The sequence below is a fragment of the Siniperca chuatsi genome, linkage group LG1 (assembly GCF_020085105.1).
Source record: "Siniperca chuatsi isolate FFG_IHB_CAS linkage group LG1, ASM2008510v1, whole genome shotgun sequence".
Lineage (NCBI taxonomy): Eukaryota > Metazoa > Chordata > Actinopteri > Centrarchiformes > Sinipercidae > Siniperca > Siniperca chuatsi.
Window position 1 is genome coordinate 15,856,428 of NC_058042.1, and position 129,909 is coordinate 15,986,336.

General features: G+C 38.5%; 4 protein-coding genes across 8 annotated transcripts in view; 3 read left to right on the forward strand and 1 right to left on the reverse strand.

Moving 5' to 3' along the window:
- The window catches only part of copb1 (COPI coat complex subunit beta 1), a 10,870-nt gene extending 3,091 nt beyond the window's left edge, over positions 1-7,779 (forward strand). Inside the window, exons 2-22 of the mRNA XM_044199804.1 lie at positions 1-89; positions 639-868; positions 1,273-1,442; positions 1,543-1,657; positions 1,763-1,855; positions 1,968-2,105; positions 2,243-2,362; positions 2,764-2,871; positions 2,991-3,137; positions 3,288-3,433; positions 4,075-4,171; positions 4,294-4,454; positions 4,578-4,698; positions 4,803-5,030; positions 5,483-5,662; positions 5,875-6,019; positions 6,159-6,278; positions 6,375-6,520; positions 6,764-6,853; positions 7,133-7,288; positions 7,571-7,779. The exon at positions 1-89 is cut by the window's left edge and continues 64 nt beyond it. Coding sequence (XP_044055739.1) covers positions 1-89; positions 639-868; positions 1,273-1,442; positions 1,543-1,657; positions 1,763-1,855; positions 1,968-2,105; positions 2,243-2,362; positions 2,764-2,871; positions 2,991-3,137; positions 3,288-3,433; positions 4,075-4,171; positions 4,294-4,454; positions 4,578-4,698; positions 4,803-5,030; positions 5,483-5,662; positions 5,875-6,019; positions 6,159-6,278; positions 6,375-6,520; positions 6,764-6,853; positions 7,133-7,288; positions 7,571-7,630 — 2,860 coding nt within the window. The 3' untranslated portion in view covers positions 7,631-7,779. The remainder of the gene's footprint in view (positions 90-638; positions 869-1,272; positions 1,443-1,542; positions 1,658-1,762; positions 1,856-1,967; positions 2,106-2,242; positions 2,363-2,763; positions 2,872-2,990; positions 3,138-3,287; positions 3,434-4,074; positions 4,172-4,293; positions 4,455-4,577; positions 4,699-4,802; positions 5,031-5,482; positions 5,663-5,874; positions 6,020-6,158; positions 6,279-6,374; positions 6,521-6,763; positions 6,854-7,132; positions 7,289-7,570) is intronic.
- A 2,879-nt stretch (positions 7,780-10,658) lies between these two features.
- rras2 (RAS related 2) lies at positions 10,659-40,268 on the forward strand. Its single transcript, XM_044198098.1, has 6 exons — positions 10,659-11,098; positions 33,729-33,816; positions 34,002-34,104; positions 35,642-35,750; positions 37,256-37,374; positions 38,183-40,268. The coding sequence occupies exons 1-6, from the start codon at positions 10,997-10,999 to the stop codon at positions 38,268-38,270; spliced, it is 609 nt and encodes a 202-aa protein (XP_044054033.1). The 5' UTR covers positions 10,659-10,996; the 3' UTR covers positions 38,271-40,268.
- A 5,246-nt stretch (positions 40,269-45,514) lies between these two features.
- Positions 45,515-93,607, forward strand: tub (TUB bipartite transcription factor). Of its 3 annotated transcripts, none has more exons than XM_044197553.1 (12): positions 45,515-45,724; positions 74,814-74,865; positions 77,497-77,659; positions 78,638-78,775; positions 80,913-81,068; positions 82,545-82,666; positions 86,092-86,283; positions 86,644-86,756; positions 89,189-89,303; positions 90,111-90,209; positions 90,339-90,510; positions 91,667-93,607. In XM_044197553.1, exons 1-12 carry the CDS (start codon positions 45,669-45,671, stop codon positions 91,798-91,800), a joined length of 1,512 nt encoding a protein of 503 aa, XP_044053488.1. In that variant the 5' UTR covers positions 45,515-45,668; the 3' UTR covers positions 91,801-93,607. The 3 variants fall into 3 exon arrangements, with proteins under 3 accessions (XP_044053488.1, XP_044053494.1, XP_044053504.1); XM_044197559.1 differs by having other exon boundaries at positions 45,516-45,724; positions 80,916-81,068; XM_044197569.1 differs by lacking the exon at positions 45,515-45,724 and adding an exon at positions 68,336-68,781.
- Positions 93,608-93,977: 370 nt separating this feature from the next.
- On the reverse strand, positions 93,978-106,857 carry ric3a (RIC3 acetylcholine receptor chaperone a). Of its 3 annotated transcripts, none has more exons than XM_044197580.1 (6): positions 102,267-106,857; positions 99,456-99,673; positions 99,092-99,167; positions 98,560-98,659; positions 97,668-97,825; positions 93,978-97,475 (listed from the first exon to the last, which is right to left on the reverse strand). In XM_044197580.1, exons 1-6 carry the CDS (start codon positions 102,382-102,384, stop codon positions 96,727-96,729), a joined length of 1,419 nt encoding a protein of 472 aa, XP_044053515.1. In that variant the 5' UTR covers positions 102,385-106,857; the 3' UTR covers positions 93,978-96,726. The 3 variants fall into 3 exon arrangements, with proteins under 3 accessions (XP_044053515.1, XP_044053535.1, XP_044053525.1); XM_044197600.1 differs by lacking the exon at positions 102,267-106,857 and adding an exon at positions 100,172-100,199; XM_044197590.1 differs by lacking the exon at positions 102,267-106,857 and adding an exon at positions 99,884-99,928.
- Between the last annotated feature and the right edge of the window lie 23,052 nt (positions 106,858-129,909).

Here is a 129,909-nt window from a genome sequence, read left to right on the forward strand (position 1 = left end):
GACAGCTGCAGAGAACGTTTGTTACACTCTGATCAATGTTACATCTGATTCAGAGCCCCCTTCTGAAGTCAGCCTAAAAGCTGATCTAGGTAACTATTCTTAATGTTTACTTGCAAAGCTATGCTACTAAATAGATCTCTCACTTACCTTAATAAACCATGCAGAGGGGAAATATTCATTTCTAAAACTTCTCTCTCCACCTTATTACAATGGAGGTGATTGAAATTTAATTGGTGCTGCATTGAAAAAGAATCAAAAGCAAAAACATCTCTTTTTCTGAAACAATGTCCTGGTTACTCTGGTTAATCCACACATCTTACTGTCAGCAGTTTTCACAGGGATTATTTCTTAAGTAGAGAGTAGTTCCGGTGAAAAATGTTGACGGTGAGGTCTGTGGGTTATCCAGAAAAGCTGTGACCAATGTTGGTTTTAGTTGACAAATGACTAAAATGATAATTGCTCATCAAAATACAAATCACTTAATATTTTTCTCAGTGAAAAAAACAAATAATTCAACTTACTCTTTCAGAAAAGTTTTAGGTGAAGATCTGTAAAAATCATAATGAATCCTTAAGGCCACGCTGATCCCATTCATACTAGTAATAATATTAATCTTTTTTTTTTTTTTTTTTTAACAGAAAAGGGGGAGATCAAGGCAAAGACTGAAGCCCTGAAGAAGGTCATCATCATGATCCTGAATGGTGAGAAGTTGCCAGGACTGCTGATGACCATAATCCGCTTCGTGCTGCCACTTCAAGATCATACCATCAAAAAGCTGCTGCTGGTTTTCTGGGAGATTGTTCCCAAAACAACCCCAGATGGCAAGCTGCTTCAGGAGATGATCCTGGTCTGTGACGCCTACAGAAAGGTAACGCTAATTGACACACTAATGGTTGTGATCAATCGATAAGCTTCATCAACTCAAGTAATGCACTCTGTGTGTGTGTGTATATATATATATATATATATATATATATATATATATATATATATATATATATATATATATATATATATATATATATAATATTAAATTGTTCATATGTGATGGTAAGAATCACACATCTGAAGGGATGACTGAACACCTGTTTGGCAGGGTCGTGTGACACATTATTTCCAGTAAGCATCCACTCATTTTTGGTCCAAGAGCTTAATAATGTGCTTACTTTTTCTATAATGTAATAATAGTATAAATAAATAGCTTGAATAACTAGAATAAATTGGTTTCATTTTTATTTTAAATGATTCAGCAAATCTTCTTTTTAATTTCAGGACCTGCAGCATCCCAATGAGTTCATCCGTGGCTCCACTCTGCGTTTCCTGTGCAAGCTGAAGGAGTCTGAGTTGCTTGAGCCTCTCATGCCAGCGATCCGGGCCTGCCTGGAGCACCGTCACAGTTATGTTCGCCGCAATGCTGTCCTGGCCATTTACACCATCTATAGGTACCAACTGTTAAATATTCAGACACCTTTCCACATATACACATTTTGTACTCCATTCATTAGTGAACAAAAAGCAACTGATGACATTTATTTGTTTTAGGAACTTTGAACATCTCATCCCAGACGCTCCAGAGTTGATCCATGACTTTCTTGTCAATGAGAAAGATGCCAGCTGTAAGAGAAATGCTTTCATGATGCTGATTCATGCAGATCAGGTCTGTAGCATATTGTCCTTTTCTTACTGTTTCTACTGTTATGTGCCACTAGACCTACATTATCTATCTAAAAAAGGCCTAACACATGTCATTCACATCTTATAGGATCGAGCTCTGGATTACCTCAGCACATGTATTGACCAAGTTCACACTTTTGGTGACATTCTCCAGCTGGTCATTGTAGAGCTGATTTACAAAGTGAGTCAAGGCCTTTTATTAGTCTCATTTAAGCTTTGTAGCACAACAGCATACTACCAGAACTGCTGCTTTAATGTCTGAGCTCTTGCTGTTTTTGTTCTCTGTCTGGCAGGTTTGCCATGCTAACCCTTCTGAGCGCGCCCGGTTTATCCGTTGCATCTATAACCTGCTGCAGTCCTCCAGTCCGGCTGTTAAGTATGAGGCTGCTGGCACCCTTGTGACCCTCTCTAGTGCTCCCACAGCCATTAAGGTACATCACCAAGGTTTTGTCAGTGATCTTGTGTGTCCTATACTGTTTTTACAGTAAGGATATTGTACTACCCAATAGCAGTGATGTCTTTGGTTTAGTACAGTCTCTTATGCATGCTGTGCTCTGTTGGACTCCAGGCTGCTGCCCAGTGCTACATTGATTTGATTATCAAGGAGAGCGACAACAACGTGAAACTGATTGTTCTTGATCGTCTGATTGAACTGAAGGAGCATCCCACTCACGAGCGTGTACTCCAGGTATGTTAAATTATGGTTGTGGTTAGTTTTTGCTGCAGTTAACAAATACAATTTAGTGCCATTGCCCTCTATCTCAATTTTTTTTTTATTAAAAAGAACATTAACCAAAAAATTTAAGCCCTACTAAAAATACAAAAACTCTTATCAATTATACTTGTTAGTAGTGGTATTTATGATGGTAGCCTTTTTATTTATAATTATTATTTAATATGAGACCATAACAACATATATAAGAAAATATACAGAATTAAGTTTTATGTAGTCTAGTTTATAGAGTCAAAAGCAGCAGAAAAAATCATGATGATATCAGAATCTGGCAAATATAGACACAGTACCAGTTTGCTGCACCTACAGTGTATCAACTCTGTTTACACTTAATTTGGTTGCTTTTTTCCCCCCAGGACCTTGTGATGGACATCTTGCGTGTTCTCAGCACTCCTGACCTGGAAGTCAGAAAGAAGACCTTGCAGCTGGCATTGGACCTTGTTTCATCTCGCAATGTAGAAGAGGTCAGTGGCATGCACAGTATATCCATGTTTTTGTTGTTTTCATGTCCAAGCATGGACACAGAGAAAAAAAGAGATTATTCTGGAAATATAGAGGCATCTTTTGTTCTTTTTTTTTTCAGTTGGTGATTGTTTTGAAGAAAGAGGTGATTAAGACAAACAATGTAACAGAACATGAAGACACTGATAAGTACAGGCAGCTGTTGGTGCGCACCCTCCACTCTTGCAGTGTGCGCTTCCCTGATATGGCGGCCAATGTCATACCTGTGGTGAGTTTCCTATTATTTAAGCACATCACAAAAGATGGTATTGAAATTTGTTATATTTCCTAGCTTTTTGTGAAGACCCACATGGTGTTTTATATACAGTATATAATAAGAATATATTAAGACTTTTCTGTGTGTTGATATGATTTACAGCTGATGGAATTCCTAAGTGACACTAATGAGGCAGCTGCTGCTGATGTGCTGGAGTTTGTACGGGAAGCCATTCAGAGATTTGACAACTTAAGACCCCTCGTCATCGAGAAGATGCTGGAAGTCTTTCACACCATCAAAACTGTCAAGTAAGGCTTTATAAGCACATTGAGGGGAACATGATGCAGTGTCTTGATTTTTGTCTCTCCCTTAATGCTTATAAAAAGCAGGTCAAATTTGGGTTAGCCTATTTGATTTAGATAAATATGTAAGTCGATCAACGATTAAGTAAATCATTATTTATTCAGTGTTTGCTAATGAGACATAATACTTTGTAAGTCAAATGTGAGCTGAACTGTCAGTTTGAAGTTATTGCATTGTCTGTTGGGCACTTGCTTTTATCAAAATGAAGAGGCTGTGAGGCACAGTGACACATTTCAGTAGTTAACAATTCCCCAACTGTGTCTCCTCTCTAATGTGATAAATATGGAACCAAGAAGATAGAAAATATAGAAAAATGTGAAAAACAGGGTGATTCTTTAGCAGCTTGTTACCTTACATGAGGAATGAAAATGGTCTAATTTTGGTCAATTGCTCTGCTCTATAAAATTTTGGGAAAACTGTACTCTGAACTGTATTCTGAAAGTCATGTCGAGTTTTTCTCTATAGTCACATTTGTCGGTTTCATAGACTTGGCTGAGTTTTGTCACTATGGCTGGGTAGTATATCAATACAGGAGTATGCAGCACTGTGAATGTTCATGACTTTTGTCACCATTGTCACATTTCAGGATCTACAGGGGAGCATTGTGGATCTTGGGAGAATACTGCAGCACCAAGGAAGATATCCAGAGTGTGATGACAGAAGTACGCAGGTCCTTGGGAGAGGTATTTTTGTCCATTATTGTCAGAATTTAATGTAACACAACCTTACCCAACAGTCCAAACTTGTCATTTCATAGTCATTGAAATTGTCACAAATATCTGACATGTGTCTCTTGCTTGGACAGATCCCGATTGTAGACAATGAGATAAAGAAAGAGACGGGAGAGGTGAAACCAGAGGATGAAGTGAGTGCAGCTCCAGCTCAGAAGCTGGTGACAGAGATGGGCACCTACGTGACACAGAGTGCCCTCAGCTCCTCCAGGCCTTCGAAGAAAGAAGAGGATAGGTAAAGGTTGCACATTGTGGGGGGGGGGTTATCGTTATTTGCCTGTAATATTCCATTGATTATGTGGAGTTTGGTCATCTTACCACCCAGCTCACTCAACAAACACTGATTTTGTTGTTCCAGACCTCCACTTAGAGGCTTTCTGATGGATGGTGACTTCTATGTGGCAGCTTCCCTGGCCACCACACTGACCAAAGTGGCGTTGCGCTATGTTGCTATTGTTGAAGACAAAAAGAAACAAAATGTGAGTTGTCCTCTCTTCACTTCATGCAAAGGCAACACCTTAGTAAAAATCATTAAACCAACTGCCTGCTCTTCTAATCCCTGCTGCCTTGCTGTCCCTCTCAGTCCTTTGTTGCAGAGGCCATGCTGATCATGGTCACTGTGCTGCACCTGGGCAAGTCCTCTCTGCCCAAGAAGCCAATTACAGACGATGATGTGGACCGCATCTCGCTGTGCCTCAAGGTCCTGTCAGAGTGCTCACCACTGATGAATGACATTTTCAACAAGGAGTGCCGCAAATCCCTGTCACATATGCTGACTGTCAGACTGGAGGAAGAGAAGCTGTCACAGAAGGTAATGACAGTTGACTCAGAGGGCTGAACTCAACACTTAACCTCCTGACAGTTGGGCACACCCTTTTGGTGTTAATTGCATATTTTTAGACCCAGCCCTCATTTATGAATATTTTAAAATGCACATTTGTGTTTGTAGATCATATGATCACTGTTCATAAGCCAGACAAGTTTTACTTACTAAGAATTTATTACCTTACTGTGCAACATTGATATACGAGGGTCCTGGTTTCTCTTGACAGAAACATTGTCACTGTCACTCCAATTTTTGTGTTGATTAAGCACAACTGCCACTCTTGGCTCTGAGTGTTACTTGATTTGATTTCATTTCTGTTACCCATTTGTTTTTACATCTTGGCTTACTACTGTAGGTATTCTTGGTGTGTTGTTTCTAACTATAGGCTGGATTATGCCCCCAAAAATAACCATATGTGTTTCTTATTCTGACCACAGAAAGAGTCTGAGAAACGTAATGTAACAGTGCAGGCAGACGACCCAATATCCTTCATGCAGCTGACAGCCAAAAGTGAAATGGCTTCTAAGGAGGACCAGTTCCAGCTCAGTCTGCTGGCTGCTATGGGCAACACTCAGAGGAAGGAGGCTGCTGATCCCCTGGCTTCAAAACTCAACAAGGTACACCATACAAGAGAACTGGAAATTAGATTGAGAACAGCACTACTGTGGGAGTCTGTAAATATTAGCTCTGCTTGGAGATGAGATAGCTAGGAGATGAGATTGTTTTGATTGGACAATGGGAAAGAGAATAGTTGTTCCTGTTTGTATGTGAAATATTTGTATTTAGTTATAATTTATAATTAAATGTTATTAATTTTTGTCCAATCTAGGTGACCCAGCTAACAGGCTTCTCAGACCCAGTGTATGCTGAAGCCTATGTTCATGTCAACCAGTATGACATTGTGTTGGACGTGCTGGTGGTCAACCAAACCAGTGATACTCTCCAGAATTGCACCCTTGAGCTGGCCACTTTAGGTTAGTCTAGTAGTTTATTTTCCACATCACTGGACAAATGTACAGGTTTTCTTCTCTAGTAATGCTGTTTGAAGCCAATCACATTTGTGTTGCTACATTGCACTATGTACACTTTTCACTAAATGTATGCATCCTACAGGTGATCTCAAGTTGGTTGAGAAGCCTTCACCTCTAACTCTGGCTCCTCACGATTTTGCTAACATCAAGGCCAATGTCAAGGTGGCTTCTACTGAGAATGGCATTATATTTGGCAACATTGGTAAGAGAGTCATTTTACCATCGTAATTCAACTTATGTTGTGTTTGTTCAGAACATGTTTTTTTATTTATGAGGGTGTTTGATTCTTTCTTCCCAGTCTATGATGTGTCGGGAGCTGCTAGCGACAGAAACTGCGTTGTCCTCAGTGACATCCACATTGACATCATGGACTACATCCAGCCAGCTTCCTGCACCGATGCAGAATTCAGACAGATGTGGGCAGAATTTGAGTGGGAAAACAAGGTAAACTTTTTTTACTTTGTGGCCAGTTCCCCGAAACTGACAAAAATGACTTTGTTTGGCATCATCAGTCAGTCAGTCAGTCAGTCAGTCAGACATGTTTCTAAAGTTTGTTCTGTAGTTTCCTCAACTTCCTTTTTTAAGGGAACACATTGATTTACATTCAACAAATAAATCACAATATTTAGGAAAAATAAAAAACATGAACATTAAAGATGGTCCCTAAGCAATCTTTCTTTGTTAAAGGTGACGGTGAACACCAACATCACTGATCTGAACGATTACCTCCAGCATATCCTCAAGTCCACCAACATGAAGTGTCTGACTCCTGAGAAGGTTGGTAGGCAACGTTACATACAGCAAAGCAAAGAAAGTGAATGAGGTTTTAAAGCTGGCAGAACTAAATGAAATAGGCAGTTAAAACTTTTGGTGCTGGTGCATGTTGCATGGTGCATCATAAGTGGTCTTTGTGGTGGTCCAATTATAACTGTCGGTAATATATATCTTCTTGTCATGACTATCATAAGTCGTCACCAAGCCCATCATATTAGATAAAGTGTGTCAGTACTGTGTTGTTGTTGTGCAATATTCTCATCTTTTTATCTTACAAACCAGGCACTGTCTGGCTTCTGCGGCTTCATGGCTGCCAACCTTTATGCTCGTTCTATCTTTGGAGAAGACGCCCTGGCTAATGTCAGCATTGAGAAGCCCATCCACCTGGGGCCTGACGCACCTGTCAACGGACACATACGCATTAGAGCCAAAAGTCAGGTGGGTCACAGCTGCTGCACCATGAACACTTATGCACCTGAGAACTAAAAGCTTGGTTGAATTTATTTGCTATAAGCTCAAGCAATGCAACAAATTCATCTTTTGGAAGGATAACATTTAATCTAATAACTCACTCAAAGAATTGGCCTGAATGGAAAACTGAATATATGAAATAACCCATTACATGTGATGTTGCACTAAAGCTTAACGCTCTTACCATTATGTATCAAATCTGTTAATATATAGTCTATTACAATAAATCCTCCCTCCTTCATTTCACAGGGGATGGCCTTGAGCCTTGGTGACAAGATCAACCTCTCCCAAAAAAAGACGAATGTCTGAGACAACTCTGATCCAACCGATTCCCTCTGACTTTGTAAAAGTCGCCTGCTGTTCTCTTGTATCGCCCATCTTACAGCCTTTTCATCACAGCAAATTAAGAACTCTGTATGGTCAGTTGCTTCTCTGCTTTTTTTTTTTTTTTTTTTTTTTTTTTTTTCACCTCTGTCTGAAAACTACATCTCAGTAATGTTCTTTCCCTGTCCAGTTTAATTTTCAATAAACATATGTATTGAAAGAATAAGAAGACTTGCTCCATGCTGTATTCATTGAGTCATATTCTTTAATTTTGGACTCTTTCCACTTTATACTTATGTCATTCATTATAGTTCACATAATTAAAGTTTGAAAAAAAGACATTAATGTGGACTATTGCCATTTTGTCAACTTTACAAGTTTTTTTTATACTGAGTTTAGAAAAAAATCTACAGTAGCTTTGGACAAGGGCTTGTTAATATTTAATATTCATTTCTAGTACTTTGTACCAAAGTCCCTTTTAAGTGTTTTAATTGATTCATGTGTAGCTTGACATGAAATTTTGATGAAATAACTTGTCAATAGAGATTTTAAGACATCTAAAAAGGCAATTTGGCACTTTTAATGAGGGAGATGGAGAAGAAGTAAATGAGAGGGTGTTTCTGCCAACCTTTTATATATTTATATATAATAGTATGACCATTATTTGGGTGCTTTCTCCTGGAAAGTTGTTCTGTACATGTGGCATGATAGTAGATTAGATGTTTAATAAGTTCAAAGAGGTGGTTGTGTACCAAAGTGAAGGGACTTCTGCCTGCTGTGTCCAGCTTCATAGCTCCAGGCTCTAATTAGAATTCCTCAGATGCCGCGTGTGATATCTTGCACAGTGTGAAAATTATTGGATTTTGTTCCGTCACTACTCCCAAACTGACATCAACATCATGAAGACTCTGAAATATATACATATCATAGGCAGGGACCTGATTTCTTTTAACCTAGGATAATCTATTGCAGTAATTTCAAAGGTACTCTCAAAGCCATGTGTACATTTTACTGTCACTCTGATAATGAGATGGATTAGTGTTGGCACAGACCTACTTATTCCATTTGCCCTCCTGTTAATAATTTATGAGTAAAGGGACATTTCTGGGAATATGCCAGATTAAAGGGTCACAACCCCAGTCATACATTTATAATATCTGTGAAATCGGTCTCTCCAGGGGGTTAGATAAAGGCAGAAAAGGTGGCTTTGAGGTCAGAGCTTCAGCTGTGAAAATAAACAGTTGGCTATCTGGCAGCACTGTCACAGCCAAGCTACTGTGTGCATTGTGCGGCCTCTTTGGATTTAGGGTAGATATTACCCATAATTATTACAATCACAGCTCCATAACCTAAGATCTGATTTTAAGCACCCGGTGTAATACTGTATTTCTTTGGACACTTGGAGTTTTACTGTGGTGTTTTTACAGATGCCTATCCTGCATTTTATTACAAGAATTGCAGCAATTATTTTTCATAGATTTCTAAGCTGCCCATAAGCTTGCCCTCAGCACCATGTAGGTGAGACTGAAGCTGTAGCAACACTATCAGTACTGTTGATATGAATTAACTATTAATATGAATGTCTGAAACTTTAAACTTTTATTTACTTTAACTCTCCTAATCAAGACTTTGAAGGTCACTAAAGTGCAGTTTCACGTCCAGCCTCTTTCTTTTGACACTAGGTGGCGCCACATATGTCAGAACAGTGTGGTGGTATTCTGCATAGTACAATCCTGTAGTAAGATTTGTCATAACATGGCATAAAATTGACATGTTGACATAACACACTGAAGTAAAATCTGTCATTTCAGATAAAATGACTTATGTCTGCCATTCTAAGTGACAGAAAATCAGAGTTCATCACTTTTCACTTTAGTGATGTTATCATGACACCACTTCAAAGTACAAGACAAACATCACCATGTCGAACTCTTGATGATACAGATGACTAGAATAACAAAGCCTTATGCCTTTGTAAAGGGGACTTGTAAATTCACTGTAAAACCATTCACACAATATGTCAATGAAGATGTAGCTGAGACTAACAAAAGTGAGTTTTTTCAAAGATATGTTGTGCAGTGATATTTTGATTAACCTTTTTAGTATCCCATTTTTATTTATTTATTTGCCTACTCCTACAACCTATTTTTATTACTTAATAATGTGTTTTTGTGTGTGTGTGTGTGATTTACCGTTTTTGCTATTTACAGTAATTAATGGGCTTTATTGGGAAGCACCTGATTACCTGAAAGATTTTGGAAAGTGTGCAAACATTTTAAAAGATCCTGCAAAATAAATATGAGATGTTTTCAAAATATGTTAAATCAATTTGTGCTCATCCCACTGAGCAATACTTGGAAGCAATGTGGTATAATAACTTAGGGCATATACCAATGAATCAGTTAAAATTCTACTTTACTACTACTCCTATGTCTAATTCTATAAACTAGACATGGTATACTGCAAAGAAAGAAAAATATCCATATCATTATCTGACAAATGGTCATGGATATGATGATTTGTGAAAAATGTCAATATTGTACATTTGATATGCTCCTGTCTTTGTGTGTTTGGTTCGTATGTGTGTGCGTGAGAGAGACAGTCAGAGTAAAGTCATCATCTTTAACTGACTAGTTTACCAAAGTGCATATCTGTATTTTGTGAATTCATGGTTTACAACATAGTGAGAAAACTGACCTATAAGATATGTGAAGAAAGACTAATACTTAAACAAAATACAGTTTATATTGCTGGAGGTTTGCATTATGATAATAGCTGCAGGACACCTTCATTATAACTGTATAATTGGTTGTAATTACAGCAAACAGGCATTGCTTTTGTGTGTGCGCAGGCTGTGTTTGAGGACAGGAATGTGACTGTAGGGGTGTGTGATATTAGTCTCAGGACAGGGCTGCAGGGTGGGTTAGGGCTGTGTGTGTGTGTGTGTGTGTGTGTGAGAGTGAGTGCGTGAGTGCGTGAGTGAGTGAGTGAGTGCGGGGGGGGTGAGACTGTCGCACACCGCCTGTAGAAGAGCCCCTAGCGCCAGACATTAGTACTGGCCTGGCTGATTACTCCTTCTGTCGGATCCACAGCTTGAACATCGCAGTATTGTCGAGGCTGAAACACGGTCAGGCGTATGGACAGGCGCGCGTAGCTCCGGGATCCCTCTCTATCTTGCACTAAACGGACTGCACCGACGAGTCATTTTGACACCTATCTGGGCTCCTCTCTGCGCTCCGGTCTCTCCACTGCAGGGCCTCTTCAGTTTACAGGGGGAAAAAGTGGGTGTTTGCTGCTCACTGGTGTTCCGGCAGCGGCGGCGGCGGCGGCGAGCGCAGCGAAGTGTCCTCGATGGCAGGCTGGAAGGACGGCTCGGTGCAGGAGAAGTATCGGCTGGTTGTCGTCGGGGGTGGCGGTGTCGGGAAATCAGCCCTGACTATCCAGTTTATTCAGGTCAGTATGCGTTCGCCCTCCCCTTGAATTTAGCCTTTGCTTTGATTTCCCTGCTTATCCGAAAACACAGCGAAAGAGGGACGGGGGAGGCCAGACACGGGAATACCGGGGTCTGTTTTCTTCTCCACTAGCTAACTTACTTTGCCGAGGCCTACAACTATTTACCGATGGGTTGTTAGAAGATGTTAGGATGAGGTGGGGAGCCTTATATTGAGAATGAAACGAAGAGGGACGGCTGTCTCTTTAACACGACGATTTCCGAGAGATCCACTTCCACTTTGCAGTTTATAGCCGCCAGTCAAAAGAGAAAGGAAAGTGGGTCTGCGGAGCTCCTGAGTTGTCCTATTTTCTTAACTTGCTGCAAAGTAAAGCAGCGGATTTAGAGTCCATGCTAAGTTGTTACAGCTCTAAGATTTGGTCTGTGATGGCCTACCAAGCCAGAAACTTCAAGTAGAAGAGTGTTAAAGCAATAAAAGAAAGAGAGAGAGAGAGAGAGAGAGAAATTGCACAAAAATCACATTAGCCCCTGTAAGGATATCAGAGTACTGATAGGCTACCATCTGAAAGAAAAAAGCACTTTTGAATTAATTTTTGAGAGCCAGCAAACTTCCAAATCTCATTATAAATATGTGAGCTAGACAGAGAAAATCCGTTAGGGTTGAGTGACTGAAAAATAAGCAGTAGCAGCACAAAAATGTCCATTGACAGATGATTAACTTTTGTGTTTAGATGTAGACTCTCACCAAGGCAGGCTGCTGGGTTTACCTCATTGGAAAGCACTTCCAGTAACCGAAAGCAAGCAACTACACTAATATAAATATTCTTAGAAGTTTTTCTTAAAGTTTACTTCCACCTCCCAAGAGACAATGTCTTCATCCGTTTTATAGCAGCCTACTTGAAAACGAATCTGTGTCACATATAACAGTTTACCTCCCATCAATCCCTGGTTGCATTCCAGCGCACTGCAGACATAGCCTGCCTTGCTTTGACCTTCCAGGCTTTCATAATGGTCATTTAGGCAAGGAGTCCCTTTCCGAAAAACACACACACACACACACACACACACACACACACACTCTGTATGAAAGAGATGACAAACTTTGCCCTTTGCCTTGTGTGTTTCCCCCTCATGTCAGTGTGTTACTGACCAGACTGCAGGCAGCTGCATGTCTCCATGCTGTCAGACAATAGTTGGCTGGCACACGTTTCAGAATGGGGGTTAAAAGCTTGTGAGTGTGTGTGTGTGTGTTTGGGGGTTGTGTCTAATGAAGGTTCAAAAGCTCATTAACTGCATACCAAGTAAAAAGGGATCAGATAGCTGTGGCACAGATATTTGCCCTAGACTACTAACCCCACAGACCTGATGCAGGAGAACATTTAAAGCTGAATATAAAACTCACAGGGAAGACATTTGACTTAATGTGCTCATGGTAACAACACAATGTTGGAGATGTGAGGTTTCCCATTTGTAGTGTGAAATCACCACATACTGTTGCTGATAATAGCAGAATTATGTGAAAAATGTGTGTATATATATAAGATCATACTTAAATACTGCTCTTAATGTAACACTTTATAGATCTTACAAAGATTGTTTTGCCATTGCATTAAGATGAATTTACATGCTAACAGAGATGTAGCAATAAGGCTGCAGCCTCCAGTAAAGAGTCTCTACAAGTCCCCTGCCACAATAACAGACAGCCATACCAGTGGTAGACTAATTCGAAAGCCCATTCCTGAATTACCTAAAGCATATTATTTCTGTTGGGTGAGTGAGTTCAAACTCTTACAGTTTCTTAGAAGATATTATCAAGCTGTCTGCATCGTGCCATAAATTTAATCTAGGAAGTAAACACTAAAATGGAGTATCAGTGTATACGCACATTTTTTCTGTATTGATTTGGGATTTTGCTCAAACATCCACTTACTGTGTATTTTGTATTCAGTGTGGCCCACAGTTAATTTCCTTGCTGTGAAAGTGAGAGAGATTGAGATGTTGATAGCAGGAGGAGGCTCTACATCCTCTTCAGAAGTTTCTAGAAGTCTCCTGCCAAGGGAAAAGACCTAACAGCTGGTTGTGAAGTCGAGGCTTTCCCCAGAACTATGTTGAGTGTTGGGAGATTGGAGGGGTGGGGGGTCTGAGTCAGCCTGGGTGGGTTAATGGTCATGGACCATGTGGAATTTGGCCCTTCGGTAAAGGAAGTCCCTCTACTGCTGCTCTTAGGGTCTTCTAGTTCTGTATGGAAAAACATGACCTGCTTCCTGAATCACTGGAGCTACATACGTGTGTGTGTGCGCGTGCGTGTGTGTGTGTGTTAGTGGAAATCCTGACAGAGTATTAGATTCAGGGTGGTGTTGTGTGTTATGTGTTTTGCCAAAAATATTAAGTACTCACCAGCAATTATTGCAGTATTACTTTTATTACAGGTGTTATAAAATGTAACACATTTTACAATTTAGACCAGGCCTGCTTTGAGTGCTCATCTAAATATAACATCAACCCAAAAACCTTTCTTTGAAACTCGTGGTTGGTTTGCTGGTTAGCAACAGCTGCTGACAAACACTTTTTCCACAAATAGTATTTGCTTCAATTTCTTATGGATATGGTTTCCATCAACTTCACAACTAGAAAAATTATTTAATGTTGAGTACTAGGCTACTGGTGAGACAATTTATTATCATTTGATATCCTGTCATCAAGTAGGTAAGTAGTTACTATTGTAAATAGGCCAGTAAAAATAGGCTACTTGAGGTAGATTTGTGGTCTACTTCTACTGCCCAAGTAGGATTTAATAGAGGAGAGGTGCTCCCACAGTTTGAATATCCAGTAGGGTCTTTTCGTGGCATTACGTTCGTACTTTAACCATTTCAAGAAGCAAGTTTCAATCTTGTGTCATTTGAAAATTTTCAATACCAGAGCCAGTACGACACCTGCGTTTTGGTATTGACACCAAAACTAATTTTTAAATACCTTACGTTCACAAATATAAACATGTTGTCCACAAAACCCTTTTTAAAATGTAGCAAAATATACCAAACTCACAATGCACTAGTGTTAAAGTTGTCTTAACTGCTTGCAAAAAAATTTCCCACCACAAAAAATTTAATTAAATTAAAAACGTTATGACTTAGATCAGGAAATATGTGACCAAACACTTAAACAAGACTATGAATCATTTGATGCCAACTCTTGGCGCATGGCAGTTTTCGATACTCAATTCTATGGGCATGTTTCTCAAAAGTACTGAGGTTCGATACCCAGTGCAAATCTTGAGAGTGCTGAGCAGAGCCTAAGACCAAAAAATGGACTACTGTGCTGAAGCTGGGATTTCTGGGAGTCAGGGGATAAAAGATGATGTCGCTAGCAATAACAGAGTGGCAGGTCCCATGGAGCTGCTGGCCAACCTAATGCCAAGCAGTTGACTCAAGTTGAAATAGCATTGGAATGACATAACATTGAGTCATCTGACAAAAGTTGTGGAACACAGTGTGTTGTTTAATGTGACGTCTGCGAGGGAGGAAGCGTCCCAAGTAAGGGAAAACATGACTCACATTGGCCATGTGAAGACTGCATGTGGGGTAGTGTGTGTCTGTAGGTGTGTTTTTATCCCCAGAAATAAAGGCACATCAAAACCAAACTTCATTTACGCAGCGTAACCAAAGAAGCTACTGGAATGAGATGTTGTGTGATCTGATTGCTGGCTGAAAAGCATGGTGTTGCTTACTCATGTGCTTGCTAATATTAGTGTGGTGGCGGCCCTCAGCAGTGGAGACTCATGCACGAGAGCAAAACATCCTGACTGATCAAGTCCAGACAGATTAGTTGAGGATTTTTGTAGACCTCAGATGGATTTATAGTGACCTCTTGCTCTTTCTCTCTTATACTCCTACTCCCTTTCCACATATCACACATATTGTCTAGCATGGCTTTGATTACTTAGTTATGAAGTCATTTAGGAGGAATGTTGCCATAAGTAGTAATTCAATAGAATAAACATGGATTATAAGGGCAGCCCTCATTGGGCATGTGGAGGCAAGGTGTGGTTATGATAGTAGTGTTGGAGTTGAATCCGGTGGGCGCCATTTCGTGTGCATTTCTCAGAAACAGCCACAGGTGGTTAGACAAAAGTGTTTGCTGCAACGCTTTTGTGCATATGTGTTTGTGATTTAGTTTAGAAGTTTTTGTTGCATGTATCACTACGCACGGCATACTCTCAGCCCATTTTTGGAAACAGACAGTTTTGTAACTTTCTGTCTGGCTCACTGATATGTCTCATGCCATACCGCTGAGTGCAAACAATTCCATTTATATTCTGACCGCCATTTCTTCATCTCCTTTAAGGGAGTTAATATCTTTTCTTTGTAATGGAAGACTGAACCAAATGACACTAAGCTCTTTTTTTAGTGTAGGGTTTGCAGCTGTGACAGGTGCGCGCGCGTGCGTGTGTGTATGTGTGTGCGTGTGTGCGCATGTGAAGGCACATGATGAGAGTACATTGTTTGTTTAACTCTGTAGGAGGGTCACCTGTTGATTTCTCACAGAGCAGAACCACAATGAGAGTAAATAAGCCCTTCACTGGTTTTTACAACAGGAATTCCAAGTAAAACAAATTGCGTGCAGTTACTGTCACACAAAATTAAAATTGCAAACAATTCCTGTTGACCTACTGTTTTTGTGAATGGTTTCACAGTCACTTTGCTTGTGAATCATCCATGCGGTTGACACTATCAGCATGCATATATGCATGTATATCATAGCTGAAAAACAAAATACTCTTAGTCATTTGATAATAGGTAGTAGTCATTCTGATTTATTTTTAAGATTACCTTTAGTATAAGAGGCCAGTGCTACACTCACATTAATATCTGTTTCATGTTAGTGTGCTCTAGTAAACTTAACAGTGATATTTAAAACAATAGCTTGCATGCATTGACCATAGTACCACAAAGGTGCCTTATTTCTCCTTTCCTTATGAAAAGTTAATGTAACAACTTGAGCTGTGTATAGATTGAGAAGAGCAGAATTTATGTTTAGGAGGGCTGGAACTCATTGCCATCGTATTCAGAAGGGTTATAGACATTGTTTTAAGTAACTTAATACTTACCCTATTGCTATTATAGAAACATTTGTCGTCCTTCTTCTAGCAAAACACTTTCAGACATGCCTGGGTCATGAGCAGGGTCAGCGTAACATGCATTCACCCATTAAAATAGACTCCAAATGCAAGTTTATCCTGTGTTGTTTTGAAAGGGCTATAGCTCGGCTGTGATAAGAAAACATTTAAAGAAAACCTTTTGGAAATTAAATCACCAGCCAGCCTTAACCGGCCATTTTGTATTCTTCTTCTTCTATGTGCATCTTTGTCTTTTTTCAGATGTCACCATGCAAATGTCCATACTTATATGTCTTTACTTGTCTGACTTTAGTAAACCTCAAACTCTAACCAGATACAGCCTATCATAAGTATATTTCTAAATGTGTTTTTTGTGTGACCAGTTAGGTATGAATTCAGCAGGCCTTGTGGTGGGTGCCTGTGAAGCACTGAAGCAACAGTAGTTGTAGTATACTGAGCATACATATCTCTGCACAAGATAATTTTTTCCTTTGTTAGTCAACTGTATGCTTAGGTTTCTGAAGTGTGTGGAAGTTGGCATATCATAGCAACAGTAGTAGGAAGTAGATATTTGAATTCTATTTTTTTCCATTCAATTGCACAGTTGATGCCATTTATATCAGACAGAGGGACATCAGAGTGGCTATGACACAGTGCTTTTTTACTGACGGTGGCAGGGCGTAAGTATTGGCTGTCCAACACCTATGACAGAGCAAAGTATCTCAAAATGAAAGACCAGATTTCCATATAATTTGCCATGATTATTTATTGTTCCCAGAGGGTGGGTCCTAATGTTTTTGGTGACTCAGACTCAGACCTTTCCTGTAGCACCACCATCAGCCCAAAATGTATACTTGTGCATAAGCAATATATAAATCTAATGTGCAGATTGTCATGATATATACTGATCACATTCTTAGACACTCTGTAAGCTTTTCCTCTTGTGCCACCCCAAAAATGCTAACTTCTTACACAAGATATCTTATAAAGGTAGCCGTGTGCAATTTGCTGAGTACATTCATGCTTCCAAGGAGATAAACCCCTTAGCTAATTAGATACAGTTAAATGTCTAATCAGTATATTGTTTGAGCCATCAACACTTTTGTATTGTGGGATGTGATGGACATTGCAGCACCAAGGGCCACTAGTGAGGCTTTATCTTTTTAGTCTTGGTTGAATATGTGGATAAATACAATCCTGTTGCTGAGGTAATTTACTTGAATCTGGCAAAATGCCACTCAGCGCACCATAGGAATTTTCATGCAAAAGGGAGTTTGGGATTTGTAAAGACACTCCCACCCATCTGGGAAAGCTCAAGAGACTAGCAGGTCATCCCTTTTGCTCCAAGCTAGCGAGAAACTAATGACTATGCAGGGAGGACAACCACTTTATTTACTTTAATAATCAGCAATACCTAAACGTACAATAAAGATATTACAACATGACGCACAACTGGATTATTGTATATTTTTGTGGTTGATTCCATTCTGATTATATATGTTGTACCAGTCAGCCTAATAGTAGAGAGGATCCAGTCAATTACAAGAACTAGGAGTAGGAGTAGATTTACTGTTACACAAATGGTTTTACACACATATTTCACTACCATTTCCATCTGTTTCTGGTGTGACTTTCACTGGCCTTTATCTGTTTACACATATTGACTAAAGTTGGCTTGGGTCCATGTCCATGTTTGTCCATACACACATATACCAGTACTTAACACCTGAAAAAACAATGGGTATTGCTCACCTGCTTTTGTAAGTGTGCTTCCTCATTCTGTGTACTTCTTCTGTGTATTGTTATCATATGTGTTTGTTAGAAATTACTTCTTTCTTTTGCTTTTCTAAAATAACTCTTGTCATCTCTTGTAATGTAATTTTTTTTGAAGAATTACATTACATTACCGTTTACACAATCATTTCCTTGTTCAGTGAAAGAAGAACTTTATGCCCGACTTGGGGCTGTACCATGTTTATTATCGGGCAGGGGCGAACATATGACACCCTCCTCAAGTCAAGAGAAATGCCAGTGATTATTAGAATTTATCCATGCAGCCGTGAATGCAACAGAGGAGCTCTGTGTGACAACCGTTACAGAGAAGCTCAAGTGAGCTATTATCCTTTGTAAAGCTTATATCAAAATAATATATCTTTTAAGGTGATGAGATAGAAAAATAATTGTAAGCTGTATGGCGTCAGTGATCAGATGCTCTCTAAACCAGTTCCCATTCATTTTTCTTGAAGCATCTCATCTGTAGTGTAAAGTAGCGCTGTTAGCTGGAGGCGAGGGTGTGATCTGTAATGTTGCCTACCAGACAGTACAGATCTGAGATCAGATGATAATTTCAGCCGCTCCTATCTCTCTCCCTCCGTGTCTCTGCAACAGCCACGAGAAAGAGTAATACTAATGAATTCTGTAGCGTGAATGTCAGTAAGTAAGAAACTAACAGAAGAACAAAGAGTTTTATCTTGTATTATTATAGACTGGGGAAAAAAATCTTGGTCTGTACTGATAGCACAGTTGGCTAATATGCATTCTTGAGTCTATGTGAGCCAACTTGTCAACTTGCCAGTGGATGCAGATGTATTGTGTTTTAGTGGGTTATAAAACCATAGCCTATATACTTCCACTCCTACAGTAATATTAAAAGTAAGTAATGAAATTGTTTGAAAGGTATTGCATGTCAATAAAGTGATTTATTAGTTCATGCAGATTTTATTTAATATATTTGCACAACATTCACATATGCAGCCTATTAAATTGGTGATTTTTGTTTTTACGTATCAGTTTCTTGTAGGATAATTCACCATTTTGAACAGGGGTGGGTACACTATATAGTGCGAAATAATCAGTAAATACCATATAATCTTCATAAATTCCATAGATAGGTAGGACTCAACTTCACTTATCTGTTCTTAGATTAATAACAAGACTATAACTATATCCAAATGATTACTAATATAACAGCCTGTAGAAGTTACTTAGATAGTATTATAGTAATATGCAGATTCTAAAGAAAACTAAAATCTGATTAAACATCTGCAGGATTAGGATGAAGATGTTAAGAGAGAACTATAGGTACTTCTTACATGCAGACTATTACTCATGGGCTGATTGAAAGAAGCACTTCCTGTGTACAAAAATGATTAATCTATATATAAACTGCTCTTGATGCTGCAGAGATTAACACAATAATAAACAGTATGTTTCTTTGCATTTTGAAGATAGCACAGAGTATCGAAAACTGTCAAGTACTGAAAGCGGTATTGAATGTTTGGTTGTATTTATAATCTTGTTTACTTATTTGTTGATCTGATGTTCCTAAATGTAAATAAAAAAAAAATCTGTTTTAGATTGTATTTTATTTAGGAAAAATTCTTGTAAGGCTGCTTGTGTTTGGACGACATTTCACATTATAGAACTTTGTGCGTCTTTTACTAATAAATGAAAAAAACATATATGGATTGGAAAGTCATTGTTCTGGTATTGTCATGTTTTCACATGTTTCACCTATAGGTTGGGCCAATGACCTGTGCTGTAAGAGCTTCTTTTGAACCTAGTTATCAAACCAGAACAAAATGGACAAAATTGATAAATCTGTATCAATAGGATGGAGACATTCACAAACATTCATTCATACTTTTATTTGCTGATAAAACTGTAGCTAACATCAGCAAGAATCACAGGAACCTACATGAATTCTCAAAGTTAACAGTGGGGGCTGAATGACGGTTATTTGAAATCAGATGATGTTGGCATGTTGGCAGCCAGGTCCACCCCCCATGAACATGAATTTAATTGATCTTTGCCAGAAAATACTGTCATCATGTGTCCTCCATAAATGCTTGTTGAGTATTTTTATGTAATCATTCTAATCCCCACGCTTTCCCACTGAACTGCTCAGTGGCCAGTTGTATAGGACTGTGATAATATAGAGGCCGTTCGTTGATGACAAAAAGCTTGTATGTGAAGATTCTTTCCTGTAGGATTGTGTTTCTGTTGTATTTTTATTTTATTTTCAGATTGTATTCAATTGGTTGCTATCATTTTTGCTGAGATATAAATTTCATCATCTGTTTAAAGATGTGTTTTTTCAGGCAACATGCTTTTGTGTAATGTGCTAGTGGTAGTACTTTGGATTAGTGTTAGGATTTTTTCTTTTCTTTTCTTCATTATTGAACATAATGAAGAAAATAAACACAAATGTGTTTTATATAATAATAATTTATTTTAACAAATTAAATCTATTTTTTAGAATCTACAACACTTGTGAATAGTATTGTGTGCCTCTTGTCTCTCGTGATAATAGGAAAAAAAAGAAACAACCATCTCTCATAGAACCTGATCCCAACAGATCGTCACATGCTGCTTTACAATGCTATATGTAATATTACATAATTATAAAAAGCTTATATGTGCTAAATATGACTTGCAACAAAAAAAATGTGTTTTGAGGTTCAATTTCATGCATTTTACCATACAAAACAACATTTTAATGATAGCACTATGAGGCATACAACAATTGTTTATGTGTGCTTTGAACTTGTAGCATTTCCCTCTGATAGGTATAAATATATATGTATTTATATATTCACCTGCGATATCACCCCCTTTTTTTCTGGTCACTGCCCCTCAGATGGTCACACAGACAGAGGGGGCAGCCGGTTCCTTTGTGTTGTTTTTTCACTTTTGTTCTGTCTGTTTCAGAATAACTGGCCACAGTATCAGGTCTCACATCTCAGAGTCATATAACAACAACTCTGGCTATGGGAAACTGACATGCTGCTTATTTAAGCAACCAACTCGCACCACCTTTTTACATTTAGCATTCCAAATTTATTTAAAACTTTTTATTAGACAAGCTATTTTTAATCAGCATACTACTGATGCTGGTGTTGATTGGTTGAACTCATTGGTGTGAGTTCCTTTTTGAACATTGTCTATGCTGTTATTTAAAATAGTACTGCCTTCTGTAGTGTGCCACATGGAGAGGAGACATTTTGCATGCAACTAAGATGATAGAGCAGTACCTGGAGGATCACAGGAGAGAGAGAACAGAACAAAACACAACAAGAGACACACTGCGCTACGGCCGTAACACTCTGAATGATTCTTTTTATATATCGGTGCTTATTGCTGATACCGGGTCCTGAGCTGCCTGCCAGGCAGCTGGTGGACATTTGGCACGTCTCATGCAGACACTGTCCAGAGGCCTGTGGGGCACCTGCTGTCCATCAGGGGGAGGTGAGGCATGGAATGAGACAACCCCTCAACAGGTGACAGTACAGCACAACACAGTGTTCACATGTGCTGACGACAATGGCTTGTGTCCTCAAAAAATAAGCTTCTGAGTCTCTCTCCCACTGATAAGATACCAGATCATAATCAGAAAGGCTGTTCACTATCAGGTACATGTGTAGATACATTTAGGAGTATTTGAGTCTGGTTGAGTCAGTGACACAGCTGTTGTCTGACTGTTATACTGATCTAACACGCGCAGCAAATGTGACTGTCTTCAGCACCAGTTGGTGTCGGCAAACCCAATGCAGAATTTAAAATTGGCACACGCCAGTGCACACCAAGTCAACAGCTGCCAAAAGTGTGTTTGGTATGTCTAACCAAAACATCGTCCTCTCACGGCCAGGCCTCTCTAGATGCTAGTTAAAGCATGTGGAGCTCAGGCCCCTGCACAGACAAAAGGCGTTCACCTTGTTGACTAGCTGGACAGTTTTTAAAAGTTACACACTGCTAGTAAGGTGTTAGGCCACCACAATCCTCCAGAACGGCTTCACAGCTCCTTGGCATAGATTTTGCAAGTCTCTGCTGGAGGTGTTAACATCATTCCCCCAAAAGATATTCATGTGGTGTTTTGATGATGGTGGTGTCTAAAAGCCCAGACACACCAGGAAGTGGCACAGCAAAATTCATTCTTGTGTTTTCGCAAAATATTTGGTTCCAGTAAGTTGGTGACGTAGTGATTACTCGCAGGGATAGTTGGTAAACTACTGTAGCTGGCAAGCTAACCACTAACAAGACAACCAGCTTGGAAGATGTGAGTGGGACCTTATTTCTATTTTCTCTGTACTGTGCTGTTTAAGAGTTAATGATGTGGAAAAAAAGCTCTCAGAGTTAGCAAGCTTGCTAACTGTCTGTTAGCACCTTACTACAGGTCAATAACGCAAATTTGCGGGTCAGATTTCACCATGCGATTCCATTAGAGTAAATTGATTCTGTTGTTTAAATGCTGGTGTGAGCAGGCAGCACTACGGCTTTTCTTTCAAGTTTTCACCCAACTGTATTTGTCATAATTGTGGCATACACAATTGTTTATTATGATCATTTACTGTACCCATGTAAAAGGACTTTTAATGATGGCGACTGGGCAGGCAGGGAGGAACCATCAGAGAGAGAAGAGAAGATGTGTCCATTAGGTCTTATTTATGAGGAGTTGCCTGATAAAGTAATAACATTTCTGCTGCCTGTGTTGTAGGACTGCTGGCCTAAAAGCCCAACAGTAATGATGCTGTGTATCTGACATGATGCCAGTGAGTGGCCCCATTTGCTTTGACATATCACCCCATGCTAAGAATTATAGTCTGCAGCAGAGTAACACTGGTGCAGAAATACACACTCAGCAGTTGTACCAGAGGAGAGAGAGGAGATGGGGGAGCATATGAATTCATCCCTGCAGGTGCTACAGTAGGGAAGGAGACAGTGACTATATACAAATGATTACTAATATAACAGCCTGTAGTTAAGTCTTTTTAGAGATGTTTGGGAGAGAATTGATCATTGATCAAAGTAGGTATCAGTAGAAAATTATGGGCATTTCTACACTTTTTTTTCAGTTGTAAATGATTAATTTTCTCTTAATTAGTAAACCAACTCTTTGGACTGTCTGACTGTTCTTTATTTTCAGTGCTGATCAACATCCCATTATTTGGTCGGTCATACGGTTTCCCCGAAAACCATAGACTATAGACTGTGAGCCACACTCCGTTGAGTGACTTTGTATGGGCTTTTGGAAGTCACACAGTAGTTTCTCTGTCCACACAGCCACTGCAGTAGCTGGTGTCCTCTCACTGAGCCATCACAGTAATGCTTTGTTGATGTGAGTATGTTCAGTACTACTTCTGCACAAAGACAAGAATTGAATAAAGCCTTGAATGAAACAAAAACATATGCAAACACTATACTGTCAGAGACGATGGGTCACAACAAGGCTTGAGATTCTTAATATATCACAATGCACTTTATGTTTTAAAAGCTTTCTGGGTCGACTTTAGAATCTGCAGGTGCTTTTTAACTTTTACTGTATCTGGTTTATATTATAATCCTCACTCCCTAATTACGGGAACTTCCCAGCTATATTACTCACTGTTCTGTCAGTCTTGCTTCATTTATCCTCTATATCTATTCCACTTAACATGTGTCGATTTTGTTATAGAGTCACATGGGCCAAGGTTTTCCCACTTCCACAAAAGCAGGCATTGATGAAGATTCACCAGAACAAAACTCAGTCAGGGGGACTCACCATCTTTTTAGGGAGTAACTCTTATCAAAATAAGTCTTTATTTTCTGTCCCTCCCAGCAAAACAAGGAAGGGCCGTAGAGAAAACTGCATTGATAACCCAACAATGGCTGGACTTAGGGGAGGCTTAATGCAGGGAAGGGGAACATTAGTGATGTCACATGATCAGCTAGAACAATAAGGGTGGTTCACACAGTTCTCCGTCTTTGTGTTGTTCTGTTTAATCGGTTTGTGGGCTTCAAAAGTATTTGCACAGGTCTCCACTTATAATTCAACAAAATGTTCTTATGAAATGGAGATAAAGAAATAGTTTGTAGTGTCACTGCTATAGAGCAAACAGGCGCCTTTGAGCCCAGTGATCTGGTGGAAAAAAGGCCTTTAAATGGCACCTCTTTGATTCTGCGTCTTTGAGCGGGTTCAAAAGTGTTTGAGGTCCAGCACACATTGATATTTAGCAGGGCGATTGAAGTCTTAATGCCAGAGAGGTTAGAGGCGAGCAGGGGGTTGACTGTGCCAGGAGTTGGCCTACTTGGTGGGACATTTATCCTCTGCTTTATTCTCTGCATGAGTGCTATGCCCGACTCTACAGCCTTGAGTGCTAGCTGTGCCATTCAGCGAATACTGTATGTAACTTGCTTTTATTGTAAAACACCACTATGTCCAGCATAGTACCATTTAATTGTGCTTGATAAATGGCAGCTTGAATGAAAAACATGAACATAAATATATAAAAACAGTTTGGCCATTACTACCATCTGTTACAATGACATTTTGCTCTGCAGCTTAGCCACAGGAATCGGGGAATATGGCAACATCTCTAAAGCGGAGTCCTATAGGGCAAGCAAGTGGGACAGCCTGGCTGTAAACGAACAGCCAGTTTAACCCAAATATGAACATTCACATATTTGATAGTGAAAATGAATGGTAAACACAGCAGAAATGTTCATTACAATCTTCCAAATGCAATTAGATTGAAAAACTGCATACATACAATGCCACTGGAAGTACAGTAGGTTAAACCAGGGAGTAACATGGCAAAATCTAATTTACAGACATTTACTAGATCTGAAACGATTAGTCGATCAATCGATTAGCCTATTAATCGGTTGATTATTTTGGTTATTGATTAATCATTTCAGTCATTTTCCAAGCAAAACTGTCGACACCCTCAAATGTGAGGATTTGATCTTTGCCGTATATGATAGTATTTGTCACTATTTACTGACATTTTATGACATTTTATTGACAAAATGATTAATAGATTTATTAAACCTTTGTTTTCACTTTTAAATAAGTGTCAAAACTGGGGATTTGCTCGCAGCCTGTTTGATCATCTGACCACTTGAGTCCTACAGGACTTATCGTGCGAATGATGTGGCTGCGCCCCCATATCTCAGCAATGAAGTGACTGAGTACAATATTGTCATAACCATATAAAGTGATGGCCAACAGTCCAAAGATTGTCACAAAAAAGGACATACATTTTAAAGGCAATAGAATGCATGTAAGCTCATTACATTTTTACAAAATTTACAATCAGGAGTAAGCATATGATGAGACTGATTGATTGGTAAGAATCAGTCTACCAGAGGTCATATAGTTTTCTATACAAAATGTAATAAAAAATAAATCAGCAGCAATTCCCTAATGCAGTGGTATGCAATCTAATATAATCAATAATTTGAGTCCACGTAGAATATAACCCAAAAAACTAGATAAATATTGAATATGTATAAATATTTGTTTATATGTGAATATTAAATATTCAACATTATTAGGAGTACTGGAACACCCCCCAAAAATATTATTGGGGTGTTGCAACACCAAGACTGTAAAAAAAAAAGAGACCTAAGGAAGACCATTTGTGGTCGAAACATTGTCAAGTCCATGCAGAATTAAAGAAGAACTGGTAACAAGATAGAAGTGTGTGGGTGTTTTCTTTGTGCAGCTTATTGTTACCTGCAAAAAATGTATGGATTATGCATGTGCGTCCTGATTTCCCCAAAGTCCAAAGATAAAAGAATTGTCCTTCACTGATTAGCAAGACATCCATGAAATCCATTGAAAGGATTGTTCCATTTCTTTTAACAACTTATTTTTCTAGTTTTGGCCATCTTTTCTGTTGCTTACAATACAAATTGAATTATCCATTAACTTTAGCGTGGCAGGATCTGCCTTTCCAGTGAGGTCATGGTACGGGATGGATGTGGATGTGAGCGTTACGCTAAGGCTTTATCTGGTGGGACAAAGTTTTACTGGTCTGCCAGCATTTAAGGAAAAGGCAATGATTAAAGGGACAGGCTATTGATCTGTTGCGCATTAGGAAGAAGAGAGCTTGTAGGAGTTATGTGCATGGGTTCATTTAATTCGGCATCAGGCCAAAGGTTAAGTGCTACCCCCAGACTGCACTATAAACATTCAAGTGTTATTACTGTGGATGTTGAGCATGCAATATGATCGTGTGGCTTTACAGCAGTGGTTTAAGAGTTTTGGAAATGAAATGTCAATCAAAACTTTTTGTTATTTCCAAGTCATTCTCTGCAGCAATGTGTACTGTCTTAAAGCTTTCCCAGCTTTAACAGAATGCTCCCCAGTGGCCCTTTAAGGCAGTGGACACATTGTGTGTGCTATTTCTCTCCCTGTGTATTAGGTATTGAATATGTGACCTTTCTGGTTTGTATGAGCTCATGGGAAAAGTGGGTGTTTCCACAGGAAGTTAATGCCTTTCCCTCCCCCCCCTTTTCTCTTGCTCTCCCCTTCTCCATGTAGCCTACAGTCTCCCTCCCCCTCAAACCGTTCATTCTGTCTTATTTTTTTCCAGATTTTCTCACTTCAAGTGCTCTTAAGTACTCAACAAAACAATGCTCCTCACACAAATTCCTGTGTCATTTGTGTGAAACCCTGTGAAGCATGAGAAGAAAGGCAATGATGGAGGACAGACAGTGTAAAAATGCAAAGGAATTGGTCTTCACTCTCATCTGTTTAACATTAAACCCTTATGGTGGCTCTTTGATTACAGACAGCTGCTCAGAGTCCAGCCCCAGAGGTTCAGCAAAGGTTAAACCTGCGCTTGTTTGGGGACAGGAAGTGGTACTGATGCACCTATTCAAATTTCTCTTTTCTTAGATCAGTGCCCCATGCTAGTCTGCTTTGGTGTGTAGTGCTTCGGTAACCAAAAAAGTTTGACCTAGACACAGATTACAGTATATTTCAGTGGACTGAGATTTATCCTGAAAGGTTCCAAGTATAAAGGTACAAAAAATATTTGATATTTTATAAAGTGTAGTTTACATTAATGTGTATGTATCTGGTGGCAAGCTCTATGATATTTGAGAGACAAAATTGAAATTATATGAATATCAGTTAACCGTCATAGGAAATCCTTGAAAAGAAAGAAAGGTATGAATATCTATGCATTATACATTGATGTAATTGATGTATTTATAAGCATGTACAATATATGAGTTGATCTTGTCATGTCATGGCATGTTATCAGAAAAGGATCATCACAATCTGTTACCTTCTGCTGCTGTCTAGCTGAGGGTGTGGCTTGGCAGGCTCCAGACTGTCTGGAATGAAGTTTGTGTCCTTTTTTGAAATTGCTGCACTTGGCTCTGGCCCACTGAACAAGTCTTACAAATGGCATGTTTCACCTGTCAGCTGAAGGGCACCCCCCCCCCACCTCGTGTGGTGACCACTACTATCCAATTTGTTGGTGCTGATGTCTCAGTCTATGTAGCCGTTCTTATTGCTCTGTCAGCAGAACTAAGCACGGGGACCAGTCTGGTGAAGCTTAAACTGAACACTCTTAATTGTAAGAGAACCTCCGCTTCTAGAGGTATTTCCTGGTAGTAACTGATAATCATATTAGATTTTTTTCTACTGTGAGGTTTTAGTCACCTATTATTTAGCTCTTTAGCTTCTATCATGTCTGATACAATTGGCATGCGTCTTGCACTGTGGGAGAGTTGCCCATTGAATCTCAGACAAACACCATCAATAGCCGATGAGAGCTGAGTCCTACTTCTATACTGCAGTGGTGCAATTTAAAAAGCAGTTTAACTGATTCAAAAGGTTTCTTGCGGTGATAAACACAATGACTCTTTCTTCAATTTTTCATGAGCAGCACTTACTGATTAAACAAACAATAGCACGAGTCCTGAGAATGTTGTTGCTCACCTTCAGTTCACATTGCAAAATGCATGAAACCATGCTCAGCTCATTTTCACACCTACTCCTCCATCCAGAGCTATTCTTACATCTTTTTACTTTTTGTTAGTCCACGATGTGCACAAAACAAGTGAGTTTGAGTGATGGTTCTGGGGTTATTGGGAACTCGAATTGAGTAAAGTTTGATGCCGGTTCTTCGTCAAAATAAGATAAGATCAGTGTTACTCCCACAATTCCAAATGGCAACATCTCTTGTAATATGTATTAGGTCTTGTGGCAGGCAGTGGTGTGTTGGTGCAGGGAATGAGGGAATATGGGGAATATTATAAATCTGTGGATGCAGACAGAATTTTTCCTAGAATAACACAATTTAATGACATTCAATCTACATTTTTTCTTTAATTAAAGAATAACTACAGCTGATGATTTTCAAGTCAAGGTCTGTGAATTCTCATTGGGCACTGGGCCAGATGCAGAAGGTAATTAACTGCTAACTGTGTTGATGACTGTTTGTTTTTGCTCAGCATTCCCTCTCATTATGACAATCTAGTAGGCAGGCACACCATTTCCCCTCATCTGTGTAGGTGTAGTGTGTTTCTGTTAATTAATCGCCCGAGGTTTTCTTTTTTTTTTTGTACTGAAAATCTCAGCTTTCTGTGCGTTGGTGCTGAATCAGTGGTTTGTGCTCTGTGTAGTTAATGATGCTATATTGGTTAACAGTAAAAGAGGATAACTGACAGAGATGGAAAAGGATCTATATTTAGTGTCAGTAAAGCTGTTTGTGTGGAGAGGAAGTGGGTGCATAGTGCAAGCATGATGTTGATTACACGCCTACACATATCACCCATTCTTGCTTTTCTTGAGGCTGGCAACCAGCAGTCGTAAGAGACGGGCTTCATTGCTTTATATCTCGACTAAGAGCAGTCGGCTACAAAGAAACCCAACCAGGTGCTTGAAATAAATGTGTATAATCAAATTATGTAACACTACATGTTGGACCGCATACGGCATTTGATACAAATACACCCACACACTGATTTGTTTGTGGTTTATTTGGCAAAGATTTGTCCAATTCCAGTCATCATTATATGCATCACTGATGGTAAAGTTATGGCTAAATTGCTTAAAGTATTCATCACTTGATCGTTGATCCACGTGAAGTTTATCAACAACAAATTTGATAAAGGTTCAATCATTTAAAGTAATTTTTCAAGCAAAAATTCCAAATATTTCTGGTTCCAGCTTCTTAAATGTGTTGATTTGCTGCTTTCCTCTATATTACATCATTGTCAAATTGAATTTGTCTGGGTACTGGACTAATGGTCCGTATGTGTTTCACAAAGCATCCAGATACAGACCAGCTTGGCACAAAATGCTGTGCTGCAGCTGAGACTCATCCACCATGTATTCATGGTGAAAACAGGCCTCTAATGTTTTCCTGGTGTGAGCGTGCATGTGCTGTATGTGGGTGGAGGGCTGGGATGTATGGCTGGAATGCTGGAGGGGAACTGAGTGACAGGTTTGGACTTTGGTAGGTAGGCGGGGTAGGGGAACATGTTGTCTGTGACATCACCACCACCTGAAGGCTCGGCCCGGGCCTGCTGCCTGCCACATAGGTGGAGTTTCCTTCCTGCTGAGCTGGGGCTTGACCCACCTTGCCACCAACTGTACTTCAGCTTGGTTCTGCAGGCTTTTGGATATGTCTTTCTCTGTTTTATTTTGTTCTTTTTCTATAATGATCTATCAATTTTGCTTATTTGTACAGTGTGCTGTACCTACTAATTTTCTTTTATATTGTTAAGTTGGGACACCTTGGTTTGATGGTCCACTTTAAATAAAGTTTAACTTGATGTTAGTTAAGGATGTTAATAATCCTGGTTTTACAGCTCACAAATAATGGCCTAATAATTGCCAGAGGGAAGCTTAAGTTTGTTATTAGGTTTTTTTTTACCATCATTCTGTGCTCCATGCAAAGTAAGTAAGTTTTTATACAGCAAGTTGGCTCTGTTTTAAATAGTAATTTGCCTCAGCTCTGCAAAGTTGCTGCAGACCACTTCTGCTGTAAATGCCTCAGTTGCTTGTGCTACAGTCAGATAATTTATCTGAGATGAGGGCATTTAGTAGTGAATGTTTTTAAGATCTTGTGCACACAGGCCACTGTGGACTATCTGTGTGTGTTGGAGTGTGTGTGTGTTTGTATGCACTGTCCAAACTACACTCACACTTTAAGAATTGACCTGTTGACCCCACTGTGAGTGTCAGCGGTCTCCTCATGACAACCCTCCATAGTTTTCATGGAAATCTGTCTAGGAATCTGTCTTCCCCCTCAGTACATACCCGTGCTATAGTCTGGCAGATAACAGTAAGCACACTGACGTCATAGCTTGTCTTGCAAATATGTTGGATATCATCTGAAATGTTTCCTTAGTTTTGTCAATACCATGAATTTCGGCATCAATACCAAAATAATAAATAGTCGATTGACAAACACTATTTTGATAATCAATTAATCTTTTTGGTTATTTTTTTCACCAAAAATATATACATACATATATATCTCTGGTTTCAGCTTCCCAAATGTGAGGATTTTCTCTTTTTTTCTCGTTTTATATCACTGTAAACTTGATATATTTATCGGTTTTGGACTTTTGGTTGAGCAAAACAAGACAGTTGAAGACGTCACTTTGGGCTCTGAGAAACAGTTCTTTTTTTACATTTTATAGACCAAATGATGAATCGATTAATTGTAAAACCAAATTGTAAAAAACCAACAAAAACCGGAATATTAATTGGTAATGAATATAATCATTATTTGCAGCCCTAGAAATGATGCCAGTATCTTAGTAAGAGTATAAACATGTTCTTTTCCCTAAACCCTGTTTTGGTACATGTAACAGCAGTGCTGAATGTTGTCTTAACAAAAGCATCCGTACAACTTTGTCTTAATAAAATAAAATGGGAAAAGTTATGACTTCAATCAGGAAATATCTGATCTAAAAATATGTAAAAACTGTTTTTGATACTTGACACATTTTGGTCAATGGTCAAAAAGTACTGAGGTTTGATACCCAGCCCAAGTTGCAGGTGGTGGACGTAGTAGTACCTTGTGGATGCTTATTGCTCCCCAAAACCCTGTGGCAGCTCTACTCGACTCATACAACCTGCTTCATTGTGTTTGAAGAGCCTGTTACATCTGATGAAGTCATGGACTAATATGAGGATTTATAGGTCATATTACTGGATGTGACTCATGCTGGCTTATGTCAAATAGTTATTGGTAGTCCTCCTGAGTCATGTTGCACTCCCTCACCTAGCCCGATGCTCTGTCGCTGCCCAGCTGAAGCCTGGCCAGGCCGAGCTACAGCCCTGTTAGTGCTGGCTTTGGTGCTGCTGGCACTGCAAAACAGCCTCATCTATCACGAGAAACGGCTCTGAGAGAATCAGCTCAGCCAGAACAGAGCTCAGCAGCTACACTACCCATGCATGCAGAGGGAGGGGGGGAATAGCCAGAGGAGTGCGGCGCTCAATGCGGCTGTCCGAGGTTGACAGAATAGGAATAAGAGGTTGACGGGAAGCCGAGGTCACGTGCTGAAGCTACGGCTGAGAGAGTGGTGGTGGGAGGGACAAGAAACACAAGCAGATTTTTTTTCTCTCTTTCTGTCTCTGGCTGGTCGTCTGAAGGCACACAGGCAGTGCAGTGCAGTGAAGCACGTACTAGGATACACAGTAATACTAATGAATTATTGAACAGTGGTGAGTGGATGTGACATAGGCCAGCATACTTGCATGCTGCAGAGCGACAGGAGAGTGAAAGGGAGAGATTACCTGCAACAACAGAGAGCTGCAGAAAGAATCTGTATGCAGAGGATACAAGAGACAAGTTGGAATTATAAAGATTCACATATCAGAATTAGAACTTGATTACCACTGGCTTTTTCATGCCGTTACTGATATTGATACTGGAGAGTTAAAAAAAATCTAATGCCAACATATCGGCTAATCACATAAACACTTAACACAAACATTTTTGATGCCATAAATTTGGTTATTTGGACCAAGATATAATATGTTCTGAGCAGGATTTATTTACAGTCAGTGCCTTCTGTGAAGACAATATTTAATGGTGATAGAGCTGAAACAATTAGTTGATTAGTCAGACAACAGAAAATTAATCAGCAACTATTTTGATAATGTTTAATCGTTTTAGTCATTTTTCAAGCAAAAATGCTAAACTTTTGCATGTTCCACCTTCTCTAATGTGAGGATTTGATGCTTTTCTTTGCCATATATGATAGTAAATAGTTTTGATTTTTTGAATGACAAATTGAGAAAATTAGCGTTACTTGCAGCCATAAATGGCCGCACACTTTCTAAATGACCTCAAACATATCTAAGGAATTACTGCAATAACTTGTTACTAATCAGCCAACATATAAGCCCATACTGATACCTCTGTAATAGCTAAAATCGGTCCATATTATATATTGGTCATGCAGATCTATCAGTCGGGCTCTAATCAGAATTAAGGAAGTGATTTACCTGCTTCTTTTTTCTGATCTGCATCAGCTGTCTCTATATTACTCAAAGAGTCAGAAGAGCTGTGACATTCAGTACACATAATGCTCTGTCTTGTGTCCCTGGCAAGCAAATAACATCAAATAATCAGTATACAGCCTGTATCATTGTGGAAAATAACACATGGTTTCACACACAAACAATATGACTGTAACTGTAAATGTTTGATTTGGCTTGTTGTTAGAACGACAGGGAATCTTGTCTGGATTTTATGTTCTCGTGATCACTCTGTGTTTTAGGGTGTTGGTTTGACATTCCCTGAGCACTCCCCTCAGCTGTCACCACTTAACTAGTCACCGAGGAGAGCGAGAACTACAAAACATGGGAAAAATGTAAAAAATGCATGACTCCTCCTCCTCCCGGCTCCCTGCCCCCTAGCCCCACCCTTCCAGTTTAGGTTACTAGGAGACCAGATATTGGCCCCCGAATGAAAGAATCGACGCCTTCAGGAGTGAGTGGTGTGACCGTTGCAACTGAGGAAAAGTCTTGTTAATGTGTTATTAGCATGAAAACCAGCCTGCTGTCTAAACCTAAGCAGTGGTTGTTGTGTGAGGGAATATTTGCTTCACACTTTTTGTGCAAGTGTCTTTAGACAGTGTGTTTACCTCCTGTCTGCAGTATGGCGGTAAAGGTAGAGGTCAGTAAGGCTGCCTGTGCTGTTTTTACCAAAAACACAAGGACAGAATGGCTGTTTGTTCTCATATCCATTCTATTTGAAGCCAGCTGATTTTAGTCACCGTAGCTGTGTCCCAAAACCATAGTACATACTCATTCTAAGCAGGATTTCAGTTTATACAGTAGGGTGACAAAATAAAGTATACAAAATAGAGTAAAACTTTTCTCCCATCATGCAATGCACAAATCAAATGGAAGAGCTGCTCACAGCTGCAAAAAAAAAAGAATTGTGGATGGTGGTGAAACAGCTCCAGGAACACCTCAGAAACAAAAAAAAAACTAATTCACTTTTGGAAAAACATTTTATTGTCTCTTTTTTTAATTGGCAGTGTTACTCTAAAGTCACAGTTTGATTGCCTTTGCACGTATTTCCTGTTAGTATAAAACAGTGAAGCATGTTGGTTTCTTGTATACTCATTGCAGATCAGTATATAGTGAATACTGTATACAGTTAGTATGTAATTGAGACACAGCTTGTGTCTCAACCTGACATAATGCATAGACCCCACACATATTCACAGTTTCTTCTCTCTCTTTTGTCCTCTTCTTTTCTCTCCTGCAGTCGTACTTTGTCACTGACTATGACCCCACGATTGAAGACTCCTATACCAAGCAGTGTGTGATTGACGAAAGGGCGGCCAGGCTTGACAGTAAGTGCACTTTGCTGAACAAACATAACCAGAGTAAATACACACACACAAAGACACACACGCTGGCTGTTTGTATGTTTCTACTGTATTATATTGTACTCGAGGATTTGATTGCACAGGTCTATTTTGCTACAAGTTATTCTGTGTATGTGATTTCTGTCGACGTGTGTGTGCACGCTCTCTAGTCCTCGACACGGCTGGACAGGAAGAGTTTGGAGCCATGAGAGAACAATACATGAGGACAGGGGAGGGCTTCCTGCTCGTCTTCTCAGTCACTGACAGAGGAAGGTGAGTGACAGTTCTCGTCATGTGCAAACTCACAGCTACACTCTCACTTCTCGTCACATCTTTCTCTCTTTCTTTCTCTTTGCACATCTCTGTTTACTGTTCACAATTACACACTCCCTTTCTCTCCTCCTCTGCCTCTCACTCTACTAAAACCATAAATCTTGCACCGATACTGCTTGTACTTCCGGCTGTTGTTCTTTTTGTCATTTTCTTTTGTTCTCAACACTTCCTCCCTCATCCTGTTCTCTTGAATGCACTTATTTGTGTACCTTAGCTACTATTTAAAGCTGATATCTAGAATATTTCCACTCGATGTATTAGCGCAATCATATAAAACAGCATTGTGTTTAAGTATTTCACTCAGTGTAAACATCAAATAGCTGCCATAAAGAGGTGGAACAAGCTAATACAGAATATGATACTGTCGGTATATGGTGTAGAATAAGATGACTTTTCCAAAATTAAAACTAAAATGTTTTATATCAGTGCTGGTTGATTTGGTGACACCTGTGGTAACAGCAAGAACAATTTAATGCTACAGCCAGCACTCTTCCAGCTGCTACTTTGTCAGAAATACAACAGAAAAGCCACTGGTGCATCTGTTTATGGCACGGCAAGTAAAGAGCGTGAACAGAAAATAGTGTCAGTTATAAAAGAGATAAAATTGCTCTAGATTACATGCATGCATCATTTTCCTATTAATCCCTTGTGCTTTGGAAAGGAATGACTACCAATAAAAACTACTGTATAGAGAGATAATTACTGAATGTAAATACATTAATTGGCTTTTCCAGAAAAACCATAAATAGTATCAAAATGGGGTTTGATTTCATGAAAATATAGAAAACTAGATGATAAATGGTTAAAAAGGTTTGATTTTCAGTTTTTTTACTACTATCAGGGCTTAAGTCACCTTTTCACATTATACTCTATAGTATTCTTCTTGTAGTCACTCTGTCATACCCTGTTCTCCCTGTCTTTGTGTCCCCAGCAGAGTAGTGAGCTGCACCCCCCACACACACACACACACACACACACAGCCCTCCCAATGTTTATGTTGTAAACAGTCTTTCCTTCCTCCATTTATATTAGTCAAGTCTTTCCAGATTTACGATGTGCTCACCAAGCTGTCTGTGGGCCCATGGCTGGAATGCCATCATGCGTTTGTGGTTGCATTCTGACCCCCCCCCCCAGATTGACATTTTTATTTGCTGTTTGGTTGAAAAGTGCACATGGCATTTATATTATAGTGAGACAACGGTCAGGTCAGTGCACAGAGCAGAGCCTCAGACAAATACATTTTATGTTTCTGTAATAGTGTGGCTGACTTTTTCCTCTTTGCTGACATGTTCAACCCTTCAGTCTGATCCATAGTGGTGATGACCCCAACTGTCTGGGTGATGGGTGTGTTTGTATGGGTGGGGGGTCATTTAGCTACATTGTTATGCCGGGCGCATGTGCATTTTTAGATTAATGTATGGTAAAAACATTATATAACCAGAAAACACCACACAACAACATTTAATATGTTTTACAGCTTTGAAGAAATCTACAAATTCCAAAGACAAATTCTCCGAGTGAAAGACAGAGATGAATTCCCTATGATCCTTGTAGGAAACAAAGCAGATCTGGAACTACAGAGACAAGTAAGTCCAACCGACTGCAGAGATCTGAACCCACTCACTGACAAACGTACACCCTGTTTCATCATCTGAAGAGATAATACCAACCACTCTGGAGGACTCACATTTGCATATTTAAAAGTGAAAGCAAGCGTTGCAGCTGCAGCTAGCTGCTAAGATACAACAGGATGTGAGAGAAAGAATAAAAGAGAGGCTGTAGAAATGGTGGTGTCAGGAGAGGAGGATGGATGGAGAGAAAAGGGAGTGTGATGAAATGATGAATTTTCTGGCTGTTGGTATGCAGTGGCTCGTCACTTCCTGCAGTGAATCCACACCACCCCCTAATGGTAAAAAGGAGCCTTACAGGCACATATAGCTAATTACTATCAATGTGGGTTTTATTCACTGAAATCACCGTTTGGTATTTCAATAATCATGTGACATGAGCTTGTGTTAGTTTATTACTTATTATTCATTCTGTTTATATGAGACATGTAGATGCTAGGGACATTATATTTGACAACATTGTAGATAATGAGGATTACTTACAACACATTACTTGCTAATGCATATTAGCTTGATGAGAGCTCTGTAATAGAAGCCTAAACCTAACACATTAAGTATAAATATTGGTATATTTACCCTGAACAGATTTTTTTCAACTTCAATCTATTTGACAAACACATTTGTACATCTTCCTCCATATCAGTAATATCCACCAAACATGGCGGAACAATTCGAAGACCAACCAAGAATTTCACATTTTTCTAGTCTGTTGCAATCAGGGAATATAGTCTATCTTCGGATCTAATTACTTATTGCATTATTCAGGTCCAGATTATATGCACAGCTGTTTCAAAAAGAGAGTGGAGGCAGATTCCAACTGTGTCCCAGATGCATACTAATTTAAGTATGTAGTAAGTTTACACTTGAGAAATAAAAAATGGGACATGCGTACAAAAATTGCTTATTTTTTGGTGTTGATGGACAATATCGTCCCACTGTAAACATGTAATGAAAAGGAAGGAAAAAAATGGTGGATGATATTGTGAAGGCTCAGGAGAAAACCTGGTCAGAGGACATTTTCTGAACAACTGGATGGAAATTAAAATTAAGGAAAGTGTTTTAGAAGGTATATGTACATTTTTTGTATGGTCATGTTTGAATCTATTTTTAGCTGAGAATAGGCTACTTAGTACTCTAGTACAGCGTAGTACTAAGTATTATAGTAAATACTACAGCTTGGATTTTGGTCTGTTCATGCAGGGATCATTAGTTAACACAGTAAACATTTAACAGCAATGTTAACTTAATTAGACTGATGATAACTAGAGGAGTACAAACTGGGTATAACAAAAGGGGTCATACTTTACTTAATTGCTTCATCTCCACCTGTCAGAAGATGATACCAGTGTTTCATAAACACTGGTTTGTTTTGAGTGATTGTGGAAAATACTTTTACATGTGCTAGACCTCAATTTATATTCAAGTTTCAGCCCATCATTATTCTCTTCTTCCTTTTGCCTCAGGTAACCCAGGAAGAGGGCCAGCAGCTGGCCAGACAATTGAAGGTCACATATATGGAGGCTTCAGCCAAAATCCGTATGAACGTAGACCAGGCTTTCCACGAGCTGGTTAGAGTAATCAGGTAGGTGATTTACTAAGGCATCTTTTACATATTGTCATCATGTGGATCTTTCAGTGAATCAAATTTGTAGTTTTTCAAAGGTATAATAGTGGCTAAAATTATGAACATTCAGCCACTCCTATGATAACTGCTAATAATGCAGAGTACAGTGATGGTTTTGTACATGTTGCACATGTTGCTGTAACATTAAATATTCATGACTCAGGGTGCCCTGGTGGCGCCTAGGTGGCCTTGGGATTATGTTGCTGACCATGAATTACAACGCTCCTGGTTCATGTCCGGCCAGGGACCTTTGTTGCATGTCATTCCCTATTTCTCTCTCCTCTTTTACTGTCATCTCTCTGGCCAATAAAGGCATGAAAGACCCCCCCCCCCCCCAAAAAAAAAACAAATTTCAAAAAAATCATGACTAAAGAAGCAACAATCAAACTTAAAAGTTTTGAATAAATAACATCTTTAGGTATTTATTAAGAGTTTAACACTCAAAAAAGTCATTGGTAATCTACTTTATCAAGTGTGGGTCTGTTTTGATCAGATTTGATTGATAGAGGCCTGGCAACATGAGCAAACAACCTAAATTCTGATTGGTACATGGAAGTATGCGACATCACCTTTTTCCACCTGCGTCCCGCCCACTTCAAACCGAGAAAAGCTCAGATAAAACAGCATAAGACAGAAATCCCAGAGAAATAACTGTTCTAAATTTGGTTGGAAACTCATAATTTCTGTTTTAAAAAAAGAAAAAGAGAGATCGCAAAGGTACACAGTCCAGTGTGTCATGATAGTTTTGCTCTCTCCCAACTCCCAGGAAATTCCAAGAACAGGAATGTCCACCGTCGCCAGAACCTACAAGAAAAGAGAAAGACAAGAGCGGCTGCCATTGTGTGATCGTCTGAGTCGGCCTTATCACTGTAACTCATGCAGCTGCTCTCTACCACCCCACCCACTCTGCCTGACATCACATCCTAAGTGGATGACTGACCGCTGCCTTCTCCACGTGCATGACTTCAGACAGCCTTTTCTGAGATACTTTGACCAGGAACTGCTGTCCCCAGGACATCACTATGGACAACTGACAATGCCAAATTTTAACACCACTCTACCTTCAGCCGTAATCTAATTCACACGAGAGAGTCCCAACACTAAACATTGCCTTCTAAATCAGCTTGACAAATTAATGTTTTGTACTCTGAAGGACTTCTCTTGCCTTGTAGTGACATTTGTACTTGCTACCGAGATTGAATGAAAACTATATATCCAGAATGTTAATGAGTTTCTTTAGTTTCCAGTGTCTGACCAGAGCAGAGAGATTATCTTATGAAGCTTTGTGTATGTTGTGCCATACCCACCTTTACTCCCATGTGCTAATCTGCTACTGTACATATGTGACATTTGTTGTGATTTTCAAAGTGTATTTCTAATGACCTATTAAATCACCACAGTACAGTGTGTGAGGCTGAATTTGGTTTTGCATATATGAAAGTGAATATATAAGTATGTATATAAATATAATGCCTAGACAGCCCTTAAAGCTACAATGATAGAACGTTTTGGCATTCTGCAGTGGATGCTTTACTTTGTCTGTGGTTTCTGCTTTCATCTCAATTGCCAAATATGGAGTGTCTACTGTATTTGATTTTTTAAAAGTCTTATAGACTGAAGGATTCTTATCCTATGCCATCTCCTCAATGTACTGAAAGTAGCAAATTTGTCTGAATTTCTTTCCTCGAAGGTGGCGGTTCAGTCAAAATTGGACATCATGCATTGTTTCAGATTTCTGAGAGGCAGTAGATGCATTTATTGGTAGCACATTGTGTATATTTGAAAACTAACATGATTTCAGATCAAAACACTGAACACTGTATGCTCTATATTCAGCTTTTGACAAGTAATGTTAACAAATCCATTTGTTGCAAATCAAGAAGTTTTCAGAGCTCGGTTCAGTTCAGATCATTCCAATGTGATGCATATTTTCTGTCAAACATTACAGTCTACAATATAGTTCAAATAACTGTTATATCATTCCAATAACACAGTGGCAATGTATTTGTTGTGTCCTTGAATTATTCTGTCACATAACGTTTCCCCCCCAATGGTCTGTCAATTGGAACACCAGGACAAGTGGAAGCATTGAGATGCACATCGTAAAACAACCGTCTCCAATGGGACATGAACTCACCGGACCTGCCACCTGTGGAGCTATCATCACCACAGACGCAAAATATTGTTCTGCCTTCCCTTTCCACTTCTGTACTTCTGTTCAGGCATACAAATGAAGTACTGCAGTTTGTTTTTCATATCATCATCTTGTAATATAAATAACAAGAAAATCAGATGATGGAAGTAATGGACTTGATTAAATGTTTCTACTCTACTTTTATACATTATTTTCTTATCAAACTAGTTGACAAGTATTTTTATATGTTTATAAGTGAATACACATTCACAGCACAGCTGTGTATATATGTAAAGAGGAATATTTAATTTGAAAAAACCTATTGATTATGTTAAACTGAAGATGACTGTTGACCCAAATTTGCATAATTGGATTCTTTACCCAGATGTGACCAAGAATGTTTTTTTCTTATTGTGGCTTAGTAATGGAGAATATATTTATCTTGAGGTGTTCACCACCAGCTCAGAGTGTAAAATGCCAGGTCAGGTGGTAGAGGGTTTTAGAAATGAGTCTGGTCTTTATATAGGAGCTTTAAACCACACAAATGAATTATTATAATCACTGAGATTTGAAATACCCACTTCCCATCTTTTTGCAAATCCTAGTGTACATCCAAATCATACTGTTTTTTTTCTTTTTCTTCCATATCAGTGTCTTTTGCCCTGTGTGTAGCTTTTGGTGCTAAATAATAATAAATAAAATCTGTCATTGAGCCAGATCGGGTAGAGAATCGTTCTTTTAGATTCAAAAAGCTACACATGCCTAAATCTTACATACTGAGCCTTGTGTCAGTAAGATTGAATGCTGCAGTCCATCTGTGATGCAGTCATCATTCTTCACAGTATGACTCCAACTGGTGTTATATCATCAATATGAACACTCATATCTCAGAAAACAATAAAGATCCAATAAGGACTTTCTGAAATACTTGATTTGATCAGATTTTTGTACCATCTTTTTGTTGGTTAGTCCAGATCTACATTGATCTACTTTGGTTTAAGTTGCACATAAACTGCATGTTTCTCTTTGGGTTCTATATGTTTCCTTTTTGTTTTAGAACTACCTTTATTGGAATTTCTAAATTCCCATAAGACCCAATTGTTGAATTTTATTGCCACAGCATAGGTCTAAAGCATAGGAGAAACATACTTTTTGGGAGGCAATGTAATAGTAAACACTCATCTTGGCCAGACCCTCAAACTACCTACCTAAAAATCTTTTCTCTGCCTCTTCCAAATTAGAGCCTTTGAGAGCAAAAGCAGACACTGAAAATATACTGCATATGAGCTCTGATTACTGACATCTGACAGATACTGACTCATTAATCACTAATTAAGCACCAGCACCTACAGAGTTTAATAAATGGTAAAATAATATCAGAATGCTTAATAAAACCCCAAAATGTGTACATTCATGACATCAGCCCAATATTGCTCTGAGTGCTTATAAAGCGAAAAATATACATTCTTTTATGGGTAGAGAGTGGCATGAAAAACTAATTCCAGGCTCTCAAGAGGATGGCTGCGAATAAAAAAAATCTTAGCATTTACTGTCTCGCTTGCCTTCCACAGGATGTCCTGACACACAATGAACCCAAACCATATAAGCAGTCTAATTCACACACCTGTGTAAAGGTGAACCCAATACATGCATAGGCATACACATATTTGACCACAAGGGGGTTGTTTTGACTAAGGAAATGTCATTAAATACTTGAACCACTAGGGGTTAAAATTTATACCGCATACCATGGAGACATACAGTATAGATTAAAAGAACATGCAACATAAAGAGTTGTTATGAGGTGTTTTGGACCATCATGAGCAGCTTCAGTGCTCCTTGAAATAGTTTCTACAAGTCTCTGCTGAAGGGATGAACACCATTCTTCCAAAAATATGGTGGTGTTGGTGGAAAGCACGTCAGTCCAAAATTTCCCATGGGTGTTTAATTGGGTTGAGATCTGGTGTCTATGAAGTCTGTAGCGTAAGATTCACATCATTTTCATCAAACGATTAATAGTAAATCCTGACTAATTTATCTTTGATTGTAGGTGAATGTCTAAAACTCACTCCGATGGTTCAGTAAACACATCACATAGCGCATCATCACTCTGAGTAATGTCCCAGTTATCCCTTACAATATTATTAATGTTAATAGCCATTGTGAAAATGGGGCTTCTCTGAATGTTGTCTTTTTTTCTGACAGAGCAGTTCATTCCTCAGCAGAGTTGTGCTATGCCTTGATTCCTTTGTGACTGATTTTGCACTTAGAAAGAAGACCAAGTGCATTTGCACCTTTTGTGCATGCAAACATTGCCTGTGATTATACTGCACTGTAAAGGGTTACAGAATTTTGAAGTGTAAACATCTGGTCATTAGTACAGACATAGTGCTGTACCGGTGTAACCATGGCTGGATCCATTCGTGTCCTGAGGCATCCTAACGACCCTTTGCATGTGCAAGGAGAGAATGAAAATTTAAGACTAAACACCAAAGGGCCATTAAGGTCTTAATCCAGCTGTTTGTGTAACAGACTCATGTTTTAGTGATATTGGTCTTCTGGGTATTATAGATATAATCTGGCCTTTAGCATGAAACATTGTACAATGCTAGTGACTATGAGTAAGTGTAAAGCAAGTACCAACAATCCCAATGCACTCATCATTATCAGCATTTCAATCAATAAGATTTATAACTTTTTATAATTAGTATATATGCCATTATTTGTGTATTTTGTGATCATAGAGATCTTGTGGTGATGTCTTAGAATTTGACTTATCCTAAAGATCTTCAAAATGCTATGTAATGTTCATCGAATCATGGTGATATCTGTGATATTTGCTCCTTCAAAAATCTGAATCAGAATCAAAATCAGAAATACTTTATTGATCCCCGAGAGGAAACTCTTTCGTTACAGCTGCTCACTATCACGTCAATGCACACTTGAGAATAGAAGGAATAGAAGTACTAAGCAAATCAAAATATAATACACTATAATACAGGTAAGATAAATTAAGTACAAGTGGATATAAAGTATAGGCTAAAATATAAGCTAAAATAAGTGAAAGTACCAAAGTGGATTTAGAGCTTGATAAGTATGTATGGTATAATACAATGTAATAATATAAGTAATAAGTAATAGTGCAATAATGAGTACTGCCAAGTTAAGTGTAGCTTATTAGATGATTATGAGACGGTGGATATTGCACAGCAGTAATAGAAGTATGAATAAATATTAATAAATTAAACTGAAAACAGAGTATATTGCACAGGAGTATTAAACAGAGAATATTGCACAAGTATCGCATTATTGTTAATGAGCCAATGTCCAGTTTAATGACTTAGGGTCATATAGACTGACACTTAGAGGGAGGAGTTAAAGAGTTTGATGGCCACAGGCAGGAATGACTTCCTGTGGCGCTCTGTGGTGCATTTTTGGGGGAATGAGTCTTTTGCTGAAAGTACTCCTTTGTTTGACTAGCACATCATAGAGCGGGTGGGAGACACTGTCCAAGATGGCATGTAGTTTGGCCAGCATCCTCCTCTCTGACACCACCGACAGAGAGTCCAGCTTCACCCCCACAATGTCACTGGCCTTACGGATCAGTTTGTTGAGTCTGTTAGCGTCCGCTACCCTCAACCTGCTGCCCCAGCATGCAACAGCATACAGGATAGCACTGGCCACCACAGACTCATAAAACATCCTCAACATTGTCCGGCAGATGTTGAAGGACCTCAGCCTCCTCAGAAAATAGAGGCGGCCTACTGGCCCTTCCTGTAAAGAGCTCGAGTGTTCTTAACCCAGTCCAGTTTATTGTCCATGTGTACTCCCAGGTACTTATAATCCTCTACAATGTCCACACTGACCCCCTGGATGGAAACCGGGGTCACTGGTGCCTTGGCCTTTTGTAGGTCTACAACCAGCTCCTTAGACTTTGTCGCATTGAGCTGCAGATGGTTCTGCTCACACCATGAGACAAAGTTCCCCACCACAGCCCTGTACTCAGTCTCATCACCATCGCTGATACTTCCCACCACAGCAGAGTCCATGGTATAGATGGTTAAGGGGAAGGGAGAGAGACCAGTCCCCTGAGGGGCCCCAGTGTTGCTGACCACGCTGTCCGACATACAGTGCTGCATACGCACGTGCTGTGGTCTGCCAGTCAGGTAGTCATCGATCCAGGACACGAGGTACCAGCACCAGTCTCTCCAGGGTCTTCATTATGTGGGAGGTCAGTGCCACAGGTCTGTAGTCCTTGGAGCCACTGGGACGCGGCGTCTTTGGCACAGGAATGAGGCAAGATGTCTTCCACAGAACAGGGACCCTTTGAAGACTCAGGCTCAGGTTGAAGACATGTTGAAGGACTCCACATAGCTGGGGGGCACAGGCTTTTAGCACCCCGGGGCAAAGCCATTGCGGCCTGCAGCCTTGTTTGAGTGGAGTTTCATCAGCTGTCCTCTCACCTGGTCAGTAGTCAGGCACACAGCAGAGGTTACAGGCGGGGAGGGGTGGAGTCATCAGTCTGAAGAGGGCCGTTAGCCTGAGAGCCAGTTGAGGGGGCTCAGGTTGAAGACATGTTGAAGGACTCCACATAGCTGGGCGGCACAGGCTTTTAGCACCCCGGGGCAAAGCCATTGCGGCCTGCAGCCTTGTTTGAGTGGAGTTTCATCAGCTGTCCTCTCACCTGGTCAGTAGTCAGGCACACAGCAGAGGTTACAGGCGGGGAGGGGTGGAGTCATCAGTCTGAAGAGGGCCGTTAGCCTGAGAGCCAGTTGAGGGGGGAGTAGGACTCTCCCAGGAAGATAGAGGAAGAGGGAGCAGTGGAATCAGAGGAGTCTGAGGGCCGACAGCAGTTGAGTTAGAGGGGGGATGAGCAGGAGCCAGTGTGTCGAATCTGTTAAAGAACAGATTAAGTTTGTTGGCCCTGTCCAAGCTGCCTTGAACTCCTCTGCTGCCAGTCGGTCTGAAGCCAGTGATGCTCTTCATGCTGCTCCAGACCTCTCTCATGTTGTTCTGCTGGAGTTTCCACTCCAGCTTCCTCCTGTGCTTCTCCTTGGCCTCCCTGATTTTCACCTTCAGGTCAGCCTGGATTGCCCTCACCTCCTGAAAAAGTGAATATGGAAAGAGAAAATGTATTCATTTGTTCATTTAGTTGTCTCCAGTCTTGGCTGTGGTAAAGACAGAATATGACTGACAAGAGAAAACGAGGTAAGCATGGGAAGGCTGAAGGACCTCCACAGCTCCAGTGTCCTTTATGTTCATTTGCTGGCTTAAATGAAATATATTAGATCGTACTGGGGTTCACAGAGTATTGAAATGGCAGCTCAAGAGAATTTCCTGCATGCCCTTTGCCCTCATTTCCACCGTTTCTCTCTGGATTGGGCCACCTAATGATAGGTTGTTTTCAAGCATTTTTCATGCATTTCCATTTTTGCACAAAATTACATTTGTGCAGACATCCGATTAAGGACCTTAGTTAAGCAGCAGTCTTAACCTGCATGCAATGAGCACGAGCTGTGTGTGAGCCTGTGAAAAATATCAAAATTGGGCCTATTTTAATTTGCATCACTAAATGACATCGATGGCAAATTAGCTACTTCTTGAGAGTGCACATATCCACATACAGTATTTCAAAAACAAAAGAACAGAACTGTGCATGTGGGCTTAGCATACCTACTATCTGCCTCCTATTTGTATTGATCAGCAAATGAGTGAAAAGGTTCAGTGTTTGCTGTTGGCTATTTAGCATGGCATGCCAATAATCAAAATAAACAAATCACACTTTCATCCATTCATATGGCTTTTTTTAAATAAACTGAAGTGTTGACACGCAGGACACAGTCAGTAGGGATTTTGGCAGTAAAATTTATCAGCGTTGTGGGTCCGCGTGAATGAAATAAATCAGCATCCGCGCGTGCAGCGTGAGCTCGCGCTCCCCTCTCTGTAGTGGTATAGCCCACAGGAGAGCGTCTGCCTCTGTACAGCCTCTCTGCTCATTCACTTAACGGCGATTCCTTTTAGTTCGTGTTTGCGTTAGTGAGGAAGGAGAGAGGAGCGTTTACGATTTTGATTTTGCCGTCTCCCCATCCAGTCCAGGTCCATCCAGTTCGCCGGAGACATGGAGGGAGTCAGCAGCAACAGGAGCATGTCTTACAGTAGATGGAGTTATGACAGGTAAGCGAGCTTTCTCGTAATGACAAGTATAGGCTACCTTTAAAACGCTAGTTTTCACCTATTACGTTCCCCTTGTATTGTCATGCTAGGTGGGACCCCCCTGCGTGATTAGTTGACAGGTGCAAAAGATTTGGAAATGAGAGATGCGATGTGAGTGTATTAAGTAGCCTAAGCATCATACTGTGTCTGCTGACATACCGGATGTTCGCTTCACTATCTATATGTCCATGGTGCAGGTTCACAAATCTCCAACCGTCCTAGACAACCCACATCACCAAAACATTCCCATAGGAATGGGTTGAGTGTTTATGGTACTTTAAGCTATTTTTAGTCTGTTACTGCATTTTCACAATAATCAATAGGTTCATCTATCTATCTATTGACGCTACTTGACATTTTATACTAAAAGTTGTATGTGCTGGAAAAGTGACAGTGTTAATTTAGCCTACTGTATAGACTTTAAATCATCAGCACAGTGGTCAGTGGTACAAATATCTGTGTATACTAGCTAAAGTGCTTCAATCGCAGAGGTGGAAGTTGGCAGGCTATGTCTCAGCAGGGGTGACAGTGATCAAGACCTCACATTTTGGTACAAATTCAAATAGGCATGTGGTGTGTGAACCCAGAGAGCATAGATGATAAAAAACACCCTGTAGAGCCATGGTGGTCCTCAGCTTTTTGAATACAAGTTTTTGGAAGGAATTAAAAATATGAGCAAGTGGAGGATTGTTTTCCCCAGGTGTTATTTATGACACTTTTGCATTTCTCTAAATAAGTATTCTAAATGAACAAAATGTCCATTTTGTGTGAGTGTGATGTCATCAACATAATGTCAGACAAAAGTGTGAATGAGTCAGTCAGTTTGAATGGCCATGACTAGTGAAAATGAGGAGGAAACACACTGTAAGTATGTTTAAGTACACATAATCATATTGATAGTATAAATGCAGTCAAATATATACATGTAATACACTTGACACACACGCTATAGTACACAGATATTTTGCTCAAAGTGTCTCCACCAGTTAACAGTATTACAAATATCTCCAGGAATACTTTCTAGCCAACACACATCAAACCATATAGTTCCTCATTAGCTAACCAATTCTTCCCTAGTCATACTCAGCCAGTAATTTGGAATACAATGGATGGTTGGGGATACTGTTGCTGTATCATTGAGCACCAGCGGCACAGTAGAGGAGGTTTTACCCTGACAGCACAGTATAAGTATAATTGGTATTCTGAATCTGTGCTTGGACATCCCGAGAGACTGCTGCCAGTGGTCTCTCAGCCTTCTAAGATTTCTCACAGCGCTGTGAAATAATGTTTACTGTGTGCAACCAGTTGTAGGCTGTAAGAGGTGCCTGGGTCTGCGCATTAAAGGAGGAGTATTGTTTGCTTTTACAGCAATGTCGTATAATACTTTTCCTTCAGAAAACCTTAAGCTTTAGTTTTAGGGATTCACTTCCCAGTACTTCTTTCCCACGTATAGGTGAACAGATTGTCATGGGTGTGAAAATAAGCAGCCTCTCTGCTAATGTACTGCTTCAACAGAGTGACAGTCATACTGGAGGAGATTAAGTTAGTACTGACCATTTCAATATATTGCTAACTCATTCTTGGGGCCAAAATCAATCCAACCCAGATTAAACTGTCATGTTAATGTGACACTTTTTTGCAGGACATTAGCATTAGGTTCCTGGTCTGACTGAATGAGTAGTCATGTTTCTTCAATTTTCAGTCAGGCTGGAAGCTTAATAAACCTGAAGGCCTCCTCTGTGAGATCGGTACGTATGTAGCTGGTTGTTGTTTTTTCTTGTCTCTAGCCATTGGCAGCCAGTTTGTAATATGTAGGAACATAAAAGAGACATGTGCATATGTTGATTCTTGTCAAAGAGTAGTTAGGGCTCCAGTGGCATGCACAGACTCTCGAAGGGACAGGGGTGAAAATAAAAAAAATTGCATCTCTTCTGCAGCATAATGAGCATAATGTTACGAACACTGCCTAGCAACATTAGTTTATTAGCCAAGTTTCATTTAGTAGTTTGGCCAACTCGCGGAATTAACAACAGCTGATGAAGTCTGCCAGTAAAATGTGTTATTTCAGCTGATAATCACCAGTTAAGAATTAGAAACTTTACCCTCTTTGGTTTTAAATGTGGCAAACAAGCACCACATTGACCTTTTTAAACAAATGACGACGACAGGGAAAATATGTAGGTCAAAATGAAATTTGTTTGAAAGTAAGGTTCAACTGTGGCTTTGACTATACATATTTTCCATTTAATTTACACTGTCAAGATCAGTGTACAGAATCTTGGCAATTTATTGATAATTGTCAATGAATCAATAATTGGTCCTGGCCCAGTTTTGAGTATAGCCATGTCTTACCTTTGTGTTTCTGCATGCATTGTAATTCATGGTGGACCCTGTTCATACTTGGACCTACAGTACTGTATCACACTGTGTCCTGGCACCCACTCAGTCAACACTGTATCCTAGAGATGGAGGGACAAGGTGGGCTGACAAGATACAATTCAGAGCCTCCAGAGCGCAGAACAGGATCTCATGTTTTTAATTTCCTTGTGTACATTGTGTTCCCACATTCAAACTGCACAGGAGAAATGGGTACAGAAAAAGAGGAAGCAGTGGAAATTATACATAGTACGCTTCTTCTTAATTTCTCATTCTTCATTATGGGACCTGATGATTAGTTGAAAAGACATCTGACCCCACTGAAAGCAATAACTGTGGGGGTTGTAAAAAGTGATAATTAACTAACCATTCATTAATTAAAAACATCTATACTCGACTACAGTTGATAGAAGAGATGGAAATGAAATTAAATCAAACTCCAAAGCCATCTTATATTTTGAAAATATTTTTTCATATTAGATTTCATGGCACAGTGTCAAATGGAGAAATAAAAAACTAGCAAATCTCCTCATTAAAAGCTCAAGGCTAGTATTGATGCCAGTCTGGCCATTGATTTATCTGACAGACAGCTGACAGCAGACACAGTGGCCTATTTTATCTGCATAAAAGTAAGAGAACATCTTTTCTCAGAGTATCTGTGTCATTCTGCTTTAGCCCTTCATACACCATGAGCTGGCATTTTTCACGCCCAAAAAACAAAGTGGATGAATCTGAAAACGCCAGTCTGGTGTAAAGTTTAGAGGGACAGCTTTAATTTTCTCTGTGATTACTCATTTTAAAATGCTGATCATACATACGGTATACATACGGTATGTTCTGTTGTTTCACAACACATGTGGAAATATATGTAAATGAGAACTGCTTTAACTGTGAGTTCAGCTGAATTAAAACAGTATAGGTCAATATGAAGCTCCTAAGGGCAGTGACTGACCCACTCCTTACCAGATGTTACCTGTGATGCCTTGTTTTGTTTTTTGGTGTGGAAGTGGTCTCAGTCTGTGTTTGTTGGGAGGCTTTGCATTGTTTGCTCAGTGGCCATATTGTCAAGCCTGTATTATTGACTTTAAATTTCAGCTGTGCTTGTTTGGAATCTGTGCAGCTTACTGAGACTAAAATTATTTCCTGACAATAATATATTTAACATTTGATTTAGACATTCAACAAGAAGTTTCAATAAAGCATGGTTTGATGTGCTTTCATAGAATATTGTGTTGTTTTATGCTTCCGAATGACTGTGTGAATGTGGTTTCAGATCAGATCAGATGGGTCATGTCTGTTCAGCTCCTGATGCAGGTGCGAATTGGCCACAGCAAGAGCTGTTGACAGTCAGTACTAAAATTGTGTCTATTTATATGCACTCTCTATTGCCTTACAGAAGCTGTAACCTGCTGGAAAGTATGTTGTCATTCATTTGTAGTATATGCAGAATAATGTATATTGCTATTTAAAAATTGAACCCAGTCCCAAGTACCAGATTTGCGAGAGACCCTCCTCCACAAGTGTATTTCTAACACTGGTTGTCAGCTACATACCAAGTCAGACACACTGCAAACTCCTGAAGTGTGAATGCATCGTGTGTTTGGGGCCGCTGTGGGTGGCATTAAAAATGAGTCACCAGAGAACCATGTACCTTAGTTGGAAATTGCACACAACCAAACAAAATGATTGGGATTGATTCATCAGTCTCCAGCCAAGAACATCAGTGATGAGAGTGGGCCAGAGGTAGAGTGTCTAACCTGATCTGAGTTTGTAGAGATATTTTGCTCTGAACTAAAGCATTAGACACACAAACCGACGGATTGACAGAACAACAAACAACCATCCTTTGGCAGTGTTACTCGTGGGGCAAAAAATATGTTAAATGTGTGTTTTACCAACCAAGGTATGTTATTATTCAGGCAGTGCTGCAAAATTCCTAATCCACAAATTACTGACTACGATTAAGATTTCTCCTGTTTTAGTAAACAGAGCTTCTGTCCTTAACTGTCTGACTTCATACTTCTTGAAACCCTTGTCAATTATTTAGGCTCAGTGTACTGTCTTAAAGTGAACTGTGAATAAGGAGCATACAACAGAGAGGATTCCATCCTCAGAAATGTATAGCATGGTGTTAGCATAAGTTGGCAGTCACTTTGTTTTAGTGCTGTGCCTTTGCTTGTGGAAATATTTAGGTTTTGGATTGCAGAGGTAACTTTTTCACAGCATTATGGAGAGAGATGATGCCTGTAAAAGCAGGGTTGATACAGTTCTCCATGACTGCTACAGTACAGTGCAGGAGAGCAGCTGAAGTGACAGCTGTGTCCAGAGAGTGTCAGAACGTCCACTCCGCCTGCTGTGACAGCCTGTCCACAAACCTTACTAGTTATAGATTTTAGAGGATTCAGCTCCCTGGCATGACACATGGATATACTGTAGCATCTAGAAGTTACAATTTACGAACAAACAAACAAAAAACAAACTACAGCTTTATATTCAACTGCTTTGTGACATCACTATAATTCAGCTGTATTGTTGATATGACATGCTTGTAGAATATTGCAAACTGTTAACCTGGACCTACCTCTCATTGTTTCCAGTGATGTGGCCTGTCATGTCTTATTCAGCTAAATCTCCAGCTCAACGACCCCCCTGCTACACTGCTGTTATTATGCAGTTCATAGCTTAGTCACTGTCCACCTGTTTCTGTAGTAACCACAGATGGAAAAAGCAGGGTACCAAACAAAGCCTTCAGGCTTTTGTCTATGCTGCGGCACCTCTTGTTTTTGCCTGCAGCAGTTAGCAAATGCCTGAGATGATTTTTAGCTGTGGCCACAACTGTTGTGAAATGTGAAACATTTTGTGATGGTAAACTTGATGGATTTAAATATCTCTAACCAGTTTAACACCTTATACCTCTCTGTGTGTCTTCTTTTAGGGTGTTGGGTAAGCTAATTGCAAAAACCAAATGTCAGTTGTTACGTTTCCTGGTTAAGAAATGTTCTTTGGTCATCACCAGTGGCCTCAAGGCACGAGTTGGCATTTACTTTAACTGTCCACATAATTTCACCTTTCACATACACACAAAACCGTCATAAAGGTCTTCCAGGAAAAGTTCATCTAATGCAAAACAAAAAAAAAAAAAACAGAATTATTAAATTTACTGTCTGATAGTGGTGAGCTCCTGTACAGCTTTTACTAAAATATAACATACAGATAATGGCCAGAACTGTGACTGAATGAAAGATTGTGTAGTCTTACACCAACCAGGTTGATTAAAGTGATTTAAGGTAACAAACTAAAAGCCAGACAGGCACAGAATCACAGTCTGACATCAGACTACATGATCTGAATAATGATTTACACCTTATGTCAGATTTTATACAGATTTTTTGATGCCGTCATATAATAACTAGTTGATTTATTACAAAATCATAGCATATGCTTACATTTTGGTCACATAGCTGTTTTTGAGATGTTACTTGTTTTATTGGGAACATTAGTTAGCAACAAAACCAGACAACATAGTGAATATGGTGGAGAGATAGAGGAGAGTTTAGTGAGCAGATATGAGATAAGGAGGGAAAGGGTGTGGGTGCTTTAGGATCCACTGAGGCGAAGCTCAAAGACAGAGTTTGTGAGGGTGCCATGGCAGAAAGGCAGCCAGCCTGTCAGTTCAGTGCTTTCTCTGCAGAGTATAGGGACTGACATCAGGTGCAAAGGTGGAGAAGCTTCCTCTCTGACATCTCCCCATGTGTTTTGGCTTTCTGTTGCTGTGGGCGAGCGATCAATGCCTGCTGTGGTGGCAATGGTGGCAGGCCATGCACTTTGAAAGCAAAGGTGCCTTATGTGAGAATAAGTTGGATTTTGGAGTTGGGTTGATTTCTAGAAGAGGTGCCAATTCCATTTGCCGGCATATACAGTACACATTGTACACACGCAGACAGTTCTTTCTTAGTCACCCTATATATATTACACATATATATTCCTTAAAATGATTCATATGATTAATGCTTGTGCGATTTATGGCTGTTTTATCCTATAATTGTTCAAATAAAATCTTGGTAAAGGAGCAGTTAGCTAATTTAATAGAAATACCTCTGACTAGAGAACAGCCCTCAAGGCTTTAATGCTATTGAAAGAATCTCCAGGTAGTAGTAGACAGTCCAACATATGTATCTATTCAGGCATCCATATGTATCTACAGTATAATCTATTTATATATTATTTGATTTGAAATCGATTATTTAGATGTTTAGATAACCCCAACAGGATACACTGCGGATTTTGCTTGTTGTCTTATTAAATTCCACTTACTTGGTATGATGGCATTGATTAAAGGTCTGGGGCTTGATATTATGGGATGCAGGAATATAGCAGATAGTGTTTGTGTATGTGTCCAACAATCACAAACACAAACATTGTACGTGCAACTATATGTGATTATAATATAACAAAAAATCTCAGCATGTGTTAAAAAATATTTTCTTCTCAGTGAAATTAATCCCTATACGCCTGTGTCAATCAAATTAAGCTCCTGATGGGGATTGATTACAACACTTAAAAGAACATGTGACGCTTGTAGTATTTCTTTACTACAAACTATGGTTCCTGTATCACAGATTCCATAAATCTTGTAATTATATAACTCTACTTACTCTGTAAACTGTAGTAACTTAATTAATCTTTTTTCATTTATTAATCTTATCAATCTGGGTCCAGAAAATGTCTAACTCAGAGAAAGGAGTCGTTAGAGTAGTTCTTATTGTTGTTCTCCTTCTTGCTTTAGTGTTAGAACGCAATGTATTTTAGATGCAGATGACACAGGACAATCAGCTACACAGTCCAGGATAGAGCCTCTTGAATGTCCTCCAGTGAGACTTGATGATTATTTTTGCTCTGAGGACTTTGAAAAGATGATCTTTGAAGTGTGAGAGAGTGATCGAGATGCAGTTTAGAGGTGTGGAGGTGTTTGTGTGGGACATTATTTCAATGCTTCATGAATTTCTTAGCAATGCATATCTAGTGTGAAAAGACATGGATAATAGTGCCTTATTTCTAAAACATTTTTCCCAGCTTGTTAAGCAGCCCTTACTTACAAGCAGCCTTGAATTTTGAATTGTCGCTAAGCTCAAGGTTTTTAACATGAACAGAAACATATCCTCATACTCATGTGACAAATGCTTTCACAAAGAAAAATGCCTACTGTGAAAATCATTAAATATATTAAATGCCAGTCAGTGTCAGTGGAAACTAATGCACTAATATTTAACTTCTTAATTTTTAAATCTGCACTGGCTGAAGTAAAATCAAGGTTTTTCACCAAATGCCACCACTAAAGGTAATCTTTTTGTCAGCTTGGCATTTCTGACCAAAACAAATCCTCTATTTTTAGACTTGTAAAGGCAGTTTCATGAAAGGAATAGCATCATGTCCACTCATAAATCATAATCACTATACGAGTGACATGATGGTGTTTGTAGTCTCCTCACTTTGATGCCTTTGCTGTCTTATTAAAACAGGAGAGGTTGTTGGTTCCGCTTCACATCAAAGTGGATTTGTGTTGAATTACCCTTTCAGCAGCAGGTGTGCCTTCAGAGCAGCATGACAACCCAGCTGTGCCTTTGGCCCTTATAGACGGTTACTCCAAGAAAAAAAACATTAAGAGGTGATGGGAAATATTGCAGAATTGTACCTCTTTATATGAGTAGTACCTTGAGTAGATGAGGACCCGTTGCATTTCCCTGGCATTTACCAAGCTAAACAGAGCTGGCAGAGCAGATTTAATTCCATATTATAAATCTGATGTGTGATAAGAGAGCAATCATAGGGCAAGTAAATGCTCATTTTCTGTGTATATGTGTGGTGCTCCATCAGCAGTTCTATTCCATTATTTTCTTACTCAGACGTTTGGCATAGTTTACTCTCAATATGTTTGTACCAGGAATTTTCCTGCTCAGTGATATCATTTGTCTTATATTAAAAAAATTAATGTTTGGTATGCACAGCAGCCTCCTGCAGTGTGTGCTGAAGCCACATGTTGTCTCACCTTGATGTGTATCAAATACACTCATGCATATCTGTAAAGGTGAAAGTCATATATTTATGCAGGTACTGACATAAACATGTAAACACAGTCATTCTGATGTCTGATACATATATACGTATGTAAGTACTCATGCATATACACACGTATCTGTCCAGGGGCATACATGAACACACATACTGTATTTGCCTTGTCATACCTTGGACCTTGTTTTTACGCTTGGTTTAAATATTGACTCTATTTGCTCTGAGGATATGCATGTTACTGACCATAAATGTGTTCTGTTCAACCTGTCTTTTAATTTAGACTCTCTGCCCAGTAAACGTGTAAGTTGCTCTTGCATCATAAATCGCCTCTAAGCTGAGAAATTTTCCGCAGTTTGACCCAAGCACAGTGATTTCTTCCCACGCTGATGTTGCTTGTCTGGTCCACTCCTTTAATACACATTGCTCTGCTGTTTTGGATAAAGTAGCTCCTAGTAAAATGAGATTTGTTCCCTCCGTCAATTCATCCCCCCTCGTTAAATGACATTACTTGTTGTTTCCAGCATAAATGTCGGAGGGTAGAGCGACTGTGGAAATCCACAAAGCTCCATGTTCACCGTCTCTATTACAAAGACCTCTTAGCTGAGTTTAACAACATGGTTAAGGCTGTGAGGGCTTCTTACTTTGCAAACCTAATTTCCTCCAGCAAATGCAAACATAAAGTCCTGTTTGACACTCCTGCACCTCCTGATGTGCCTGTCTTTTCAAATCATCACTACAGTAACTTTCTCTCTTTCTTTGGGGGTAAGATTAGAGATGTCAGGGCTTGCATCATCCCCTTGTCTACTCCCTTTTCTGATTATCCAACTCGGCCATCTATTTTGGACTGCTTTGCTCTTATTTCCCTGCAAGACCTCATTGATCTGGTGGGCAGTATGAAACCTTCGTCAAGCCCTATAGACATTTCACCAACTTCCATGCTCAAAAATGTACTTGGGTTTATCTTAAACATGCAGTTGTTCAGCCTCTTCTGAAAAAAATTAACCTTGATCCATCCCCTCCCTAAAACTATAGGCCTATATCAAAGCTGCCTTTTATTTAAATTTTTTTTGAAAAAGTTGTTGCCTACCAGCTCACTGCCGTCTTGACTGAACACAACATTTTAGAGAAATTCCAGTCTGGTTTCCATCAGAAGAATTCCACTGAAACAGCTCTTATCAGAGTCTCCAATGACACAATGATGTCTTCTGATTTGGGTGAATGCTCTGTTTTGGTGTTGCTGGATCTTAGTGCAGCTTTTGATACTGTAGATCACAGCATCCTGACTGAAAGGCTTAGGCAGTGGGTGGGTGTCTCTGGGAGCGCTCCTAGACTGATTCTCCTCCTATCTCTCAGATAGGAGTTCTTCTGTCACTTGGTCCCTACAGGTCTGAAACTGCTGCTCTTTCCTGTGGTGTGCCTCAGGGTTCTGTCTTGGGCCCTATATTATTTTCTTTGTATATGATTCCCTCAGGTCATATCATTTGCACATTTAAAGGTCTCTCTTATCACTGTTACGCTGATGATATCCAGCTGTATGTCTCCTTTAAACCTGATGAGACTGACAAACTGACCGTTTTGCATAATTGTCTGACTGCCATTAAGGACTGGATGGCTAACATCTCTTTACAGCTACAGCTGATAACAAAAGCTCTGTCCCCCTTAGTTTTTATCCTGGACTCAGGAACAGACAGAAGACCCCTGCCCGAAGATCTCAAGCTAGGGTTCATAAGGGATTACAAGGTCTAAAATATAGTCTGGAGCCAGGCCATGAAGAGCCTTGAAAGTAATCAACAAGATCTTAAAATCAATTTTAAAACAAAACAGGGTACGTACTTTGACAAACACATCAAATCAATGACTCATATATATTTTTTCCATTTAAGAAATATTGCAAAACTCATGGCTGTTGTATCACAACCTGAGCTACAGATGATCATTCACACTTTTATATCATCCTATATGACTATATGTGTAATGTAAAAGGGGTTGCCCACAGAACATTATCACTCTGCAGTTTTCCTCAACTCTACTGAGTGTTTTACAGCATCTTTTAGCTCATTGTTTTGGTTTTACAACTCACAACTTTACTGTTTTGACTCACTCTCTCTGCTCTCATCATCCCTGCGGTTCTTAGTGAAAAAGCTCTGATAAACTGAGTAATAACTGCCCAGCAACAAAAGGCAGACAGACAAAGTTAGTGACTAGCTGATGAATATTGTGGAGCATTTAGCAGCTACAGGGCAATATTTCTCTCAGGAGTTGGTGGAGACCAAAACAGAGCTAAAAGGAGAGTGAATATTGGACTTTGATTCGTCAGGTGGTCAGAAACACGACTTCAAATTAATGCTAATGTTGCTCCTTGTCTACTGGATATGTTTGGTAACATGTTCACCATAATAACTTTATTAGGTGATAATATGTCAATGTTGTGTTTTCAGCTTGTTCAGCTGCTTAAAACCCAAGTCTTTTGGGAAACATTATTCTAAAAGTATATGGATTATCATTTTACAATATACATTTCATGATTTAATTTGATGCTAGTCAGTATTTAATTGATTTGATAAAGTATATTTGGCCAATTAACTAACTGCATTCAAAAGCTTCACTGTAATCAGAGTCATGGGCCTACACTTTATAAACTACTACTATACAGTAAATAAACAGATTTTTAAATGTGATCGAAATATGGATGAATATGAGGAGAAATCACACAGCAGAAGAACACCAGGAGAGAGGTCTGACACTGTGGAGTCTCTGTGGACAGTTGGCACCAAGAAAGGTGATGAAATTCTAAAATAATTATACCAAAATCATTCTCCTTTCCTCATTTATCCCATGTGCAATTAATTAACTCATCTCATTCTCTCTTGAACTGTTCTTTTCCCTTCTTGTTCCCTATCATTGTCCTTTATTACTCCATTTTATTCTCTAACCTGCAGTCAGTATAGGATATTACTCTTTCAGCCTGCATTACCTGTGGACTACCGTGGACTATGCATTAAACAAGACACTTCTTTATTTGACCTCCTATGAGCAAAGACATAACCTCAGTTTGTCAGGTGAAATGTTTCAAAATCTCTGTTGAAATATGAAAGTGCTCTCAGGAGATTTTGGATACTAATCTTCTGTCACATCACTGTTTAAATTTTTTTTTTATTGGCTCAGGTAAAATGTCTTTAATCTTTTTACTGTGGATTTAACCCTTTTTTATTTTAAGGATTCTTTTTTTTTTTTGGATACTTAAAGGATTTTGTGAACACTGTTTTGAAAAGATCCATAAATATAAAATATGTTAATTCTGTTCCCTCTTACTGTTCTTTTATTCATCTCCATCTTCTCCTCCATAGCTCTGTAACACTGTGTGTGGGATATGCCTCTGGAGCCAGTTGCTATGGTGAAACATCATGGCGTAAAACTGAGAAGTGGCATTAAGTTTTTGAGAAATAAGGTTTTGTGTGTGTGTGGAGTGTGTAATTACAGTATGTATCCCCCATCTGTAAGTGTGAACACATGCAGTCTTATCTCCCTCCATCCCTTCATCACATAGGAGAGAATGAACATCATACTGTTGTCTCGCTGGGTCTGAAAGATGGTACTGCAGGATTTTAGTGGTTTCTGCTGCTCTATATTGAATATCTTGATTAATGATGTTGATATATTTTCATATACTCACAGTTACTGTAATAGTGAGATGGAGAAAAAACAAGTAAGTAGAGTATGTAAAGAACAGTTTGACATGTTGCAGAGACAAAATATTTGTTTGTCATTGGAGCATTTGGGCACAAATTTTATGACTATGGAGATTCCAACTGTTCAGTATTAAATTAATAAATAAAATATTATGCAATAAATAATCATATGTATAAACACATACAAAACATATAACCAATGAACTAATCCAATATATTTTTTATCTCATCTTAGTATTATGAAATGTTATAGTATTCTTTTCACAAGAGTTTATTACATGCAGGTCATTTTTATTTTATTCCAGCAGGTTTTTATTTCAAAATATTCCAAATGAGTGTTTGATTTCATTACGCCACTTTTCATCAAAAAGTTATTCGAGAGAGACAGTTATGTGATTGGCTGTTCGTTTAGTTAAACCAAAGCAACAGCCAGTCACATAACTGGCTCTGTCCTGTTTCTCCTGATTATTTATAATGTCTTATTTATTTATTTAAAAATGAACAATCATATAAATTTTGGATATATCTTAACTTGTCACAGATTCATACTGTATCACTGGACACTGGCTTCAGAAGCAATTTGTTAATATACACAATATTATCATAAATGCATAGTCATGTTGATGTTTTCCTTATTTACAGTATATGATCTAACATATGTTTGTCAAGACGGTGTAGTCCCTCATTCGTCCAGGAGTGTTCTATCGTAGAAAAGGTTTCAATCGTAGTCATCTGGACACTGTTTTCAGAATGTGATAACAATGATATGTTTGTCAACAATAATTTTATTTAAAAGAATGGGCAACATTCAGTCTTGCTTAAAGTATACTAATATTGCAATTATCACTTAATAATTTATAATTTTCACTATCTTTCAATAACCCTGATTTAGCATGCACACTTAATTCCTAATTCACACGGGGCTACCTCTCACTTATAATGCTAGTTAACCTGTGGGAGCATAAACCATATTTCTATGTGATTAATAGATAGTTGGAGGATTACTTCGATCTATTAAACATGGAGAGAGCAGTTGGCCTTCTTAAAGACTTAAACAGGTGCTGAGCAGCCACTGGGAAACATTGTTAGGAACAGCTTGGCAACCAGCCATATGACTTAGCTCTGTTATATGATCATCAATGATATATTAATTTGTATGTGCCCACTGTCCCCAATGTGTCCATTATGTTTTATCAAGATGTCTTGTATTGTTTGCCTGCCAAGGCCTAATGAAGATAGATATGAAATTGTCTCTCTTTCTTAGGAGACACAAATACAGTGTGCAGATCCTGTTTGTTTCTTCCTTTTCTGTCTTTAAAAGTAAAATATCCTTAATAGTTAAAAAGGTGTCTTGATTAATAGCAGGTACAAACACATTTAAACATACACACAAACACAGTATGTTGTATAGAGCCATGGTGCAGTGTTTCTGTTCCTTCGTGCAGTTTGTCCTCTGTTGACTCAAATTCCTGAACATTTAATGAGTTTCTTACTGTATAACTTGACAACCAAAGTCCACAAATACAGAACAGACTGTTCTGTAGTGACTCAGTGAATGAAAGATTTTTGTGACAGCCACTGGCATGACTAGGTTGGAAAAAACAAACACATGTAGGCCTAGAAATAAATATAATATATGAATATTATATATCTATAATATATTTCTTGATCTTCAGTCTATCAAATCTGACCATGATATCTAATCATGGTCATAAAAGCCAATAATTAAGGAGACAAATAAAGATACATGATGGTAGAAAGCCTGTTAGGATGGCTTTTATCCCCCACACAGCAGAGAAAGTTAAGGTGGGATATTAAGAAATATTGCTTTACCTCTCATAACAATTATCATCAAGGCGCTCTTGACCAAGGCATTTGGTTTTTATCTGCTATAGGTTGTGACTGTAGATTTGTAATTGGCTCTCACTGTCTTTCATTCTCCACATACCAGATTATGTTATCATTACATCACATTTTCACTGGTCCAGCTCTCCAAACTTAAAGACATCTCTGTAAATGTGAGTAAATGTACTATTGAAGATACTCCCCATTTACAACACTAGTATGACAAATACATGAGTGGGACTGGCAAGCAGTGTTCAGCAACTAATTCTCCATACATGTTGGTGCTGTTAGCTCTTGTAGAAGATGTGCAGTAACTTGCAAAGCAAATCTTGTGCTATTGTACAGCACCTCCATGTGTCCATGAGTCATCACTACACATTTCTGTCACTGTTCAATGAATCCCCCCTGTCGGTCAAGAAAAGAAACACTGCCACTTACTGCAGCAACACAGTGATGTTACTGTACGCTGCAGGCACAGCCAGATGTTAATTAATCACAGCTATGGCAACTGGCAAGGTGGTAATGTGCTTGTGTTTGTGCATGTGTGTCTTTTCTTGAAGCAGATATTATGGTTAAATAGCCTAACGGTAAGCTTTTAAATGATAATTAGTCTCCACTGTTGCCATGGTCACGGGAGCGAACCAGCAGAGGAGCGTGTGTCAGAGGAGGCAGCGTGACCGCCGCCTTCTCGCAAAGATGCTGAGTTAGGATGCAAGGTTGCACACATTCACACCACAGCGCTCCCTCCATCTCTCTGCTTATGTCCATGGAATTAAAAACATTCATTAGACTGCTCTCTCATCCACGAAATGATCTGAGAGTCAGAGTGACATGGTTAGCTTCTTTTTTCATGGAAAGGTATTTCACTTGAACATGACTTCATAATGAACAAGCTGATTGTTTGCTGATGTGCTGTGTAACGGTGCCATTTAAGGCTACAGTCTTTTTTCATTTGGTTTTCGGCATCCTATGGTTCACAATTTCCTGCTTTAACCTGCAGTAATTTGCTCATCTGATTCATAGTATGTAATTACTGGGAGGTTTCCAAACTAGAGATGATGGCTGTGAGTGTGTGGCACTGCAAAAACTACTTTGAGAGCAATAGATAAAACATAAAGAAGACAGATAAGTATGAGCAGAAACAGCTTAGAAACAGTGAGTCACATAATCCTCTAAAGATAGATACAGGACTCACACACTGTACTGCACCTGACAAGATGACACTCTCATTTAATGTCTCTGCCTCTCTGCTGTCTTTGTGTCAGCAGGGTGTGAGGTACAATGTTGCGTGCGTCAGTCCGTGTGGGATGTTCTTATCCACTGTTTGAACCAAACACGGGTCATTGACCTCTGAAGGACAAATTATGCTTTTGATTCTTTTACTTTTCATGATCTGTTAATGCCCACAATATGTGATGAAAATTCATGGTAAGAAAGGACTGTGACAGTTTTGCAATATAAGTGTAAAAGGGAGTTTTAAATACAGTTTAAAAAAAAGTAGTACTTCCTTTTATCTTAAAAATACTATAAACCTGTGCTATGTACAAAGGTAAACTAGCATGAAAGCCCAAGACAGACAGCTCCCTGGGAAAATATAGAATGATGGATACTTTAACTGTATGCGAACATGAAATGTCGTTGACTTGCTGTAGTTCCTACCTGTTGTGAACTGTTAGTGTTGTAGAGGGAGGAAAAACCTCAAGTTATTTGATGAATAATGTAGATGAAAGTATTTAATACAGTACGTACTCCAAATAATGTTAGAAACAATGTAGTGATTTTGGTGATTGCAAAAATTAACTTCCTTTCACATTTTTTTCACAGTTCACAGCTGAGGAAAGTTTGTTTCAAGGGCACTATAACTGTGACAAAACCAGGGAGTCCCCTTTAACAGCTGGGGGAAAAAAATCATGGATTGCATCTTAAATAGCTGGAAAATGACATTACATTGGTTCAGGGCATAAATTGGCTGTCTAGAAATGTAAACACATCCGTATATATAGAGGGAAAATGTAGGAGATGACTCATCAGTCCATAATGAGTTTTGTGCCTCTTATTATACTAAGCTGTGCATCTTTGTCTGTTGCCCATGGATACAAGTGGTTTTCAAATGTTAAACCTGCCATAAACACCAATTTAGCAAAGCTCAAGACATATAGCCTTTGTTCAGGTTGTCACACTGAGGGATTGATTCAGACCTCTGGGTGTTATTAAAGCAGTGTTTATGTAATGTTTAGCAAATATCTTATTAAATGTGCTATTAAATGTGCTAATCTATTTCTGTTGGTGAGCTTCAGCTTGCAACCACCTTTTTTTGTCAGTGATGTTTTTGGCGTTTGCTGTCACAGATTTCATGACATTATTGCTTGTTTTATGACTTGTTAATGGAATCTATAATATCATCCAGTCTGGAATTATGATTGTGCTGTAATCCAGGCTGCAAATGATTTATAGTATACTGTAATCAGTACTCAAACACTGATTATATCTTTGAAACTGTTTAAAAGATGACCAATTAGTTCTGAATTTCATTTCAATGTTATCTTTAGACCTTAGATCAGATTAAGCTACTGTAGAAGATTCTATTCAACTTTTTAAAAAACTTGATCAGAATGGAACAGAATAGCGGTAACACATGCAGAAAGATATCCAGAATGTGCAAATGTGTGTTAGCTTTTCTAATGATCACATTTACAGGTGGCAGCAGCATACTGTATATACACACACAGATAAAGCTGTGCTTTGCAAAGGAACTTTGGTGTATTAAAGCAGTCCATCTGGTTGCCTCACTGGGACACTGGGACACTGTTTCATCCAGTGTGACATTTTCTAATCCAAATCATGTTTTATGCATGCCCTCTGTTGGGGCATTGGGAGATGAGAGAGAAGAAAGATTTTTGTTGATACAAGGACTGTGTGTTTGTGTGTGTATCAGTCACCCACCTGCTGATTCTTAGCATAGTTCCACGCTGTGCTATAGTCTTGAAGACAGAAACTAACATACACACAGTCTTAGGTGCACCTGCTCTGATGTGATGCTGTTACAAAAGAAGTGGTCCCTGAAAATGTTAACTGAATTATAAATTACAATTTTCCACAATTTGTCACTACCAGCAAAGACCAGGTTGCCGACATTAGAGGGAATCAATAGAGGGCACACATTAGATTCAATCAATACCGGACACAAGCCAATATACTCATTCACTTTTCATTCTTTTCATGCATAAGCTTACACACAGTCTCTCGCTCTCTGTCTCTGAGGCTGTGAGATTTGCTTTTCACTCACACTCACAAACACACATAGTCTCTCTGTTTCTCTCTCAATGTCTCGCTCTCTCATTCTAAGATTTACAACTCCCCTTAAAATAAAGATGCCACTGTTCATGCCTCAGAGCAACCCTCAAAGGCTGGCTTTTTGGCTTTTTTTAGTCACCTACCATCGCTCTCAAATAGATTTCTTTGAATATTTGCATGATTACATTTTTTGAGGTCTCCATCTATAAATGATGATATCATCCACTGAATTGTGACTGGGATGTCAAACTGCTGCTGATTCATAGAAGGCCTCAGCAGCCCTTTGAGTCACTTTCTGGCTGAAAGTGCGATTTTCTTCATCAGTCAGTCCATATGTGTAATCAGCTTTTCCTATGTTGTGTTTTACACAGTTAATTCAGGGTGGTAAAATTATGAAGCAGTGCGGTAGCCTGGCACTCCAGTATGAATTGAACAATCAAATGTTATCTGATTATGAGATTTGAAAGCGGTTTCTCAAGTAGACTGTCAGAAGTAGTGTGAATATGCAATGTAATCACAGTTTTGAAAAGGCTTGAAAGCATTTGTAACCGCCATCTACTGTTTAATTTGTGTTTCTTGCCACTTTCCTGAGTGAGAAGAGGGAAGAATAGCTTGCTTGCCTTTTCAAGTGCATGTTTTTGTTATTTATTAGAAAGGTTTCCTAGTGGTGTTTTCCTATCATGCTCATGCCTTCATGTGTGAATGCATCAGTCTCCTGTTCTTTTAAGGGCTTTTAAGTAACTGAGAGGTGTATACAGTTAGGTACGTTAGAGCTTCCGAGAGCCTTTATTTCCGTCAAACATCAACTCACTCACAAGATGTTGCACCATCTGATATCAGTTGTTTCCCATTCATTCCTCTGATACTCAACTGTTTTGTTTATGCATAATTTAACAGGTGAGCATTATTAAACACCATCCATCTCTTAAACCTGATGCAGACAGGGCTTTTTTAGCTTACACCAACTTACTGCTGACAGGATCCCTTGGCCTGCCTCCAGTCACTCTGAAGTGCAGCACGCTCCCGTGTGTGATGTGACGTAATGTGGATCCAAGCCGTGACTCACTCCCTTTGTCCTAATTGCCTCCTTCGAAATCTGCATTTCAAGGCTGAATATGTCATCAGAGCTTGACGAGGCCTTCCCATTTCAAGGTTCCTCCAAATGCGGCAGAGAAATGTAGCTTTCTCTTGCCTGAATGTGGAGAACACTGGTTCTCAACTGGTTTAACCATTGCAACTTATGGAAATGTCACCTGATCACAATGTATTTATAAATACCATACCGTATCACTCTAACTGAACAACGAACAAGCCATTGCAAGGTGTAAATAATGAAAGCCAGGTATAAACTCCAGTGTCTGTTCTTGTTAGCATCCTTGGCATGTTGTTGGCCACTAGGATGTAACAATCCTTCCCACACGGTGTAACATGCATACATTTGCCATTAACCTGGTAAAATGTTTTTCAAATGTCCATTATACTTTACCACTGTATTTACCAACTTATTTATTACCATCTTTACAAGTTGAGGAGAACTGCCCAAGCACCATTAGTTTTGATATCTCTTAGATTAAGGGTGAGAAATGGCAATTTTGAAGGACACACTTGAGTCTACAACTTCACAGGCCTATTCGTTCACAGGCAGTGCCCCTGAATTGGGATGCATGACAGCGCATAGTTGCAGTGAATCCAGTCAATCAGAGATGGAGGAATCACGAAAGAGAGGCAACAGCAGCTGGAAAAAAAACTGAATCCACTCTTATGTAGTGCTTACTTTAAAACACAAGTAATATACTGTATGTTTGTGTTGGAAAATCAGAAAAACATGGACACAAAGTTTGATTTTGAACCGTGGGAATGGCCCCCTGCTCACTCAAGATTTGGAGGAAGCCATTTGGAGCCATGGCTTCTGTGTAGCAACATGGGTTTTGGTTGATTTGTATGTGATACAAATATACAAATATTCACACAGACTCATACAGAGGTAAATGTCACTCATCAGTTGGCACATGTCCGGCATGCCTGATTGGGCTGCTATATTATTAAGGCTGTGTGCTCTGCAGCTGTTTTTCAGCCAGTCTGACTAAGACAGGCAGACACAAGCCAGAGATCCATTTTCACATCAGTGTGCCTTCTGTGCCAGGACCATTATTATAATTACTGATACTGCTGGCCTCCTGTTACCAACAATAAAATGCCTCTGGGAAAACCCTGCACAAAATTCTGGACTGTAAAAATCTAATTTGTCGGGGAGATCTTATCATTTGCTGTTTAATGCTGTAATGGCTAGTAGGCCAGAGGGAAAAAGGAGAAAGAAAGCACTCTGCTAAGTCTAGTAGGAAGGAAAATATACAGTTGTTTTCATGAAATTATATGAAAGTCAGCCTCCCTCCCACTTTTAACTCACTCATTTTGACCAAAGCCAAACTTCAAAGTCCTCCCTTCAGCATCAAATATTAAGCAGGGTGCTGTGCTTACACCTGTTGCTCAGTGGAGTGGCTTGTTCCATTTACTTCCACTTTCATCACATTAGCCACAGAGGCCACATTTATTGACATCGTTATCTACATTCATCCCACTACCAATGCTTAGTAACTTCCAACTTGATGAATCTCTGAATAGAATAGAATAAAACGTTGTCTCTTGCCCCCTATTCATATGCTGGTCAGAGGGGGTAGGGAATCAGTGCCTTGCTCAAGGACATAGGCAGAGCTGATGCTTGTTGACCTATCCTCAGTTAGACGAGATGTCTCCCTAATTACTGTGCCATCCTGCTTCTCAAATACGGTTATAATTGCACCAAGGATGACTGGTGTTGCAGGTTGTTTTTCTTCAGCAAATTTTCACGCTTCGGTTACTCATCACAATAATTTCATTATAGGATAAATTACAAAACCCAAAAAGAACATGGGCCTCCTGTGTTGTGACATAAACAATACACCATCTCTCTGTAAGTCTGTCTGAGTTTGATGGGGGAAGACCAGGATTTTTCTTTGGTAGTGGAATTACTATTCTGTAAATTGCAGAAGAAACAGCAGCAGAGCTGTGTAGGAGGGTCATGTGACTTTACTGCCCACTTCAGTACAATACAAACTGTTGTCAACACACTTCTTAGCAATTTAATACAGTAATATTTGATTCTTCTTTTTACAGAGCAGAATAACACACTTCTTTATTAAATAAGTTACCAGTATAGAATCCAATTTTACCTAATAAATTAATATTTAATTCATATATGCATATATATATCCTTCTTAAAAATGTGATCCACTCGGCCCCCAGTCCATTACATTTAAACATCACTGGTGGTCTGTGACATGGTGGGAGAAACACTGTGTAAGGGATCGATCTGTTTGGAATTACATGAAAGCTGATTTATTTTACTGTTGTCTGTTCTGTCAACACTTTCTTTATGTTTGAGTCAAAATGAAACACCTTTGTGACTTGACATTTTTAAAAGGCCATGCCATTAGGGAATGCGATCAGTGTTTCATTATGTTTTCAGTAAATCGGTTGCAGAAGGCTTTGATGCTGTCACTTCTAGAGGAGAATAAAATCAAGTTCTGGGCATATTTCTTATATATATTTTTGGATGGGCCATTGAGTGTATTGGCCAGTTTACCTGAAGAAAATATTTGTGATTGTTTGGCTATTTTCATTTCAGGCTAATTTTAATTTTAAAAAGTGACATATTTACCTATAGTTTTAAATCAATTGAAAATCTCTGGATTTTTATCACCACACGAGACCTTTTTGCCTTGTGCACTGCAACACCACAGAAGGAATACAGAGTATTATCATATAAGATAAGAAATGTAAAATATGATATAAAGTAGGGAAGGATATAAAGTATAGAGTAGGGAGTGTGTAATCAGAATTTATATTTTAGTAACAAGCCCTTTTAAAGGTTATTAAATATAAGTAATTAATTAATCATGCAGGCAAATTCTGTTATCTCTGGTTTGGTTATTTTAACACACCAATCTTTGATTTAAAACATATTTTTGCCATGGACTTTATATAACTGAAACAGAAATGTCTTTATTTCTCTGTTGTCTTTCATTGCCATTTCATTTTCATCCTGGTTTACTTTGGCAGTCTATCACTGAACTCTAACAGTGCTGCTTTTTTTTTAGGAATGCAATAAATAATTGAGGGAAGATGCTTGAATGCCCTTAATAGTCCACTGTTTGACTTGTCTTTTCTTAAATAACATTTTGCATGATGCTGAACACTATATTACAGCTTCACTATGTAGCACAGCGTGTTTAATCTGATCAGCACATGATATGAGTTCTGACCTTGAGAGAATGAACTTGACACTGTACGCTTCAATGCATTACAAATGCCTTAGCAATAATAAATGTGTGTGTGTGTGCACACACTTGAATACATTTGTGTATTTCAGAATGGTTTGGTGCATTGAATGTCCTAAATCCATGTGAATATATAATAGGAAATGGTGCAACACATGGATGATGAAATACAGTTAATAAAATTTTGCCTGAGGCTGTTTTGTAGAGAGTCAGTAGATGGCAAGATGCTTTCATCTGTTCCCACATGGATTTTCTTCCCCAAATAATCCTCAGGATTGTTTCAGTTGATTTCACTTTCTCAAAATCAGCACATGCATGAATCGCACACTTAAAACTGAGATGTTTGCGTGTTGGTAGAATTGAGATGAATCGACTCCTTGTAAAGCAGTTTTGTTACAAGGAAGCCGCTTGGTTTAACTGTCTATAGATGGACTCCTGAATAACCCTGGGAGCACAGTGAGTGATGTGTGTTTGTGTGTTGACAGTGAGGGCCGGCAGACGGAGGGCGGAAGCAGATGTGTGTGAAAGAGGTTCAGAGCTGTGGCACTATCACAGGGTGCCTTTGTCTGGCTGTAGAGTGTTGAATTAAAGGGTATAAACACTAGTCTGCACAGTCATATGCTAATGCCTCTTACTCTGAGAGAATAAATAAATTATGGTCCAGAAAACACATCTGAGTCCCTGCTTTACATGCCTCATGCAACCCAGACAGTGTGCAAGAAAAGTACAGTGTTGAAAGAGAGAGAGAGAGAGAGTGTGTGCAGTTGCATTATAGAGAGGGGGGTGGCACTGTACAGAATTAGCGTAGAAGGAACATCAAAGAGGCAAAACAAAAGGGATTCTATAACCTTTATTTCCTTTTTTGATTAAGGCTTTGCACTCGATGCTGCTGTAGATGATGCTGTACAAGAGATAACGAGTGATAGATTGGGCAGAGAGGCACAGAGCGAGATTTGGACAGAGAGGAAGGAAGGGGGGGGGGATTTAAAGGGCAAGAAACGGAGGGAGATTTAGATAGAGCCTACAGAGTGAGAGCGAGGGAAGAGAGCCAGCACAGAGCTGGAGCAGAGGCGGTGGATGGGAAAAGAGAAGAGGAGAGGCATTGACTGGAAGCGTACACATGGGAGAGAAGAAAACGGCTATTTCATGTGCTCGGTGTGCATGACTGAGGAGTGCGGCTGCCTGTCTGGATTGTTAGTCATCTGCTGTCCCACAGCTAGAGGACATACGAAGAAACAGAGGCAGGCTGGGGATATAGGGCTGTGTGCAGAGGATGAACAGGGGATGTGGGCTCTCTGGCTGTGATCGCTGTCCTCAGACCCCGTAGCAACTGCTGTTGCAGGCCGTTAGCCTTGCAGTTAGGCAGCAGCAGTCAGAGTGATTGATACAGAATGAGCTCCAAGCACTCCTCCGACTGGATTCCCTACAGGTACTGTACCACATTCCTGAGAACACAGGAAAGGGCACAGTGTTCATCTTTTGATGCAGTGTGTGCATGGTTGTGTATCTGAGCGGGTGTTCAGTCATGTGACTGATAACGGTAACATTGAATTAGCACAATAAAAGCAAACACATGATTGGATGGAAACAGAATTATCTCTGTGGTGGCATAATATTCCTGTTTTCGCTAATATGAACGTGTTTAGTGGATATGTATTTATATTTTAGACTGAGGCTCTTGTTTAAATGAGTACCACAGAAAAAAAATAAATCATGCAAGTGAATTCCAAAATTTCAGCTGCATAAACTATTGAAGTCTCAGTTTGATTCACAGGCAGAAAAATATTCTCTTTCCTTACACTATTATATTGTTAATGTATAAAACTGCCTATAATTTCATTCAGAAATAATGCTGTTTTATTGGATTCAAAAGTAGTAGTCTCACTGGAATGTCATGTAGGATCACATTCATATAGTTATTATCATACTTTCACTTTAAAAATCACTGAGGAAGTTCCTGCCTTTGTGTGAAGAATGTGTGTGTTTTAAAAATGATCTGTATTGCATGATGCTGGGAATATAATCCTGCCAATTGTAGCAAGGTATTTTTGTAAATAACAAAAATGTAAGCATTTATGAGCGTTTAGTCTCTTGCTGTAAAACCGATAATCTTATTTCATCATTTCAAGTGCAATACTAACGCTGCTGGCTCTTTCCTCTGATTGAATACCCATTGCCATGGCTCTCTGCTTACTTTGATGCCATTAGCTCACGGTTGCTATAAATTACAGTGGCCAATTCAATTCAATCCATGAATTTCAGAATGAGACTGCATCAGGATGACAGCACAAAGTGATCTATGTAGAATTTATTTTAAACTTCTGGAAAGGACTGTAGAGACACCAATCTTAAGGTATCACGTAAAATAGTAAAGTTAATACAAAAGCATTTTATGAAATCATTAGATTGATTTAAACAAACAAAGAGGAATTATTCTGTGACTGATGCAGTAGTTGGAAGAACAAACCTTCTCACCCCTTCACTTTTTGTTCTAGAAAAGATATTTGAATGGTGGACAACTAAATAACATAAACAAGACATTAACCATTATCAGTATCCAAAATTGTCTCTTGAAGTATGCCATTTGAGTGTCAGTGGTGTCAGAGAGATTGGTGGTTTCTCAATGAGCAGTTTTTCTCATCCCGTGAAGCTGCCATGAAAAATGCATGGGCCTCTGTGCAGACTTGGAGGAGACAGCTACACTGTGTGGCTCGCTCATCTCATTAGATATATACAGCGCATGCATTCACAGAAATTGACAAGATGAAGAAGACATATCTCACTAACACACACATCCACAAAGAAACAGCAGTTGAACAGTAGTTCTTCTCTGTGGGGAGTAAATTCACCAGATTAGCATTTCAGTAGTGGAAGACTCGTGCAAATCTCTTGTTCTTTCTGTTTTCCTCTGTTATGGGAACCCAGGGAGAAGAGCAGAAATTGTAAGCTCTTGATGGTGAAATTGGTATATTGTCAAAAATGCATTTAATGCCACAATCTGTATTAGTGTTCTTATAATGTCATATCATGTCAATATTAGCTTTATTATTTACTTTACTTACAAGGTCAATTTGAGTCTGTGCAGTGCTCATCAGGGTACTTTTCTTACAATCAAATTCCATACACTGCACCATGCAAATGAAAATTAAACATGCTTTTGTGTGCATAGTGGGATTGTCCTCCAGCATTGCCAGGTGCTGCTGCAGAATCATCAGCCAATGACTGTCACACATATAAAACCTGGTGATGCATATAAAACTATAAAAGTGTGAAGAGGAGTCCCAGTGACTGATAATAGTCGAATCCTTCCTTCCCTGAGTGCCAAATTCACTTGTGGCTGGCTGAGTTAATGAAAAAATCCTCTATTTTTTTTGTGTTGAACATGATGACATTTTCATGCAATTCTGATAAGAAGAGATCAAAATCAGTCCTGAATTTCACAGCATCAGCTTGTAAACAGTGCTGTCTCACACTTGACGTATATGGTACAGTTTACTGTAAATATAGTGTTCATGTTACAGCAAACTAAAATACAATTCTAAACATATATACAGCTGGTTTATTTTCTGCTTTCATAATGTTAAAAATAATAATTTACAAATATATTTTAACTAAAATATGGGCATACAGATGGTCAAAAAGTATGATGAATCAGACATTTGCCTTCAAACATAATCAGATCAAATAGCAACCAAATAGTTCAACAGCTTCAAAATGTAATTTAGATTGTCAGTTTTAATATAAAAAGAAGGCTCTGCACACTTAGGTCTAAGTATTTAATGATAAATACAAGCTTTCGTTCACTAGATGTTCACTAGACTTGATGATGAAGGTCTAATAACCAAAATCTTGGCTTTATCAATGAATACTTGCATGGAACCTTATTGTGCAGAGCCATCCTTCTTCATGTTTCATCTTTTCGTCCTTCTTGCACCTTAGCGTTGTTTCGTGACCATTGTGATCTTATCAAAAGATGTTACTCAGGTTTTCTCAAGCAGGTTTCAATTGGGAAGTTTCAAATTTTGTCATGGTTGATGGAATTCAACTTCGTCAGTCTTATACATGTGCATTATATGCATTTACACCTTGAGTTTTGAATTGCACTGCATTACAGTAAATAAATATGTAAGATTATATAGCTTCCTGTAAACCTCACTATCAGTGTGTTGCAGGACAAGAATGCCCAGAGACTCCACAATAATGAGCTGTTTGACCTCCTATTCACACACTTGATTACTCTGATTGCAGAATGGAGAGAATGGAGTGCTTTGTTTGTCTCTATGTCTGACAGAGAGTGGGTGGTAAATACATTTTTATTGCATCTGTGTGGGCCTTTGTCGTCAAAGTAGAGTCGGTAGTGCAGAGATACAGGTAGACTGAATATTCATTGACTGATCTTATATGCTATAGCTGCAGTTGAGTGACTAGCCACTGTCACACTCAGGCTTTTAACAGGGGTATGAAGAGTATAAAAATGCTCATCAGTCACGTTGACAAACCACCTGTCGGCTTTGTTTATCATGCACTAGTAAGACTTAATAATTAATGGGAAATGAAAAGAGATTTGCCAAAGTTGCCATTAATCAAGCTGAGATATAACAAATACATAAGTAAAAAAATGGAACATTGTAACTCAAATACAAAATTGGAAATGCATTCTGCTTTTAATTATGTTGTAACTATCAGCCCTGCAATTGATTTGTTGGGTCTCTGTAAATAATATTATAAAGAGTACGGTCTAGACCTGCTCTATCGGAAAAGTACATTGAGATAACTTATGAATTCGCGCTATATAAATAAAATTGAATTGAATTACAAGCTAGCTATATTCATACATGTTCAGGCAGTATGCATGAAAGGTTTTTAATTGTTGAGATTAAAACATGGCTTTTAAACATGCTCAGAAGGTAATAGTATGTAAAATATGAGACTTGTGCATTCATTAAGAATATGCAGACAAATCATTAGGTCTTGCCTGTGTCATAAGCTGCACATAGTAAAACAATATTCTTTAAAAGGCACAATGTATGAAATAGAATAAGCAGTGTAAGGAAACATTTTGTCACAATCTGCAGTCGCATGTTAACCCCCCGTAATGCTTATAAAACAAAACAAATTCAGTCATAGTTTCTTAACTAGGACTAAAATTGCTTTGTTGCTGGAAAAACAACATAATTTTCTCCTTCATCACACATAAGCAGACACCCCTCCCCCTACATCTTTTATCCTTTTCTCTTCTACTGTAGCTCATTCTTTGGGAGAAAACCTCTCATTACCCTCTAATTATGAGCCATTGAGGTTTCTCTGTGCCACACGAGCGGAAGGAGCAATCAGTGAGTCTGCAGAGGACACAAAAAAGCTTTTGAGAGATATGAAAAAATTCAGTGAACACATGGGTAGTTGCATCTGTCACATTCCTCCGCAACACCAACAGGATTACCTGGTGAAAGACACTTACATTAGTAGGACAGAGAGGGTGAATACTATAGCTAACAATGCAGTCCCTTTATCTAGTTTGTGATGCTACAGTACACACAAAGTCTCTTTCATCAAATCCTCTCTCTTGAAAGGTGAAGTGTGTAGGTGAACAGCTGCGGTTCAGTTGAATTATGATGGTTATAATGGATTCACCAACTGTGACAAAGCTTCCAGTAAAGCTTTAAAAGGGCGATGGTGTGCCACAGAACATACTGGAGCATACCGTGCATATGGACAGCAGAGAGGTGGATGATGCAGCAGGAGGGCTTTGAGAAGTTTCTGTAGATCTTTTAATATTTTTTTCCATTGTGAAAACTGTGGCCACTGTGAAGCTGATCACAGAAGAAAATATAAACTTTAACAGCTACCTTTCTGGCAACACTGGGTGAATATTCAATACTCTGTGTGAAAGAATGTCAAGTCAAGTAAAGTCAGTTTTATTTTTGTTTATATAGGCCAAAATCATAAATGTGCCTCCAATGGTTTAACAATCTGTACAGTATACAACACCCACCATCATGAGACCCTCTGTCTCTGCCTTTCTTGTGACAGACGCTGCTGTCCATATGTTCTCTGGCACAGTTTCTCAAGTGTGAGCCATGGATTAAAAAAAAAACAGTGAATGTTGTTTGCCGCAGTATAACTTAATCTCTGTTGACATAGTTGAGGAAATCTGCACATGTACCTCCAGTTACAGTCACTTTCTTGTCACCTTTGCAAAATCTCAGCTGCAACTCTTTTTTTGAAGCTGTGCAAATGCAAATGAACTTACAGAGAATATAATGAACTATTTAGAATTTCATAATCCGTCTACTGCTAGGAAAACCAGGATGCATCCTCAAACCAAATTATGGGTCTCAATGGAAAAAAAGGAGGAGTTCGTTTAGTAAAGGGGAAATGGATCCAGAGAGGGAGATGAAGAATGAAGAAGGAACTCTGTAGCACTTACTTTTCTGGTGAAACCATAAATTAACTCAGTGATGAAAACCAAGGTTCCCTCAAACTGTTCCTCTTCTCTCGTTAATGATCTGAGCCAGCTTCATAACACGTTTTTTTTTCTGGACACTATGACATCACTTACAGCATCTTCCTGTTGAAGAAGCTAACTGACAGCTTTGTGAGAGCCCTCCTGACCCTTATTATTTAATGGGAGTTTTGTAAGGGCTGTATCTATCAAACTACTCATGCTCTCGTTAAAGTGCCTCAGTGCCTATTTGATGAACCACCCAGAAGATATAAACACCTTTGTCCAAGATGCTGTGACACTGTTAGCTCAGCGGCCCTGTCCCCTTTTACACTTACTCTGCAACTGACTGGTACATTTTTATTGTTAGACTTTGTATCTGAAGCTATGTTGTACTGTACACGTTCTCCTGTTTTAAACATATTTTAATTAGAATTGTGGACATAAAGTAAAGTAGTGAACCGGATAGTACAAGTGTGGCTGGCTATTGTAAATTCATTAAGTGCATAAGTAACTGTAAGTATCAAAAATATGCACCAGAGAAGTGCATACATACAGGACGTTATTCACCCCAAAATATAAGACAGTAAAATCTTCCCTAATGCTATTGATCCTTCTGTATTTGGTTTTTAAGATAAGAATGCACAAAGCTATGTAAACATCTTTTATGAAATTGATATACTCATGGAAAACAAGTATATTCATTCTTTTCCATTAATTATCAGATTTTGTTTTTGTTTTTCAGGGAATAATGACCCAATGCATTTTTAGTGTGCAGTACTAAACAGTCATGAAAGTAATTTAGGTTTCCTGAAGTCCGCAACAAGCTTCATAACCATACATATTATAGGTAATGAAGCTAAAATACGGTCAGATACTGCAAGTGTTTAATCTTCTGTAGATAACTACAGCAGTTTGGAAAATGTCATTATTATATTATAAACATCATAAACAGCTAAGGAGCACATTCCAGTATTTTAACACCATTTTCCCCCCTTTCTTTGCTCTTTTCTTTGTAGCACTTTAGATGACGAGGGCACCAACCTCCGACAACAGAAACTGGACAGACAGGTAAGTCTTTGCTGTTCTTCCTGCATTTCTGATAACAGAGTAAGACACAGGCAAAATTAATTATAACAGGGCAGTTTTATCATGACACAAACTTCTGCTGCTCCATCATGGGGCCACAAAAGGCCAGCTAGGACTTGTTATCTCTCTGAGCGGTGTTCTAATGAGAGGGTGTGTATGAGGCCCTGAGAGATTGAAGACCAGTAAATAACATGTACAAAACTTAATGCCAAGCAGTATTAACCCAAATGTTTTAAATGGTGTTTTAAATATATATTATATATATATATAAAATATTTTAACATGGCATAGGCATTTTAATACAACAGATAATATAAAATAATATATGTATATTATTTTTCAAGAAGTGCCTTACAAAGTTACATGTCAAATTATTAGACATTTTGATAACCTAGATAAAGGAAATTATTATATTGAGAATATACAGTATATAATGATTGGACCTTATTCTTGTGTACTGTAGATGCTATAAGGTCCATTGGATGAAAAATAGATACATGTTTCATGCTAATAAAATTAAATAAATGAGAACAGATTGCTCTGTACCGGACAAAGATAATGATTACACATTGTGATAATCTAGATTTAGGAGATTATAATATTCAGTATATTGTGATTGAAACCTTTTCTCATGTATTGCAAGTTTTTTAAGGTCCATTGGATGAAAAATAGATACATGTTTAATACTAATCATACAGGTAAACAAGTGAAAATTAATTTACATAGATTGCTACATCAGAAGTGGAGTGCAGTCCATGATCTCAGTTACTGTATGTTGAAGAGATTACTTTGCGTGTCTGTGAATTACCATGATTTTTTGAAATGCGTAGTTGTTATATTATACCAAATGTTTTGTTAAAAACCAGGCATCAAACAAATGATATCACCAGCATTTAACTCATGCGTGATCTTAAATGATCAGATTCATCCTCTCACAACAAATGTTAAGTTCCCTTGCTAGTTTTATTTCAGAGCAGGTGCACATGATTAAAGAAAAACTTATTATTTTTTATTTCCTCTATTGCATTAATGACAAACACATTTCAAAGACCTGCTCTTGCAAAATCATGAGTTAGAGTGACAGAGTACAAGATCCTTCAATCAAACTGAAGTTTGGCAGCTTCACACTGCTTACTGATACTGCTGTTGTCATTGTTTGTTGTCAGCAACACTGTCACCAGGCAAACCAGACATGCCCAGTCTGCAGTTCAGTCGTTTTCAGTTCTTTTCTATGCATAATGAAATCAGCTGTTTCTGATGTGCAACTATTTTTCTGAACTGATAAAATGTGAGTGGAGTACTCTACTCAAAACGCTCTTGTTCTGTTTGTAGTCAGAGCTGCATCAAATGCTCCTGCAGTCTTTTTCTAATTAATCAATGGGCAGGCCTTACAGGTGGTCTTTTTCACATGCAAGTGAACTGCTTTTCATCCATGCTTGAATGGATGAAGAATACCATTCTTAACCTAGCTTTAGGCCTGTAAACAGCATAAAACAAATTATTATTGATTGATAACCTTATTGATTAAATAAAGTCAAGAAATGTTTGAATTAATGACTTACTGCAGCATGAAAATATATTACTTCTTAATTTTACTCTTCACTCAATTGGTTCCTGTTATTTTTGAAGACTCACACAGGGTTTAAAGAGTGATGTAAAAACAAAACATCTTTCTCATTGTTTATAAATAACCTATTAGTCAAAGAGAGACAGAAGCTCATGTAGCTGCATTTCGAACCTTTTATACCAAAGTTTATGTTAAGTGCCTTACCCACATGTCAAAGCCTTGCACTGTGTAAACGGCCTACTGTTATGGCCATCGCTGTCTTGGCAAAGATGTGAGCTTTACAGGGGATACTCTGCAGCCTGAATTCTCCACTAATAGAAACCTTCAATATTTGATGAGCTCTTATTTGAAGACTTGCATATAGCTGACAGTTAGTCCAGATGAATAGCTATACCCAGCCTATATATATATATATAGCCTCAGGTCAAAGTGGTTTAGGCAGCACATCCTTAAACATCTTCAGATTGTTCCTCTGGCTTAATAGATTTGAGACTGTTATTGCTTCTTGCTTTTAAATGCAACACTTTGCCTACAGTATGAAGATAGCCTACAAGAAAATCTGTGATGCGTCATAGGTGATTGTCACAAACAAGTTTATTTTAAAATAGAAAGCTATTTTGTGTTGTGTATTATTTCGGTGGAGTTATGTTTTTCACAAGAAGAGGAGAATTGCCTTTTGAAGTTGTTGACGTGGTTTGCTGAACATAATTGAGGTGGTCTTAAATAATTAGCAGCTAAATTATTACATACTCACTCAGTGAGGCAATTTTGGATTATAATATGTAGTGCTGTATGTACAAAAACCTTTCAGACATTACAGGTTTGGTGAATGTCAGGTTAAATATGGCTACACAAATACAGAGGTTGTTCTTTAATGTAATAATTAGTGCTTACTTCAGTGACCTCTGTTCCCCTGTATTTTAGTTTTAACTTAATTTATTCCTTATAATGGTGTACAAGAGGAGGGTATACTGTAAACATTATCTTTCTTTCTATCTGGGCACGTTTGTGTGCATGTACACATGTACATGAAACCTCCACAACAGCGAGCGCTCCTTGAACAGAAGCAGAAGAAGAAGAGGCAGGAGCCTCTGATGGTCCAGTCTAATGTGGATGGGAGGTCTCGCACTCGTCGGACCAAACAGAGTGAGGAACAGGCTCCGCTGGTGGAATCCTACCTCAGCAGCAACAGCAGCACCATCTACCACGGTAAGTAAGACTGGCACTCCTCTGGGGCTCTGTTGATACAGAAAGCTCAAACTGAGGATTTAACAAACACTATGGATTGAACAACTAAAGATGTGAGACTGCTTGTTTGGTCAATCTGTCTTGTTTAGGAGAAGTATTTGTTCTCTCGCTGAAAGAGATTTTATTCTTTTGCAGGTTTTGTTTCTTTTCCCAGTTCAAAGTGTATGCTACAAGTAGCACAACTGCCAAAAATAAATAGTTGAATAATTAAAAAAGAACTACAAAACTGTTGCTAATATTATTTAGCTATCATTTTAAATTAGAGCCCATGTAGAACCAATACAACATATTGTACCATCTATTGCAGGTGCTTGCACTGTGCTGCAAATGTATCCTCTCGAGAGCAGAAATGGTCTTCTTATCTACACACAGAGACCAGAGCAGCCATCTGAGGGCCAGTTTCTGGGCTCAAGGCCATGAACTGTCACATTTCCTGCAGAGAGAGGAGAAAATATATTGACAAAATGTTACTCTACACTACACTAATATTCTGATGGAAAGAAGGGAAATAATAACCTCATCACCTTACTTCCACTCACTGTTTAGCACTATATTGCTCTATTCACAAGCAGGAAGTGGATGCTTTTTTTTTAACTTGGAATGAAGTTAGAACTAGAAACCAGCGCAACCAATGCCTTTTTGAATCTTTTAACAATTAACATTTATGGATATAAATTTTAACATTATTATTAATTCATGCCAGAGACTCAATGAAACTTTATAATTTGCTTGTCCTATCAGATGAAAAAACACTGCTCTGTATTAACTGTTATAGCATAATATTTATTCTTATTATCTGCTAAACATAATATTTCTAATTTCTTTTTTGTCAGTGTAACTTTGACTGTGCTCAACCCTCCTTTTCATTTCTTTCCTTTTCTGTCCATCTGCGCTGATAACCCTGCATGTGCTGCTGGTCCTCTGCATCCCGGTGTTTAGTACAAGAAGCTGAACAGGAGGAGGTGAAGGTGATAGCGGACACACAGCCGCCTCGCTCAGCCAAAAAGGGCAAAGCATCGGCCAGCTCCACTCCGCAGACAGGCAGCGACAAGAAGGAGAGGAAGGGGAAGCACAAAGGTCAGCCTGCCAGTGTTTAGAGAAAAAGGTAGACAAGACAGTGAGTGATGAATAGATAGAACTGAAATAAATGGACAGGCATGCTGCAAGAAAGATTCAAAGACTGACTGAATTAGAGAGGATGCGGTCAGAAATGGTAAAAGACAATGAAAAAGACAAAATTGACAGGATATAGGTACAGTATCAACACATGAAAGCATTTTTGTATGTATGTTTGGGAAAAATAAGGATATTGCTTTTCTTGGTCTTTACATATTCATGTTTAAACACTAAAAAAGCAGATTTAAGTCATTAGAAGCAGACAACAGTATGAAAGAGAAGAGGCAGAATGCTTTTTATCCAGCAGCTGCAACTGTCTTTTCAAGTCCTCTTTGCAATCCTTACATAAATGTTCGCCTGCTGATTTCTCAAGCCACATCTGGCAACAAACACAGCCAGTGAAGCTGCCCTCTTAGCTACTGCTGTGGTGCCATGCTTGTCAGAGCTCAACAGTCTGTAATGATGTATGACAGTCTGAGTGCTGTCAGCCTGCTGACACACCACAAGTGAAGACATAAATTAATCTTTAGATGAGGAAAGAGGAAAAACCGAGTGTTGAAATGGTGTATTCCAACTATATCGACAATGCCTTGATTTTTCCCTCTTGCTTCTATGCTTTTCAACATCCACAGTATGTTACTGGAGACTGACTTCTGTGCATTGAAGTAGTTAAAATATTTGATTTAAACATATATGAAATATTACAGAACAATAAGGAACTGAAACACAAAGCACTCAGTCGTACTATAAATGCAACATTACAGATGTTTGTCGTCTGATCTAGCGCAGCACAGTAGATGCTCATCTTTGGAATGACTTTGTCCCAGAAAAAAGATAATGGGATTCCACTGGGGTAAAAGATTAATCAGGCCAGTAGAGCAGACTCACCACTGATGTCTCACTCCCTGTCTTACTCTCTGATTCTCTCAGGCTTGTGCACACACTTTCAGTAGAGCTATTTTACCAAGCTACTATGCACTCACTAAAAAAACAGCTGCATCAAGGCTACAGAATAGATGAGTATAGGTTGTTTAATTTGCTCAGAAGGAGTAATTCAAGCAGCTCCATTAATAACATACAGTATTTACATCGGAAATTAAATATCCAACACAAGACTGGTTAAATACTATTAACTGGGATTAAAAATAAAACCCCAATCTAAACAAAGCAAATACAGACCAGCTTCCTACTGTACATGTACACCTTTTCTTAGCAACACTTCTGGCTATTTTAATCATGGAATAAAATATACCAATTGATTATACACCTATGGATTGATATTGACTAATCTATCAATCATAAATATATAAAAAAAAGTCACAATTTGTCCATGCACCTGTGGCAAAATTTTTATTTTTTAATGAATTACATTGAAATTAAACAATGAAGACATAAAATCATACCTATAGGAATGCCACATGCTGATTCATATTAGACTCTAGTTTTGACACTACATGCACACAAGACAAGAGGCCACATGAGAAACCAACTGATTAGACTAGCTAGTAATTGTGTCATACTCAACAAAAATATTTTTAAATATACACAGCAACAGTGCACTAAATCTGGGATTTCCACAAACCCCCCCCCACTCCATTTAAAACAGTGCTGTAAAATGTCCATTTGTAGTATTTCACCCTTCCCATCAACTTTATTCTGTTGGGTTTTTTTTTTGCACTTCTACTGTGTAAGGGAAAGAAGGACTATTAAAGAAAAGCTTGTCAGCTGTTTTGTATCTGTAGTGAAGTGTGCTCGCATGCCTGGAGCAGCACGGACATAATGTTCTTCCCTTTTACACATTACAAGCTAATTGAATTGTGAAGGCAGTTAGTGAAACAATTACTTAAAGCATAAGAACAGAGCACAAAACACCTACACATTCATCAAAGCGGAAATGTGGAAATGTTATTAGATTTACTCAGACAAGTGTTGACTACATACCTGATTTGTTGTTATATTTTGATGGCAACAACTGCCTTTATTTTACTTTGCAGGGATGCATTTGGTCATTTACTGTATGTTAACAGAAGATACTGATTGTTCAACAGTAGTGCAGCTGTATTCTGATGGAGTTTGTTCTTGTGGGATTGTAACTCAGCAGCAATCGATGGCCTGACTTCCCAGCAGGATGACGGTCAGATCCAGATCCTGACAGTGGGTCACCCCACCACAGAGGAGGGCGAGGCAGAGCCTGTCATGAGCTGCACTCAGTCACAGAGTAAACAGGATCTGCGTGTCACCATGCTCAAGAAAGGTATTGTCAGTGTTCAAGAAAGGTTCTGTCACTGCATCTGCAATAGCACAACCCTGAGTCCATATTTACACCTACAGCATTCTGGTGGTGGCTCACTGCTGTGGTGTGTTGGCAGGAGGGTGAAACACACTGAATCATGTTAGAACTTGCACCTGCAAATAGACTTTAAGACCCTGTGTCTGAATGATATAATTCAGACACCAACATATGGGGCTGACATATTTTTCTGTCATTGGAATTTTTGTTTCTTAAAAAATACGAGTTACTGTTAACACTGATTACTTCCTTACATAATGAACATCTTTTTATTCTATAGTGTTGTGTAACTGTAATTTATACATCTATCAAATGCAACACATTGCATTGTGAGATTTTTAGCAAAAAAGTTCCATTATAGGAATTTTATAGGTAGCAAATAGAGAGTCATTTCAGACATAGCTACAGTTTTTTTTGTTTAGTTTAGTTATTTCAAATCCAGAGATTTTGGAAAGACAGAAATGTTTATGTTTTGGACCTAAACGTCCAGTGTGTAGGATTTAGTGGCAGTTTGTCACCATTTGAATACCACTCGCATCGCCCATCCGTTCCAGGCGTGTAGGAGAAACTACGGTGGCCGTGAAACTCGCGAAACTCGCGAAACTGGCGAAACTCGCGAAACTCGCGAAACTCGCAAAAGACCCAATCTAGAGCCAGTGATTGGTTTGTCCGTTCTGTGCTACTGTAGAAACATTGTGGCCTCGGTGGAAGGGAACCCACTCCCTCTGTAGATAAAAACGGCTTATTCTAAGGTAATGAAAACACAACGATTCTTATTTTCAGGTGATTAAACACTAATGAACACATACTTATGAATATAATATTCCATTTCTGCCAATAGATCCTCCTAAATGTTACATACTGGACCTTTAACATGGATGACTGAACTAAGACTTCTGGGAAACAGTCGCTATTAAGCGTTTGTTTAACCGCTATTTTTTGTATGCAAGCCACCTTTATTATTTTACAGAACTAGTAGCACACATCTTATATTCTATCTCCTGCATTTGCCATGATATCAATATGCATGGAAAAGTCAGATACTGAATGGCAATAGACTTCATGCCATGACAACAAGAGATAACAGACAGTCCTGCTGTAACACCAAAGATAACAGTCACTGCTAAGATCAAATTAAAAAACCTCAGTGGGTCTCCACTGAGTTCTGACACCTGATTTAATTTATCATTTAATGGAAACATGTGACCTAGTTGCACACACAAACATGGGGCACAAGTTATTCTATTTGAACCTCAAATTGTGACGATGTTTTTTTTACAGAAGTTTCAAGCAACCTCAAGCAATGATATGTAACAGTGGATGAAGAGGGGATGTGTTCCTGTTGGAGGCTACATTTATTGCAGCATTTCATGTTAACAGCAGGCAAAAAATCAGTCACACCTCTGTCTTTCTTTCTTTGTATGTTTTTTGTCTGTGCAGGTATATCCAGCAGTATGAATTTTGATGAAGAAGAGGACGATGAAGATGAAATTAGCTCCAGTTCCTCACAGCTAAACAGCAACACGAGACCAGGTTCCGCCACTAGTAAGAAGTCATGCAAGGTAAAATGAAGTTCAAAGCACACATTGTACTCACTGCATTGTGTGTCTTTATCCTGCCCAGCAACCAGTGCCTTTTACCAGTGAATAACAAACAGAAAAAAATTTAGTTTCAATTCGTTCAGCTGGACTCTATTTAAAAGTCTATTTAAAGGTGCCATTGATAACATAGATAGCATTCAGCCACTAGATGACGCACTCCCCCCTTCCATTCCATTGTTTGCCAGTTCGTTGCACAAATAGTCGACTATTCTTTTTTGCTTACGAAGGTTCCTAACTGAGTGAAATGACCCGGAAGTATCTAAGTGACAGCCATGACAAGAGCTGTTCGAATTATCTAAATGCTAAAGAAAGGTGCTTCAGAGCTTCCTTTCATATCTCCTTTAGCATAGGATACACTGGACCATCCTTTACAAAAGGAAAGGAGATAATGCCTTCACACAATTCCTTGCGGCGGCAACATTTAAAGCAACGCACCATTCAGCTGTTCACGTAAAGCAAACTCGCAGCAGAGAGAGAGGGAGCGTGTGAATATGGACAGAAGTGTTGACATGAAATAAAAACTTTTGTTGATCATGAAGCCTAATGTTACTCTTTTGTGGTTTATCAGTGAAGTGAATGAACTACACTGCAGACTGGAGTCTCTATTAACAGTAAATAGATTCACGTTATATCCCCTCATCTCCTCTATGAAGCTCTGTATCCTCACTGTGCTGCATTATTATAAACTATGATGAACTGATTGTGGGTCCTTTCTCCTGCCCCATCCAGGCGCTGTCTCTCCCTCTTCATCTCCTTGCAGTTCTCATGCATTAGCTCTGTGTTGTTGACTGTGTAGGTGCTATGGCTGCTTTGACATACAGGTGTTCATGTTTGCTTTCTGCTCTAGTGTAAAATTAGTTAAAAGCTATTAGATATAAGTTATCCTGGCCATTCAAATGAATAAAAAAAACATGAATTTTGTGCACCATTTAGTATGACGTCATTACATAGACTGACCTCTCAGCACCCCCAACTATGACTGACTTCCAGCGTCCCTGCCTGTATTCCTTTTTTTATTTCCATTCCAACCTTGTTAATGAAATAATATTTTTCCCTGGGTTGTTCACGTTTATATTGTCTGCATGAAACAACAGGGTATAACGCACACATTGAAATAAGACGCGCTTTTTGTAGTCCATCTTCGGCAGACCCACGTTAATAACATCCACCGTTGCATAATTACATCGCCTAGTGTAAGTGCAGTCGGATTCTCTTAGCACCGCGGTTGTCTTTTCCTAAGTCCTTATGAATTCTCCTTTACATCTTTCCTTGACCTCATGGAATATTTCCATTGAGGTCAAGGAAAAGTGTTTAGGAAAAGACATAGAAGGGACCATTCGACCGCAGCCTCAGACTCATGTCAAGTGAGGAATCTTTCGTGATAGAGTATTGAATTCATTTTGCAACATAATTCATTAGCTATAGATTTAGGTTACGTTGTGCGGTGGTGGTTCATGTAACGTTATATATGGTAATCTTAGGATATGGCTAGCTAGCTTTAGGTAACGTTTAGTTTCAGTGTAACATTCAGTGTCCAATGTAACATTTTTTTCCTCACTGGCCCACTTGGCCAGTAGTGTTTTACTGGTTCTGTGTATATTTTCACTGGCTCGGCAGCCAAAAAATTTATATAAACCCTTTTCACCCCCATCATTTCATAATTATAGGGGCCCTATATTGCAACACTTACTGTAAAAGGAAATTTCAATCATCCTTACACTGTAAGACATTTGGTAAATATTTAAATTTTAATCCAATCAAAAAGTACAGTACAGTACATTGTAGGGATGCTATTAAAACCCACAGTGCTCAACATTAGACAGATAGTTACAGTAAAAGTTGACATTAACTAGCGCATAGTGTTAGCGTAGTGTTGACCTAGCATTAGTCGAAGTGTTTTCTTGCTGAAAACAAATCTCATGGCAGGTTATAAAAAACAGCTGAGCGCCACACAGCAACAATGGCTACAGGGAGAAAGGACGACTGTATGATCATATAAATATTTTCAGATTTTAAATGAACGTGAGTACCGTAGATGTTGAGCTCAACGCAGCTGGCTACATGGCTAGATAGCCACAAGTACCTCAAAGTGTCTTATTATAGGGCTAACGTTAGACTGGTACATGAGATGACACCCTCAATTACAGTCACGTATTTTGGGTTTAAACACTATAATGAGCAGATTTACAGTTCTGAACTTTAAATTACCTTTGACATGACACAGTGGTAATATATTGGGATCCCATGTCCACTCCGTTCTTTAAGTCTGTGTAAAGCAATAATAAATATATATAATTCCTTGCCATAGCTATATTGATGCACATAAAATATTACCCATCTTTTCCTAAATCCACTCTGATACGCATCTACGTTATAACGTTACATTGTTTGAGGGAACTTTAACGTTAGGTAACTGGACGCAACCGTCACTAATGCTAACATTATTTTTCTAATTTTGATAATCTAACTGGTATCAACACATTAGTTGAGGTTGTAAAGACTGTGGCTGTTGGTAGTTGTTGTTGATTATGAAATATGCAGAATAGTAATTTTATGGGTTATTGTTGTTCGGACGATTAAGCTAAGACAGCTAATATGTGCTAACGGCAGTTTCCATTTTCTCCACACTAACTGGCAACTATACCACGTGATACCAACGTCATTATACTATTGGCTCATAAGCCTCGTTAGAAGCAGGAACCAAACGTCAGACATCTCACACAGAGATAACCAAAACATTAATTTTGGACCCGTCAACATTTTTAAAAAGATTAATTCCCATTCAAAATATCTTTTTAGGAAAAGTGATACTTTTATTCTGCACCTTTCTAAAATCTCTGTGGGTGTATTTTTATAAACATTTGTCTACATAAAAATGTTATCAATAAAAACTTTAAATTTCATGGCTGAAAGTACTGTAATAGACCATTATGGCTTAATGTAATACATATAAAGGCCTGTTGCCCTTTGGCTTTTGGTCTGCTTGATCTAATGTTTGAGGTTAATGATAAGAAATGTAGGTTTAGTTTTTCTCCATTTCATTTAATGGATGACTCAGGTCAGATAACCATGTAACCCTCTTTAAAAACACTGCCTCTTTGCAGCCTCTACACTCCGTTCAGAATGAAACCATGCTGGCATTGTACTTATGATAACCATCATTCCTCTTTGCTCCTCATTCCACTCTACTTTTTCCTTTCAGTCAACTCAATCTTCTGTCTCTACACCAGGTCCTTTTTTTAGACACAGTGTGCTCATTCTCAGTCCCAGTGGACGATTTGATCTTCAGACGCATTACTGTGTTCTAAGTTAACTCTAATGCATCACTCCCCAGTTCACCATCTCATAAGGTGTCCTGCCCCATGTGGGGCTGTTTTCACCCACAGGAGGTAGCGTCAGCACCCACTCCACCAGTCAATGAACCTGCCATCGATGTAGATGACCTTGAAGAGTTTTCTCTGCGACCTGCACCCCAGGGGGTCAGAGTGAAGTGCAGAATCACCAGAGACAAGAAGGGCATGGACAGAGGCATGTATCCCACCTACTACCTTCACCTGGAGAGAGAGGACGGCAAGAAGGTGAGAAGGGTCAGGGAGCGGATACATTGTTACCTTAAACAGCAACAGAATTTACTGATCCAAACACCTATGGATTATTAAACATTGGGAAAACTCTGTAAATTCAAATATTTTCTCACAATAAGTAGCACAGTTTCTACAAGGTTAACAGATATTTCATGTACAATATCCGTCAGTATATTTGAATGAAAAGAGTTTCATTAAGACTTATCTGTTTTTCGTCTGCTGAACACTTTGTGTATAACATAAAATATTCAAAAAAGATTGTTTTGTAGTTTCAAGCTGTGTCCAAATACATTAATTGTCCTTAAGTGTACTGGTGAAGCTCACTAATTTGGTTTCTGGCTTGGCTTGTCACAGGTGTTCCTGTTAGCTGGCAGGAAGAGAAAAAAGAGTAAAACATCAAATTACCTCATCTCCATTGATCCCACTGACCTGTCTCGAGGTGGAGAGAGCTTCATTGGTAAACTGAGGTAAGTCCTCAGTGGCTTTGCTACATGAAACATTTCAACTTTTGTATTGTCACTGCTTTTGCGAGTTTTCCTTAGAGTGTTTAATATCATACAATTTTTTGAATTCTTGAATTTAGTGTTGAAACTAATTTTTATTAATATTTAATGGCTATTTAATCTAACTACGATACATTTCCATGTGTTAACAATTTAAATACATTTGTAGTCTAGCCCCATTCTTTCATTTTCAAATTCTTGTGAGCCCTATAACAAAACTGTATGAGTAACACTTTACAGTACAGTTCACAAAACTGTGCGTACTGTAGCTTGAATGGAATAAATCATGACCAAATCAGGATCTAACTGCTAATTTATGAATAGTTAACAAGTAGTACTTGAACAGCACATTTATATTAATATTTACATATGGAAGGCACCATTTAGAAGAACTTAATGTCCTGTACTCTTTTAGCCTCACCAATGAAAATGTATAATTTCGAAAAATGTATTTGTCATATTATTGTATGAATCTTCTGTAATTAACCACTCATTTTTAAAAATCTCTTCCACATAAATCTACATTAGCTATAAACACCAGCAAGGCCACAGTAAGTTTGTAATAAGTGAGTAGTGACATAATCCTTAGAGACAGCCTCAAGGCTGCGTTAGTGGCTCCATGGAAACTCCTGGGGAGTTTAATCAAATACAGCTCTGTGCAGCCTTCAACCTTCAGAGCTGGCCTGACCATTGGTCGATGCACTGCTCAAACCTTTGCAATCACAATCCATCCCATTTGATAGATGGCGATCTAAATTTAAATGAACAGTGACCTTTCATCTAGTGCTTCTCAAGAGTCCTTGAGGTGGCTGGGCTAAATAAGATATGGCCTATCACAGGTATACAGCCAGCTGTTTAAAGCTGTGGCTTTGAAAAACCTTTGCAAAACCATACTACTTACCTATGATGCACACATAAATGTAAACCACTACAGTCAACTTCTGGGATACCATTTGCACTGTTGTGTGTTTTATGACTGTATTTGGATGTCAAAGGATGAAAGCTACAGTGGTGTAGTTCACATAGTCACTGCCTTAATATGAATATAAGTGAGAAACGCAAGCAGAGAAAAATAAGATGAAGAATCATTTCATATCAGGAAGTATAGTGGGTCAAAAAAACTGAATATCCATTTGTTTTGATATTAGATTTATCCTGTGGATCACATATCAGTGGTAATGCTGCTTTTTAGAGCGCTGCTAACTTTATAATATCTTCCAAATCATCATTACTTGATTGGTTGTAGCATACAAAACATTTTGGAAAGGATGTGATCAAAATGTCATGATGTGAGAATAACTCACTTGTGTGAAGTCTGCTGTTAACTATAAATGAGACTTACTATGCAATATAGAAATGACCAGTAAATATTGTTACATACCACTGTGAGAAATAATCAGGAAGTGTAAAGGCTTGTAGAAAACGTCACTGCGTGGATAAGCATATCTTCAACTACTAAAACTATTACAAATTTATTTACACGAGTAAAAAAGATTAATAATAGTGTCTGTGCATAAAATATATAAATATTTGGTAGAATTAGGAAGGACCATTTCATAGTGATGCCAATAATGCAACATTTGTACAAGAATAGCAGAACTACAGTGCAGGGTTTTCCCTACTAGAGGCAGTATAAGAAATCTTAAGTTAGGGATTTAAGGTTACAGGATCAGAACACTTTTTAGCCCTGCGACGAGTTGGCCACTGTCCAGGGTGTACCCTGCCTAAGGCCCAAAGTCACTGGGATAGGCTCCAGTCACCCGCGACCCCTAACGGGACCAAGCGGTAGAAAATGGATGGATGGATGGATGGATGGATCAGAACATTTCTTTTATGTAGATACACAAATGCTATATGCTGGTAAGTGGTCATCAACAAGCTGTTTTGAGCTTCATCTAGGGTAAGAAGTCACTGAAAGGCCACTGGCCACGTGATCTGGATCTGTCAATCCTCCTGCTGGGAAGTCAGGCCATCAATCCCACAAGAACAAATTCCATCAGAACACAATAACTACATTACTGAGTGACCTGAAGTGGGGTATTTAAAATGGCTGTTGTTCCTTTTTATACATTATAAATAGACACTAAAAGGAAAAGTTTTATTGAAAGAAGCAACATGCTGTACATGCTTTCATCACTCTGAGAGGTCAAAATATTTATTCAAATATTTATTTTAAATATTTTGTTGTTCTGCAAATGTCAAACTTGAAGTAAGGCAAGGTTTGGCAGTTTCCTCCATGGTATCTGTGGGACACACTGTGAAAGCGGCCCCTTACAATGCTCTTCACATGTTGTGTCTCTCAGCCATGCCCACACACACACATACACACACAAACACACACACGCAAACACCAACCAACCATCGCACCTCTTCAGTCTGTTATGTTTTCTTTGCAGGTCTAACCTCATGGGAACTAAGTTCACTGTATACGACAGCGGTCTGAACCCTATGAAGAGCACCACCAGCCTCGAAGCTAGCAACCTGCGTCAAGAGCTAGCAGCCATTTGCTATGTGAGTTGGTCAAAATGCTCCTTAACCCCAAGCTGTACTTAGTTTTCCTATCTTTGAAGACAAATGTTGAGCAATGAGTTGGCAATAAGATACATGATTATTCAGTTTGATTACATATACAGAGACACAATACATGATTAAGGCTTACAGACCTTGTTGTTAGCAGTTTTATGTAGGAACTATCGGTATCGGTATCACCAAAACAATGTAGATGGATAAATAGCACTACAGGTAAGGAAAAATATGTATTTTTGATTTTGGGGTGAACTGTCCCTTTAACATGGAATGATTTAATATCAGAGGTATATGTATTGTTATTTCCTTTGAAAATACAACTTTCAGGGTCTGGTAGCCTTTGAAATGCAAAGTTCCAGAGAGTCTAACTTAGATAATCAGATAAAGACATTCATGCAACAAGCGATTCATGTCCTGAGGAGTCAGGGCATTGCCATATTCAGTTTGAAATCAAGTTATCATCTATGCATGTATAAATCCAGTCAAATAATATAAAGAACGGCCTTAACTTTCATTGCAGACAAAGATAATGTTGTAGTCCACAATAACATAATGTTTTATTTACATTGCATTGCAAGTACAGTAGACAGTGCAGTGTATAATTCTAAAGATCGATAAATGTAAATGTGTCTCTTGCTGTGATAAAAATGTTGTATATTTTATTAAATACAGTTTCAGATGAAATGTGACATAATTGATATTTAATATAACATGCTGTCATATGTTATTAAAGCTTTGCAAGTTTGTTGCGTGAACATGCTTACAGTACAGTTTATCATCTTTTCAATCTAGGAAACCAATGTCTTAGGATTCAAAGGACCTCGCAAAATGAGCGTCATCATTCCTGGAATGAACATGGACCATGAGAGAGTGTCTATTCGCCCACGAAATGTATGTGTTACCTAATTTCTCAATAGCCAAATCTGTGCTGACCAATTCAACCTCTTCTAATACATAATATATTTGATCTGGTGTCGATAATGTCCATGTCCGAAGCTATTCTGTTCTTCTTCATTACAGGACCATGAGTCACTGCTGGCCAGGTGGCAGAACAAGAACACAGAGAGCGTGATTGAACTTCACAACAAGACGCCAGTGTGGAACGATGACACACAATCCTATGTGCTCAACTTCCACGGCAGAGTCACTCAGGCCTCCGTCAAGAATTTCCAAATCATTCACGACAATGACCGTGAGTTCCATACCTCTAAATTGTTACAGGTTTAATTTTAAATACAATTAACAGATCCCTGTTTTGTACATTTGCTATGTTATAGTCATATTGTGCTGTACAAAAGACCCAACCAGTGGTAGGTTTTAGTTCAGCACCCCCGCTGTAAAATTTCCTTTTGTTTCTTTTCCTTTCTACATCAATGGGGAGAGAAAGCAATGGAGAAATAAATGACAGAAGTGATAATACACAACAAGGTGTCCTGATACAAAAATGACGGAAAAGGTGGAGGCGAAGAACGTAGCTGCTCACTTTCACCGGTGAAAAGTAGCAAAAGTACTGTTGCCATGGTTACCTGCAGTTTAACATTCTGATTTAGAATGGTGGTTCTACCACTATGTTGATGTCTGATGATGCCTGTCAGCCAATCAGAAACAAGTATTTTCCATGGTAATAGTATTTCTACTAATATGCAGTTTAGCTGTAAAACATTACAGTGAAGTAACTCTAGACAAAGCATACTGTAGGTTTTCAGTAGGGTGGTATTGGGCTATATGAGTGTTTTAGTAATTAATACGGAGACCCACAGTGCTCGATATTAAATGAATAATAAGACATTATGAAATGCACAATGATATGAATAAGTAAAGACAAAGAATATGTCATTTAATATAACCACGAAATTGCGAAATATTCTGATAAATAAAAAAATTATAAACTTTATTTTATCCTCCTTCTTTGCACAATAAAAACATATAATAAAATATCCTTTTTCCAAAGTCTGTTCTTATTTCACAATGACATTTTTCCCAATGACCATTTCACACAACATAATATTTAGTAATAATGAGCTTGAGTTTTAGAAATCTATTGAATTATTACGTATTTGTTTTCTGGCAATTTTTTTGGGCTTTTTTGGATACCGGACAGTATAAAGGCAGACAGGAAACAATGGGAGAGAGAGTAAGAGAGAGAGAGTGATGTGATGCAACAAATTATTATTTCAAGTCTTAAACACTGCCTCGATTTATTAATTATGGATTAATTATTTTTATTAAATACTGAATACTTTGGGTCTCCATAATTAAGAATACAAATAAAAGGGAGGGGAGAATATAGTTTCAAAGCAGCAAAGCAGCTTGTCCAAAATGTGTTTCCTGGTTCTTCTCCCCTGCAGCTGACTACATTGTGATGCAGTTTGGGCGTGTGGCAGAAGATGTCTTCACCATGGACTATAACTACCCAATGTGTGCCCTGCAAGCCTTTGCCATTGCCCTTTCCAGCTTTGACAGCAAGTTAGCCTGTGAATAGGTCTCCAGCCTAAAGTTCAGTAGAAAACTGGTCCATCTGTCCTCTCAACAAGGGCTGTTAATGTATCCCTGGGGCTGGTTTGAGATCTCCAAATCACCCAGTACCTTTGAAGTCCTGCATATCCCAAAATGCTTTATGGGCCTCAAGTTTTGTGTGTGTGTGTGTGTGTGTGTTTGGTGGTGGTGGTGGGGGGGGGGTGGGGTGGGGTGTCGGGATGGTCTTAGTCAGTGGAAGAAAACAAGCACAAAGAGTAATCCACTTTCAAAATCCAATTAATTTCTTTTGATAACTATAGTCATTTTGTACTGTAATGGAATTATAAAAAACAAACACTGTTCCTTTATGTAGTAGTTAGAGAAATTTAACATTTCTTTATCTGTAAATTATAACTAACAATTACACATCTGTAAGTTTTAAAAGCTGAATGGATTTTATGTAATCTGTCACACAAAAAACACAATGTCACACTCTTTATCAAGCATGAATACTGCTTATATAGTTACTGAATTAAAAATAACATGCATGTCACAATATATTTATTTTGTTATTTATGTATTTATTACATGTTCATTTTGTTTTCTGTCAATTTCAGCTGTATTGGCTCCATGGAGCTGCAAGCACATAAATTAGCATCACAAGAAGGAATATCTCTTAAACACTTAGCGACTTGGACATGAACAGGGCAAAGGCATGTTACACTGCTGTGTATTATATACAATATTGTGTCACGGTGTCATGTATGTGAATGTATAGGATGATGGTGCACTTTACTTTGAAGTCTGTAGTGGATGAGATATAGCTGTACATACTTTATTGTGCCTTTGAAGACTAATTCCAGTGTTACACTTTGGCCATAAAATGAGCTGAGCTTGAATTGGTCTTTGGCATTCTTGCTGTCTTCACCTGCATTGGAGATATTTCTCTGTAGCTACTTTGAATTCAGTTGTCTAGTGCAGAGTTCATTTAGAATGATTAAATAGATGGAGTTGCAAAACCTCCAGAAGATAATTATCCAAAGTGCACATCATCGGACAACTGTTTAGTGATTGTCCAGATATATTTAAATTACATTTAAGGCCTGCAACACATTACACTAAAGAGGTGAATAATTATTTACATTGCACTGAAAATCAGGCAGCAGATATAATACCCAAGACACTCAGCCTTAAGTTTGTGCTCATATCTTCTGTCTCCTGCCTGGAAAAAATAAACTGAACACAGATTGACTTACTGCCAACAAACACACACAGCAACAGTGTGAATCTGGCACAGCTTCAATACTTGCATATTTCATCTCTTACTCTTTACATCTTTGATTAATTTTATGCTCCACTGAGGTGGAGTTTGGTACATTTCTCATCTGACTGGCTCTAAGTTTCTATATTACGTGGTTTATTGCTGTTCACATTTTTACTCAAAATATTATTTCTCTTGCTCCTTATGGGGAAGTATCCTTTCTCAAATATATGATAGTATTTTGTATTTTATGACCTTTAAAAAATGCTGAATGAAGGCAAAGAACAATCTCTGATACCGCTATTGTTACTGTGGGTAATGAGGAAATCTTTATCAAATGTGCTATTCTTGTACTCAATTGTGTTCTAACTATTTTAAATTTCTATTTTAAAATTGTTGATACTCTTGCTGTAAAGTCTGCTTTTCATACATGTGTCCAGGAACCAAAGGTTCTTTCACTTTGTTTTTAGTGCTCTTGTTGTAATGTACAGTAAATGGTGTACAATTTACTGTGGTGGTATAGACACAGTCCGTTGATCATGTAAAAAAATAAAACTTCAATAAGTCAAAATATGCGTTCTGTTTTCGTAAAAAAACAAAACAAACAAAGCTATTGTACTCTTTTAAATTATATGTTGATGAATTTGATGCAGTCTTTTACGCTTTGCTCCTCCTTCAAAACAAGGTAACAGTGAACATACCATCTCTTTTCACAAATAAAGTTCAGTCCCAGAAAATTGGTATCAGTCACCTTGTTCTGAGCTACACTTGTGGTTCATAATTGGGCCAGTTAATGTAACATTTTAAGTAATGCTGAAATCTAGTGGAAAGATGTATCAATTAGTTTTGTCAAATCATGTGGATTGTTTATATAAGAGAGAGTTAAAAGCCCACATGATGCATGAAAGAAGTAGAAGAACATAAAAGTCACATAGAAATACTTGATTTGAAGTTGACAAGCATGCTGTCTTTATTGTGTGAGTCTGCTATTTTTTACAACAGCGTGACCAAAAAAAGGTTGCTTGGCTATTAAAGTACAATACTTTGGAGTAACTGGCTTGCCTACAATGGTGCCTACTAGCTAATACTTTAGGGGTGGCAGTGTGATGTGCAAACAGGAGTCATTGTTTAGTACTAAACTGGCACTCTCAAGACAAAATAGTTCTAACATTACAGAGATGTCTGGGATGATAATCAAGCATTGAAAACAGACAGATGTTACATCCTTTTGTGACTGGCTAAAGCTGCATTACTCATGATTTTCTTTTTTCTGTCTTTCTTTTCTTTTGCTGAACCTTGACAATGCTTTGCCTTTTTGTATGATCAGAGACAGACCTCTGGCCATGGGTGTTGCTGCTTGATCTTAACATTACATCCACTTATCAATATCTCTATTCCTCTGAGACTAAAGATTCTGCTTCAGACTCAGTTGTATGGACTATGGACTTTATGTCTATCTTTGATGAACTACAACTTGGAAAAAACTATGTTTTTGAATTTACTTTGTGAGTCACAACCAGAAAAGGTGCTGGTCTTAAACATTTGATTTTGTTTTACACTAACACACGTTGATACACATTCATGACACACTGCTCATGTTCAAATATAGAAAAATAGATGTCAAGGATTTTTAACAGCTGTAACCCTACATTTTTAAACTAAAAAGTGCTATATAGTATAGGATATATAGTTCCAAATAATATCAAAATGTCAATGTAATGTTTCTTACAAATGTCAGAAGAAAGTAATTAAAATAGACCTTTCTTACAGCTGACTTTTTGACTTGTCATATCAGAAGAAGAACAGGTGTAACTAATATTATTAATTATGGCTGCACCTGTTAAGGTCAAGTCAAGCCAGCGAGACAACATGCACAAAAGGCTCTGGAACTGGAATACCTTGATGGTTTTCAGCCATTGTTTTTATTAGTTACACCTGTGTATGACAAGTAAAAATGTCCACAGTGAGAATAGAGTCTCTTGGTCAAAGGGGCATGTTTGATGTCAGCTGCAAGATTATTGAGGCTGTTGAGAAAGATGTGTGCTACCGGTGCTGACAAACTGTTTTAATGAAGTGACAAATGTTAAAGTGTTTTCCTATAAACTGAAAACTAAAATGCATGGCTTTTTTGCTCTATGTTGATTGTAACAATCCTTTAACATCACCTTCAAATTCTATTGAAAGATTGAGTGTTCTGTCTGTCATAATGTCATTACACTTGTCTGACACATGACACAAGTGTAATATTTTAGTTTTCCAGTAATATTGAAACACTTCATTGCCTTTGACCATGGCATGGCGTTGCCCGACTACTGGCATTAGTCCCTGGCCCTTGCTGTGGCAATTCGCTGCTCCTAAACAGTTAGAATGGATCAAGTGCAGAAGACGGATTTCCCTACAGCGTTTAATAAAGTGTAACTTAATCACATCAATCACTAGAGGCAGCAATGCGAAAAGCAGCTAATGACTTAATGTTGGCAGGGCACCTGAAGCAGAAGTTGTGCTGCTGTGGCAGCCAAGATCTATCGTCGACTACCTTCCCATGTTTCTTCATGGATTCGTATTTATAAATCTTCATGTTCACATTTACTCTGTATATTCACAGGAGCTTTGCTGCTATTTACTGCTGCTACCAATTTCCAAAAGCCTCCTCCACCGCAGCCTCCACCTGCTTTGCTTCTACTCTGTGTGCACGCTGGAAGGCTCTTATGAGAATTCTTGCTGGGGGGGTTATCTGCAATGCTCCCTGGATGTTGTTTATCATGTTGCTGCGCATTATAAGCTGTTATGCTGCATTACTGTAACAGGGAGCATCCCCAAGAATAGAACCATATTGGACCACCAGGTGGAGCCAACCACCATATTGCATGATAGTGTCAGGTGCTGCACACTCATAAACTACTTCACATGTTTAATTTGATGATAAATAATGCAAACGTTCTGTGGGTCCACATTACTTCATTTAGAGACTGTAAAGCCTTTCTTGATTAAAAAAAAGTCTCTAACTTTATAATAATTTTTAAGTTTTGCACGCCCACACAGGTGTTTTTAATTAACCTGACTAATTGGACCTATACCAGGAATTACGTGAGGTCATCAATCTCAACATACCAATAAGAATGATAAAGTGCAAGTTACCCCACCTTGACAGGTCCAATTAGAGAGAGAGGGTGAGATGTGAATCAAACACATTTTGTACACATTGTGACTGGCCTAAAAAGAGGTAATTCAGTGAAAACACTTGCATGGGTGAATCATGGGTGTGCAGGGCCTTTAAAGAACAGCCTGTCATTGAACATGATATATATCACAAAAAGCTAATGTTCCAAATCTGTTATACCAGAAAAAGAAAATGTGGGAAAATACAATTGTAACTGCTTAAATGCTCCTTGAGCCTGATCTTCTGAAAACTTTCCTTTCACTGATATCAAATCGAAACTATAGAAATATATAGAAATAGAAGAAACTGTAAAATGTAAATATACATAACAAGCATCGGAAACTCTTACCACACTGAAGTTGTGAAAGGAGACTTTTTTGTATAAAAGTATCACTTCAGAACAGCGTTGTCTCTATTTAGCTTGTGTTCTATGTTTTACACATATAAGGGATCAGTAATAAACAAAGCACAGTATAAGGAACATTGAGTTCACTGTATGTTTAAAAATTTTAGGTAATTGGAAAAGTCCTTTACGTCTCCCTCCTGTTCCGCATCCTCAGCCCACTCACCCCGACTTCTTTAGGCATGTTTGCATGGATACGACCGTCACCCTCCACAGGCGCTGACATTAACAAATACTCTTCGTCATCCTCCTCTGCTTCTTCCTCCGGGTTGGGACAACCCTCACAACCGAACTGCAGGCTCTCTGCCTCCATCACTGGATCATCTTCATCAGCTTCCTCCTCCTCTTCCACCTCTGTGCCCTCATCCTCTTCCTCCACCTCATCTTCCTTCTCTTCTTCCTCCTCTTCGTAAGTAGCCTCTTTAGGGTAGTGGAACACATCTCTGTGGTCACTAAAGCTTATTTGCTTCTTCTGTCCATTGTGACACTGTAGCTCTTTGCTCACCTCCAAACCAAGTCTCTCCGGCTTTCTTTCCGCAGTAGGCTGGGATGAAGGAAGGCTGAGCAACAGCCTTTTCTCTGCTTCCTCCTCCTCCTCTATGTCTTCCTCTACTTCCTCCACTTCTTCCTCTTTATCCTCATCTTCCTCCTCCTCTTCCTCTCCGTCCTCCTCCTCCTCCTCCTCCTCCTCTTCCTCTTCATCCTCCTCTTGTACTATGGATAGTTTCCTGGCCATAATCTCTTCCTCCTCTTGCTCCATCCTCTCTGCCAGGGCCTCGGCGGTGGGCTGGTTGGGAGGTACCTCCAGCATAATGGTGTCAAATCTAAGTCTGTCATAGGAATCATCATACACTGGGTAGGTCTCCTCTGGGTAGCCTGCATTGGTGTACAAAAAGAAACATCATCTCATATACAGTATGAGAGTTTTTGTGCATGGCAACAACAGCTTCCTATAATTAAAAATGTATTTTATTGCACTGGAGACTAAATCAACTACTATAATCTGCAACAAATGTACATCTTGTAAAATTATGTGAGGAGCTTGGAGATTCAGATTTAGGCATGTACCCTCCCAGTCTGCACTGTAGGGGACCTCCTCAGCCTCCATCTCTGGGGAGGCTCCCTCCAACCGGCTCTCTTGCATCAGCTGTGTGATCTGTCTAAGTTGCCTGAGTAATTTCTCCTCCTTCTTTGATGTTGTAGTTTTACTCTTCCTCCTTCTGCCACTAGAGAGCAACACAGATATGGAAGCAGAGTCAGGCAAGATGGCAAGGCTATGGCACAGCAATCTGACTCTTTTTGATTTTTTGTAAGTGAGTGAGATGAGGCCCAGGCAGAGACAGACCGATTAATCGGTTGGCCGATTCTGACATACTGTACCCCCTTAAATGCCAGTCACATTCTGAAATCTACAGTATACCTGATGTATTTTTCTATTTCATTAATTAATAAAAATTCCCTCTAAAACAACATGTTACTGGCTAAGATAACCATATATATTAGATTGAAATGTGCATGGAATAATGGAATTATACATGACCTTTCTTTGTTTTGACATCAGCCATTGAAGAACCCATATCGGTTGACCACTAATTGTGACTAATAAAAATCCCTTTGGCTACATTATTGAGTCTGTGAGTCTCAGTATGAGTTATTATTTGCTAATAATAATTATTTAGCATCGGTATGTCCAAAAGTGACATTAGTATTTTTAAACAAACTAGCAACTAGATAATTTGCTATAACAATGCTGTTGTATGACTTTTTAAATAAAATAGTAGCAGCAGCTGTTGAGTAAAATATGCCAGTGGCCTTTCCAGCCTTGGAATAATTTTACCTTTTAGCCCTTTCATTTCCATGCCAGGTCTACGCTAATTTATGACAGTATGAAGTAATTTTTCTGGTTCTTCTGTGTTATGGGCAGTGAAAAGTAGGATGTTAAGAGAAATATAAGTCTTACCTCCCAGAACCACGACTCTTCCCAGAGACAATCCTCTCCATCATCTTTTCTGTTCGCAGTAGTCGCTCCTGAAGCCTGGCAAACTCATGATCGGTTATTACTAGATTTGCAAGAGAAAACGTTGTTTTAATATCAAAATATAATGCATTTCAATGTAAACAGTATATGTACAAATTATATGCAGCTGTGTATATTTATGTGTACATTGACACGCATGCATATGTTAAGGGGTGTGTGTTTGATTTGTACAGCTACATAGTGTAGGCCAAAGTGCCATTTACACACCAAATTCCCTTTACAACAACAAATGTATTTTGCTACTGCACTTTTGGCATTGACTATTCTTTCATTGAAGAACTTCATAGCACTTATTAATAATTATTTGTTAAGAAAAAGCCAAATGTTAACATATTGTCCATGAACATATCAAATTATATTAGTAGAAACCTTAGGGCTGTTAAAATGTATCAAGAAAAAAAAATCGTTTTTGGAATTACACACACAAATACTTTAAATCACTCAAGGTACTTACTAATCTTATTCTCCATTTTTGCCTTGGTTACTGTAGTGTAGTTTCCTGGTTTAGTAGTCTTCCCCTTACATGTCAGCTGTGAACATAAAACTGATTTGGATTAGAGTAATGAAGCATAGCAATAATCATTGGTAACTGTACATTAAATTGCCTAAATGGGAAGTAAATGCACAGTCAGCATTGTCACAGAGATCACCTTGGTATTTCTCATTATGCTGTATTTACATGACATATAACACAGTGCAACATACTATAGTATAGTGTAAAGCTGTATGATGACACTTTATATTCATATACAAAGTGTATATAGTGTTTTATATTCATACAAACTGCCGACCATGCAGGTCAGGCATATAGTAATTACCTTATATATTATATAGAAGATATAAAGAAGGATCCCAAAGCCATATATGGGAATTGCTTGAGCCATCAAGTTGTATTTTTTGCCTCGTCCGATGCCTTTTATTTTGGCCATGGACTCAGCACTGTGTGTCATGGAGTACGAAGGGTCCACACCCCACTGTTCTGGGTCCGCTGGCAATGACAGCTGATGCATCACAGGAGGGTAGAACCCTGGTCCAACTGGAGGAGACAAAAATCAGTCAATGAATCAATCAATATCAATTATTTAGAGCAATTTTTCCTGCAAATATCTCAGAGCAATCTCTTCCTCAACCAGTGGTACATGTAGCTTGCAGAAATTAATTATGCAAGTAGTTGGAGTATACAGGCTCTTACGTCCTTGATTGTTAGGGAATTAAATTATTTGTGTTGCCAGCATTGCAAGTTTACCAAAATTAAACTGATTTCCCATTTGGTCCAATTAAGTAATTCACTGGTATCAGGTCAATATTTGGGAATATTTTGGTGTTTTTAATCACTCAAGAAAGACACTGTTCACCTATACATGAATAATATACTGAATTCTACATGTCATAACATGTTGTCCTTTGAAAGTATGAGCACTCAAAATAACAACAACAAATAAAAACACATTTAGCTAAATATTGAGAACTTAGCTGGATAAAGCAAATAATAATATTTCTTGTCCTTTTTGCCGCCCTCAGCGCCTATTTGCACCATTCATATGCTGTTGCGTATGATCGACAGTCTGTTCCACCAATTACAATCAAGCCCGCATAAACAGGCAGACGTTGCCGCAAAGTAGGCAGGCTACTGTAGTAAAGCGGTAGGTAGTTAACTAGCTAGCGTTACATTCCGTGTTTGGCTAGCTAGCCCTCAAAAAAGTTTAATGTGGTCGTTATAAGTTTGAAATTACCCATAAACAAAGAATAACCATAGTTATCACAATATGGTAGGGAGATACACCTCAAACAATCGCTCATAACTCCCAACATTATAAGTCAAAGCGCGCCATCTGTTGGTATTCAAACGCATTGTGAGGACGTTAGCATGCTGCCACTTTCCGCAATGATGGATGTAAATTGACCACCATAGACAATTATTGAACAGAAGGAAAGCTGAAAAGAAGACAGACTTATCCCTGTTTGGAGTCACAAGGTAAGAAAACTGCGATCAGTACTTTGTTTCTTACAGATTTATAATTGTATTTTGGGTTGCCAGCTCAGTTTTACAGTCACACACAACCCCCAAAACAAAGCGTTCAGTACAACACAGTCAGGAAGTACCCCTGTGACAGTATCTGCGAGGGAGTGACATTTCAGAGTTAAACATGGGAGTTAAACATGTTTTTTTTAGGGGTGTGTGTGTGTGTGACATTTGTTGCATTTTGTAAGCTTGGTTTGTTTGTTGATAAGTATAATAGGCGTGGTTATTTATTATTTTTGGTCAGCATCAGTTTGTGGTCATTTAGGTTATTGATGGTTGATTAGAGTTACTTTGTTGTTAGTAGTTGATCAGCATTATAGTTTTCGAGGATTGTTGATAATTGATCATAATTCTATTCAATTCATTTACATTTACATTTTTGAAATTTGAGTCTAAAGCACTACTTGATGTGTGTGTGGCAGCCAGCATGTTGCTTTTAACTGAACTTGGAGCAAATGTTAGTTATATATGTTAAATATGTATGTACTAAAACTCTTAAAATGAAACGGTATTCTAGTTTCGAAAATCAAACCAGAGGGGAACTAAATTGCATTTTCAACATTAGGTGATATCAAAAACAGTTTTGACACTGCTGTTAGTCAGAGTGACTCAACTTGCTCTGCAAATGGCTCTTTCACTTCTGGACAATGTTTTAAAGAATACTTTGTGGTTCCAGAAATCCAAAATATCTTTCTGGTTTTGACTGGAGTATTGTTGTTTTGTTTGTTTACATAGGACCACAGTTTTACATAAACAGTATCATTTTTTCACAACATTACATTAATCAGCATTTTCCATGAAACATTTTGGTGGACAAGTAAAAACAATGTTACAGAGATGTTCTAGTACAGGCTAAAACATCAGAGTTCCTGTATTGGTCAAGTGACAATGCGCTCTAAGTTTATATGTGATACGAGGTGTCCCTATAGAGATGACATGTCACCATGTTAAACTGTTATCAGGTTAAACCTTCTCATGGGGAAAATGGAAACATTTTTAAGAAGCAAAGTATCTATTTATGCTCAAGACATTTACAGATATATGATGGGATACTCTAAAAAGCAATGTTCAAGTAGAGTGATTAGAATAGCCCTCTAAATTTGCGCTAAGTGACCATCTCCATCTTTAGGTCTGACTTATCAACAAATGCAACAGCTTAATCAAAGAATATCAATATCAAATAATAAGAATAACACACAACCCTACAATAATTTCAGTTTTACAGTACTGTCTTTAATATATAGGCTGTTTAAAATTTAGTGTAGAGAAATATAAAAAATATAAATAAATAGGCCGAAACATATTTGAACATGAGCAAATGTGCAGGTATAAATACAGCACTTTATTTTTTTTAACATATATCATACAGATATTCTTCAGTTTATGTGAAATGCATGTTTTTTCGTTTTGCTTCTTATCCATTGTGTAACATTATGATGAACATGTGTGCATTATGATGGGACCCTAGGCCTGGCGCACTCTGTTTAGTCAGAGTAACAGCTGGCAACAACAACAACAGCAGCAACAGCAGCAACAAAAGACCTTGGAGATGGAGCAGGATGGAGATGGACGGACGGATGGATGATGATCTGATAAGCCGCCTTACCCTCAGGCTGCCCCATCTCCTTCCTCCCTCTGGGTAAAAGCATTCTGGGCAGGAAGAGAGAAACACAGAGAACAGAGCATGATATCAGAGTAACCTTCTGGCAAGTTGTTATGGACATTTTGTCTCAGAAAATGAGCCGTGTGTTTATTTCACTTGAACAGTAAAGCTAGTATCCACAGATGTCATCTCTCATCTGGTGACGTTGCTGCCCAGATTAGACCAGATTAGACCAGCTGCCTTCAAGGGCTGTTTGAAATATTGACTACAAATCCCCGAAGAGGGAATCACATGGCCTAGTGTACGCATTCTTCTTCTTCTTCTTCTTCTTCTTCTTCTTCTTCTTCTTATTATTATTATTATTATTATTATGCCCTAAAGGTATCTGGATTTCAGAAACTACAACACCTACAGCAACCGAATTTAGCAGATAGATGGGGTTGCCTACTATTTATGTGCAACAATCAGCATCAACTCACCACCTTTACTTAAGGCCACCTTTTTCCTTTGATTTCTTGGGTCAAGACGCATCTTTCTATGAATGCCAACCCCATTCAGCCAAGGTTCTGTAAAGGTTCCAAAATTTGTTTAACAACATGATGAACCAAGCTTTTTAGCTTTGTGTTATTGTACCCAATGTTATTGGTGCACACGTTCACATACACAGACCAGGCTAAATCAGGGGGTATTTTCTCTCTGGGAGGTGCCACAAGACCAAAAAGTTTATCTCTAAAAATGTATTGCCTTTTTTTATGTTTTGCCATGAAATAGGGTCATTGCAGCAACAAGCTGAAGCTGGAAAGTGAGCCAGAGCCCTGAATTTTAATAAAGGCATGGATGCTTTTGCCCAGAGACTGCTGGGCAAAACAATACCTGTTTTAAGTTAAGGCAGCTCACTGTGTTACTGTGTATTATGGGTGGTTTATTGAGAAGTGTTCGGTGTCGAGCCAATCAGTGCTTTGCTGATTGAGGGTTATGAGGGTGAAGTACTTGCAGTAAAGCTTAGTTTTATTTATTTTTAAAGTAAGAGATTAATGATGTGCAAGTCTTTCTGTTCATTTCTTTGCTATAAGACAAACTAGCTTTGTGCTGTTTGATTTCTAAAACAGAAAACATCCACCAAAAGTAATTTCTACAGGATTCATAAATTATTCCTAAGCAAAGGCCTTGAATACACAACTTGCATAAACAAATTAGGTATTTACGATGAGCACTTAAATGCAACACATGACCTATCAACCCCATCCACTCTGTAGACCTTCTGGTGTGTGTTTCATACCAGACAGCAGCAGATGGCAGTGCAGGCTCAGGTACAGATGTACCGTAAGGCATGTGGAAGACAGGAGATCACCCATTCAGAGTCCCAACAGTCAAGCAACTTATATCGTAATTTATGGTGTTTAATAGATTTGTCTAACAAGTTTAGAATCTAGTGCCTAAGGAGGATAATTGTGTTTGGTTTTTCTCTCCCCAAAACCATGTGCAGGTTTACCACATTTGTAACTCACTAGAGATGGTACAGCTCATGTGTTGCTACAATATTAGCACACACATTTAGTCAGCTCTAATAAGGACTCACTTCACCATCACCATTGAGACGCCTAATATTCCTAATATTGACACGCCTGTGTCAATATTAGGAACACTGTAATATATATTTTTTATTGTAAGTTAGTAAGTTACTTAGTTTTGAACTTTATTGTCCAGAATGTGGAATGTGAAATAATTGTCTTGTCTAAACAAAACACAGACAGTTAATTGAGAACAAACATTAAGAACAGAAAATTAATGAACCACATGACGTAGATGCAGTTATCAAAAATTATTTAAAAAAATATAGAGGGGAAAAGTGCAAAATTTAGTTAGTGAAAGATGCATAAGTAGGCTATACATTCAGTATTCTAATTACATATTGTGATATAATATCCTATTTTCTGCTGTGATGTATGGATTCTCCTGCTGACATCAGTCTTTTATGTATGTAAGTTTGGAAATGAGATGAAAGCAAGGCTAACTTGATTAACTATAATGACTTTGAAATTGTTGGTATTTTTTTCAAACCATTTGTGGCATTATTTCTGTTATATTTTGTCATTTTAAAGGTGCAGCAGTTCAGTTTAGCACTTAAGCAAAAACCAAGATGCACAAAGGTCAAGTGGGTGGGCAGAAATGACGAATCCCACATGTATCTTTCACAGAATATTTATCAAGAGTCTAAAGGTGATCAATGTGTTAAACCTTTAGAAATACCCAGTTGGTGCAGGGGTCAGATGTATAATTGATGGTACACATGTGATCAAAGATTAGGTGTAATGGTTCTTGCTTTGATAGAGGAGTATAATTCACCTTACATATCTGTCTGTGTTACTCCCCACGAGTGGCAAACAGGCAACAATCAGTATCTGCCATTGTGCATTGAAAACACAGATAAAATGAAACCAATTGCACAAACAGAATAAGAAAGACTTTAGGCATACTGCTGAAGGATGAAGAGAAGTGGAGTAAAATGAAGGGATGCTTGGAGCTGTGTATAGTTAACTAAGTGATCACAAAGTTTTTCAGAATCTGTCAGAATATTTTTACAAACCTGTCAGAATGTCCTTTTGAAGTCCTTGTGATTAGATTAGGCTGATAAATCCTGCTTTAAAATTCAACTATGCATCTATATGTGTTTAGGCTTTGTTGATACCTCCTTGGGGTTGACCTACATATGCATAAATTTTACGTACCTCAATTCAGTACGGATCATTGTCAGTTATACGGATTGTCATTGGCTTTTGATGTTTTACTATTTGTTTGTTTTCTTCATGGTTCATGGTTCCTTTACTCGTACAGTGATGAATGTACAGTGTAAAGGCCTAGATAGAGCATGTATAGATAAAAGGCCAATGTCCAACATTCCTTGAACCAGCTGTGAGATGCAAATATCTTGAACATTCATAGACCAGTCTCCCTATTCTTGTCACGCTTCTGTTTATTGCAGATTGCTTCTATGAATGAAAATTATTATTAACAATGCAACTTAACTTACTTAACGTAATTAATTACTTGCTATTGCTATTTTTTGATCAGATTTGTTGACCTTGGTACTGCATTTGGCAGTTAAACATGCAATCCTTCTTAAGCATTGGGTGGACACGTCAATTACTTTGAAAAGGTTTAGGGTTAAGAATAGTATTTAAATTTTGTGAAGAAACCCTTCTCCTGTTGGATGCTTTGTGGAGTTCCCCAGGGGTCATATCTAGGTCCAGATCTGTTCTCTATTTATATGTCATCTTTAGGCCATGTATTGCATAGACATACCATCAGTGTTCTTCTTCTTATGCAGATGATATGCAGCTCCAGCTATTATGCAATTCTCAAAACCCACAGGGATTTGACTGTCATCATAACCATCTCCGAGACATTCAGAAGTGGATGGCTCAATATTTCCTGCAGCTAGATGCAAACTGAAATATTTGTCATTTATTAAGAAAATGCAGATTCATTAATTACATTGATTAACTCACACACATCAAATACTGCAGAAAACCTGGCTTTTTACAGTAGCCTCTGTCTAGACAAGCATGTTAAAAAAAGTGATGCAGTTGTGTTCAAGATTAAAGCAATAATATCTTTGCTAAAACATGGAACCTGTTATCTATGTATTTATCATATTCCGCCTAGCGGACTATAATGCTCCGTGTTCTGATATTAGCAAAAAACCCATTATTGCCTCTTGCTTGTTCAGATGCATCAGCTAAACATGTATTTGGTATAAAGCGAACACTCAAATTATTGCATCCTGTCAGTAGCTACCTGTAGAATTGATTTTAAGCTCTTAGTGCATTATAGACTCCATATATCGAGCACACCTCTTGAGGAAGTGCTTTAGAAAGGTTGTGTTTCCCCACGTTAGATGTATTTGTGGTGGCAATTGCAGCTGGCCACGAAGGCTATGAATGCTTTACAGTGAGGAGCCATCTGCTAATTAAATGGTTATTAAGAGGTGCTTTGGAGGCTGAAGCCTACTGTCTATTGCTTGGTACCCCAGTGAAATCTGACTTCACTTTTGTGCAGTTGTATCTAACGATTATGACCTTGAGGTCTTTTGTTTTTCCAGTGATTAGCGCTGTAGAGAGAGGAGCACTGCATGGCCTGTAACTGGCTTGTGCTGCAAGTTGAAAGAGGAAGGGTACCTGGGACACTGTTGTCTATTTTAACTTTGAGATGTTGTGGGTTGTTAGAGTCCCTCTTGGTTGGTCCCCTACTACCAAAACAGAATTTTCACTCAATAAGAAGTTGGGCTGGAATTTGTGGTTTCATTGTCAGGCCCTGTCACTACTTTCTTAACAGCCTTTGGCCATGGTTTTCCACCAAGAGCAAACACTTTCAAAGGGCAGAGAACTGTACTCATATAAAATAATAGTTACCTTGATGTAACTCCAATTCTGTGAGTACAGACGTAGCCCTCTAACAGCATGCCCAACTGGTCTCTTGCTCTTCAAGTTCAACGAGTCTAGTGCAGGTCTTATATAGGACAAGCCACCATCTGATTGGGTGTTTGGTGCAACAAGTTATTTCATTGTCCTGGAACGGAACCTCAGGGAACAAACTAATAGTGAAACTTGTTAAATAGAACTCAAATTACACCCACAGGTGTGTTAACTACCATTCTAGTCTGCTACTTTTGCTCTTTGAGCTGCTCAAACGACATTTTGAAACTTGTTAAGGGAGTGGACAGCACTTCATGCGTTACTGTAACTATACAAAGCAGCAATCATTCATGGTCTAATGATCTATAAAAAAGTTTTTTTTCTCATAAAGGATAACAGTAAAACTGTTCTTTATAATATTGTGCATTGACTTGATTAAATATTGTTGACAAGTATTTTTATACACGATATACTGGTAGTTTTAGCTGATTACTTCAGCATTACTGTGAACTTTGGGTTTCTTGAATGTAGGGAAACTAAAAAAGGCCAGATTTCTTTGAAGTCTGTAAGACCACTCTGAAAGTGTCTCCCACCCGCTCCGTGCTGGTCAAGCAAAGGAGCACCTTCAGCGGAAGACTCATCCCACCAAAAAGCACCACAGAGCGCCAGAGGAAGTCATTCCTGCCTGTGGCCATCAAACTATTTAACTCCTCCCTCTAAGGGTTAGTCTGTATGACCCTAGGTCACTAAACTGGACATTGAGCATTACATCTCCGCCATAATTAATAATAATTGTGCAATATTCTGAGTACTACTTCCGTGCAATATTAGTTTTCCCTTGTTAGTTTTTTCTTATTTATTGCTACTGATACTATATACCTCAATTACTCTTCGACAGTACATGCACCTCCGCTTATTAATATTATTTATTACATAATTAGTGACACGTATTTTATACTGTACTTCACCATCAACCAGTAAACCCACTTGGTACTCGACACTTAGTTTATCTTATACTGACATGATACTTAATTTATTTCTGATCTGTTTATAGTGTTTATAGTGTATTATATCGTTTTCTAGTACTTTCTCCTGTGTGCACTGACGTAAAGATGAGCTGCTGTAACAAAGAGTTTCCCTACGGGGATCAATAAAGTATTTCTGATTCTGATTCTGATTCTGAAGAAGTACAAGAAATCATGAGGTAGACAATACTAGACCTTCAAGGCCTTCTCAATAGTAACCTGTAGTGCAAAGTCCTATTTTACCCCTCTCAAGCACATCTAAAATCTTAGTCTAAGTAGTGCTTATAGACAGACATCAAGGAGATTTAAGCTAAGTGAAGAATGTCAAGGCACACCAAATCATTGCTATGCATATTTGAAATGAACCATTGTGCTTAACTAACTTTACTTTTCAGACTTTTTTGACAGTAAATTAAATTAAAAAGTAGTAAATTGATGTGTATCACAACAACAACACATGATACTGAATTGTTCAAACAGTAATAAGACTTACTGTAGTACAATGATGAGTTTTTTTCTTTGTTAGTGTTGAAACTATAGTTGGTATTTCGATTAAAGATGTATTTTCTTCAGTGTTCTGACTGGCATCTTATTTCTGCAAAAATGTAGGATTTCATTTCAGTCAAACAATGGTTTTAGACCTTTTCCATCTTGGACTATGAACTGGTGACCTTCATGTGACAGTTTTTATTTCCTGACCACAAGGCAGGCAGGCAGGCAGGCAGGCAGGCAGGCAGGCAGGGTTATCAAGTATTTCAAAATCGTTATCACTTCTGCAAATCTGCTGAAATAGTAAAATTATCATTAAAAGACATATTGTCATGGCAGAATATTTTCTTTTGATTTTCCCACCCTAATAACATTTTAATTTGTACTTTGCATTCAGATACTTGGGATACTGCCTTGTGACTTAAAAACAAAACCCTGTATCCACACTACAGCTGAAAATTCTGTCATAGCTGGCATGGATGAACATTATTGGCCATGCCATACACCCTCTATAAGCTTTTAATCCTAGGAAACAAATATGCATTTGTGTACCCTCTCTGGATGAATGGATTATAGATTATCACTGCCAACCAGCATATGATGCCAACAGAGATTATGGCTGCTGTATGTTGAATAAAGCAGATACCACTGTTTGGGAAATTTTGGCAGCATGAACTACTTCAAAGTAATATGGCCGTGCTGCAGTATTTGCCACATAGAGGGTATTAGAGATTTTAGTTGTAAGGATTCTTTTTCATAACGGGCTGGTATTTTAAAGACAGTTGAGTTTTGAATTGCCATTTCCACCCTTGCTCCCTGTTTCTGTTTTCTGTTCCTATTATTCCAGTCAACTCAACTGTGAACTGGCTCAAAATGTATTCCCATATTTCCCCATAATTGCAGCATTGTTGAAATAAGACTTTCATCGTTCTCATGGAAACCCCTGAGTACACATCAAGCTGTGCAATTACTCAAAAAATAAAACCCGCTAATGTCAGAGTGGCGAAAATATCACAGTGCACTCCCATTCCAAAAATCCAGCTGGGAAGTATTACATTTTGAATCTGACCATGTGCATATTCACAGCCACAAGCTCTTTTAAGAAATGACATACAGACTATTGGCCCATTTTGGTTCGTGCCTTTGATGCTTTGTCTTCTTTTAGTGATGCCATACTGGAGGTATGTCCAATTCACTCTGCAGTGTACCATATTGTTAATACCAGCACTTGTCTTTTATCTGTTTACTGTGCCGCTCTCTTATCAAGCCTTTAATTACTTAATTATTCTTCATTGGGCTCAATTAAAACACAATGGACTCTGCTGCTGCAAAAGTCAACTATTTCTGCTCCTGCACAGCAGTATACAAAACACGGGAGAGATAGGCTGTTGCAGTTGGCCTTCTATTATGTACTTGGAATAAATGAGATTCTGTTATTCTTTGGATGAAAGTCTGGCCTTTCTGATTATTATGCTAACAGCAAAATATAACATTGACTTTTATAAAATGTTCATGCTCCTAGAGTTGAGTGAGGAATAGATTCACATACATGGCAATCAACGCACCTTCCCCAAACAAAATTACTTTTTAGAAATAGAAATCGTTTTCTTTCTCTATTCATGCAAGTGATTTGTTGCGCAATGTCACCTTACTCAATAGTTGCGCACCAGGTTTACATCAGGTTTTTTTCCACTCCTCCCCGTGCCTCTATCTAAATCAGTCAATTTATTTCCAAATTGCATGTCGAGTGTAGGAGCAAGGGCTTATGGCAGTATATTAAATCAATGCACTCCCACAGTATATATTTCGAGAAGGTTTAATTTTTTTCCTCTTTTTGCTGATATTGATGGGGATGCACCTGGCTTTGAGTGTCATGAAGGACACGCTGTCACAAATTTGAATCCTGTATATTCATAGAAGAAAGGCAGTTGTGAAAAGGTGGTGGATTAATGGAGTCAGAACATGCTTTACAATATAGGCCAGACCTTGACTGTCTTTTAGTTGTATGGTTGCCAGTCTGCACACTTTAATTTACTAGTATCAGAAGGACAGACACTATCTCCAAGGGATGCAATTTAAATTTGTATTGCTTTTATGAACTATCGTGAACAAAACATGCACACTTCTTTCTGTGGAGAGCTTGAATGTGAACTCTTCCTCATGAAAGCCCATATACAGCTTGTATGCAAAAACATATTTTTCTATGTGTACAGGCAGAGCTAAAACATTCAGTTTAAAGAGTATATTGCTGCTCAACAAATCTTTGTAATACTTTTCTCTGTTATCTTATTGTTGTCGTAGTTAAAGCATATACAGTATACTGAACTGCAACTGTTGCTTTTTTATTTTTTTGTCCAAATTGAAATCAGATAATTGTACCCCATCTATGCATTTTTTTCAATAATCTATCCCTATGCATTTAAAAAAAATCGCGTTTAACACTAGCAGTATATACATTCAGGGCTGTAACTAACGATTATTTTCATTCGATTAATCTTGATTAATAGATTAACTGTTTGGTCTATAAAATAAAAAATGTGAAAAATGCCCATCACAATTTCATAAAGCCTAAGATGCCATCTTCAAATATTGTGTTTTGTCCAACTGTCAATCCAAAATCCAAAGATATTCAGTTAGCATAAGACAAACAAAAGCAGCAAATCCTCACAAGTTAATGTTTTGAATTTTTGCTTTAAGAAAATTTATTAATTAATTAAAATTGCCTATTAATTTTCTCGACTAATCAATTAATCAAATAATTGTTTCAGCTCTATATACATTAAATGAAAGCCCTCAAGCAGAGACTTTGCTAAAGTGTGCATTGTTATCCCCATTTGAACGATTCATCGCGTCTCACTGTCGCTCTCTATGACGGCAGGCTTTTGCTCCACTTTTGAGTCACTCGGAACACCTATAAACACTTTTGGTCGGATGACACATTGTACAAACCAGTTTGTTTCAAATATACCCTGGCTTTTAGCTCCAAGTTCATTGTGCTGCATGTGTGTGCTTCATTTTAAGAATTAAATAGCAGCATGTCTCCCCTGTGTGTTTCAGGCACCTTGAATGCCCTTAACCAGCACTAATAGGAGATAATGATTGGTGCTCAACAAAAAGAGAGATTCATTTTGAATTATTAACAAGTTAACTTTGTAGTGGAGGCACTTTATCCCCGAGGACAAACAGCCCAAATGTTTGCAAAATATAATTAAGCCGAGGCATCTTTAAATGTCATTGCTGCCTGTGCCATGTTTCAAATTGTTCTGCATCAACAGAATTTAACGAGATGGCTAAGGAATCCATTTCCTGCAAGCATGTGATAAGCCACACATACAGTGGAGCACTTTCATTGATTGCCAAAATAAAGCATTTTGTATGCAAATGGGGGAATGGAGTGGCTAAGCTGATTCAGCCTCATGGACACCAAATAATGGTCTTTACAATTAATACTTTTACATGCTATCCATTGAAAATTCCATCTTCCATTTAATGGCTCTAAAACATTTACACATGCCCAGAAAAGAGAGGGAAAATGCACTGTGTTCCAATGGATTAATATGAAAGCCAACAAACAAATAAAGCCATGCATCCCTCCCTCCCCCCAGAGTATTGGTCCCTTTCCTGCCGTCTCATGCTCCTGCACATTTTGGATTAACAGATAATCTTTGAACATGAAGGAAGGTCTGCTAACCCCGTGGGGGTGGGATGTAGTGAGTGAAAGAGAGCACAGGATTGGAGGCAGTGCTGCATTGTTTGAACGTAATGTGCTTGTCTCGTTCTTGTTAACATGTGGCTCTTTTTGTGGTGGTGATACAGCCTTAAATACCCCTCCTTCACTCTTGCAAGTTGTGTTACAGGAGACCCACAGGTCTGAATAGATAAAGGGCACTGGGATAACATGGGCGTCATCTACAAAAAAAAAGAGAGGAAGTCCGATGGAAGGTTCAGGAGTATTTGTGGGGACCAACAAACCACTTGTATTCAGTTAGTGTATATATTCACGGATCCTGCTGTTGACCTGTCTAGTCTCATCTGTTAACAGTTGTATAATGAACAGCCACTGAGTCCAAGAACAGGAGGAAAGTACATTACTGGACTTACTGGGCCAGTAGATGGTTAGACCAATTTGTGTCCTGTCCTGTACTTTGTCCTGGGTACTTTAGTGTCTTATCCTTTGTAATGGAGGTGTTGTAATATTGAATAGCTACTGTGTCCTCTCCTGCCATCTGTCCTCTGCATCGTCTTTTGTTCAGGTTTGTGTAACCTGTAAGGCACCTTCCGTTATTCACAGGGTCCAAAATTATCACCCGCCACTCGCCAAATGCAAGTAAAAATCAACGTTGGCAAATTAAAAAAATGAGGTCATCTGCCATTTGCGGGTTGCTAAAATAGGCCTACTTCACTACAAACTCTCATCACTACAACACATACGTTGATTGACCACGTTTTGTTTTGCATCAACTCTGCACACTGGCAAAATTGCATCGCAATTCTTTGATTGACCCTCGCTGTCCACTGTTGCTACGATTATACTTACTTTATCTAGCTAGCTACCCGACAGTACCACAGAGGAGAATTTCGCGCTGACCGCAAAGAGAGTCTGCAAGTATGTGGTGGCACATTGATGGAGTAGATCAACCTAAAAGGAAAAATTAAGAGCACGGTGGAAGTACGGTTATAAGACAATTTACAGAGAAGTGACACTTCACAGATAAGGGGGTGAGGAGAGATTGGCTTTTTAATGGCACGTCGGAGACCTAATTTCATGGCGCTCCGGTCTGAGAGAGAGGTTGTATCTGATGACGATTAAATTTAAGTCAGTTGTGTTGACGATATGCACACGACCAATACTATAATAATATTGACTAATGTTGAGCATTTTCAGTATTTGGAGTTGAGTACACGCATGTTTGCAGAGTGTGTGTATGTGTGAGATGATGTAATATCAATTAATATTTTAAAATAAAAGTTGAGTCACCTTACAACACTGTCTGAAATGTTAATTATTATAGTTCCATGGATGGGGGATTAGTAATTACATTGTTTTTAATGACATCGTATCTTACGCAGTTTTATTCCCTGTTGAAAATATTTTGGCCGGTACATTTTTTCAGTTTACCAGCCATTGACAGATAGACCAGAAAGTTAATTTTGGAGCCTGGCTATTAACTAGTAGTGCTACATCTTTAGTACGGATCCATCTTCAAGTTCTGTTACATTGATATTATTTTCACATTTAGGAAACAATATGAACAAAATAAATCAAACTCAGATTTGTGAGTATTGTCCAAGGCTGGTAACAAAGCTATCTAAAGATAGCATTTATTGTAGTTGGTACATTTTTGTGAAATGACAATGATGAACAACTTAAATAACCAATCTTAATTTCCTGTCAATCATCTTATACAATATCATGTATTAGAATTTATTAATGGAAAAATAAATTAAATGTAGTCCGTTCAAATCCCCCTTATGATTTCATATAATTTTTTAATTAATTTTTTTTTTTTATATTTGATATGTTTCATATTTGATACAAGGAGGAGTCTACTTACTTAACCATCTGTATAAGTGTACCTCCTGTGTCCCTTACTGTGCCTCCTCTGATCTTTCCAAGATCCTCTCTTTTATTTTGTACTGCGCTGCCTTTAGTATGTCCTGTGTCATCTGTGTCCTGTTAAAGTTTACATTTACAAGCTGAGAATGATTGTACAAACCTGAATCTGTAAATATTTGTGCCAGCATTGTGAAGCATTTATTCATGTATGAAAGGAAAAACAAAGATTTGACATGAGAATTGCCATACAAAGGTACAGAACACACTGATGAGGGTGAAGTGTAGTACAACACCACACATGAGGGTGGATGCAGTATTGTAACTCTATCTTGAATTGGCTTGTATCTGATTAGGAACAACAAACAACTAGCACTTACATGCTGATATGACATCTTTATTTAATCTACTATACAACTGTAGATTTTAAAACAAGCGCAGCGAAGATCTGTGAAAAGAAAAATAAATTCCGATCAATTTATTTGGATTAGATGTGTCTTTAAAGCATCAAGTCTAAGTTTTGTGAGGATTTTGCTGTGGATATATGTGCTTTGAATGCATACTCCAATGGTGACTGGTGTGGTCAGAGCCCTTGAGCAAATTTATGTTTGGGTTGTAATGGAATTTGTGGGTTTTAACCTAACAAGAAAACTAACTGTAGTGAGAAGAGTAGTTAGAGTATTTCACTGCTTTATGGTCTTTGTGAATTGTTTTATTCTATGTATTTATGGTTTTGTGTTGTCCACCAAAGTTCCTTGTTTAACTATAAGACCTCATCTGCTATCCCCCTTCATCCCTTTTGCACTTTTGCCCGCAGTGTGTCATTCTCAAAATATGAATCCGGTATCACTTTAGAGTCAAGGACAGCAGCAAAAACTGTTGACAGCAGTGTTTGAAGTAAATGAGAAAGCTGAGTCCTTCCAGAGCTACTGAAAGGCGACGAGAGTGCAAGATGGGCAAGACGGACGATGGTTGATGGGACTGACCTTCTGATCAGGTGAGTGTGAGGAGGCCTAAGGACAGAATCCCCTCTCTGCTGCCCAGGCTGAAATTTTGTGCTTGAGAAGTGTTTAACTTTCTCAAATCCCAATTGCACTCAGTGGGGAGTGTCCTCTTTCCCTTTGCCCACAGGTTTAGTGACTGCTCTTATGCCTGGGCCTGAGGAGGGGGTGGGCGTTTGGAGGCTGGGGAGGGGGGATCAATAGCATGGCAGCTTGCCTGTTTGACAGAGTGACAGAGGTGAAGTTAAGCTAGGAGAGAGAGAATGGGGTGAGATAGTGAGGGCTATAGATATCTAAGTAGGAATTATCCATGACACCTGGGCTCTCAAGCTGCAACCTTTAAGCACATGATTTAGGATCACCTCTATTTGTGGGATAGCTGTAGCAGATTCAGCACATTCAATCCAAGCCATTGTGTTCTGTTGGCTCTCACAGATGACATTGTCAGTTATTTGTTTAGATTGTTAAATCCTCCTACCTACATTGTTTCAGCCAGGAGAATTCGATTTTACTTTATACCGTCTTTAGTTTCACTTAGTTGACAAGAAGATGTGGGAAAATCTCCTTTAAGTCATTCAGTCCATCCCTGAATTTTTCTGCACTACTGATTTGACACAAAAATGTTATTTTTTAAAGCGATAATCTATCACTTCTAATAATCTCCCTTTGCTGTGAGAATGGTGTCAATAAACTGACATGTTAAGAACAAGTGCAACAGCCTTTATCTCTGTAAAAATTCACAGCCTTTGGTTCAAACAGAGACGAAAACAAACTCTGTGCTTTCATGTTTTGCCTTATTTTTTTTTAAAGGGGGATAACCCTGGATGAGAGTAAAAATGTTGGCTTTCAAAAGGTTGACATTTAACTATTGTAGATACAATGATGGATACAAGAGATGGCGCACGTTAATGGAAAATGACGATGTCACGGTTCATCTTCCGAGTTGAGGCACATTAATCCACAGTGTTATGGAAAATGCTGATAAAAAATAAATGTACTGAATATTTGAAACAAGTGGCATCAATTTCCCTTTTGACTGTCAGTGAATGAAGATGTCTTAGCAGATTGCATTATTTACTCTGCTCAGAAAATCATTGTAAGATCCTTGCTAGCATATTACTTGGTGTTGTTGATTTCTGGGAGAGATCCCAACAAAGGCAATGTAAATGTCATTGGTTTAAAATGCCCCATAGTGACAACTTAGCTTTCATCATACCTGCATTAATTAAACTTGGCTTTACCATAGACTTTGAAACATTCATTTCCTGGCCAATTGTGTATGCATGAGTGGTTCTCTCTTGTTCTGCTTTCTGATGATAGGCTGATGCCGTTTGTTGGTTAAAATAGCTTGAAGTCATCTGAATCTTTGAGAAGCTTATAAAGAGAGAGTGCAGAGGCAGGGACCTAGCAAGTTTCCAGATCCTCTGTGCCACCAGACAAGGTGTCTTAATGAAGTAAGGAGCATCAGATTGACTGGCTATAAGATACACTGATAAAATGAATGATGAAGGCTGCTTTAAAGGAGGAAATACTTTTATGTATTCATCAAATGAACCATAAAAGCAATAGTGAACTTTTATATACTTATACTGTCATATAATATGTGGACTTGAAACAGTAGTCTTCACTATAGTCTGGATTTTTGAGGTTTATACCATTATCAGTAATATTTGAGAGTTTAAAACATCTGATAACAACATATTAGCTGATATTCCTTTTTAAACACATAACATACATATTTTTGATAAGGATCCCTTAAATTAGTTTTTTCAAAGAATCAGAACCAAAATACTGAGCGAGACAAAAATAAACTCATACAGTAAATTACATTTGTTTGTATTTGCGAAACAGAAAAATGACTTGGAGAATGGGAGCAGAGATGCAAAAATCCTTTTGCTCGGACATCTCTCCATCCCATGTACTTGTTGAATAAAACATCTGTCTCATGCACAAGGTAACAGCAATGAGAGGGCTTGTGTTTGCAGAGATGAAACTCCCTATCCTCCACTATGCCCGAGAGAGTTTAGCCTTGATGCATTTTACACCAGCCCAAAAACCTGCGTTGACAAGTTATCTGTGACCTGTGGTGAGAGCGGGAATGGCTGCGGTGAAAATCAATCTTCGCCTCTCCTCTCGCCTTGAATACCAGCAGAGCAAACAAACAGGCCTAAACAATACGATATATACCACATATCAATTACACTAAATGCCTCAGTATCTATACTTCACTGTCCCAGGCACACACCGGTTACAAGGCACACACGCTGCTGTAAGACGATAATGGTGCTGCATTGTTCCTCACCATCTGGAGGGCTGATAAGGCCTGCCTGTGCATAGTTGATAATGAGACCAGGCAGAGGAAAAGTGAGTGTTAAACATTTCCTTGGCCCATGAAAAGGGTTCCATTAAGTCCACTGACCCCAATTGAATATTAATGAGCTAATTAACGGATTTATTGTTATGCGCAATTTCTGGAGGGGCAATTTTTTTCAAGTGCTATTATTTTTTCTAATTATTTTCTGTACTTTTAATAATTGAATCTTTGTAGCTGCCAGCATCCTGTTTGTGCCTTGGCAACAAGAAAAAGCAGCTGGCATCTGTCTTCCCTTCTATTAGCTTGCTGTAACTACAACAAAAACACAAAAAAATTTATTTTTCGATACCAGTGTTTTTGTCATCAAGACTACTACCCATGCCTCCTTCCACGCAACACAAGTCCCAAAATATTACTCTTTAAATGCACCATCTTGCTTATCTGTTTTAGAAATATACAGGGCAAGTGATGTTCAGGTGTTGGATTACAAAAGTGCAATTACTTGGTTTACTGCAGGCTGCATTGCATGGAGGACTTGACAAAGGTTTAAATGGGCAGTGACAGCTGGGCTTGATAGATAGCATAATCAGCTGATGTAGAGGATGCACCGAAGCAGTCCTCAGTGGACAGCTGGAGAGTACAGCCAGCTACAGAGAGAGCTGGTAACCTTGGGTGGAATGACTACTGATACTTTGTTTAATGGATACATAAGATATTGATTGCAGCTTTAGGATCCACCTAAATTAGACTGTGCTCTTAATTGTGTGATTGTAATTAAAATTGTACCCATGCTATATTATGTATGAACACTAATCCTTCTATCCAAGGTCAGTTTTATTTTATTTAATAAACGCCACCATTTCCACACAAATTAATCTTAAATGTTTTGAATATAAAATAATCCCAATAATCCTCCCTTTGGATGTGTACAGGAAATGATCAAGCTGGGAGAGACCCCAGGACAGACCCAGGATGTGCTGGAGGGACTACATCTCCCAGCTATCCTAGAAAAAGCCTTGAGATCCCCTAGGTAGAGCAAGAGCAAGCTGGGAAGAAAAGGACATGTGAGATACTGGTTCCTGTTGCCCTGATCCACATACTGTTGGGTCATGCCTCTCTTGTTAAGATTAAAACAGAAGACTGTAAATGACCAGTTGCAAGTGTTAAATTTCCACCTGCATTTTTACAGCTATCTACAGGGTTATGTTCAGTTTGGAAAGGCAACTCTACAATTGTCAGTCAGCCTACTAAGGCCAGGAAATTAGTGCTATCCTAGAGCTGAAAACAGTATCTCTGTTTGAAAGCGATGAATAAGAAGCAGCAGGGGCCATTCTGATAACCTTTTTGATAACACTAATGTAATTATTATTACATTTTGCTGTCTGCATGTTTGTGTAATTCTGTTTATGGCTGAAATTCAATTCCAGCTTAATAAAACCATCAATTTCTTTTGGTTACTTCACCAATATAACTTAGAGTAATGAACTCATTTTGCTGTTGTATGGAAATTTTGTCTCATTACAATAATTTTGCCTGATCCACTCGGCAGCCGATATTAAGAGTAAGGCCCTACAGTCATAGAATGGGTTATTATGCTATACATCACAAAGTGCATTAGACTCATAAAACCTGTCAACAATAAGGTTGGAAAGTTTGTGCCCATGGCCCAGCAGGTTAATATATTTCCTCCAAAGACTGGCTACAACTTTCCAAGTTATTCTGCTGCTAAACAGAAACCAATTTTCTACTATGTTGGGAATTCCAGATTCTGTACCCATCCCCCCTTTACACACATTACTTATCCTTAATCGACAAAGGTGTGTTTCCCATCAAATCGGCTATTTAGTCTGTTGTGATTTCTGTACAGAATGCAGAGTTGATCTATTTGTAAAGTTGTTTCTACAGTCACATTCACTAGGCAATTGGGTAAACCTCATGAGGGAATCCAGCCTCTCTGTAACTGGAGATTTTTTCATAAACATACAGAAATTGAGTGAAATTAAATCAATTCCAGACACAGCAATGTTTTGTCTTCATAAGGCTATGGTTCACTCAACCTCACAGAGTCCCTGAAAAAGACCTGCAGTTGGATGCTATATTGTCAGTTTAAGGTGGCTTTTTTGAATCCTTTTACACACCAAACCTAATGTATGTTTTGGAACACTTTTAGGATTTAATATTTCAAACTGCAATGTCATTCACCAACATTGTGGGGACACATTGTGAGATTTAAATAACTGCAAGAACATATGTTGCCACAACTTTCCAATAGCAATTCATCATCATTTTAACTACATAATTTTAGTGGTGAAAGCAACTGCTTATTGCAGTTTTTGGACGTCTGTAGGGAATATGCATTCCATTTGCCTATAACTGACATCCCTTGATAGAAGCCATGATTGCCGGCGTGGCTGGAAAGTGAGTTGTACTCGCACTTATAAAGAACCAAAGTGGGGACAAAGATCAAACAACAGCGCATGGTAATTGTTTTGCAAACTGCATGTCAGCGTGAATGTGTGGCGCTGAAAGAACCTTCTTTGCACAGCGCTCTAAGGCGTCAAATGCAGTTCTGAAATAGCTTGATGCTTCTTGAAGAGGGTAATCTTTTGTAACAATCAATTACAATACATTTCCCCCTCTGTCTAGGCACTAATAGCTCCTGTCTCTGCACATGGTGAGGCATGTCTAGTAAATATACACTGTTTTCCTTTTAAATGTCTTATAATATGCATGGGGAACACAGAAACACACTATGATAGAGGGGTTGAGCATCAAAGCTGGAGAAGCAATTCAGCTGAGTTTCTCAGTCAAAGAAATGAAAATGGTGCAGTTTGTGGCTTTCCTCCCATTAGCCAGATTGAATTACTGTGTTTTACTTTTAAGGGCCATCTGTTCTGGTTTAAGTCATATTTCTAAATCTGTCATGTTGTGTGTATGTGTGCAGAACGCTTCTTTGATGGGTGGGAACTGTTTTTTGCTGAAATAAAATGACACGTTAAGACTATTGTGACATCTGTGACTTGCATGGAAATGCCTGGCATCAGTTTCATGGTAATATAGCTGTATTGACTACTATGGGTCAACAAATTATCCGTCTGAAGGACGTTAATTATCACATTTATTGGACTTTGCAATGTAACACACGGTTTGTCCCCTTTGTCTTTCAGTTTTGGAAGGATACACATCCGTGGATACTGTATAAAGATAGAGAGAAAGAGACTGTAGTGTGGTAAGACAGATAAAGAGATGAAATGATGAGCGATGTGGTTCACTCAAAGGCCAAAGTGTAAGAAGCCTCATATTGAATTGCAATATGAAAAGATTATTCAACTGCCAGACAGTATCAGAGTGAACTAAGAGATCTGCTGTTGCTTTATAGTCAATTACTTATTTTCTTAATTCACAAGGATTTCTTTTTATGTTTAACCAGGCCTTTCAGCATTTTCACTAGACAGCTGTCAGCTTTGCATGGTGGCACACAATTGACCGTTTGCTAAACCCCTCCTCCTAACATTGATTTTCCAATCATAGCTTAGCAACCGTAACTAGGCAGAGCAGGCCTGTCAAGCTTTGGATTTCTCAACATGTTGAAGCGGTGAAACAGGATTGTAGGAATGAAGATACTTTAGTTGTGTCTCAATTCAGGGCCTTCGAAGGAAGCGGCCCCTGAAATTAAGCTTCAGTATTTAAAAAGTTTGGAGTGTGGTGTCATTTTTTCTTTTAAAGTGAAAGGAATAAATGAAACAGTTCGTCTGTCTAGTCCAACGTGAACTGCAAACGTTTGCAAAGTCATTTCCGGCTAACTATCATACTACATATAGTAGTAACCTAACCAAGGGTTACTTCCAAGGTTAAGGCAAAGGTTAACGTAAATAATGTAACATTTCATACATTAGTTTGTGGGGTTACAGGTTACGTTAAAAAAAATCCACATTCATGATAGCACAAACAAACAAACTCCTACAGAGCCCTGGTTGAAATTGTTTTTGCTTTGTTCCCTCAAATTCAATTAAATTCAGTTTTATTTATATAGCGCCAATTCATAACAGAAGTTATCTCATTGCACTTTTCCTATAGAGCAGGTCTAGACTGTACTCTTTATAATATTATTTACAGAGATCCAACAAATCCCACCATGACCAAGCATTTGGCGACAGTGGCAAGAAAAAAACTTCCTTTAAGAGGCAGAAACCTTGGACAGAACCAGACTCAATGGTGAGCTGTGTTAGGTTTTGAGAGAGAAAGGTTTTTGGGGGGGTTGAAGTGAAATGTAATTGTAGTGTTAATATTAATACATTAATAATAATAGGAGCAGGAGTTGAGCAGGAACACAGGGGCAGCAAGTGGCCCACACAACCACAGATCCAGTCTCTGCAGCTCCGGAGGCAGAAATACCTGCTGAAAGTGACAGAAGGAGAGAGGAGAGAAACGAGAAAGCACAAAACTACAGGAGAGAGAAGATGTCGAGTTAGTAACAAGCCGTAATGGGATAAAAATACAGATGGAGAGGGAGAGAAGGAGAGAGGAAAGAGGTGCATCATAGGAAGTCTCCCGGCAGTCTAGGCCTATAGCAGCATATCTAAGGGATGGTTCAGGGCTCACCTGAGCCAGCCCTAACTATAAGCTTTATCAAAGAGGAATGTCTTAAGCCTCCTCTTAAATGTGGAGATGGTGTTTGCCTCCCGAACCCAAACTGGGACCTGATTCCACAGGAGAGGAGCTTGATAACTGAAGGCTCTGGCTCCCATCTACTTTTGGAGACTCTAGGAACCACAAGTAACCCTGCATCCTAGGAGCGCAGTGTTCTAGTCGGGTAATAAGGTATTATGAGATCTTTAAGATACGATGGTGCCTGACCATTAAGAACTTTGTAGGTGAGGAGAAGGATTTAAAATTCTATTCTGGATTTTACAGGGAGTCAGTGCAGAGAAGCTAATATTGGAGAAGTATGATCTCTTTTCTTAGTTCTTGTCAGTGCACGTTCCACAGCATTCTGGATCAACTGGAGAGTCTTAAGGAACTTATTTGGACAGCCTGATATTAAGGAATTGCAATAGTCCTCCAACCTAGAATTAACAAATGCATACACTAGTTTTTCGGCATCATTTTGAGACAGGAGGTGCCTGATTTTTGCAATGTTGCATAGGTGAAAGAAGGCAGTCCTTAAAGTTTGTTTCATGTGAGAGTTAAAGGATAAATCCTGATCAAAGATAACTCTGAGATTCCTTACGGTGGTGCTGGAGGCCAGGGCAATGCCATCTAGAGTAACTACTGTATATCTTTAGATAATATGTCTTGGAGGTGTTTGGGACAAAGTACAAAAACTTCAGTTTTGTCTGAGCTTGAAGTCTTACTGGTTAGTTTCATCTGGCTTGATCAATAGATATAATTGGGTATCATTCGCATAACAATGAAAGTTTATGGAGTGTTTCCTAATAATATTGCCTAGAGGAAGCATATATAAGGTGAATAGAATCGGTCCAAGGACAGAACCTTGTGGAACTCCGTGGGCGTGCGGCTCCTTTAATGACAATTGCATGTTCCAGTTTCTGTAATAGGATGTAATGATCAATGGTGTCGAACGCAGCATTAAGATCTAACAATACAAGTACAGAGACAAGTCCATTGTCTGATGCTATTAAAAGGTAATTTGTAATTTTCACCAGTGCTGTCTCTGTGCTATGATGCACTCTAAATCCTGACTGAAAATCCTCAAATAAACTATTGTTATTTAGAAAGTCACACAACAGATTGGCAACTGCTTTCTCAAGGATCTTAGAGAGAAAGGGAAGGTTATATATAGGTCTATAGTTGGCTAAAACCCCTGGATCAAGAGTGGGCTTTTTAAGAATCTGTTTAATTACAGCTACTTTAAAGGATTGTGGTACATAGCCTGTTAATAAATACTGATTGATCATGTCCAGTAAAGAAGTGCTAACTAACGTTAAAACATCTTTAAGCAGCCTACTTGGAATGGGGTCTAAGAGACAGGTTGATGGCTTAGATTAATTAATCGTCAAAGTTAGTTGAAGAAGGTCGATAGGAGCAAAGCAGTCAAAATATATATCAGGTTTTACAGCTGTTTCTAAGGTTTGAAGATAAGTCGGTACCAGTTGAAGGCAGGACTTGATGAATTTTTTCTCTAATAGTTAAAATTTTATTATTAAAGAAGCTCATGAAGTCGTTACTACTGATAGCTATAGGAATACATGGTTCAATAGAGCTATGACTCTCTGTCAGCCTGGCTACAGTGCTGAAAAGAAACCTGGGGTTGTTTTTATTTTCTTCTATTAATGATGAGTAGTAAGCTGCTCTGGCATTACGGAGGGCTTTCCTATATGTTTTAAGACTATCTTGCCATACTAAATGAGATTCTTCCAGGTTGTTGGAACGCCATTTCCTTTCAAGTTTTCGTGATCTTTGCTTTAATTTGCGGGTTTGGGGGTTATACCACGGATCTAACCTTCTTTGTTTTATTATCTTCTTTTTTAGAGTAGCGATAGAATTGAATGTCCAGACCTAACTTTGAATTAAATGCAGATGGGATCGCTTCCTTGAATCTAGCCATAGCAATATCAGATAGACATCTAGAGTAAGAGTTTTTGCCTAATGGCATGTGGTCCAGTAATAGCAGTCAAAAGTTATTAAATAATGGTCCGATAAAGAAGGATTCTGTGGAAATTAACTATTAAATGTTCAATTTCAATGCCATATACCAGAACAATGTCGAGGGTGTGGTTAAAACAGTGAGTGGCTTCATGTACACTCTGACAAAAGCCAATCGAATCTCATGATTCGTGAGATAAATGCAGTACTAAGGCATCATTTTCAACGTCCACATGAATATTGAAATCACCTACAATAATTACTTTATCTCTTTTAAGGACTAAAATTGATAAAAATTCAGAATAAGGACCAGGAGTGCGGTACACTATAACAAATAGAGTTGGCTGTGGCTATAGATTTGTGTTTTCCAGGTTGGGTGTGAAAGACTAAGAACAAGGCTTTCAAATGAGTTATAATTTAGTTTAGGTTTAGGGTTGATTAATAGGCTTGAATCGAAGATGGCTGCAACTCCACCTCCTCGGCTAGTGCCTCCAAATGTTTCCAGGTACAAAAACACCCATTAATGCTGCTCTTTACACCAGATGTACTTCACTATATGTTGGGGATATGTGCTAATGTAGATACTAAGAGAGCTTTTAATTTAATTAGTCCTCCCAGGCATACATTTCTTTTGTGTCATATGCTTTCCTCTTTCTGAGTTGAAATGCTGACAGGATCCTATACAATTTAGGCCTGGAAGAGCCTCGAAAATGTCAGTGATCCACTGTGCCGTTGCAAAGATGGAGGTGCATGGCTTTAGGGGACAAACCATTTCCCTGGCAGCAGAAAGACTCTTCGCTGCCCAGCAGGCCTTGCACTGTCACTGAGTCCCACGATTGAATTGAATGGTCCACAGATTACTCAATTATTTCTATATACCAGCCGTCCATGGCAGACTAAAGGCCTATTATTGGAGGGACTGAGACCATAGGAACTTATTACATGTGTGACCTTTTAAAGCCTTTCACCGTGATGGATCTCAGGTGAGAATTTACTGGAATCAATTTTTATCTGAAAGCTCTATGCTTGCTCACCGGCCCAGCCCTGTGTGAAACATTCACTTTATAAAAAAACAAAAAGAGGGAAAGAGAGAGACAGCCCCTTGACTACTGGAAATGGGCAACATTTTAAAGCACCCCAAATACCTTTGTGTCCTTTCCTCCCAAATTAAAGAGACTTTGAAATAAAGGGCTGGAGGAAGTGCTGGAGTATTGTGCTTAATCAAGGTAGAAATACAAAGACAGAGCCAGTTCCCCAAAGGTTCACATCAAAAGGTGCATCCCACTTTGTGAGCTATTTAATCAGTTAAAACACAGATGGCAGGCTGCCGCAATTAATTAATCATATATGAGGCATCCTGTACCTGCTAGCAGAAAGTATGTCAGTGCTACAGAGATCTCATTTGGATTTCATTGTAACTATGTGCCACCACTTCATAATTGCCGAATATGAATAGGACTAGCTTTGGATGTTATGCTGGACATAATGTACTGAATATGAACTACTGTTCTGCCTTTTGTATATTTTACTACTGCTTCCTCGTAGCAGGGTTAAGGTCAGTTATTACTATTGCCAGACATTTTAGGAAGCCAACTCTCTGTTGCCTGTGACGCTGCTTTGACTTGTAAGCGTGTAACACAATATAGATGTCATTGACATGTTTAATATTATGTTAGCGAAACGACTAATCAGAGCTTTGTGGGCAGGATTTACATAGCTACATAGCTAGCTAGCTACCTAGCTACATTCATGAAAATTGGCAACAAGCGTGGATAAGCTTAATGTAGCTGTTGAAGAAATAGCAAATTTCAATATAGAGTTGCTATTTTGACATAACAAAATCGTCATATTTCTTTGATCACTGTGAAAAATGTTAGCTTCTACCATCAAACACTACAGTGTCGACTGAAAATGACAATGGTGGGATGGATACGTCACTCGCTACTGGTTGGTTTGGATGTATCACAACAAAATAGGCCCCAACAAGAAACCAGCTAACATGAACACAATGTTAGACCGAATTAACCAAATTAATAAGTGAAACAAAATGACACATCAGTCGGATTATCAGGCTAGAGAGAGGTATGTTTTAAGAAAGGGTCATTTCAGATGTGTCTTCCTCAAATTGCAATCAGAAAATCAGAAAGAAAAAGAGATGGTAACCAATGAACTGTGATTGAAATTAGCTAAAAACAGTCAATGCAAATCTGACAGCAGTAGCAGTTGTAGGATTTTCTAGGTGGTAGAGCAGTGGGCTAACGGAGATTCCAGCAACATGGGGAAAAAAAACACATCTTTGGTTGGCTGTATACACTTTTCTGTACTCCGTGTTTCATACACCAAGCTGATTGATTGGGTTGTGTAAAGCTGTAGGCATCTATCAGTTTCAGTATCACAAAATAGAAAAATTTACAGTAGATAGTGTATCAAAATGTAATACTGTTGGTGATGCTCTCTCCTGTTGTCTGTATTGTTCCTCCCACTTTCCCAAATGCAATGTAAAACTGAGGAAAAAGGTAGGAAGGTACAAGAGGCTACTCAGAAACACACATACACTCGCTCACTCACGCAGGAATATACTTGGAGACACAACAGATCAGAGTATATATAGGCTGTTGTTTTTTGCTGTATAGTGACACAGCAGCAGAGTAGAGAGAAATAAAGTTAGACAACACTCATACTTCATTGAAGTCATCACTATGGTGTATATTTTTCAACAGTGCATCATGTAACCATAAACATATTAATATTTATAAACAAATTGACCTCAGTGACAAAAAGAAACTGTCTCATCTCCCAAACTACTTTCCAATTCTCACACAATTGTGGCATTTATTGCAATAAGTGCATAAGAACAGAGTATTTTAAGTACCTTAACAACTTGACATTTTTGGGGTATTTAGTTTTAGACAGTATGCGTTTTTTAGATGAATGAAAACTTACAATCAAAATTGGAATCTATTGTTGGTTGTTTAAACAGTTCAAGTTTAAGCATGATGTGAAATAGATTCAAAAAGTTGGGTGTCATCTGCGTAACAGTATAAACCAGTGTTGATCATCAGTGAAAACCAAAAACAAATAATGACTAATACAATAAGCATGTACTGACAAAATATTAAAAGGCCAAAAATGTAGCATTAAGGCAGACAGAATGTGCAACAAGATATTATGATCATCTGTATCAAATGTATGAGCCCAACTAATAAAATGTTCGCAATAAAAGTATTAACTTGACTGGAAAGTAAATGCCCTAGCATGTATCCCTACACAATTTTAGATTATAATGGAATCTGTCAGACTATGAAGTTATATAAAATCACTACGCATTTAATTCAAAATGTGTTTAACATGAGAGATCTTGTAAATACAAATGCCTCTAATGCTTTAAGGTCATGGTACAGTTATTTGCTACCAGATACATTATCCAAGCTCCAAGGCTTGATACTATAGACTTGGTCACAGAATAAAAATGGTAGCCCTGAAGTAATTGAAAGTAACCTGACAAGGTTTAGTAAGTGCAGTCTTTTTATTTTGTGTAAATGTTAGATAAATGTTGGTGTGTATGGGCCAAAGGAAGGCCAAAGTAAACTAATGTAAGGTGCAGTAAAAGGAATAAAAGTGATCTTCAATCTTTTTGTGCAAAACGTTTTACTTGGTGGGTGAATGTAACTGGTTTGTGAGCAGTGAGTTTCATAGATCATTTTTCGAAGGTCAGGACGCATCTACAGGTTGTGACACCGTGACTACACAGGAGGCATAGCTTGAGGAGTATGTAAGAGCAGCAGTAGCAGCAGCTTCAGTGCTCTGTCTGTGTCTACATAGGATGCGTTCAGGCACAGTATTGAGTGTAGGTCACCCACGTTTTGGCACCGCGTTTTCAAGTTACATGCTACTTGAAGCATGATACACTTCAGCGTGATAAGTTACTGATTTATTTAAACTTGAGCTCATAACAGTGGTTCTGATTAAGATTCTTTTATGATTTAAAATGGTGGTGTTTGGACAAAAATTGAAAGCATTCTTTTTTAATTGAAATTTTTTTGTGCCAATTCTGTGAGGATTGGAAAAATGTGTAGCTCTTGCGAATGATGCAGGGGTTGGTTGAATTTCAGAGTATTGTGTTTTCTATCATAGCATGTAGTTAAATGCATTCACAAAGCTTAAATAAGATGGAGTGAAAACCAAAAGTGATCTGGGTGCTGACAACAAAGACCGAAAGAATCATTTGTGTGAGGGCAGCGCTATACTATGTTAGCTTTATAGTACAGGGTCTACAAAAGCACATTGTCTCAGTGTACTGCTCAGAGCACCGGGGCTATGATTCTTCAAACATGAGCACATTGTTTGTGCATTTGTGAAGTAGAGTTGTGAATAAATTAATCTTATATTCCAGTTGTATGGTGAACGAGCACTTACTTTGTTCACTTGCTAACAGAATACAAAACTGATACATACAAACTACTCCACACTTTCCCTTTCCTCTCTCACTTTCTGTCACTCATTCACACACTCATACATACAGATAGCCCAGCGTAGCTAGTAGACTTTTTGATCTCTCTGCTTTTTTTTTGGACATTTTATACATGAAATGTTTCCACCCAATCCCATAGTGTGTATCCTTAGGAGCGCAAGGAGACTGCATCAAAACAGAGAGATAATCTAAAATAATATACAGTATACATCCTCTCTGGATCATCCATACACAACAAGGTGATGCGCTCTCTGTCTCTCTCTATTCTTTACAAGAGGAGAAAATTGCACATGTAATAAAATCCATTTTTTTTATTTCATTCTGAGAACTACAATAAACACAAAACAAGCAGTAAATAAGCTTTTCAAAAAGCTGATTACCAAAGCAATTTATTGCCAAGTCCAGGACTGTGTTAAAGCAGAGCAGTGCTGGAAAGTGGAGGGGCCCACATTCCAAATCTTCTCTCCCTCAAGCTCTTTGCTTTCCATGTTATTAGCTGGGCTGCTTGGTGAGGAGCCAATCTGATCAACGCATTTTACTATATAATGCTCCAGCTCCTGCTGAAAGCAGTTAAAAAAGGATTGTGATTGAGGTCATCCTTGCATCCATCACGGTGGTAAAAATGGTAATGTATATTACCATGGCCTTTTTTTCAGTGTTTGGGTTAGCTTTTCATACAAAAGAGGGACAAAGCTCAATAGAAATAACTGTAATGTAATTTGAATGTGTACATATAGCTGATGTATCTGAATTATATGTGTGTTTATCCATGAACAAACACACCTGTCCACAGGCCATTGACCAAGGACCATGTAGGCCATGTCAGGGTTTAGATGTTACTGAAGTATCACTTCAGTATATAAATGCCTGCACTTCACCTGCAGAGAAAAATACTAATGATATAATGTTGATGTTATTAGACTCTCATCAGGTATCTTGTTAGCAAAATCCAGATAGTGCCAAAGTGAAATCAGATTACTGCTTTACTCTTCCTATTTTAGTTGTGTTTTTTTTGTTCACAAACACTGATAAAACACAGTAAAAATGTGAATGTTTTAGGGTTTTTGTCTGCAGCATTGTATTGTAGATATCTTAAATTAGCTCAAACATTTAGGTAGGGATTTAGAAATGAGCAAAAAGTAAAAAGTCTGCATAATATTTTTGAATATAAATTGAGGCAGTGATGGCACAGGAGAAAATGCTATGTGGGGATTATTCACAGTTATATAATGTTAGGAAGAAAACCAGGCGCTTCTCATTTTGGTCACTTATCCCTCATTGTAAAGGTCTGTATATTTCACTGCTGGTGCAGCAGCTTAGGGGATACATTTCAAAGCAGCAAATAAAAATTGGCTAAACTTCCAAAATTAGCACTTCAAAGTCAAACATGATTTGCAGCGAGGGAAGGGGTGGAAGCAGTGTGACTGTGAAAGTGCGTTTGTAAAAGCTAACTCTGTGTGTGTGCGTGTGCGTGTGTGTGCGCATGTGTGTGTGTGTGTGTGTGTGTGGTGGAGCTGATGTACAGAGTTCAGCATTAGGCCTTAGAACCAATTTCTAGGCAAATTGGTTTCATTTAAGAATGAGATCACAGAGTAAGCAAACCTCTTTCAGGGCAAGTTCATGCATCTGTAGCCATTTATTTCAGTTTTATATGCATTGCTTGGCACAGGCTGTTTGTAGGTAGAATATGCATAATCTTAGCCATGGGCACCATGCTATATTTAACGTGTTCACATTTACCTGTTATTACCATGAAGTTTAATAGTTTCTT

What these genes read in the sequence shown, in the direction of transcription:
- rras2 (XM_044198098.1), top strand. Translation starts at nt 10,997, where the DNA reads ATGGCAGGCTGGAAGGACGGCTCGGTGCAGGAGAAGTATCGGCTGGTT. An exon ending in AAGGGCGGCCAGGCTTGACA is followed by an intron (nt 33,817 to 34,001) that starts GTAAGTGCACTT and finishes CACGCTCTCTAG; the next exon opens with TCCTCGACACGGCTGGACAG. An exon ending in ATCTGGAACTACAGAGACAA is followed by an intron (nt 35,751 to 37,255) that starts GTAAGTCCAACC and finishes CTTTTGCCTCAG; the next exon opens with GTAACCCAGGAAGAGGGCCA.
- tub (XM_044197553.1), top strand. Translation starts at nt 45,669, where the DNA reads ATGGAGGGAGTCAGCAGCAACAGGAGCATGTCTTACAGTAGATGGAGT. An exon ending in AGTAGATGGAGTTATGACAG is followed by an intron (nt 45,725 to 74,813) that starts GTAAGCGAGCTT and finishes TTTTCTTTGTAG; the next exon opens with CACTTTAGATGACGAGGGCA. An exon ending in GAGGAAGGGGAAGCACAAAG is followed by an intron (nt 78,776 to 80,912) that starts GTCAGCCTGCCA and finishes ATTGTAACTCAG; the next exon opens with CAGCAATCGATGGCCTGACT.
- ric3a (XM_044197580.1), bottom strand. Translation starts at nt 102,384, where the DNA reads ATGTCCATAACAACTTGCCAGAAGGTTACTCTGATATCATGCTCTGTT. An exon ending in TCTTCTATATAATATATAAG is followed by an intron (nt 99,168 to 99,455) that starts GTAATTACTATA and finishes TTATGTTCACAG; the next exon opens with CTGACATGTAAGGGGAAGAC. An exon ending in CTACAGTGCAGACTGGGAGG is followed by an intron (nt 97,476 to 97,667) that starts GTACATGCCTAA and finishes ACACCAATGCAG; the next exon opens with GCTACCCAGAGGAGACCTAC.